Source organism: Rutilus rutilus, assembly GCF_951802725.1.
Source record: "Rutilus rutilus genome assembly, chromosome: 19".
Classification (NCBI taxonomy): Eukaryota; Metazoa; Chordata; class Actinopteri; order Cypriniformes; family Leuciscidae; genus Rutilus; species Rutilus rutilus.
Window position 1 is genome coordinate 6,674,350 of NC_140232.1, and position 118,106 is coordinate 6,792,455.

Below are 118,106 nucleotides of genomic sequence, written 5' to 3' on the forward strand. Positions count from 1 at the left end.
TTAAATCGAAGTTAAAAACCTGTATTTTCTCCCAGGCATATAAACTGTTCCTAGAGTTTTTGAGGCCTCATCATGGATTGGTGTTTTGATGTACTCCTTTTTTCTCATTGCATTGCAGTCTTTATTGGTCATATTTACTTTTTATGGTCATTTTAGTTTGGTATTATACAGCAGTGGTCAACTACTGTTGTTTTTATTGTGCTTTATAAATAGATTTTGATTTGATTTGATTTGAAACCAGCCTGCTAAACCAGTTATGAACGGGCTGGGCTGGAAGACCAGCTAAACAGCTTAGGCTGGTTTTAACCGTTTTTTTTGTCTAGTTATTTTTTACTCCTGCAGGGCAGACAGGAATAAAAAAAAAAAAAAAAGAATAAAAAAAAAGCATAACTTACCCACATTTGCAGGAATATGGTCCACATGCTTCAAATGTTCCTTGCAAAGAGAAGACGCTTATGTGAACGTGCACACAGACGACGAGAGTTCTAAATTGCATGAGAAGGAAAGATTTCCGGGTAGGTAGTAGAAACATTTAATACCATGTATAAATACAAAAATAAAACCAACCAAAATAAAATAGAAAATACAATAGATTAAACTTACATAAGACGTTATACATTTACATAAAATAAAAAATCTAAAACATCTTCTGGAAGGATCTTATTTAAAAAGTTGGAAAGATTTCCTGAGTTACACCTGCACCCTGTTACTTAATATAGCGATACCTCAAATCATCTGGTTTATTGGGGAATAGTATAAGAAACACGTTAAAACCTCTCAGAACACCGTAGAAAGCACATAGCAGAAAACAAACAAAAGTGATGTTGAAAATGCTTTATTATTTTTTAATTTGATAAAATCACAGAAGACATTAAAATGTAAAACCCACAACAATCGAACAAAACAGAAGTATTTACGAAAAAAGAATACAATGAATTCTGGAATGTAAAGTGGTACACATTTAAGCCATTTTCTTGAGACTGAGTGAACCAAACCAATTTATTCCACTCAAATCTCGTTGAAACCACAGACTGAATCACTACAAACACTGTCAGGTTATGAAAATAAGTAGCGCTTACTTCCTCCTCTCTTTCACTCTTTTCTGTAGTTCGGAGCATTCTCTGTCCGAGATCGGACTGGCACTCAACAGGACTCCTCTTCCCGTCGGATTCACCTGTACACTCATCATACAGCACATATCCACCAGCTCTCTCTGACAATGCAGGATCCCGCTGTCGGTCTCGCTGCGTCTCGCCGGGTCTTTCCGCAGTTCTCGGAACTCTGTTCCCAAGAAGCCAGTGAGATTGGTCAGCATGGCGTCAGACAGATCCACGTCCAAGTACCCGGTTCCATCTGATATGGTGGCTCCCAGTTTCCACGCACCGCCACTGACGCGCAAATTTCCCAGCAGTGTGACAATGAAAGCTTGTAGTCGGAAAACCTGAACACTGACGGGCGGCCAACTGCTTGCCTGTAGTGTGCAGAGGTACACGGGAACTGGAGCGTCTCGTTCGCAACCAGAAGATCCACCTGTGTATGTAGAGGAACTTGCACCAAATGTATCCAGAGCTTCTGGATGTAAGGGTAAGGGTCTGCTTTGGTGAGGAGTTCTGGAGCGAAAACTCAAAGGGTTAAGTTCTTTCGTTTTGGGATGGGTTGGTGTCTTTGAGTCGGGCTGCTTGATTTCAGAGTGTTCCCGAGTACTTGGCAAGACTTCTATCGAATCTATCGGGCTCATCACACTGTCCAGCTCCTCTAACGGGATGTCATCAAAGTCCTCAGGAATGTAGTCCATCATATCATCAGCGGCGTTTTGCGGAACATCGTCAAAATTGTCTGGAATACTTCTGAAGTCATCATCTGGGATTTCATCCATGTTATCCCAGTTGTCCTCCCTGGATATGGGCGTCGCTTGCGGACGGGGTTGCGAGTGAAGGTGAGGCGGTCTGAACGAAGCCTCTGAAGTCACGCTGTCATAACCACTGTCGGCTACCTGATGATCTACCACGGCCAGAAGCTCCCGGTCATCTGGTTCCTCGCCTTGTGGATGGTTCTCCTCAGGCAAACCAAGTGTCCCACAAAGCACTCTGCCTTGAGAGTACATCTCCAAAAGCTGTTCCACCTCCCCACCCAACACCTTCACGTTCTCAGCTTTCAAGAGCAACACCCCTAGACGTACGACGATCGGCCCGACTAGCTGTAGCTTCGTGCCGGGAGCCAGGTTTGTACTCAGAGCCGGGATGGGCCGGTATTCCATACCCTCCAGACTTTGCACTCCATCCGTGAGCTGCAACATCAACACACGCGTGGGCTTGGCCTCCCACGGCCTCTGCGTTTCCTGCGTAACAGCCGAGACTTGATCGTTGGAGCGGTCGGTGCCCCGAATACGCTGTAGTTGAGTGTAGGCGGGCTGGCTGATGTCTAGTAGAGAGTCCATCTGAACACAGTAACAGCCGTCCAGTTCTGTCTTCAGCACCTCCGAAATCCTTTCGGGAAGAACCGGGTGGGCCAGATCCCGCAGGTCAGTCAGCAGCCATTGCTCCAAGACACGCTGATTCAGCTGCGACTGAGGCACGGATTCTCTATCCGCCTCCTCCTTTATCCAGTTCACACAAGCGTCCAGCCAGGCATGAGGGACTTGGACGTGGCATTCGGAGCGCAGCCATGCCTGGGTAACCTGGACTTCACCCACTGACATCCTCTCACTGTCCCAAACACTACAGCTTTACCTTTTAAACATGGAAAGAGGCAAATGTGTAGTAAAGATTTAGACTAAATTAACGCATTTATTAAAACATTTTAATTCTAAGGCTTCCACATCCAATTATGATTAGATAATACATTTCATCTTAAAAATGTCATTGTATGATTAAAAAAAAAAAACATTAAAATAATGATGTATAGTTCCAAAGGTTTGAAAACATTTTAAAAGAAGTCTATTATGCTCAAAGCCTGCATTTATTTAATAACATGTATATATAAAAAAAAACCAGTAATATTGTGAAATATTATTACAATGTAAATGAATGGTTTTCTATTTGAGTATACTTTAAAATATAATTTATTTCTGTGATGCAAAGCTAAATTTTCAGCATCATTACTCCAGTCTTCAGTTTCACATGATCCTTCATAAATTATTCTAATATGATGATTTATTATCAATCTTGGAAACTGTTTTGGATTCATTGATGATTAAAAAGTTAAAAAGAACAGCACTGATTCAAAATAGAAATCTTTTCTAACAATATAAATATTTACTATCACTTTTTTTTAATCAATCAAAAATCAATTGAACACATCCTTGCTGTATAAAAGTATACATTTCTTTAAAAAAAGAAAAAGAAAAATAGTGACCCCAAACGTTTGAAACTTTTTTATGTGGTTACAAAAGATTTCTATTTGAAATAAATGCCGATTTTTTTAAAACCTTTTTATTCATCAAAGAATCCTAAAAAAAAAGTATCACAGGTTACAAAAAAAAAGCAGCACAATTGCTTCCAACATTGATAATAAATCATCATATTAGAATGATTTCTAAAGGACCATGCGACAGCGAAGAATTGAGTAATGATGCTGAAAATTCAGCTTTGATGTGTGTGCTGAATTATGATTATTTTTAAATACTTTTTCGAAATAAAACCCACATAATTTGCAACTTACTAAACCGTATAACACTACACTATACTATGTACAACATTTTTATGTTTAGTTAAAGTAGATACCTTACCAGAAAATGAGTAATTCCTGTGCAGGCTGCATGGTGTCTACTGTGAGAGCGCCACTTTGCTCTGATAAATGTGTTGCGATCATAACCTATAACGTCTTTGCCTATACTACGGATCTTCTTGTGACTCCCTTACAGCGACTAAGTTACGTTTTGACATTTCATAAAGTACTAAGAAATACCACAATTAGACTTATATCATTTCAAAACACAACTGTACTTTCTACGACTTACTAGTCGTGCTAATCATGAAAGCGCGGTCATAGATGATTGGCGTTTCAGTTGACCAATGACTGTCCGTGACGCTGCTGGAGTTTCGGTTATGCTGGTGTTTGGACCAATCAGAGCGCGTTTATTTTGTGGAGGGAGGTGCTTTCATTGGTCCACGCTACATCGCCGTAGAAAGATAGATTTAGTGCGTCATTGTTTTTACGAAGGGGGAGTAAGACAGGAACAGGTCGGTAGGTACATTTCCTGATACAAAAATAATTGTATTATCGGTTTTACACAGTAAACCAATATATAATAGTGTTAAACAGGTTCACAGTTCTAAATTATCGATGTACGTTTTCGTGCACACGGGTTATTGTCGCAGTTTGCATTATTTTTTTCTTGCTAGATAACTAGCCTCTTCTGTGTTAGCTAAAGGAAGCTAGCAGTCCTAATAAGCTATTTCCTGCACTGTAATTTCCACAGTTTGGCATGCGTTGAAGAAAGTGTTGGCGTTGTATTTATTTATTTTATTCTTTTTTTCAGCAGGATACGCAGTATCTACGAGTACTGCTAGTGAAAAAATACTTGATGGTAACGTTAGTTAGCTAAGTTAGCTCGTTAGCTCCTTGAAACTATCTATTGTTAATTAGCTTGGTAGGCAGCTGATTCCGTACAAGAAGATGGCGGCTAATCAATTCTTTTAACAGTAATCCTGTGTTTCAAAGCACTGTAAGTTAAGTTGCATGTCTAGACAACATCGTTAGGAATCATTTGGCGAATAGTTCGTTAGCAACACAGGCGCGTTCTGCCGTTCATAAGCCCTTGTGTTGCGCACAATGCTGTCTAGGTAGGCAGCCTAATACTTTTTGAGACACAACCCAGTTGTAGGTTTGTTTTTAATGTTCTTAATAGTTTCTTGTTCATTTTAGGTATATTGCAGTACATCATTTGTCAGTTTTTTTTCAATACTGGAGAATAGTTGCTATAACATTTAGTTTCAGTTCTCCTTTCAAATTAACTAACACACACACATACATACACACACACATATATATATATATATATATATATATATATATATATATACATATACATACACACACAATTTTTTTCTTTATAATTTCACTTAAAATAATGTGTTTTTCGCTAACCATGCTCCATTGACAAAGAGAAGTGTTCATTCTGATGAGATCATTCATTGAATGGTTATAAAAAGTAGTTTAGAGTTTAAGAGCTGGGACTAGCATCCTATTAGGTCATATGACATTTTCTTTCATGTACTATTTGTATTTTTCCTTAGGCATCCGCTAGAAAAGAGAGAGCTGTTCATCTCCGCTTGTTGTAGATAGATAATGGAGCCAGAAAACGACCCGCAGGAAGAGGACACTTACAGCAACAATGAGAGTAACGGTAAGACCCAGCGATTATTATTATTTTTGTATATATATATATATATATGTATATATATATATATATATATATATATATATTTTTTTTTTTTAAAGCAGCGTAAAATTAAAATGGAACCAATATTTTGAATTTTGTTATTGTGCACTCTTTTTTTCAAAGAAAAAAAAGCTTTTTCTTGTGCAGTATCTGGTTTAACCTTTTAAAGTCAGACACAGGGCATCCCTGACCAATTTGCTGCCCAAGGCAAGATTTTACCTGGTGCCCATTGCATCGCAACCGATTCCACCACTGATCATTGTGTTCATATTATCACTCTAGAACCTCACATTTCTGGATAAATTGAGGATCACTTTTTATTTATTTAATTTTTTATAGGGATTCTGAATAGACAACTAAACAAAATAACATGTAATTTACTAAAGATTCTGAAAAAAGTTTATTGCTACAGTCTTATTTAAGTCTATATATATATGTGTGTGTGTGTGTGTAAAATATCAATTTTCAATATATTGAATGAATGAATCAATGCCTAAAGCCCTATTCGGATGGTAATTGTTTCTGATACGGTAATAGTCAGAAAAATCCAATTTCTGTAATGGAGTAGTTTATTTGACCTTAAGACAAAATATATTTTAAAAAATCAGCCATTTATAAATGCTTGAACGTTTAAAGTGACAGACGAACACGCGCTTAGAATAAACAGAATGATATCGTCCACTGGTGTGGACGCTAATATAGTTATCTTTATAGTTATCGTTCTTGGTGTGAACGGGCCTTAAGTGTCCATCTTGAAATATTGCTGACAGCATAACATATATCTTTGTTTACTTTATAAAAATCAGTAAAAATTTCACAGCAAAAAGACACGACCTGAAGTGGGACATTTTTACTATTGTACTAAAAGACCTTTTACTTGCTTAAAAAAAAGTCTGTCGATGAGACAACAGAAGGCATGTAGTACTGTACAACAGGTCTTCAGGACATTTTTTTTTATCATGTTGACAATTTAGAGGCCTTTAGAAGAATTTGATAGCAAACATCATTCAGTAGGCTAAAGTCGACATGGAATAAGTTCACCCTATCTGTTTTCTAAATGCATATTATATGTTCTAAATGCTTATTACAGGGGTGCAAACAGCGCGCTTTTCGGCGCCTCCCGCTTTTTTCACGTCAGTTTGGGTGACTTGTGTGAATCATGCAGATCCGAAGAGTTTTTTTTTAAGGAGGGGGGGGTGGTTTAAGAGGGTCTGATTATAATTTAACCAACAGTAATTCTGGATTGCGTCCACCAACAAGTAAATAGGAAATAAGCGAATCAGAACACTGCGCGCCAAACCAGCAGTATGTGCGCAAGCGTGAACCACTAGTGTTTCTGTCTCACTGAATCACATCTACCACTGCATCACATTTCTCTCTGCGTGGCGTGGAGTGTCCGTTTTTATGTCGGCTCTCATGTTAACTGGTTAGAGCTTGTGTTAGAGCACAATGCCTGCGTGACACACACACTTCTCGAGCCGCGCCGAAACCGCGTGCTAGAAATAGAACTGCAACCGACGCCTATTTTTCACGCGACACGCAAGAGTGTTGGAAGTTTTCAGACAAAATAGAAGGCGCAAATACATATTAATAAATTACATTTTGATGCTTGAAAGTCTCTCGGTTTTGACAAATGCATATATAATTGTAATTTAAAAAATAGGCCTAATTATTGATTTTCAAATATTGCCCCTGTCAATTAGGCCTACAGAACGAAATATTCTGTAGCCTATTTTGCCATCAATACTGCCGACGTTGTCTTTGCTGTATCAGGCTATATATATTATGTTTAACATAGATGGTCTGTCGGCGCACAGAGCCACTCAGTCACAGACAGCACGTGAAGTTCGTGAACACCGAATTCCCTTTTCTTTCTTATCTATTTGTGTTTGAACAGACATGTGCACGAAAAAATAAGCCAGTGTCCGTCTCAACGAGTTTCCCCGTAAACGCAGTCAAAATAAAACGGATGCGTGCAGTGGCGTAGGTTTGATTTTGAAATTGGTGGGGACGGGGACATCAATATATAAATATATTTTAAGTTTTGATCGAAATTATTGCTAGGCATATATCAGTGTCACTGCCACTGGATATTGTTAGGGACACGTCCTAGCGTCCCTACTAAATTCTACGCCCCTGGATGCGTGTCATTACCGGTATTAGATACGTGCATTCGTCTTAAAGGGACAGCACCCAATATACCTGCAGCTGTTTGTGTCACCAAAGTTAATCAAACAAAAAGAGAAAGAGAAAAACCACGTTTTGTCAAAAGTTAATACTTAATACAGTTAATTTACCTGAAAAACATAAAGTACTGCTTTATTTCTCGTGTATTTGTTTTATTGTATTTATATTTGTATTTTGTTTATTAGTTTCTATGCAGATGCACTAGACCTACCCTATACAATTACCCCAATCATCCTAGAATTATTCATTCTTTACAAAAAGAGCTATTCAAATCATCAGGTGAAATTGTTTTCAGGAAGTAGCAGTAAAGCAAGAAGAAGTGCAAGATAGTTTTTCTAAATTTCATTTGACTCTATGTGCCTATAGGGGTGGGTTGGGGATGGTGGCAATGTAGTATCTGGATATTTGCCGCGGGACCAGGGCTTCGATTACCTCTCTCTTTTTTGACCATACATGTGTTTGCACCCCTGTTATTATAAACGGTTCATCCATGTATAGGTTTAATTTTTAAAACATTGTTTTGATCTCGTAAATTAATCAAAGTGTCTTAACTGGATCAAATGCCAAATTCTCCAGTCATTTAGTCCACTTAAACCTGCAAATTCGCGTTCATCTGCCTTTACCATAGGTCTTTAACCCTGCTCCTGGAGGCCCACTGTCCTGTAGAGTTTCGCTCCAACCCTAATCAAACACCTGAACCAGGCTCAACCAGCTAATCAAGGTCTTCAGGGTTGCTTGAAAATCACAAGCTGAAGCAGGTTGAATATAAACTTTGCAGGGCAGTGGGCCTTTAGGAGCAGGGTTGAAGACCTCTGGCCTGCACTATTAGGGGCTTTCGCAACGGAGGAACCTTTTCAATGTTCCTAGAACTAATGGCGGAAATACTCGCTTTTTGGCGTGTTCGCACCGCAGGAACTGGGAGCGATTTTAGTTCTAGGAACTCCTTCTGGGGGAACTAAATTAGCTCCTACTTCAGAGTAGGGTCTAACCCAGCACAATAAGAACTACCAGTGACGTAAGTGTACGCCGATGGGCCGAACGCATGCGCAACACCAGCACCCACCATTTAACAAAAACAAAATGTGTACACAGTTTATAGCCTATTTATTTACTCCACGAACGAACTCTACTAACAAGAAAAACAGTGATAGATGGACCTCTATACCTTTTGGCTAAGGAGAAAATCCAATGCAACTTTGCGGAGACCAAGCGAAACATGATTATGTATTTCTGCACCATTGGGCATCAACCACATGGTAGAGATGCGCGGTTGGCGTTTACAATCGGGCGGATGACGTGACGAAAAAATATATTTTTATTAAATTCGGGCGGGTGGCGGTTGAACCAATCAAATGATTGTTAGGCCTGCTGGTATAAAATGAATTGCACTGTCTGCCTGAAAAAGACGCACTCTCTTCCCATGCAGTCAAAATGAACGGGAGTCTTCAGAACAGGCTCGTCCTAGTCGTCACCCTGACATGACAGTGCGTAGAGTTAATTAGCCTATAATGTGAATGACTTATTTTATTCGAGCTTTCTTTCTTTTTGCAAAGAAATACTAGCGGTGGAAACACGGCTTAAGTTCCTAGAACTACCCGGTTTCGAAAGCCCTTATTGAGTGCCAAGCCCACATCTCAAGATCCAATTAACAACCAATGCGCATACCCTACATTCCCCCAACCAACATTTTTCTTTTTTGATAATGTTACACTCTAATGCAGTGTTTCTTAATCCTGTTCCTGGAGGCACACCAACACTACACATTATCAAACACACCTGATTCAACCCATCAGCTCAATAGCAGAGATTCCAAGACCAGAAATATATGGGTCAGATAAGAGGGACATCCAAAATGTGCAGTGTTGGTGTGCCTTCAGGAACAGGGTTGGGAAACACTGCTCTAATATATGTCAACATACAGAAGAAAAGATCTGTTGCTAGTTCCTTTTATGTGATAAATGTACGTGTTGCGAATGCCATTTCAGGTAAGCGTTCTGCTGAGGATACCGAGGAGGACATGCCCCATAAGCGATCACGAAACTCTGACGACATGGTGGAGCTCAGAATTCTGCTACAGAGCAAAGTAAGTCCCTGAGTTTCCCGTCACTTCTGAGTTTCGTTTCTTCTCTTGTACCTCAATGCTGATTGGATCTTCCCTGCAGAATGCCGGAGCGGTGATCGGAAAGGGTGGGAAGAATATTAAAGCTCTGCGCACCGATGTGAGTACTCGTTTGTTTAGTTTGCACATTCTCACTCTTTCCACACACACACACACACACACACAAACTGTGGTAGATGGAGCTCAGATGTCTGTAGAACTGGGTTTTAATATGCTAATGCTAGTATGTATAAAAAGCAACAACACTTTAAACTCATCATCCAAGAAAAAAAAAGATAGATTTTGTGGAACCAAGGCAGTTTGTGTTACAGAAACAGTGCTGTGTTATAAACACCCCACATTCTACTGTACTCTTTAGTTAATTGAAGAGTATATCTTTGATACTGGCTAAAATAGTATTTGGCCTAGTACATATTCTCATAATCTGTTCCTCTCCTGTTCTCCATTCTCCTCCAACATTATGAGAATTGAAAGTCACACTGAAAGTGTTTCCAATTAAAAAATGTATTCCTCTTCCACTCCCTCTCCCCTTTTCCTTGTTTTTTGTTTTTATTTTTCTGTTCATTTTTGGCCAATTCCCATATTCCGGATCGACTCGTACCGCCCACCTGCGTTGCCGCCTGACCTCCTGACTCCCTGGTTGGCCACACCCATAATCGCGCCCTTCCTATTGGGCGGCTTACTTGATTGACATCCGTGTGCTTGATTGCTCTGGGTACTTGGCCCCGCCCCCTGCAGTACAATGCCACTGTGTCAGTCCCAGACAGCAGTGGGCCCGAGCGGTACGTGCCACTCAGATACTCCAACCTCCAAGTCATATCAGCTCTGTTACTGCCAATATCAGAACTGTTTTAACATCCTTAATGTACAAACTGCTCCCTTTCTGCCATGAAACATGAGTATGATGCTGCCATGACGATCAATATGAATTTAAAATGCTGTTGTGCTATGTTCAAATGCCTTTTCTGTCATGTAAGGAAGCCCTTTCCCACCCTGTTTCCCTCTCCGACTGGGAAATGTCCTTCTTCCACAGTTTATTTTAAAGGTTTCTTGCTAAAACAAGGCTGAATTTAGTTATTTATGGTGAAGGGGCAGTGCAAAATATATTTCCCCCTTTTGTCTGTTGCATTGTTGTACTGTGGCATTTGACTTTGACACCCCCCCCCCCCCCCCCTTATCTATCTGCTATTTCTCTCTCTCCCTTCTCTACTGGATTTTTTGGGACCTGCTTCATTCATTCTCTCTGCACTTTTTCACCCCTCTATCCTTTTCATATCTGACCTTCCCTGTATCTTCACGTTTCAGCAACGGGAAGGAGCTTCAGTTTGTTTTTCTTTGTTTTCCTGTGTTCTCCACTCCCCTTTGACAAAGGAGTGCATGACTCTATGACTCTCTTTGGGGTCTGTTCCCCCTCACATTTAAATGTGCTAAAAAAAGAACTGACCGTTTTCCTCAGGCTGTTTGTGTCTCTAATATACGCTCTCTTCTCTCTTCTCGTGGAATGCAATTCATTACATTAACAGAATCCTAAGCGTCAGTGCTGATATTCCCACGGTAGCTGAGATATTGCTGAAGATCATACCTACTCTAGAAGAGGTGAGTGTTTTTTTCGGGTTTTTCTTTTTCTTTTCACAATTCATATGAGATGGGAGTAGGGGTGATTTATACACATTTATTTTTGAGCCCTGCATGTGCCCCAGACTGTGATGTACTAGCAGCCAAAAGAAAAAAGAAAAAAAATAGCACAGAAGCCTGAATGACTTGTCATAAGCTTTCATCATTACTGATCTCATGTGTGACTTGATTTTCTTCCTATTATTGGATGTGCAATTTTTAGATAAAGGTTCATGTTACATATTTTGGTTGCATTTGTAAGTTAATACAAATGCAACTGGTTGTGTAAAATAGGCATGTAATATCATAATATAAATATATCAATCGATATACCCCCGAATCATAATCGTTTCACAGAATTTGAGGTATCAGCAAATATCGTACCGCTGGCTATGAGAATCAATATAATATCATATCGTGATGAACTGTCAGATTTACACCCATATATACATGTTTTGTTTTTTTTACCAAAGTATATTAACAAATATTGTCGTTTATATCAGCCACCACTGGATGAGAAAATATAGATTTCTCGATTTTAATCGATTCTCATTTTTACGAACCGATCTCGATTCTTAAATCCCAAGAATCGATTAGTCATCCTGTTTTCAGTTTCAGATGAATGAACGGAACATTGTAGTGCATCCCATCCAATAAATCGCAGTAATCTTTGTGCTTTGTTGCTATTGATATGAAACAAAGTCTCAGATTTCAAATTACGTCCAGTTTCTTACGAAACTCAAAAACATAAATACAGTTCTTGCGCTGTGGTGTGAGATCGCTCTGGCGCAGCTCAGCTCAAGAGAAGCAGCAGTGCTACCGCCTTAATAAACATGAATGAGGATCTGATAGTGTGTTAAAAGATAGAGTACAACCCGTATCATGTTACATGTAATCGCTTAATCAGTGTTTCAACCGTGGAAAGACGTCAGTAAAACAGCTTGTGAACAATGTCATGTAATGTCACATTTACCTCAGAAAAACCATATCCAGTGATCATAAACTCGTTCGTCAATTAGAAAAATTACTCTACAGAGGAGCATTTTGCTAAATATGCACCATATTACCTATTCATTATAATTTAATGTTCTACAATATTTAATGCATGTTTTGCATAAATCTGGCAAGTTTTTATGACAGCCACCATTTAAATGTTTATTTTTCATATAACTTTATTATTATAAAAATAAATAAGTGTAATTTAAGTGTTTGTATACAAATCAGTTAATTTTTACCTTCAATATTATAGTAGGCTAATGAAGCCTATAGGCTACAACTGACTCCCATAGTTTACAGCATTAGTTAAGAGATTTGTTTTCCTTGAGAAAATTTGCCATGTATTGTACCTGATATCCAAAATAATCAATATTGAATCGAATCGAATTGTGAAATTTGTGTCAATACCCAGCCCTAATTCACTGATATACTGTTACTGTATACTTAAATGGCACCTCTGATTCTCTGATTGGTTGGAGCAGTATCAACATCATAAGGGGGTGGACTTTGACTGTGAGCTGAGGCTGCTCATCCATCAGAGTCTAGCTGGAAGCATCATCGGCGTGAAGGGTGCCAAGATCAAGGAACTTCGTGAAGTAAGACACTAAGATGAGAATTTTAACTCTAAAATCTGAATTTTAAAGCGCTGATCAAAAAACTTCTGTTTTAGAGCACCCAGACCACCATCAAGCTCTTTCAGGAGTGCTGTCCTCAGTCCACTGACCGTGTGGTGCTAGTGGGGGGCAAAGCAGAGCGGGTGGTGCAGTGCATTAGGACCATGCTGGAGCTCATTGTGGAGGTCAGATTGACACATCATTTGACAGTGCTGTTTGTCACGGTGTTGTTAGACATGTTTCTCATTACCTCTCTCTCTCTCCAGGCTCCCATTAAAGGTAGAGCTCAGCAGTATGACCCTAACTTTTACGATGAGACCTACGACTATGGTGGCTTCAGTACGATGTATGAAGAGCGGGGCCGTCGGCCAATGGGAGGCTTCTCTTCTCGGGGCCGTGGCAGCGGAGGAGGCTTTGATCGAATGCCCCCCAGTGGAGGTCGTGGTGGCCACCACATGCAGAACAGGAGAGACTATGATGACATGAGTCCACGCAGGGGCCCCCCTCCACCCCAAAGAGGGGGAAGAGGAGGGGGTCGTCCCCCACGAAACATGCCCATGGGACCCCCACACCACAGGAGAGGGTGAGTCACTGCAATCGATCTATATATTTATTCCGTTGAAATGTAAAGACTGGAATACACTACATGCCTTTTGCCTTGATTTTCCCCTTATTTGCAGTCTGGACAAGTCAACGCTAGTTGCTGAAAGTCAGAGCCAGTCTGCAGATTTTGGGCAGTCGGCGTTGACAGACTTCACAGAAAAACGCGTAGTGTATGCTGCGCACAGAGTGTCATAGGATATCACACATCTTTGATATTTTGAGCCGATTATAGAACATTCGTGTTATGTTCGGAACGACTAGTTCAAAGTTTTAACAACTTTGACGTGAAAGTCTGTTAGTTTGTAATCCTCAGTTGTTTTGTGTGATGTCCAGTTTTTCAATAACTGTAAATGTATAGTTGTGTAGTGTATTCCAGCTTTAACATAAATAGGGTCTAAAAGAACGTTAGAATGTTTGTTTGGTTTTTGCCTAGAGTTTTAATTTTGGTTTATCGTCAAGTATTGATTTATCTTCTTGCTGGATAAGTGTTTGAATGCTGTGTTTCTAACTTTACAGCGATGACCAGTACTCCTACAGTTCCCAGCGTGGCCACATGGAAGAAAGACGGCAGTAAGTTCTTCAGTTGGATCAGTGCTGTTCAAGATTTCCCTCGTTATCAGCTATAATGCTTTCTTGTGTTGTGTAGCAGTTAATCATTGTATGCCATATTTGTCGATTTTCTCTTTTTTTTCTCCAGTGGAGAAAGACGAGGACGCAGTGATCGTTATGGAGGCAGCATGGTCAGTCTTTTTGCAATTTATTATTTAGTTCAGTTTCAAGAAATGACTCAATCTACATTTTAAAAACCACAGGCCATGCCAATTAGTCACAATGAAATATGGCCAATTCTCACCCCCCACCCCCTTCCCCTTTAAAAAAAATGATTATATTATTATTACTAAAAGTAAATTAAAATATGTACACATCATTTTAATTAGAAAAAATTGCCATGCCCATTAACATTAACATGCCCACCTGCTTGCTGCCACATCTCTTCAATAAGTTTGTCAAATGGACAGATGAGATGAGAATTTTTCGGTCAGACTTAGTAAACTAACAATTAGTAAACTACACTGATCCAATAAATTCCAGATTGACAAAATCAAATACTGCCCTAGACTACTTTTGTCTTTTGAGACGCCAAAATACATAAACATATCTTATGTACATCACACATTTCTGTTTCATGCTGACTTTAATTTTCCTTAACAATAGCATCTTATAGCAGCTGTTACCTGGTGACAGATGATGTTTGAGTAGCTAGGTGCCTTGGAAATAGTTTTTTTAAACTAGTTAATTAACAAGTCATTGGGTTTTTGATTCTCACCCTTCTGTTCTGGTCTCTCTTGCTTTACAGAATGATGGATATGGTAAGTTTTTCTTTAAATATTTCTTTGCATTTGAAATGTATATATATATATTTTTTCTTGAGGAACATTGTTCACCCTTTGTCACCTTTCAGTCTCACCAAAGTCTTTGAAATGTTTTATAAACTATCTGACTAACTTATTCTGGCTGAGTACTGCACACTTAGACAGATATCTGACTGTGTGAAGCAACTAACCACAATTGTACATGTTGCATGCTGTTTAGGGGTGGGTTTATCTAAAATAGTTATTCAAAAATAAGGGGACTTCACTTGATGGGGGAAAATTATATTTCAATGCTTTTCCTTTCTCTCACCCAAAAAAAAAAAAAAAAGCATTCTCTTACTAAAGTATGATGCTAGTTTTTCCGTTGAGAAACTTGAATTCCCCTTTGAAACTCTGCATTCACTGAAATATATATTTTTCTCCCACGACATATTTCCATCACAAAAGTTTTGCGAGTGAACGCAAGTTCTATTTTTTTAATGTATGTAAAAATGTCTAATTAAATATAATGATTCAATATAAAATGAAATAACAAAACCAAACATAAAATTTTCACTGTGTGTTCAATATTTAAGCTCACTGTTTGGTTAAGAATAAACCACCAGCTTATCTACCATAATTTTGCTGCATATAGTTACTGTAGGCTTCTACAGTTTTAAACATGGATAAATGGTTATCAACAGGGTCGCTGAAAAGGACAAACGCAGAAGTTTCTCCGTCTACAAGTAAGGATAAATCTGCAGCAACGCCTGACATCAAAAATACAAAAAATATAGCTGAACCTAGCGCTAGTCTTCACGTGTGTGAGAGCGGAGAACAGGCAGGAATTAAGATTTACATTATTTAGCTTATTTTAGTTTTACTTTACACATTATTTTACCGGAATAGGCTTCAAGTCAAGCCTGATCTCCGTTTGAAACATTTTTCTCTTTAGCCCGACATACAGTGCAGTACATTTTTGCAGTGCTGAGCAGTGTTTAATTTCTGGAACGCAATGGCCAATCAGAGGTGTTTAAGTTAGTCAGAATCCACTAACCGTTCAAAACACAACAAGGTTTTTCATTTCCGTCTAAATTCCTGCCGTGAGTTGGGAAAGGCTGGGAACCACTGCTGTGCATTAAAGATTATTTACTCTTTCTTTTTTTGTTTCTCTCAAATCAGACAATAATTCATCTTGGGATTCCTCCTATCAGTCTGGTAAGTACGGCACCCTGTTATAATAAGACGGACACACCAAACCCATGGCAAACAACTAGCGCTGATGAAAGCCGACTGGCGTCAGGGCAAAAAAGTTGCGCTTGAACACTGCACAGAATACGCCCCTGCGTGAGAGCACACGACTCTCTCATACCAGCTTCTGGAAGTAGTCTATTCGAAAAAGGGAAACTGGAAGAGCCAGAACTGTGGAAATACAAAGCAAGCAGCAATTTACCAGTTTACACCAGTATCACTCACTACAGACATGTTGTTGTTATTATTAAAATAATCCACTGTTCAAATGAGATAGAATGGCAAGTGTCTGGAGAGTTCCCTCTTTACTCCGTCGTTTGTTTGCTTTTGTCAGTTCCATTTATTTATTTATTTTTCTTGTTTGCTAATTTGCTAAGCTGAACAGCCAATCAGAGTGATCGCTCTCACCTACAAGCTCTGCCGCTGATTTGACTTGCAGAATTGGGCGTTACACCACCAGCGGTGTCCGACTAGAGCAGTGGTTCTCAATTCCAGTCCTCGGGACCCCTTGCTCTGCACATTTTGTATGTCTCTATTATCTGACACACTCAGTTCAGTTCATGGAGTCTCTCCTAATGAGCTGATGATCTGGTTCAGGTGTGTTAAATAAGGGAGACATACAAAATGTGCAGAGCAGCGGGTCCCGAGGACTGGAATTGAGAACCACTGGACTAGAGCACTGAAGAAAAAACTTGGCCAACCATGGGCTTGGTGTGTCCCAGGCCATTGAGGCCTTATATACATATACACTCATTCATAAATCTCCCATTATGATACATTTCACTCTCTCCTTATGCTCAGGTGGAAGGAGTAGTTACAGTGAAGGGCCTGTGATCACCACACAAGTGACTATTCCTAAAGATGTGAGTAAATCCCTCCTGAAACGATACGATTTACACATGAAACGTGTATTTAACTCCTACTGCTGTGATTCTCAGCTGGCCGGATCGATCATCGGTAAAGGGGGTCAGAGGATCAAGCAGATTCGCCACGAGTCTGGAGCGTCTATCAAAATCGACGAGCCCCTGCAGGGTTCAGAGGACCGCATCATCACCATCACAGGAACCCAAGACCAGATCCAGAATGCTCAGTACCTGTTACAGAACAGGTATGTTACAGATGGAGTGATCACAACACAGTGGACTGAAGCGTTATGTTGCTGACTGACTGATCTCTCTGTTCTTCAGCGCTCTACACCTCTTGGGACGCCAGAACTAACCAGCCCTTCTCAGGATATCCATCCAACTGCAGCTCAAGTCCTCGTCACCGCGTGATGGCCTGACACTTCCCTGTCTGCCACCTTTGTAGGAATCCCTCATAGAGTCATACGAGCCCGAGCCCTCCGGTTGTCCTTGATTGTGGATTTTGTGGGATTGTTCTTTCTTTTGGTTGTTTTTATATTAATTTTATACGGGCCAACTATCGCTTCTCAGAAATCTTGGATGAGCAGATAGCTGCTTTTCAACAGGACGTCGTTGTTGTATTTTCCCTTTTGGAGTGAAGGTTTTATGGGTAAGGAAAATGTTCCACTATTCCAAAAGCTTGATCCAGAATGTACGCATTCACCCCCCGCAAACCCACCGCCGTGTTTTTTTTTTTGTTTGTTTTTTTTTACTCCTCTGAGTGTTCTAACTGCATTTGATAGAAAATAAAATGTAAATATCCAATGATTACTATGGACATATGAATATATCCTTTACACTCTGTTTCATTCGTGTGATGTTTTCCTCAGAAATACAGATATTTTCACCAGGTACTGAAGGCTTGCAGTACTTTTTTTTGTATGTCTTTTCTCCCGTCTGTTGCTGGGTTTTTAAAATCTAGTGTTTAAAAAAAAAAAGAAAGAAAAAAAGTACTCTACCTCTGGAATTTTTTGTAGGTCTGCCATCCTAAAAGAAGGCTCGCAATCATCGTATGTGTTTTTCTTTTTAATAAGAGAAGAAAACACAAGTGGATTTGAAGTTTTAGACTATATTTGTGTCCGAGCAGGATGGTAATTCTCACTCTCCCTTTCTTTGTTTTATTTTTCTTATCTTTATTTTTTTACTCAAATTTTCTCTGAAGTTCTTCAACCAGGCACATTTGTAGAGTTTGTCATTTGTCTGAAATAATAAAGGAATTGCCATTTTTCAGTGTGGTTTGATTATTAAACCGTGTCAATACAGTTGATGTCCAATCCCTTCTATACAATTAAAATTATCATACCTAGACAAACATTTAAAAATTAAATAAACAAATACCAACGTTTGTGTGTGTGTGTGTGCATTTTCAGAAATCTATCATGATCATAAGATTACTAGCATGTTCTTAATTCTAAAAATTGTTACTGGCTGTTTTATTTTAACAATATATTGTATATTTTATATATATATATATATATATGTGAAAACATATATGCCTAATATGTAGTTATAGTAAGATATATAAATCAGAAACCATAAACCCATTGCAGTACATTTAAAATTTTGCCCTGTGTTATTCAATTTTCTCTTCACATTTATGCAAACATTGCCAAATGTGACGTTGAATGGTTGCCTCAGACACTTTTGCACTTTGGTCGACAGTAATCTTGATGGCTTCACACCTTGTTTGTGATAAAGAAGTTTAGATATTGTTTTACAAAGTTGTGTAATTATTATTATTATATGTATTTATATAGCATATTTCCCAAGCTCAAGGCCACTTCACAATAACAGTAAGGAACAAACAGTCATTTTACACATTGTACAAAAACTACTCATGGAAAACTAAATTTGATAAGGTTAAATGTCCCGGTTTGCAATGTTTTATAACAACATTCAACAACCCGAAATAATATGTTTGCGCATTTTCGCGCATCTATAATCAGCTTGAAGCCAGAACGGCATGATGTTGCAGCCTTCACGTGCTATCGGAACTATCGTAAATACTAGTTTCCTAGTTATAAAAAATAGGACATGACCGTCCTCTCAAGTCACGACTTCAGAAGTGGGAACTGAAACTGATAGCACGTGAAGACACGAGTTTTTAGCATTAAAACAAGAGGTAAGAAGTAGCTTGTCCAACACGGATATTAAAAGCTACAGCGGGTTTATTTCCAAATTCAAATTGTTACTATGTGCAATAGGTGCGAGGAGAAAAGTCAGTAAATCTGCAGTAAATAAACAGCAATTATGTACTTTGTACCGAGAGACATTCTCACACAGACCCTCCTTCTCTCTCTCCTCACACCTCACTAATACTGTAACGTTATATTCCAGCAGGTCTGAAAAATTCAAGTAAGATTGCTCGATTACACGATTTAAAAGGACTTCAATTTGAGTGGCGACGAATTTTGGATACGGACTTTTCAGTAAGTACAATTTAAAGAGGCTCATGACACAAAATGCAAGTTTCCAGAAATGTTTTGAATTATGATAAATATTACAGTTGTTGGAAAATGGTCATAAAATAAGGATTGAGACATCTACACCATTTTAGAAGAATGATTCAATTGCTAATGGTTTAATTTTTGAATAACACAAAGATGGAATAGCATAGAAGGCTACTACTCAATTTCTGCAGTAATAGCCTATAACTTTCCTGTATGCATGGAATATTAAGATGACCTGTGCATTAAAGGGATAGTTCACCCAAACATGAACATTTTGTCATCATTTACTCACCCTCAAGTTGTTCCAAATCTGTATGAGTTTCTTTCTTCTGCTGAACACAAAAGAAGATATTTTGAATAATGTTGGTAACCAGGCAGTTGACAGCACCCATTGACTTCCATAGTATTTTTCCCCCCCCTACTTGACAAAAGTCAAGTCAAGTCACCTTTATTTATATATAGTGCTTTATACAATACAGGTTTTTTTCTAATCAGCTTTACATGGATATACAGGAAAATTATGATTGCTGCAAACGGAGTTCAATTCTGCAGTGAAGCAGAAAAAAAGACAATAGTGTCATTATTCAGTGTTGATTCAGTTCAGTTCAATAACTGTGTAAAGTTCATCGATTATGAAATGAGTTTGATTCAGCTATAAGCCGTGCAGGTAGTAACTGAATACATGCAATCTGAATTACTTAAGCAGATTAAAAAAATTAAGTACTTGTAATTAGATTACAGTGCTATGCATAAGTTTAGACACTCATGCTAAAGTTGACTAAAAAGAGAAATAAAAAATCATCTTTTGGAAATTGAACTTAATGCCTTAATTAAAAAAATTGGGAAAAATCCAACCTTTAAGGACACCAATTTTCTTTGTGAATGAATAATGTATCGTAAATAAATAAATGTTCTTCCTTAAAATACAGGGTGCATAAGTTTGGACACCCCTATGTTAAATTCCCATAGAGGCAGGCAGATTTTTCTTTTTAAAGGCCAGTTACTTCATGGATCCAGGATACTATGCATCCTGATAAAGTTCCCTTGGCCTTTGGAATTAAAATAGCCCCACATCATCACATAGCCTTCACCATACCTAGAGATTGGCATGGAGTACTTTCCATAAGATCATCTCTCAATGCAAATCAAACCAGCTATTAGGCTAACTGAAATAAAACCATGCCAATCTCTAGGTATGGTGAAGGCTATGTGATGATGTGGGGCTATTTTAATTCCAAAGGCCAAGGGAACTTTATCAGGATGCATAGTATCCTGGATCCATGAAGTAACTGGCCTTTAAAAATAAAAATCTGCCTGCCTCTATGGGAATTTAACATAGGGGTGTCCAGACTTATGCACCCTGTATTACATTACATTATTTGTGTACATGTATTATACATGTATTACGATACATTATTCATTCACAAAGAAAATTGGTGTCCTTAAAGGTTGGATTTTTCCAGTCAGTTCAATGTTGATTCAATTAAGTTCAATAACAGTGTCGATGTTGCAAAATTCGTCAATTATGAAACGATGTCGAATCGGCTATAAAGCAGCTCTGCAGAAGTACAGTGGTGTCATCATCCAGCACAATTCCGTTCAGCTTTAAGTATTCAGTTGTGAACATAGCCAGAGTCTCAAAATGTTTCTTCCCAAAACAGAAAACAATGGAGGAGCCCCTGTCCCCTCGAGAGTCTGGTCAGTTTGTGGCCGAGCGGAGTCGAGATGTGTTTGTGGATGAAGATGGTGTTAAACGTGTGGCGCAGATGATTTATGAGCTCCGTGAAAGCGAAGAATTCACAGCCAGCGGCTGGAAAAAGATGAATCCGCTCGCACCTTCGCCAGACTCAGATGATGCCATCAACTGGGTGTTTGTGACAGACACCATGAACTTCTCTTTCTGGCCTGAGAAGGAGGAGGAACAGTGTGAGGTCACGTGTAGGGGAAACACCTACCGAGGGTACATGTCTCTCTGTGCTGCTGTGACCAGGGCTATGGATGAAGGTGACTGAATATGTACACTGTATTGCCAAAAGTATTGGGACACCCCTCCAAATCATTGAATTCAGGTGTTCAAATCACTTCCATTGCCACACTTGTATAAAATCAAGGACCTAGGCATGTAGACGCTTCTACAAACATCTGTGAAAGAATGGGTCGCTCTCATGAGCTCAGTGAATTCAAGCGTGGTACCATGATAGGTTGCCACCTGTGCAATAAGTCCATTCGTGAAATTTCATCACTACTAAATATTCCACGTTCAACTGTTAGTGGTATTATAACAAAGTGGAAGCAATTAGGAATGACAGAAACTCAGCCATGAAGTTGTAGGCCACGAAAAATCACAGAGCGGGCTCAGCGTATGCTGAGGCTCACAGTGAGCAGAAGTCGCCAACTTTCTGCACTGTGTGTGGCCTTCAGATTAGCTCAGGAACAGTGTGTAGAGCTTCATGGAATGGGTTTCCATGGCCGAACAGCTGCATTACCAAGCCTAACATCACCAAGTGCAATGCAAAGCGTGGGATGCGAGTAAAGCGTTGGATGCAGTGGAGTAAAGCAGCCGCCACTGGACTCTAGAGCAGCTCTCTGGAGTGACCAATCACGCTTCTCTGTCTGGCAATCCAATGGACGAGTCTGGGTTTGGCGGTTGCCAGGAGAACGGTACTTGCCTGACTGCATTGTGCCAAGTGTAAAGTTTGGTGGAGGGGGGATTATGGTGTGGGGTTGTTTTTCAGGGATTGGGCTTGGCCCCTTACCAGTGCACAAAGCAAGGTCCATAAAGACATGGATGCGCGAGTTTGGTGTGGAGGAACTTGACTGGCCTGCACAGAGTCCCAGATGAATTAGAGCTGAGACTGTGAGCCAGGCCTTCTCGTCCAATATCAGTGCCTGACCTCTCAAATGCGCTTCTAGAAGATTGGTCAAAAATTCCCATAAACGCACTCCTAAACCTTGTGGAAAACCTTCCCAGAAGAGTTGTAGCTGTTATAGCTGGAAAGGGTGGGCCAACTCCATATTAAACCCTACGGGTTAAGAATGGGATGTCATTAAAGTCCATGTGCATGTTAAGGCAGACGTCCCAAAACTTTTGGCAATATAATGTATCTCTTTGAATTTACATCCTTTCCATTTTATAAGAATACTTTTTATGAACTGTGAAATTTCAACTCTATGATATGTGTATGTGATGTCTTTATTTAGGAGTGCCCATTACGAGCCCTGCCTACTTCTCTCAGATCAGTGAGGCCCAGCTGGCGAAAGTCCTGCGTTCAGACAGCGCTACTAGCATGCCCATGCTGAAAGAGCGTCACCAGGCGCTAACAGAGGCCGGACGGGTGCTCATGGAGAATGGCGGATCCTTCCGGATGTTCATGAGTCATTGTGAGAATGATGCAGAGAGGATGGTGAAGTATATTGTTCAGAATATACCGTCATACAGAGATGAAGCCACGTATGAGGTAAAAATATTCACATCAAACATTTGAAATCAATAGTACAATTTCAGTTTAGCCATTTAAAGCATGGCTTTTGAAGAACTTTAGTTAAACTTGCTTAGCTTTCACTTGCACGTTAGATGCCTTGTGAAAAATAAGTGTATTGAATGTGCACTTGTAGTGTACTTCAAATCTTAAAAGTGTATTTAAGAAAAACTGTCCTTTCAAATATAATTTTACTGAAATAAAAGGCCACTTAAGTGTTCTTAAAGTACACTTTTCATAATCTTTTGTTGTGCTTTTAAAGAAGACCCCTTTTCAAAGTCTTGATTTGGTTTTTGCGGTCTACTAAGAATAGGTTTTCATGCTTGAATGTTCAAAAAACAACTTATTTTTCACATATTTGACATTGTTGCAGCTCCTCTCTTCCAAGTCTGTCAGTAACGCTCTGGAGTGCGTTTCCCGAAAGCATCGTTATCCAACTATGATCGCAATTTCCATCGAACTCTATTGGTAACGACGGAACTTGCGACCATAGTTGGCTTTGGGAAACGCACCCCTGTTTAGTTCCTGTCTCTATGAAGCTCCTCCTTGCGTGAGTTTAAAACTAACTCAGTCAGGCCTCACCCCTTTTTTGCTTATGCCTTGGACGGGAATTATTTAAATGAGGAATATTGTGAGGTGTTCGTTCCCGGAAAAATAAAAAATACTACAAGGCTACAATGGAGGCGTTTCAAGGAGTTCAGAAACAGTGACACTGATATAGAGAATAACTGACTTTGTGCTTTCGAAATTTGCAGACATTTTTCATGCTCAAACAGCAACATTACATATAAAGTTAAAAAGCATAAGTCCCCTTTAAATATGTACACTTATGTGTTTGCTAACAAACTATCCACAAGTTTCCTACGTCCCATGAGGCATTGCGTCAAAAGTGGGCGCGACTTCCGGTTCGAAGTAAACAAGCGGGAGTTGACACTCATTCATTCATTAGTTGACCGTCATTCAATCCTAGGTCGGCGTCTCTTCTCCGGTTGCTTCTCGTAACCCAGAAAGAGCGTTGGGTACGGGTTATCCACTGTTGGCTTCTTGTCCACGAAGTGAAACGAGCACACAAACAGGTGTTTTGGGGGTGTTTTTAAGTTTAAGTTCTTCCTCCATATTCTATTTGATTCGTCGTTTTTTGGGAGGGGATGGAAACTGTATAATCGTTCACAGGAACACTCAGATTTAGTTTTAGGCTTATGTTCAAAACACTCACGTTTCAGCCACTGAATTAGTTTAGTGCGGTTATATGTACAACCACGAACAGCACATGTTGTCCCTGAGCTCCGTAACGACATCTCTCATTAATGTTTGCGACTTTAAATAGTAGAAAAATGTACTCGAAAAATACCTAACCTCTCCGCTATGTAACACAAAATACCGTTGATTTACTACTTCCGCCACCTAACCGGAAGTTTCACCCACGTTCTATTTTACAGTAGCGCCCCCCGGAAACAGGTGGATAGAAAATAGTACTTGATTACTCAAGTACTTGATTTTTTTTTATGTACTAAATTACAACTTTATCATTATAAATGTGTAATTTCAAATATGTATAAAAAATACAGTTTAAATAGAAATTACTTTACATTTAGTTTACTCAAATGATTGTCAGTACATTTGGCTTTATCCATATTTCAAAAACAATAGAAGTGGTTATGAAATGACATAAAGTACTTAAGTCAAAAAAGCACTCTTAAGTTCAACTAATTGCATTTAACATAAATGTAAACTACAATACATTTTCAATAAATTGCAAATAATATGCAATTAAGAGTCTGGAAATATTACATTTAGTCTTTGTACTTAAGTATATTCTTTTAAAGTGTCCCTTATGCTATTTTAAAGGCTCCTCATTTCATTTTTAAGGTGTCCTAATTAATAGGTTTACATTACATGCACCCAAGATCAAACAACACTTAATTTTTCTCATAATATACATTGCACATAGCCTCATTTCTGAAAACGGATTGTTCGAAGATTCAGTCTCTCTAACCCCTCCCTTCTGAGAGCTGCTCTACTCTGATTGGTCAGATGGCCCAGTCTGTTGTGATTGAGAATTTAATTACTGACGACTCATTTCGGCGGTTCAGAATCCATTCTTTCTTTTAGGAGAAAATAACTTTATTTGTCGTTCACTTCGATTTTTAAAACTTTGCAGGCCTTTTACATTCATAGACAGCTATAACACGCTTTATGAAAGGTAATATCTGAAAAGAAGCATAATAGGGGAACTATAATAAAGTATATTATTAGGTATTTAAGTATTCTAAAGTGTCCTTTTTCACAAGGTATGCCACGTCATGACATATATTTAATATTTAGTTGATATTGTAGGGTAAGAGGATCTCGTTTTACAAGAGGGCTCAGATCCTTGTGGCGGACGTGTGGGGCATCATGGAGGCCCGAGGGGAGGGGAACATCCCGAACCTTGACTACCTGACCATGTTCGCTGACTACAGGGTACCACAAGGCCTCGTGTACCTTGGGGCTTTACGCTACTCTGATGCCCTAATGAAGACACTGAAAACCGGTTTGTTGTGCCTTTATTCTAGTTGTCCTATTTATTTATCTGGAGATTTTTTGCTAAATTGTAAAAAAAAAAACTTTGTTCAGTTTGAAAGACTCCAACATGCATGTGATTATGGGTGAATTTCACAAAAATATCTTTAGGTCACATTGCATTGAAATATGGATTTCTTGACAGGTTTTGTGAGATACATGACAGACAGATACTCTTGGCAGTATTGTTGTAGTGATGATTAGTTGTTTCACAGGTGAATTGTTGAGTTCCGGTGAACGGCGAGAGGTGGAGATCAGGGGTTGCTCCATCTGGTGTGTGGAGAGAATCCGGCACCATCTGTGGAAGCTTGTGGAGGAGAGAGATGGGAAGAGCTGTCACATCAACTCTGCTCTTATTGATTTTTACCTGTGGCCATATGCTAAAAAACACCACAAAGAAATGGCTCATATTCCAATACATCACACTCGCTGCATCTACTACTGACAGCATCATCTTTTTTTTCCACGTTGTTTTTTGTATCATTCTGTTTATACCTTTAAATAAAGTTATGAAAAGGAGGTGATTTACATTTGGTATAAATCTTGCTAACAAGAGAATAGAGGGGAATCAGTCATTATGCCTGTATATCAACACAACAGTCAATACTACATTTCCAACAAGAAGTCAGAAACATTACGGTCATCAGAATAACCATGTTGAGAACCTCAGAGCAATACACAATAACGTCCCTTCATTCCTGAACGAATCATTGTTTTGAAAGAATCTATTGATTGAATAATTCAACAATTCACTCAAAAGATGTTCCATTACTTATATCTTGTAATGGAGTTTTTAACAAAAGATTGCGAGGTACATGTTCATTTAATCGGACCAAACAGTGCCAGAATAAGCGTAAGCCACTGCCTACATCTGTGCTATGACAGTTCTTTGGCATATCTCCACCAGCTTCACATTCTTGGCTGATGCTCCAGGTTGCAAATTTATTACAGCAATGGAGTGACACTAAAATAGATCTCATGTGAGTGACAGGTTGTCCCGCCCTTGCGTCAGTAAAGAGATGTAAGAGATGTTGCTGCAAAGGGGAAGTTATGTTCATCAAAGATTATGAGGGCACATAAACATTTTTTTTAAAGATGGGAATCTGTACAGATGAACAGGCCTAATTTATAATAAATACTGTAGTATTTCATAAAATAAAACGATTTTGGGGCTTGGCTGTGGACGGCGTTTCTGGGTCTGGAATCTGTTTAGAGTTTTTGACTTTATGTGTCATTTAATTTGGATGTGTAAAAGTTACCCTGTGTCATTATTTAAGCTTAAATTACTTTCGAGACCGCTGCTGAATTATCATTTGGCGTTGTCACGTGATATGCATGGCTTTTCTCATCGTTGATTAGGATTCACAGTAATTTGTGATTACTGGATAAAACATTTATTACATTATGTTATAGATTGCTGCGGCAGGTACTACTATATACATTCATATAATTAAATACGTTTTAGGATACAAATGCCTTCAGTGACACAAACAATCCTTCTGATATGTGTGCTCGCTGAGCCGCAGAGCGCCCTCTGGAGTCAGTACTACTATATCGACGGTTATGAACATTTTCCACTTAATGGTGCTGGTAGCATTGAAGCTTTTGTGTCCGTTCAGGCCGCCATACACTCGTCTCTGTGTTTGCAGTGTACAGCACGAAGTCGAAGATACCGACAGTCCTCTAAACCAGGTGAAAGTTTGTTTAGTTCATTTTAACGGCGCCTCCTCTCAAAAGTCCGGCAGGTTTAAGTTACACGAGACATGTTAAAGTGGATGAAACATGTTCAGGAACAATGAGGGGCTCGTTTGTTACTTGTGTTCAGCACTGGCGAGCTAAAAAAAAGTCTAAGCTAGCGACATTTTAGGTGTTAAATGATGTAAAAACCAAATCGGCAGTATATCTAGCCAATTCATTTTAAATAGACTAATATATATATAAGTTATATAACAACGAATAAATATCGAGCGCTTCACGAATCCAGCACCAATCGACTTATACGCCTTCTAATTGATAAGTGCTTATTAACTGCAGCAAACAGATTTATGTTTTTCAATGAGCAATACAGATTAAAGATGGTTTTGTGCATTTGAGTGTATTATATTAACAGGTTCATATATTGTGCGTAAAGAGTTATCCTCAGTGTGTACATTGCACTGATTCTTGAATGCTATTAATGATATTTCAGATTCAGATTGCTTTATTGGCATAATTGTAGATAATACAGTATTGCAAAAGCTTGGAATATGTGACATAATAATAATAATAATAATAATAAAGACATCAGAATAATAGAAGAAAATATTATAACATAACTAAAGCTTAAAATAAACAGTGTTACAAATAAGAACATGTATTGATATGTTTCTCTGTTGGTCCCAGAGACCAGCAGCACTGCACTGAAGTGTCTCACACTAATATACTGGCATCATGTGTTGGTTGTCCCGTTGGCAGGTTCAGGATGGCATCAACAGTGATCTCAGTGCCCACCACGGCGTCCCGCTTCGCTCTGCTGCAGGTCGACTCGGATTCGGACACTGATTCGGATGCAGGAAAGACAAAGGCAGGTCGTGGAGCAGGGAAGGCTCGCTCGGGGAAATCTCCCAGCGGGAAAACCAACCAAAATACAGACAAAAAGAAAGAGAAGAGAAGACGAAAGAAGGAACAGCAGCAGAGTGAAGCCAATGAGGTCTATCTATATATAACTATCTATCTATCTATCTATCTATATATAACTATCTGTCTATCTATCTGTTTGTCTGTCTGTCTGTTTTTCTATCTATCTATCTATCTATCTATCTATCTATCTATCTATCTATCTATCTATCTATCTATCTATCTATCCAGACACTTTGATCTGACCATGTTTTGCTTAAAGGAACACTCCACCGTTTTTTCATATTAAACTATGTTATTCCCTTAACTAAGACGAGTTGATACATACCTCTGTCGTCTCAGTGCGTGCACTCAATCGCTCTGGCGCGCGGCGACACTTTGATAGCACTTAGCTTAGCTCAGTTCATTCATTAGGGACCAAACAGAGATGAAGTTAGAAGCGACCAAACACCTCCACGTTTTCCCTATTTAAATACAGTTACACGAGTAGTTACACGACCAAGTATGGTGACACAAAATCAAACGTGGTGCTTTTCTAAGCGGGTAAAAAGGATAACTATAATGTATGGCGGAATAGCACTTGGAAGCACTTCGACTCGGCACAGTAAAAAGTCACATTGGTTCTAATGACAGAAGTGAGAGGGAGAGGATTTTTCAGGAGTGATGATATTACTGCGCCGAGTCGAAGTGCTCCCAAGTGCTATTCCGCCATACATTATAGTTATCCTTTTTACCCGCTTAGAAAAGCGCCACGTTTTATTTTGTGTCACCATACTTGGTCGTGTAACTGTATTTAAATAGGGAAAACGTGGAGGTGTTTGGTCGCTTCTAACTTCATCTCTGTTTGGATCCTAATGAATGAACTGAGCTAAGCTAAGTGCTATCAAAGTGTCGCCGCGCGCCAGAGCGATTGAGTGCACGCACTGAGACGAGAGAGATACGTATCAACTCGTCTTAGTTAAGGGAATAACATAGTTTAATATGAAAAAACGGTGGAGTGTTCCTTTAAGTGTTCTTTCTTTAATTGCTAATGCGACCTTTTTACACCACAGACTGAACAAAATTAAGCATTGCTTGGTAATTGGTTGACCTAAATTGGTTAAATCTAATTGTGTACTTAAAAATGAACAGCTGACAGCTATTCAACCTAATTAATTTATGAGACAGAGACAGTCTAACAGAAGGATGGACAAAACCACTGAAATATCTACAGATTTGATAACTCTTCTTCTCTCTAAGTTCTTAGATAACTCTAAGTTCTTGTCATATTTTATTACCATTTTCTAAACTATAGCAAATTAACTGATAATGTGTGAGATGTTGAAGGTCTATCTATCTATCTGTCTGTCTGTCTGTCTGTCTGTCTGTCTGTCTGTTTTTCTATGGCGGCTGTTGGGCCCCATGTTTGTTTCTGAAAACAATGATGATGAGTCAGTGTTGACATTTATAACATCATTATATGAGAAGAGGGTGGTGTAGTGGGTATGTTTTGGGCTGAAGTCACCTTCAGCGAAATGCCTACTTACAATGAGTCTTTGTCGTTACACGCTGTAGCTCAGGAGTCTTGCTTTTAAGAAGATCCCTCAGAAGTGTACGGCTCCTCCTTCCCTCACGCTGCAGGATCTAGCGAATGATCTGATCAGCCCGGCGACTGTCCAGCGCGGCTCCAAGCCCCAGGAGAACTGGCAGGAGTGGAAACAGAGAGATGAACAGGTACACCTTTCTCACAAAAAAAAGCTGAATTTGCCTTTTCTACAGCCCATTTCTCTCCTTGCTTTATGCAAACATGTTCATGTTTGTGTTCGTCACAGCTGACCAGTGACCTGTATGAGGCAGATCTGGAGAAGGCCTTGATGCTGAGTAAACTGGAATTTGAGGAACATAAAAAGGTACATTTATACTGACTCTAAAAATGTCATGTCATGCAACTATCAAGATACAACTAATAACTAAGTCCACCTTATGACCTGTCGAATACGAGTCCAAAAGGGGCAGAGACTGAGTCCAACTAAACAATTGTATTTCATTAAGTCAATATCTAAAAAAAACTATATATATATATATATATATATATATATATATATAAATCCTATATAATAAAACCCTAACAACAATTTTAAATGTAACAAAAGCAAACCTCTATTGCATATTGCCATTTTGATTTCACGTCATCTCATAAATAGGATCCTGTTCAGCAAACTTAAAGTCATGTAATGGAAGTTATGACGACTTGATTTCTATGTTGTGACATATTTCTGTGTGAAACAGCTTTTCGAATGTAAAAAGCAATAGGACGATGTAACGAGGTTAGTGTTCAGGGAAGAAGGAGGCGGGAACCGGGGAACGTTCAAACACTTTAATAATAAAATAAACAACCACAAAACGAACGTAAAGAGGCAGCCCCTCACGGATGACTATCCCACAACCTTAAACAAAACACAACGTCCTTCACTGTCGTCGCTCCTCCTTTTATCAGTCGGGAGCTCCTCGAGACCGGTGTGACGCGCAGGAGACGCTCATTAGCAATCGCTCCACCGGCCTCGCACCGTTCTCAGCAGCTCTCAGCCCTGTCCTGCTTGCCACAGGTGGGACTTGACTTTTCCATATATGAATTCAAGGCAGTTGGGGGTAACTTGGTGAATTGGGACCTGAAGAGCTGAAAATGCACCTCTTTTCTCTCTGTTTGAGGCTGTGCGTTTTGTGTGTTGTTTTTTTGACAGGTGGTTAGAACTTAGGCCCCATCCACACTACTGCGTTTTCGTTTAAAAACGGAGACCTTTTGCTACGTTTGCACCTCCCGTCCAGACTAAAACGGCAAAAACGGAGACCCAAAACGGAGAAGTTTAGGAACGCTGCCGACCCGTTTTTCATTTTGAATCTCCGGAGGGCGTTTTAGTGAAGACGGGTCAAAACGGAGGACTTTAGAAACGATGACGTAGTAGAGGCTCACGCTCGGCTCTATGATTGGGTGTCATCAGTCATGGCGTATATCTTTGCTAGCAGCTGATGTGCAAGTAAATTCTGCATTTTACAATGCTATAACTGCCTACATGCGCCGGAGGCAAGCTATTATTCGAGCGATCTGTGACAATTCCCGTGTGCAGCGGCGGTATCGACCGTACATGGAGCGTCGGTTTTGGGTTAACCCGGGAAGAACCAGCGCATGGTGGGATAATTTTATCAATGAAGTTGTGTTTACACCGGCACGCACATGCCCAGTGTTGGTGTATGGTCACGTGATCCGCGTTTTCAGTCGTTTTAATGTGGACGGAGATCAATTCTAATACGCGGCTAAAACGCTGGCGTGGACGGAGATCGTATTCGTTTTAATTCTCCGTTTCTAAACTAAAACGCTGTAGAGTGGATGGGGCCTTAGTCAGGGTAGGTGGATGAAAATGAGGCTGTGAGGGGAAAAACCTACAGTTTTTACAATGGCGTGCACTGTGTATAAAGATCCTACATGTCATTTCCATAACTTGGGGCCAACTCAAAACTCGTTCATTTTTTAATGCATTTATGGTTAACAAATTACATTATTGGAAGTTTATTGTATAGTTCTGTCTTCAAGTTGAGAACAGAACAGTGCTTTGCCCTGCCTGCCTATATACATGAGCCACACCTGCATATAATTACTGTATATTTCCATATTTATCATAGTAAAATGCTATAGTAATTAGTATATAAAACACTAAGGAATTGTTTTGTTTTATTGTTGTTTTTGAATTTTGACCCATGTGAACTACTGCTTCAACGATGTTAGAAACATTATTTTTCTTTGAAACTAGAAGCTGCCACCATATTTAAAAAATAATTTTATTACAACAGCAAAAAATAATTAGTAAAAGTAAAAATTTCTCAAGCTTACTGAACACGGGTAAACGTCTAACAGGCTATTACAAGCTAAAGGACAAATAAATATATTAATCAAAAATGCAATGAAATAAACCGTTTTCATTCAGGTCTATATAGTACACTACATTTAATAAAGTAATAAATGTACAAAAATGTATAATCTTCACTTTATGCATTAAATATTAATGATTAGTATTAAAGTTACTCAGTCAAGAGCAGTGAATCATTCTCTCTATTTCTTTAAGACGCGAAAAAGAATTTAATTCTATTGAATTGATTGTATAAACAGGATAAGACTTACTGACTACCATGACAATGCAGTACTGACCCGATCTGCATATTTCACAGAATCCCTGAACATTTTTCGAGTCCCAAACGCTTGTCCGATTAAAAATGCATCCGTCTTGTGACAAATCCAAGTTGGCGAAAAGTACCCCAACTCTTCTATGCACTTATACTATGTCTTATGTACTCGATAGCCATCTAATGCGTTTTGCTTGGCTGTGTCCGAAATGGCATTTGAGCCATTTGTAGTGGTGTCCGAAACCATAGTGGACATTATCGAGTCCAATCATTCAATCCCACAATGCACTGCAGTAACGAGTGTACAACTGATGTACACTCAACTCCATAGACTGTAAAACGATGGACAACGCACATTCACTCTCTTCCATTGTAGAAAAGTTAAGTCGCCAATGTCCCGATATGGCACTGACACCTTACGGCATGATATCATACAGGTATAAATTCCTTTTTAATTGATTATTCAATTGTTTAATTAAGGTTTATACATAGTTTACATGACAGAGTTCAAGATAAATCTTTAAATCTTATTACTGGAGCTGCCAGTTTGCTAAGTTTCAAGTAATTATTAAAGCGATAGTTAGATAGATACAAAAAATGTAATTCTGTCATTAATTGCTCACCCTTATGCCGTTCCAAACATATAATACTTTCGTTCATCTTCAGAACACAAATGAAGATCTTTTTGATGAAATCTGAGAGAATTCTGTCCCTCCATTGACAGCTACACAACTACCACTTTGACGCTTCAAAATGTTCATAAAGAGATCGTAAAACTAATCCGTATGAATTTAGCGGTTTAGTTCAAAGGTTCTCTAGTGTAGTCGATGATGTACTCATCCAACATCGGGGTCTGGTAGCCCTTTCTCTTCCACTACGTAGTTAAAGCTGCCTGGGACAGTTGAGTTCATGAAGTGTCCAACATTCCACACTTATTGTATTTTTTGTTAAATAAGTGTGTCTTTCATGAAGTTAAAGTTCACTTCTTCTTGCTGTAATTTGTCAGTGTGAACACACTACTCGCACTATTTATACTACAGAAGCTTAGAATAGTGCATGAGTATGTGAATTGGGACACAACTTTAATGAACTTGACACTGAATCTGCAGGGGTCCTCTCTATGATATCATCTGATATGAAAATGAGACAATTTAGCCATGCAAAATTTACAAACCACTAGAAGTATACAATCAAATATTCTATATTTTATACAATCAAAGGCCTCCAAATGTATCATCATGGTCAAAACTTTGAGGAAAAACCCTTTGCACTCAATCTTCTACATTTCTTCTGTTGTCTGATTGATAGTTTATACGTTTTTAGCAAGTAAAAGTTTTTTATATATAATTGTAAACACGTCCCCCTTCAGCTTGATATTTTTATGTGAAATCTTTACTGATTTTTAGTAAGTAAATGTAAAAAATAACTTATTTTACTATTATTACTATTACTAATTTTACTAATACTGACTTTTATATTATTTATATTTATATAAAAATATATTATATAAATATAATATTTATATAAATATAATTTTATATTAATAACTTATTGTTAGTAATATGTCAAGAAGAACATTTACTGGACTGAAGCAACTTAGGTTTACTTGATTATCCATGTCTTTTATTTTATTTTATTTTATTTTTTTATGTGAATATCAAATCTGATACAACAGGCTTTTGAGGAACATATTTTTTCATCTCTCTCAATCATAGTTATATTGCATTACATTAAATGCTTTGCCCTCTACAATAACACCTACAGAACTTCTAGATCTTAAACTAAGCATTCAACTAATATCATACTAAGACATATTATTGGGAGATAATGCTGATCATTATATACATTTTATGAAAGATTTCATTGATTTACATTACAAGGTATCAGAATTTCACTTTACTTTTTGGCCATATAAATATCAGCAATTGCCTCAGAGTAAAACAAGTTTTATTCAGAGTATGAGCGTTGTATTCTCCTATATCATATTATATGAGCCATAAAAGACTAATGTTTCAAATATGATACTTTTTTTTCTGACTATTATTTCATTTGCCAGGCTTTACAGGGTTAATGTCACACCATAGTTTGAGGAACAGACTGACATTTATATTGTATTTAGTTTAAGTGTATTGAGCACCAGCCCACACTGCCAAAACACCTTCTACATGTTCATTTCTAGCTCCGTGACAAGTGTAACTACTCCCTCTTGTGGTTACAGTGGTATATTAGAAGTTAAATGGTCAATAAAATAATGTAATTGCAATTGATTATGAAACTATTAATGGTAACTATTGCACTACTTATTTGATCATTTTCATCTTTTTTGCAAGATTCTCAATGTTTAATATTACAATTTCTCAAGGATCCTGAAAAAACAGAGACCGCGTCACCGAAGACAAAGGCGGGAGGAAAGAAGGACAGGAAGAAGAATCAGCAGGGGAAGGACAAACGAGTCACTGTATCTCTCAAAGACTTCCAGCATGAGGGTGAGAACGCCATATTCTTATGGAAAGAGAGACACGTCTCTGTTACTACACTGCTGTGGGAACTCAGACTAACTCACTGTCTTATTGCAGATCAGCCGAGTAAGAAGCCTGACAAAGAGGTGAGTGTCTGTAGTTGGAGACGTCCCATACAAGCTTAGGGGAGAGTTAGTTACTCCGGTTCTGACAGCTTTATCTGAAGCACGATGGAACTGATGAGTAGTTATATGCCCTGAATCTAAAGTTTTATATATTTGAAGCAAACACCGTTTGCAAATAAACACTTAATACTTGGTGTAAATTTGGATCAGGAGTTTTTTAAACGAGGGTCTGGGACAACCCGAGGGCCACTAGGGGACTCTACTGAAATTATGAGAGAGAACTAATTTTACTGCATGTATTTTTAGGGCTGTCAAAGTTAATGTGTTAACTTAAGATATTAATTAAATATATTTAATGCATTAACAAAAACTGGTCATAAATTAGTAAAAAAAAAATATAAAAAAAACAGTTTAGAAGTTTATAAATCTTATATTACTCTGAGTAGAAAAAGTTAGTGTCAATTTAATACAAAATAAAGGTTCTCCAGATAATATGCTAATTATAAATTAACTTTCTTTGACTTTGGTACAATGACAATGTTTTTCTTATACAGTATAAATCTTTTTTATTATTTATATGCAACTGTAGTATTTATTAATATTTTTGAATGAGCTTTTATTGGTATATTTTCAAGTTATTTAAATTGTAGTTTTATTTTATATGCTTTTGTCTTTTTTTTATATTTAAATTTAGTTCTAATAAAATGTAAACATTAACTGAAATACAATTTAAAAAAACCTTAGTTTATAATTGCAGTTGGTTGCTAAAGCAAGATTTCTCATGTTCATTTATTTTAACTTGAACTAAAATAGCAAAAAATGTATAAAAAAAAAAAAAAAAAGGTGTATATGTGTGTGTGTGTGTGTATATGTATATATTTTATTTATTTATTTATTGTCAATGATTGTCATTTTTAATAGTTTTTATTAAATATTAATATATATATATAAAATAACTATAATATTATCTCAATAATACAAAAATAACACTGGCTCCTAATTTTTTTTGTATCAGTTTTAGCATGTTTTGTACTTCAACTTAAACACGGTTAATTTCAGTTTGTTGCCAAGGCAGCATTTCTAATTATCATTTAAGTTTTTTTTTAAGATTTTCATCTAATATATATGTTTAAGTTTATTTTAGCTTTTTTTTTTTTTTTTTATCAATGACAAGGGTTTTTAATAGTTTTGGTATTAGATAACAATAACAACACTTGTATAAAGTATTTATGGAAATAAACAGCTTTATATTTTATGATGTGGGTCCCTCAAGGGGATTGGCTTATTTGGTTTGAAAACTCTTCATGATTTCCACTTATGATAAATGATCATACAGTGTGTTATATGATATTAGTGAAGTGATACTGACTTTTTCCTGTTTTTTTTAAGCCTGTGAATCCTGCACTGCGCGATGAGAAGTTTTTTAACCAGCTAGAGGACGATGTGAGCAAGATCGTCCAGCGTGACAAACGCAGAGAGCAGTACAGCAACAGTGCCGGTCATGAGGTCAACACCTCCTCAGAGCAGGAGCAGGTCAGATAACAGCTGCAGAATGTGGAGTCATGTACCTTAATGCAGAATGCAGCTCAGTATAACACCAAAACTGTTGTTCTTGTTTTCCTTCTCGAAACTCTCAGGATGTGAGAACTGAGCAGTTAAAATATGAGCTGGAAAAGAAAGACCTGGAAATTGGAAAGTTGAAAAAGACAATTTCACAATGGGAGGTAAGAAGCTGTGATGAGAGATGAAGTGTGGCACGATTTGTATTCTCATTGGCATATTCGGGTCTTAGAGTTTTAAAACAATAAACATGTGATGACATTTATATAGGGACCAATGGTATTTTTTTTTCTTTTTAAATGTTGATGTTTTTTTAGAAAATCTCCTTTTTCTTTTAGCTGTGTCATAGGGCAGAACAATTATAAAAAATATAATAAATCATGATTACGACTTCAGTAATTAATCATGCAAAGTGTCAGTTACAGTTTCCATCTACAATGTGTGTTTTTTCCCCAGCATTGAGCATTATAACCAAACACACACGTCTGTTGAGAGCAGGAGTGCTCTGGGTAATCCGAGATGTTTAAATTAGTCACAGGCGCAGAAGAAATCTGTTCAATACCACTCAAAACTCAGGAGTTTCGTTGAGTTTTACATTCAAAAAATGATTTTCATTGTAAGCAACAGAGTGAGGATATGATGTAAATAAGAGATTCAGTGTGCGGTGTAGACCAGGGTCGTCGGAAGTTAACACGAGCTTGGGGAGAAATAGGCCCCAAACTTCAAGATAAGGGTGCTGTTGTTCCTGAATATCAGCACAATTGCAAATATCAGCTCAAGTGCTGTTTCTTTCCTGAATGAAGTCATTTGAGAGCCCTATTCAGTCGGGACTTAGTTTCATGCAGGACGCAACAGAAATGTGTATTTTACATGCATTTTTTTGTGTTTTTAATCCTTTCCGAATCTGCCATGTCTGTGGTTTTCTCACACAACCTCAGTAAATATTCCACAGCAAATGACCTGTTGTTTTTCGGCACACAACTGTCATTTGAGAAGTCTCATAGCTTCCGAATGCGAATGTCTGTGTGTGCCGATAGGGTTATACTCAATTTTTCTCCTACCCACCTGAGCTACCGTTCGCGCACCAATCATTTGCATGCTTTCGTTTCATTTCAATATGGATGGTGTCCGACGTGTCGGGTACTTGTCTACATTTCTCTGCTCACTTATGTGGGTTTATTATAAACAGCCACTTCTATAACCTCATGATAAGTTTATTTAAATAGGGTTTTAATGAAAAATGAAAGTTATATCAGTAAGTATTTCTGTATAAGACATGTACGTCATACATGATGCAAGCACAGCAGATGACCTTCTGTAATCTAGAAAACACACACTCCCTCCTCTGGAATAAACGTTGGGTGATGAGATATGTAACTCAAAAATTATTTATAAAACTAGTGACTCACTGTGACTCAAAGCTAGCTTTTGTTGAAACTGTTGATTCATCTCGAATGGTAACAGCCTAAAGTGACGTATAATTGTAAATGATTTTGATTCAATTTAAGAATTTGACCAAATACGTCAATGATATATTTGAAAAGGTTAGAAAAAATTGCCATAAAGTAAAACATAAAAATCTAGGAAATCAAATATTGCACCTTAATAGAAAGTAGAAAATAGAAATGAGTCTCATACTTTTTTATTGTGAATAATATTAGCTGGCAGTTATAATTACCATTACAATATCAAGGTAATGCTAAATTAACAACTGACGATTTCAGTGTGATTAAGAGCATCTGTCTGTTTAATGATTAATTGCTGTCTTTTTTTTTAGGAAAGATACAAGGAAGTGAAGGCCAGAAACGGTCAGCTGCTTAAAATGCTTCAACAGGGAGAGAGTGAGTGCAGAACAGCAAACACACCTGACACACTGAAATCACGCATTTATTCGTGTTCTTTATATAACTTTCTTTATGTTCAGTGAAGGACAAAGCTGAAATTCTGCTGCAGGTGGAGGAGCTCATGAACATTAAAGAGGAGTTGTCCTCGCAGGTGTGTGCTGTACCCTGCAGTCTGTGCCTTAATCTTAGTGTTGTGATGTTTTATGCGTACAAAAATTAGTTTTCCTCTTTTTTTAAGGTGACGCAGTTACACACAGCTCTGGAGCAAGAGAGGTCAAAAGTGAAGGGCTTACAGTCAGATCAACCGAAACATCAGGTATGAAGCATCCAAACCTGCAATGACTGTCACATTCTAGCTGACCGCTGTTGAGCTGTTGATCCGTGATCCGTACGCACCAGCCCCCGTGGTTTAGCACGCATGTGATTCGCGGATTCATTCAAGTTTGACCATAATAGAGTGAAAGTTTATCATTTGCACAGGTTTTTTGCACAGGTTCTTGCCAAGTTATACATTTAAGTGCAAGAAGAGACAAAGGAGAACTCAATTTGGTGCTCAGCTGCACACACAGATTCCTGTTTCGCATCTTCTTGCGCTTCAAAATGATAATGTCAAAATGTTGTCAATATCAGCATAACATTGTTTATGTTTTGAGACGGCATACAGTTAAAAAAAACACACACAAAAACATGACATCACCAATATTTTTATTTCAAATGTTTGTATTTTCTTTTTTTTTTACAGGGGAACCGGAAGGGTAAAAAAGCATCAGAAGGAGATGTATGAAGATGCATGTTAAAGGACAGCTTGAATGTTCCATCTCCTTTGTCAAGCTGCTAAATTCTTTTAATAGCTGTTCAAAACACCACATACACTCTTAACCAAACTTCCAGCATCATTCAGGCATTTTGTTGTATTCCTGCATAGTTCTGTTAGCCCGGTCACAGCAGCTTATGATAACGTTTTCTCTGGAATGGACGCTCCTCTGTTCTACACTGTAGAATAAATCTACTTCTGTGCTCTAACAATGAAAGGCATACACGCTTGAATTCTTTTGAATAAAGATGTTCATCTTATTTTTCATAGTGTGGTAGTTGTTTATGCATGAAACGGTCTGTTATTCCATTCTCACTAAGCATTGTTGTGTAATGAATGTCTTCAGCCCATTTACTTCGCTCAATAAATACATAATGATCAGTGGGATATACTTTAAGACAATCACAGCACAAAAATCAAGAGGACATTAAAATGGACACATTTAATCACTGTACATGTGACCTAATTTGATATACAGTAGATTCAGATAATTTATGTTTATATGTGTGCTTGGGATTATTAAGGTACATTTAAGGTATATTCTTTTTTGGACATTTTTAGATTTTTTTTTTTAAATATATATTTAATATTTGTTTAAAAGCAAGATTCTGAAAGCATTTGTTTGACGGGGATCCTATATAAATGTATCCTAAATGGCCAATATTGTATATATATATATTAGTACAGGTAATAAGTAGGCTACATATTACATGTTCATTAGTCTTTCTCAAAATGTACTCATGTAGTGCGTAAATACAGCATTCTAGACACACATTCTGTGCATCAGTGTTGGGCATTTTTCAGTGACTGCAGGTTACATCGCTGCGCCAGGAGGTGGCGACAAGTCTTGATGAATCTTCATATGTCTGTATGAATGAGTCATTGAATTATTCACTTAACCGTTTTGTCATATTTTATGTACTGCTTTTCACATGCAATATAGAAAAGGATGCATGTTTGGACTAAATATTTGTGTCTAAAATGTAAGTTACTCCGTATTAACCAAGCTAACACAAATATGTGCTAAGAACACTTTGATAATGTTCCCATTAAGTTGTGGAAATGTTATTTATGGATGTTTTCAGAATGTTTAAAAAAGTTTTTTTCTTGTTTATGTGGAGGTTAGCAAAAACATTAATAAGGGAACATTCCATTGTATCATTTTACAAACATTATGGGAAGATTATTTTTTTGAATGTTGAATGTTTTGAAACAAAATTCAACTAAAACCTTTAAACGTTTTTATGCTAATGTTCTGAGGGCATTATTGAAGTATAAGTTTGAACAGACATTCCATTAACGTTACTGGGAGAACGTTTGTTCATAACTTTGAGAGAACCTTGCCAGAACGTTATTCATAGTTCTGAGAACGTTTCCTGTTAGCTGGGAAATATCGTAATATGCAGCAATTCACATTTTAATAGTTAAAATTATTTTTACCGTATTTTACAGCCTTACTAATAACTACTACTATTTTTACACAATATTTCCTACCAAAATTGCATACTACAGAGTTTATTACCACAGTAAAACCTGTGACTTTTACAACGGGGCTAAAGGCACACCGGGGTGCGATATTTTTTCCCCCAGGATGGTAGGGGAAGACTCATGAATATTCATTAGGGAAGTCATCCCTGATTGGTCTTAACCCCAGTGACGGGTAGGTTTAGGGGCGGGGTTAGGGGTAGGTCATCAGACCCCCAGTGACGGTTAGGTTTAGGGTGGGGTTAGGGGTAGGTCATCAGACCAATCAGGGATAACTTCCCTAATGAATATTCATGAGTCTTCCCCTACCATCCTGGGGAAAAAAATATCGCCACCAGGGTAATAAGCACATTTGGTTTTATTTTTCCTCTAAACCACTAGATGGCACAAAAAACTTACCTCAGCACTTTCTAAAACATCAAGATGCACGTGGAAATGTGTCTGATCCTTGATGCCATCGCGCGCGGGCAACGGCAGAAATTTGATTCTGTGCTAATGATCTAATATTTTATGTATTTTAAAATGTAGATTTAAGTAAAATTATTGACTATATTTTGAGACAAAGGTCTTGTTAATTATTTTCGAGGTAATTAAAGCAACAGTTTGTAAAAGTATGGTATTTGGGGGAAAAGGAGCCCCTGCTGTTGGGGCAAAAGGCACAATAATTAACATGATAATAAACAGCTGACTGACTTTTCCAATTATTGACATTACATGGATAGATTCAAATAGGAAATATCATATATTAAGTTGAGTGTCCACCTTAGAGATGAATAGATGATCACCATATTTATAATGAAACCATCATGTTTAAAAATATGACATTAATCATATCATATAATAAAATATAATTTATTGTTAATACTGTAAAGCTATATTAAATTATTATGGGATCTCCTTCAATGCTTTCAGAATCTTTACTTTTTAAAATAATTTCGTTTCTGCATTTTTAAAATATATTTTTATATTAACATTTTAATTAGGCTACAGTATTTATTGAACAAAATAAACGGAAAATATTACAAATTTGCTAAAGTGATTGTTTTGAACAAGTATCCTATTAACTTAGACATATATATACAGACAAATTTGTATCAATAACATGTGCCTCTTGCCACCACATATTTTAAACAAAATGAACCACTTTTATGATTTATTGTCATAGAAAATCTGTCGCTCCATCAATGTTCAATACAAACATATACTGTTTTTTTTTTTTCTGCAATCATTGGCTACACCATTTTTCTTAAGGTGTGCCTTAGCCCCGTTGTTCCCTAGAAACCACAGTGAAATATATAAATATAAAAGCTCGATCACATTTGCTGTAATCATTGCTGTAGGCTAGCTCAAATAGTAGTAGTGGTGGTAGGCTACTATTAATTTTCAGGCGGAAACTGTCCTGTAACTCCCGTTGTTATGGCAACACATTGTGTGTAGTTGTTCATTACAGGAGGTGATGCCCGCTGATATCGCTGATGTTATTGAACTGATGGAGAGAGGCGCGCGCGTTCGGGAGGGAGGGGGAGCGAAAGAAAAGGGGGATCGTTCTCCCGGTCATATAACGCGACATCTCTCTTTCCTCCTCTCCGCTGGCGACATAAGCGACGCGTAACCGACACGCCGTCCTCACTGAAACCAAAGGCGCTTTTTTTTGCTTTGCTATGCGGAACCAAGAGCCATGAAAATGCTTCGATTTCGGAGTCCGAGCGTGTCCTCCCTCGCGCAGGAGGTCCAGTGCACGGTTCGCCTGCTCGACGACTCCGAGATCTCGTGCTGCATCCAGGTAGGCGCGAGCGTGTGCTCCGGTGTGCGCGCGCACTGTGATGCGATGCCTTTACTGCGATTATAAACATGCCGAGGGGACATAATGCTTATTAAACGTGTTGAATTGACAATTTCTTGTTTACTGGCCTCTTTGAGTTGTATACTGGTGTTTGTTTAGGTGGAAGACGCCTAGGGAGTGATGACGCTTTGGTTATGGTTTGCTCGTTTCGTTATTGCCGTCACTGGATTCAATTGTCTGTTAAACAGTTACGCCCTTGACTTTCATTGTTTTGTATGCAAAACGTGTTTCATGCATAAATAGGCCTAATAGAATTACTGAACATAACTGTTGGATATTTTTTTGCTGTGTAATTTAATTTGCAGTGTTTGTGAACATGATGTAAGGCAGTATGAATGGCAGATGTCTCCTCTCTCTTTCCGAAGTGATGGAGGATGAAAAAGTCTTTGATGGAAAACTATTCGCTATGGGAAGCATGTTTCATCAGTAAAGTCAAGTCACTTTTATTTGTACAGCTCATCTCACAACACACTTGGTTTGACAGCAGCTTTAGCCCATGTGAAATCGAAGTACACTTCAGCAAAAACAGTAGGCTAGGCTACTTCATAAATATAAGCGTGAGCGTGACACTCAGTTTGCGTGTTATTTATGATTAGACTACATGAAAATCTATTATGGTTTAAATTTATATTAAATGCAATTATAGTTGAACTTAAGAGTGCCTTTTTTGACAGAAGTACTTCTATATACTGGTCAAAAGTTTGGAAACATTACATAAAATAAAGATTTTGGAAGACACCATTTATTTGATCAAAATACAGAAGAAAAAAAAAAAAACTGTATTACAGTACTATTTAAAATGATAGTTTTTTTATTTTAATATACTTTAAAATAAAATGTTCCTGTGATCAAAGCTGAATTTTCAGCATCATTACTCCAGTCTTCAGGGTCACATGATCCTTCAGAAATCAGTCTAATATGATGATTTATCATCAATGTATGAAACAGAGTTGTGCTTCTTAATATTTTATTTTTATTTTTATAACCTGTGATACTTTTGTCAGTATTCTTTGATGAATGAAAAGTTAAAAAAAGAACAGCATTTATTTAAAATAGAAATCTTTTTCTGAAGGATCATGTGAGACTGAAGACTGGAGTATTGATGCTGAAAATTCAGCTTTGCATCACAGGAATAAATTATATTTTAAAGTATATTAAAATAGAAAACCATTATTTAAAATTGTAATAATATTTCACAATATTACTGTTTTTTTTTTTTTCGTAGTTTTGATCAAATAAATACAGGCTTGATGAGCATAAGAGACTTCTTTCAAAAACATAAAAAATAGTAATGTTTCTTAAACTTTTGACCGGTACTGTATGTGATTTCATAATTACTTCTATTGTCTTTAAAATATGGTTAAAATCTACTGCCTATACTGACAAGCATTTCTTTTGAAACGTGTGTGTCATGTATTTAAAAAAATATTTGTAATTTATCATTATGTGTAATGATGAAGTTGCAATTTAGAATGTTTTAAATATATTAACTTTAAATGTAATATAAAACAACACACTAGAGTTAAAATGATCATGTGAAACGGATGTTAGAGTTACAGTGACTTGCTCACTTCATCACCATTGCCATGCCACTTTTCTGAGATCTCCGGACAGCTAATGGAAGCGCCTCATCATGTCTGAATGTGTCGATGATGCCCAGAAATCCTGTCTGGGTAGGCAGCTCGCAAAACTTTGAGACGCAGCCAATGGATTTCTTCCCATCGTGCTCTCTATGTTCCAGGCAAACCCATTTCTGGGAAATACTCTTGACAATGCATTTCCTTTCAAAACATTCTTGGAAACTATAAAAATCTGCATGCAGTTTTGCTAATACAAATATAATTGAATCTATAAAGGTCACGAGGCAGCCTTAATGCGGTTATTGTCCTTCAGCTCCTCCGCAGCTTAAGTGTTTGATGATAACTGATGATGATGTGGATGTGTAGTCGAGCTCTTTACAGTAGCACTATTAGTAGCCAGGCACCTTTACACTAATGCAGTCTAATGGAATCAACCATTTCCTCTCTTTACTTTTGAGAAAACCACGCTATGATGTTGAAGTCAGGAAACTGTCCTCTTATAGTGGTTCAAGCTCATCCTAGATCAGTGAAAAGGGCTAAAAAGTTTCTACCAACTTTTAAAGTATCTGTTGAGTTATTTTCTGATGGTCAATTTATGTATAACTGCACTAATGGAACAAAGTGAAAGAGGTCAAGTGTAAGAGTGATCTCTAAACTTTTGAGCTAAGGAAGGAGCGTTCTGTTTGGTCTTATGAATATTTCAGAAAGCCACGAGGTTCTAATGGCTTCTTGTTCTGTGATGGCTTTCTCCTGCATATTTCATGACTATCCTCATAGACAGAGGCTGCACCTCCGCCGGTGCACTTTTACATGTTATAAGCACTCAGCTCTTACTTTTTTATCAGCTACACGAGGAGTTAAATGCTGAGTTTAAGTTTGCTGTGTCGTGTACAGTGCAGGTCAGCAGTTAGTTCTGGGCCTTGAATTTGATTGGCCAACAGAGTGCTGATGTACAGACCTTTGACTTTTCACTGTTTCCGCATTCCAGACACACTGTCAGTCCAACCCAGTCTCATGAGAAAACGTAACTGATTGACGAGATGTCGATTTCGGGTGTTATTTGGACAGAAACGTACGATTTTTAGGATAGGTCCACCCCTAACCACATGCCTAAACCTGACTCTCAGTGGGATCATTTGAAAATGTACAACAATTATATCGTACAAATTCATATGAATTAACACCAATTTGCCAAACCGTTGCCATGAGAGTGCGTTTGTCAATGTGTGAAATATTGGGGATGTTTCAAGGACTCTTTCAGCAGGTTGCATTAGCTTTCCATGCAAAGTTGCGCATTTAACTCATGCGCAAAATTGTAATATCGCATAAAATATTTGCGAATAAAGCACCGTTTCATCCAGTCAGTCGAAGAGAACAAAATCGTCACTTCCTGATAAACTGGCGATAATAATCACTAAGAAAAATGGAAGTTGATGCAGTAGGACTGTCTTTTTGAGTGAGTCATTGAATTATTCACTGATTCTTTCATAACACTGATTCATTTAGGAACTACTGTGTGTCGCTGCATTGACTTATTTTAGAACTGTTTTTATCGGCAATATAGACAAGGTAAAATGTAATTTTGTCAATATTAACTTCTGGTTTATTAAACTTATGTATAAAAGCAATGTCATATCACAATCATGCCGTTGGTCTAAATATTAGCATGGCTGTAATCACCTGCAGTGAGCAACAGATCTCATGTGATATTGCTTAAATGCCTTGCCTTGCCTTGCCTAAAAAATTACACAGTGTAGCTTTAAATAAAGAACTTGTAAACAAAGCCTTTGACATGATCAGTACATTCAGAACTGGGTTGAAATGTTAGGTATTTTTTAATCATATCATAGCAACACTTGCGACACAACCACCTAACATCCCCTAAACACCTTAGCAACTACAAAGAAGTATATTAAATATACCTTATCAACATAGGTAAACCCTTGCAACCACTCACAACACCCTAGAATCATCACAGTGAGTTCTGCAAAGGCAAGCACCACAGATTTGTACAATAAAAAAAAAGTATTTTTTAAGTTTTTTAGAAATAAAAGAAAAATGAATGTTTTTGCCATGAAACATTCATAAATCATTTTAAAGATTTAGATTGTCACCGATCTTCGGGGCAGTGTATTTTAGTGATAAGTCATGAGAAATGAGTCGTTTGTGTCTCCCTGTTGTGGGCCGTCTGAAACCATGTCGAGTAACGCCCAGTTTGGATCAGTGATAACGTTACCAGGCTCTGACCAGCATAAAGTAAATGGTATGTGTGTGTTCTCTTTGGGTCATTTCTCAGCGTTGGCTCAGGCGTACCGAGTGTCTTCTCAGTGTCTGAAGGACAGATAGGCCATGCATTATTAAGGCAGATCATGCTCTTCAGTGTGACTGCTGCATCACTCATGTGCTACTGATGCTGCGCTCAGCTTCTGCTAGGCCAAACTGGACAGAATGAAGTCACGTAGAACATGTGAGGTGCCTCTTAATGTGAGTCTCTCCCAAGCTGGAACTTCATCATTTCAATAGCCAATTATAATTTCTGTTTTAATGGCTTTCAGTAATAAGTAAATGGAGTAGTATGGTATTACCATTTTAAACATTCACCATTTTTGACCCCCTTTCGCCTTCAGAACTGCCTTAATTCTACGTGGCATTGATTCAACAAGGTGCTGAAAGCATTCTTTAGAAATGTTGGCCCATATTGATAGGATAGCATCTTGCAGTTGATGGAGATTTGTGGGATGCACATCCAGGGCACGAAGCTCCCGTTCCACTACATGCCAAAGATGCTCTATTGGGTTGAGATCTGGTGACTGTGGGGGCCATTTTAGTACAGTGAACTCATTGTCATGTTCAAGAAACCAATTTGAAATGATTCGAGCTTTGTGACATGGTGCATTATCCTGCTGGAAGTAGCCATCAGAGGATGGGTACATGGTGGTCATAAAGGGATGGACATGGTCAGAAACAATGCTCAGGTAGGCCGTGGCATTTAAACGATGCCCAATTGGCACTAAGGGGCCTAAAGTGTGCCAAGAAAACATCCCCCACACCATTACACCACCACCACCAGCCTGCACAGTGGTAACAAGGCATGATGGATCCATGTTCTCATTCTGTTTACGCCAAATTCTGACTCTACCATCTGAATGTCTCAACAGAAATCGAGACTGTCAACTGTCCAATTTTGGTGAGCTCGTGCAAATTGTAGCCTCTTTTTCCTATTTGTAGTGGAGATGAGTGGTACCCGGTGGGGTCTTCTGCTGTTGTAGCCCATCCGCCTCAAGGTTGTGCGTGTTGTGGCTTCACAAATGCTTTGCTGCATACCTCGGTTGTAACGAGTGGTTATTTCAGTCAAAGTTGCTCTTCTATCAGCTTGAATCAGTCGGCTCATTCTCCTCTGACCTCTAGCATCAACAAGGCATTTTCGCCCACAGGACTGCCGCATACTGGATGTTTTTCCCTTTTCACACCATTCTTTGTAAACCCTAGAAATGGTTGTGCGTGAAAATCCCAGTAACTGAGCAGATTGTGAAATACTCAGACCGGCCCGTCTGGCACCAACAACCATGCCACGCTCAAAATTGCTTAAATCAACTTTCTTTCCCATTCTGACATTCAGTTTGGAGTTCAGGAGATTGTCTTGACCAGGACCACACCCCTAAATGCATTGAAGCAACTGCCATGTGATTGGTTTATTAGATAATTGCATTAATGAGAAATTGAACAGGTATTCCTAATAATCCTTTAGGTGAGTGTATATATAGGCCTATATACAGTATATATATATATATATATATATATTACATTTTTAATATTACATATTTATTTTCTTGATGATACGCATGTATTTATGCTTAGCTGTCTTAATGGGCTTTTATTTATTTTATCTTGACTAGTCTTCACTAGGTTTTCAGGAGCAACTTCACTATCAAACTACCAAGGGTTTAATGAAATAAAACTGATTATTATTTATATAATAAATTGTATATAATCTAAGATTATTGGAGTATGTTTATTGGATTATTGGAGCACATTTTATAAAAAATATTTCAGTCTTTCTACGACAAAGTTTCGTGTTTAAGTCAATGCATTAGTTGAAGCACTAAAATTACTAGCAGGAAGTAAAAAACTAAAACTGAAATAAAGATAAATTAAACCTAAATAGTAATATAAAAATATAAATAAATAAAAACTAATAAAAATGTCCAAAGAACTATAATAGTATAAAAATAATACTAAAATAACACTATCAAACAAGGGTGGATGGATGGAAAGAAATTGGAAACCATTATAGAGAAGGTAAACCAGAAACACTTGTTGACTAAAGAACTTAAACTTTATTTAAGTATTTTGGGTACTCAGACCTTTATCAGGAAAGTTAAAAGAAAACAATTAAAAAGTAATACTTAAAATATAAATGAAAGTTTAAATCTACCAATTAAAACAGAAGAAAAGGAGACCAGATATAGTCACTCACTAACAAGAAACACCATGATATTACCATCTCTTTTGGACAGACCAGTGTTATTTGAATGCTTTTTTGGAGTATGAAAGTCATTCAGTCATTTAGTACCATGATATATTAAAATACCATGGTTTTACCATCTGATGCCATCACTGTATGGTACCACCACAGTACTTTGTTGTAAGGGTTATTAAGATGCCAGTGTGCCGTAGCTTTAGTCACATTGAAAATTCTCTACTCACTGTCTTTGCTATTCTTAAAAATGCAGCAATGTCATCATCGATTAAACATTTCTATTTTTGTAATACACCAAATGCAAATCGCCCCATCTGCAGAAATGTATCTCTCGTCTTCTCTCATTCCCTCTTTTCATCAATAAATGTCCGGCGAGCGAGAAAGAGAGAAGGTGCTGTTGTGATGGACACTATAAATAGTGCTCATGCTATTCTTATCCTTGTCCTCCATGCCTTTTGATGAGATTTTTTTTTTTGTAAGAATGACTGAAGAAAGAAAAAAGAGATAATAAAACAGGAGGAGAGAGAGAGAGAGAGAGAGAGAGAGAGAGAGAGGAGGGGAGTTGTGTAAATGAATGACGTCATTGGACTCGTGTTGAATGATGTCTCAGTGATGTGCTGTGCATATGTTTAACCGCTGCGGTTCAAAGACAGTGTGTGTGTGTGTGTGTGTGTGTGTGTGTGTGTGTGTCTGTGCCGAGACTGCAACAAACTGGTCCTGTTCTTTTGCTCAGAAACATTTCTTTGTGGAAATGTGACATCTTTGGGATATTGAAAAATGTATTCATACATAAAATAAATAATCTGTTTTTCATTTAAAAAGGGACAGTCAATATTCTATAGCAATTATAATTATTTGTAAAAAAAAAAAAAAACTATGATATGTCCTTATTTAGATAGTAAATGTGTGTGTGTGGTGTGTGTGCGTGTGTGTGATGAAGTGTCCTCCCGTTCTGTTTGTACACCACTAGCCTGAGGCAGTGCAGTGACAGTGTGTGGTGTGTGATAGATATTTTAAGAGACAAAAGCATGTTTGGCCATTGGGGATAAATGACCTGTTAAACACACAAAACACACACTGATACACACTTAAATCTGTCACTCACAGCAGCTCAGAACTCATTCAGCTATTTTCTGATGCTCTACATCGTAAATATTATTTACTAGATGCTTATATGCAAGAAAAGCACCTGTGAAACAAATCAGCTTTCATGACTATTTTTCTTTACGCACTTTGTAATGTAAAATTAAACGTTTTTCTTTGTTGGCTAACATATTAAAGCACATGTAAAGTACTTGACTCTGATTTAAATGTAGTGTGTAATTTACTAATACATTTAAAGTTGAAATATTTTAAATGCACTACATTTCATCTGCATTATATTCATTAATTTGAGCTCAGTGGTGCACACGGTATCACACGGTCCTATATTACTAATTTTTTTGTCGCCAAAAGTATATTTTAACCATAAATAATTGTCAGTAAAAGTTATAGTATATAAATACATTTCCATTTAACATGCAATTATATTTGGAAGCTTTTCCGCCACTGAATAAAAATTAAAAAAGGTAATTGTGACTTTTATATCTCAGAATTGCGAGATATAAAGTTGCAATTGTGAGTTATAGGGCCCTATCTTGCACCCAGCGCAATTGACTTTGTACACCGACGCATGTATCATTCCTATTTTGCACCCGCGCACAGCAGACTTTTCCCTCCCTCGGATGTGAACCTCTCCTTGCGTCCGCCTTGCAAATCCGCCGTTATAATAGCAAACCGCCATGGAATAAGCACGCCTGCTCTTAAAGGGAATGTGAGATGACGCTCTGATTGGTTATTTCACGTTACGCCCAAACCACACCTATGAATAATGAAGCTACTTCAGACCAACCCATTTTAGATTTGCGCCGGGCGCAAGAGTCATTTATCCCGCCGGTATAATAGCAACAGCGCCCGAGACCCGCCCACAAAGTTACTCGCGCTTGATACTTGTGTTTCAGATCGTTAAAATAGGGCCCATAAAGTCAGAATAGCGTGATATAAAGCGGTTATATCTCGCAATTGCACGTTTATATCTCGCAATTCTGACTTTATTTCTCACAATTCTGAGAAATAAAGTCAGAATTGTGAGATGTAGACTCGTAATTGTGAGATAAAAAGTCCCAATTATCTTTTAAAATGTTTTATTCTGTGGCTGAAACAAGTGCTCTCTATAAACATATGCTAAAGTGTGCTTCTTTTTCACAAGGGAACAAAGAAAACAACAGGAAAATTCACTTTAGCTGTCAGTGTAAAACGAATAAATGTTTTATGATCCAACCACAAACATTTGTGATCGGTATAGTTTCATTCACTTTAAGAAGGAGTTTAAGAAAAGTACCACATTTGCAATCTTCACCATCTGTTGGCTGTATTAAAGAAGTATTAAGGATCATTTACTCTTAAAATGCAAACTGTAATCATGAATTGGTATAATCAATCAATTTAATCTTTGAAGATTCACAATAAATAGTTAAAATAAGACATCTTTTGGATATTTTTCTGACATTTTTCTGATTTGTCTTAAACAAGTCCTCCTAAATGTTCCTCTGCTAATTAGTTTCTGTATTCAACTCGACCTTTTTAACCTTTTTAACATCCATAATAACGCTGTGATTATTGAAGTTGTGACATCAAGCCATCTTCACATCAGTCACATCAGAACCAGTCACATCACATCCAGATTTGTGCACACTAATCAATTTGATCTTTTTTTATAATTGCGTTATGCGATCACAAATTATTCATATGCAGCCACAATGCTAAATAAAGATTACAGGTTTACATGCATAATCAAGTCACTTCAAATTTAAAACAGCATTGCCAACTGAACTGTAATGTTAATCATTGCACATGGATTTATGCTGCACAGTAAATCATGCAAAAAGGACAAATTCACTGAATGCATCAAAGTCCACTTTTCCTTCCAACACGTAAGACAGCTGTAGGAGTTGATGATGAAATTAAGCTGTCATATTTAGAATATGTTTAGATCTTTAATTATAAATTGAGAATGAGATATAAACAGTAACAGAAGAAAGTCTTGGACAAAAGCATCGTCTTACCGCACCAGATCAGTTTCACATCAGACCTGTCGTCAGCATAATCCACTTTCCTCTACTCAGGCTTAAAGGGCGAACAGAGAAATGCTTCTATGGTTTCAAGATTGCTCTCATTATAGGCATAAACGTTGTGCGGGTCATAAGGGTCAGGTCAACACCAATATTGAAGGACTTTTAAATGGATTCTGCACCTTCAGTATGAAATATGAACATTGGCGTCACTAAACAAAATTGCAAAACTAATTATTTTTCAGTGTTTTTTTTTGACAATATGTCCATTTAAAAATAGCTCATGGTGGTACTTAAATCTTGAATATCTTTTATTGTAGGACAATTCCTTATTAAGGAAGGTCAGCTTAATTAAATGAATAGTTCTCCCCAAAGAAGATATTTGAAGAACTTACCTATTTTTGTCCATACAATGAAAGTCAGTCAGGTCCAAAAGTTTCAAGCTCCAAAAAAAAGACATAAAAGTATTTTACCTTAGTTTTTGTGTCATGAATGAATTTAAGTCATGTGAAATGCAAAAATGAATGAAGTTCACCATATTTGGCCTTTGTATAGGTTTGTTGATCAATGATTTGATTCGATATTTAGGCTACCACTTAAACTTTGCTCGCCATACAAATCATACAAAATGATTGTATTCTGAAAAATGTGGTCACATTTACCTTTAGTTTTCAATGGCGAAATCCAGTTATTTCACCAGTATTCCAAGTGATTGGGAATTTCGCGAAATCCAAAGCAGATTTCACAATGGGTTGTTCAAGTGAATTTACATCATTGACCAACAGAAAGCTGCTTGTTTAAAAGCTGTGATTCACGCTACACTATTGACAATAGACTTTTTTTCGCCACAAAATTTCGCTAATTTGACCGCACCTGAAGTCTTGTTTTAAACGGAGTTGCATGGATTATTTTTACACTTTTGGTGTAAAAGCTTTGGAAGCTTTTGGAACCCTTTGACTTACATTGCATGGATAAAAACAGCTGAAACATTCTTCAAAATACCTTTATTTGTGTTCTGCATATTTGATCTATCCATTTAATTTCTTTTTTGTGTGTGTGCAAATTAATCACACTATTTTAACATTTAGTTGACACACAGACATAACATATTTGAGACAATATGAGACTTTATTCCATGTTCAGTCTTCTAAACGGCATCCTCACTGATTAGATTTCTTTGATTCTTTTTGTACTGCAGAAGTTTAGTGAATGATTTGGGTCCTTTAAGATTTGCTATTTACACGTATATATGTCACCAAATACCCTCAAGCCTTTAACATTGACCAGTCCTTATGTATTTGGGCCAAGGACAGACTAAACCATTTTGAGAAAATTAGGGGTTAATGGGAATCGACAAGGGGATCGTCTTTCACACATGGTCAGCTTCTTAAATAAGGCAAGTATGCATGCTGTAGAATACTAACATCTGCCTTTTCCAGTGTCATCTTATTCATTTTTTTACTTTAACTTTTATTATATGCATAAAGAAAGTGTGCTCTGATTTACTTGCTCACATAAATCTCATTAATTTTCACTCTCCCCTGTTTATGATATGAATCTGCCTTGTGACCTCTGGATTAGCAAACATTTTGTGTTTAGTTCTAAGGAAGACGCAGTCATAATTGATATGGCATGGGTATTAATTACTGAACATTTTATCTAGGGCAAAGCTTTCACGGTCCTAAACTCTGCTTGTTCCGACTAGAGCGGCCGACAGAGGCATTGCTAAGTGAATCTTGGAGGGATTTTGGGAGGTGGAGAGTTAAAGAAAGAGCAGCAATGCAGTGTGGTTGTGTTGTTTGAACTTGTCATCTTGTTAGACTCCTTTATAATTGATAATCTCTCCCCCATACTTCCCCTCTCTCTCTATCATGCATGCATGCTTATTCATTATAAGTGTTTACTAAAGCAAGCATCACTATTTGCCTTCTATTGCACATTTGAACAAAGCCTTTGTATTATTTAGAGCAGTTGTATTACAGACATGAAGGAAAGCTCAAAAAGAGCAAAGATGTGCAATTTTCATCTTGATGATAAAACGGGCCAAAAATGTAAACAGATTTACATTGAAGAAAGGGACCTGCACCATAGAGACATGGGGTGCATTTCCATTTCCTAAAAACATTATGGGCCCTGTCTTGCAACCAGCGCAATTGACTTTGTACACCGACATGTATCATTCCTATTTTGCACCCGCGCAAAGCGGACTTTTCCCTCCACAGACGCACGTCGGTTAACTAAGAAATACACTTGCGCTCCCCGGGGCGGTTCAGCGCAAAGAGGAGGCGTGTTCCGGCGCAAACGTTCCCTCATGCTATTTTACAGGTTTAGAAAACAATTGCGCCACTGACCGAAAAAAAACTGTTTAAAGTCAGTGGCACGTTGCGCATGTTATTCATATGCTATTTTAAGGGCGCATGCTTGGCCTTAATCAATGTAGCGTGTGCACAACGCGCATACACTTTGATTCTTTCATCTACACACAGACGCAGCAGTTATTTTTGCAAATCATACATTATTACGATAGATAGATAGATAGATAGATAGATAGATAGATAGACATTTTATTATAAAAGCATACATCTAGCTTACACATTTACCCAAATTATCATACGCCTGTTTAACCGAAGTTAATTTGGGTGTGTTTCTCCATCCCCAACGTCCCTGACGAGAACGTCGGTCTCCTCGGCTGTGAACCGCTCCTGTCGTGCGCCTGGCAAATCCGCCGTTATAATAGGAATCCGCTTTAGAAAAAGCGCGCCTGCTCTTAAAGGGAATGTGAGATGTCGCTCTGATTGGTTTATTTCACGTTACGCCCAAACCACACCTATGAATAATGAAGCTACTTCAGACCAACCCCTTTTAGATTTGCGCCAGGCGCAAGAGTCATTTATCCCGCCGGGAAAATAGCAACAGCGCCAAGACCCGCCCACAAAGTTACTTGCGCTTTGCGCTTTGACACTTGCGTTTCAGATCGTTAAAATAGGGCCCTATAAGTCATTTATGGTTGCAAGTTCTCTTGTTAGCAACATAGTATAACAATACTGTGTTTCCAGCATCACAAAGTTGTGTGGTTGGAACTACAGCTCTCGTCCTATGGTTAGAAGTGTAGGCTAGTTCCCTTTCAGTTCGGTTACGTTCGACGTAGTCGGATGTACCGACTGATTGGGATCACGCTTAGGGAGCCTGTCATCTTCGAGTATTGATAAAATGAGCCAGTGCACACATTGGCGTGCTAGCTTTGCATCCACGCTCCGCCCGCAGCACGGGTATAAATACGGAAGTGGACGCACGCACCATTTGCCTTTCGCTTCGGAGCCGATTGGTCTTCATGTCGATGTCTCTGAAGAGTGTTGTTATATTACAACGAACGAGTGTGTCGGTGCTTCTTCAAGGAAGTCTCTCCCGGTGCTGGTGGTTCCACAGCGCAAGTGCAGCGGTGGTCGCGAGTCTTCTGAGCTCTCAACTGCTGTTTTAACAGCATCACATTTCTGTGTTTGTTTGTCTGACGGCCGGTTGAGGGCGAAGGAAGTGAGTGCTTCACTGGTACAGGCTGCACCATCCCTGTCAGTGTTGCCGCGATCATTCCCCTGTGTGCTCTGGCACTGGTGAGAGTTTTTCATTTCCTGAAAGAGCAACACGGGCGCGTTTGCGTCTTTTTCAAGATGTCTTTCCACCCGTACGTTTCTGGATGCGGTCATTCCGTTGTCCCCCTCTGACGGTCACATTAGTTACATCACGTGTTTTGGTTTACAGCATACGGAAGCAGCTTTTGTGGATAGTTCATGTTCTCATTGCGAGAAAATGACTATCGCGGTGTTGAGATCGAGACCCACCTTCGTCTGCGTAGGTGGAGTTCCCATTACCACGCTCCACCCTAGGGTGTTGACATTGAGACTCGCCTTCGTCCGCAAAGGTGGAGTCCCCATTACCACGCCCCACCCTAGGGTGCCGTGTGGGATGGGTGATGGCTTCCCCGCCCAGTAACCAATCCCTGTGGGCCCCTCACTCCTCTATCACAGTGTGCTGGTCCCTCTGTAATTGACCGACCAGCTGTTTCATTCTGGGCCCCTCCAGAGGACAGGGTTGCGATTGCAGCATCGGAGGGGAGCTGGCCTCTGGAAATGATGACTCAGCTGCATTATCTCTCTCCGGGAGTATACCGTTGCCCGAGCCAGATTCAGAAATGTCAGCTATGCTGAAATGGGCCTCCGAGGCTGTCTCGCGTTGAATCCTCCACCGTGTCCCGAACAGTCTCGGTTGGATGATTGGGTTTCTTGGGGCGGGCCGCGCTGGTTCTCAGCCCGCCGCCCCAGTGCCATTCTTTCCCGAAGTGCATGGAGAGCTTACCAGGTTGTGAACGGCACCTTTCTCTGCCAGAAACTGCCTGAGTAGCTTCTCCCCTCTCACTACCCTTGACAGAGGAGCGGTGAAGGGTTACGAGGCTATCCCTCCAGTGGGACCTGTGTCCGGCGGCCGCTGCCTCTTGGACGGGGGATCCTCGTCTTCCCTCTAGGGCCTGTGAGTTCTCGTCCGTTCTGACGGGCAGAGCTTTCAAAGCCTATGGGCAAGCCGCTTCTTCTTTGCATGCCATGGCGTTGCTACAGGTCTATCAGGCCAAGGCACTCATGGACATGCACGAGGGCAGCCTATACCGTGCGCTCATGAGTGAGCTCCGCACCGCAACCGACTTGGCCCTCCGGGGCACAAGCGTTGTGGCTTGCATGATCGGTCTAGCGATCATCATCATCATCATCTTTATTTATTTGAGCATCTGAGTTCCACAAGGTTCTACACAATAGGCAGAACAAAAGAAAAATACATACGCAAATTAATAAGTAAGTAAATAAAAAAGGAAAAAAAAAAAAAAAAGAAAAAAAAGAAGAAAAGAAAATAAAAAATGTGGATATGATGCTCAAAAGGAGTAGGCAGAAGCTTAAGCTTATTGAAGCCTACCCCCTTTTATATATTTAAACAATAGATAAATTTACTATAATCCAGAAGACAATTGACACACAATTATGTTGTCCTATTCCAGTAACTATACAATCAACAATATAAACTCACAACCATACTGCTGAATGCAAGACAAGTGAAGAAGACTCCTCAATAAGTACAAAAAAAACCCATCATTGCAAGTAACAACTGATCACGTCTTTTAATTTTATTTTTTTATTCCTTACTGTTATTAATTCAACACATTTAATGGCCACAATTATTTATAAGTATAAATAGTTTAATTATATTATCTTTATTATCTTATATTATCTTTTTAGTTTGCCGGTCATGAGAAAAAAAAAGAAAAAGAAAACACAAATAGATTGCTCACAACTAATTCCATTTCCACACTTAAGAACATTCTTCCATCCTGTACTTAGATAGTATGACTTGTTTATACTTTGATTTGAATTGATAAATGAATGGGCACTGCTTGAGTTGGGCTCTCAGGTTGTTCCAGAGTCTGACACCACACACAGACACACACATACTTTTCCTCGTAGTTCTAAAAGCCGGTACTTTAAGTTGGCCATAACCTCTCAAATTATAACCGCTATCTCTTTTTATAAATAATTTTTGAATATTTGCAGGTAGCAGGACCCAATTTGCTTTATACACTAATTGTGCAGTATAAATGCGATGTCCACCTTGGTGGTCCAGGAGCTCCATCGTTGGCTCAGCCTGGTTGATATGGTGGATGCGGACAAGGTTCAGTTCCTGGCTCCCCAATTTCCCAGGTTGGGCTGTTTGGCGACGCGGTGGAGAACTGAACCCAACAGTTCTCTGCCGCCCAAATGCAGACGGACTACGTTGAACGTGACCGAACTGAAAGGGAACGTCTCGGTTAAGTATGTAACCCTCGTTCCCTGAAGGAGGGAACGGAGACGTAGTCCCGTCGCCAGTATTGCTGGACCACTGCTGACTCCGGGCTCCGCTCGGCTCCTCAGCGAAAAATAAGTGGTGTGTGCATCCACTTCTGTATTTATACCCGCACTGCGGGGCCGAGCGTGAATGCAAAGCTTGCACGCCAATGTGTGCATTGGCTCGTTTTATTGATACTCGAAGATGCGTGATCCCAGTCAGTCGGTACGTCCAACTACGTCTCTGTTCCCTCCTTCAGGGAACGAGGGTTACAGTACATAAGTAACTGAGACGTTTCTTGCTAGTATGACATGGGCTGCATCCGAAAGCTTAAAAATGCTGCCTTTGGAAGATGCATTCCAGGGTAGGAAAGCATCAAGGCACGTGCCGAATTCAATGTTAGCTTCACTTCCTGTCTCCTGAGATCTGGGGTGTGTTTCCCGTACAACGCTGTAACTTGCTGCTTCACTACCATAGAACGATGCATCGTTGAAGAAACCAACTAGCTAGTCACGACTGCTTTCCGAAACCGTACTGTCGCAAATTGGTAGTTCAACCACGTTGGTTAATGATGTCATGCAGGTGGTGGAGTAATAACTCCTTTTAATGAATCTGTTTGAGATCGAATTAATGCTAGAAGTTTTGATATAAATTACGGACATGGCGTCTGAGGATTATCTCTTATTTTTCTCAGTTATTTAGCTTTATTTCCAGATTCAATCATAGTCTCATTCTTACGTACTAGCGCACGTTTGCACATACACACTCTTCAATCTCTTGACAAACTAAAAGACGTAAATTACATTTAGAAATAAAAGATAGATTGTACTGATTGTCAGCTTGCTTATTTGGCTCAAAATAAGTCCACATGTCATACAAACAAGAAACTATGATTCTAACCACAGGTCGAGAGCTGTCGTTCCAACCACACAACTTTGCGATGCTTTTTGTGAATGTTTGTTGGAGCTATGGGAAACACAGAGTTGTTGAACTATGCTGATAATGACGGAACTTGCGACCATAGTTGGCTAACGATGCTTTAGGGAAACGCACCCCTGATCGATTTGATTTGAAGCCAGCATAGATGTTTCTGTCGCTGCGTTTGATATCCCACAATCCTCTGCTTTCCATTCTGTGACAGTTGAGCTAGAAAATAAAGATGGCGTCTGAAAGTTGTGGTTGGTTCCCTCTTACGGAGGAAGAGTAAGAACACCGATAGTTTTCGTTTATTTACATCGATAATCTAGCATAAGATAAAAATCGGACAAAAAAATGTGTTCTGAAATGCTGTGTTCTGCTCCACCACCCGTGTGATGTCATGAGTTACATTGCAGTACTTGAAACGCACCTCAGAGTATTATAGGGACATAGCAACACCCTAGCAACCACAAATAACACCCTTGCATGGTGACAGCACACCAACAATCACTCAGAATACCTTAGCAACCATATAACAACGCTCTAGCAACCACAAATAACACCCTTGCATGGTGGCAAAACACCAACAATCACTCAGAACCCCTTAGCAACTACATAGCAACACTCTAGCAACCACAGATAACACCCTTTCATTGTGGAAACACACTAACAAATCACTCAGAACCCCTTAGCAACCACATAGCAACACTCTAGCAGCCACAAATAATACCCTTGCATTGTGGCAACACACTACCACTCAGAACCCCTTAGCAACCACATAGCAACACCCTAGCAACCAGAAATAACACCTTGGCCTGGTGGCAACACACCAACAATTACTCTGAATACTTTAGTAACCATATAGCAACCCTAGCATAGTGGCAACACACCAACAGTCACTCAGAACACCATAGCAACTATATAACAATGCTCTAGCAACCCCAAATCACGTCCTAGCATTGTGGAAACCTACCAATTACTCAGAACACCTTAGCAGCCACATAGCTACACCATAGAAACCTCAAATAACACCTTAGCATTGTGGCAACACACTAGCAACCACTCAAAACACATTAGCAACCACAAATAGCACATTTAATGTGGCGACACTTACAGTCACTCAGAAAACCATAACAAGCACATAGCAACACCCTAGAAACCGCAAATGCCACCATATCTTTGTGGACAGTGGGTTTTCCATAGGCAAACACCATTTATATTTCTAAGGATGCAGATGTATAAACTAGTTCTTTCTATGTCAAAATGTTGGGTTGCACTTTATTTTAAGGTGTCCTTGCTACAGTGCAATTATACAAGTAAGTACTGAGTAATATTAATTAACAACATGTACTTACTATAAGGTTAGGTTTAGGAGTAGAGTTTTTAGGGTTAGTTGCTTGTAATGCATAATTTACTTTTATTACTGTAGTAACTTCATGTAACGTGTAACAAAGACACTGTAAAATAAAGTGGGTAACACTATTTTACAGTGTCCTTGTTACATGTTACATGTACTTACCATAGTAATAACAATAAATTATGTATAATTACATGCAACTAAATCCTAATCCTACCCTAACCCTACAGTAAGTACATGTAGTTAATTAATATTACTCAGTACTTAAATATATAATTACATTGTAACAATGACACCTTAAAATAAAGTGTTACCCATTTTGGTAACACTTTATTTTACGGTGCCCTTGATACAGAGTAATTACTTAATTAATTACTTAGTAATAGACTTTGTAATAACATGTAACAAAATGTACTTAACATGTAACTAAGTTATGGAACAGCCTATACTTACAGATTGTAATTACGCACATGTAATAGGCAGCTACTGTTACACATGTGTAACAAGCCGAGTCTGTTACATATTACATTCACATTACTTGTATGTAACATAAAGTAAAGTGTATCAAGATTGTTCTAAAGTGCACTTCCTGTGTATCTACAAATGGTATCCATCTGAATTAACCCACTAGTTCATTGCTTAAATACATGCATTAGCTTCCTAATTACATTGCAATTACAAAATATTACACAGGTATAAGCTACGTAAAATAAAGTGTATCAAGAATGTACTTAAGTGTACTTTGTGTATACATACCCTATCTTTATCTGCCTTAGTTTGATTTAACTCACTAGTTCACAGCTTAAATGCATGCAGTAGTTTCCTAATTACATTGTAATTACATAATATTACACAGGTATAAGCTACGTAAAATAAAGTGTATCAAGAATGTACTTAAGTGTACTTTGTGTATACATACCTTATCCATCTCTGCCTTACTTTGATTTAACTCACTAGTTCACAGCTTAAATGCATGCAGTAGTTTCCTAATTACATTGTAATTACATAATATTACACAGGGATAAGCTACGTAAAATAAAGTGTATCAAGAATGTACTTAAGTGTACTTTGTGTATACATACCCTATCTTTATCTGCCTTAGTTTGATTTAACTCACTAGTTCACAGCTTAAATGCATGCAGTAGTTTCCTAATTACATTGTAATTACATAATATTACACAGGTATAAGCTACGTAAAATAAAGTGTATCAAGAATGTACTTAAGTGTACTTCATGTGTATCTATAAACCTCATCCAACTCGGCTTGTTACACATGTGTAACAGTAGCTGCCTATTACATGTGTGTAATTACAATCTGTAAGTACAGGCTGTTCCATAACTTAGTTACATGTTAAGTACATTTTGTTACATGTTATTACAACGTCTATTACTAAGTACCTAATTAAGTAATTACTCTGTATCAAGGGCACCGTAAAATAAAGTGTTACCCACATTTTCATATGAACAACCAGTCAGTAATGATACTGATTTAAGATTCCCAAACATTACAGGCCCACTGAAGTGTCTTGAAACACGCAGTATAATTCAATGCGTTGACGTAATTTCCACTGAAACAGGAAGACAGGGCGGGACATATCGAGCAGCTCCTCCCCTTTTTTAAAATAGCGTTTATAGCCAATAGCGTTTGGTTTATATCACAGCTCGACTAGAGCTGTTGAGCTCAGTAAAGCCGCATTTGACTGCTTATGATAGCCACAGTCTAATAGATTCCCCTTTAATATTTAATATGAAACTGTTAGTAAAGCAAAACAGTGAACATAATCAAGGAAGTGTGTAATTTATGTTGGTGTTTGTTATCGCTTTTACTCATCAGTGCTGTTTAATGCAGAGTCTGTAGAGCCATTTCTCCTCCATCGCTTTAAAAAACAGCATTCTGTGCAGAATTCAAATGGGTCCGATACGTTTTGTGGTCTGCACCACATATGATCCGCTCTGTGCTATCCTGTCTCTGGACCGGAGCTGCGACGGTTCGCGTGACACTAACGTGACACCAGACTTCATTCGCCTTAATGGAAAGCAGATTTACACGGTTTGAATCGTTCCCTATATAGTGCACTATGTGCCATTTATTATGTAGAAAATAGTAAATGTGGGAACAAGTGATGATTTTCGCCACAGCTTCAGCGTCTATTTATAATGTAGGGGGCGGGGCTTCAGATTCTAGAGAACATTTGATTGGAGAGAAAATCTGATGAGAAACTGAAGTGCAGAGTGATGTCATCAAAATCATTGATCCATATTGGCGGAAGTGAGAGACTGTAAGTTTTGATCGCTTATATCTTCTTAATGCGAATTTTGTCATTGTTTTGGAGCACACTAGCTTATAGATAACATACTGAAAGCCAAAAATCTTCATTTTTAATTTCATTTGGACTTTAAAGGAACACTCCACTGTTTTTTCATATTAAACTATGTTATTCCCTTAACTAAGACGAGTTGATACATACCTCTCTCGTCTCAGTGCGTGCACTCAATCGCTCTGGTGCGCGGCGACACTTTGATAGCACTTAGCTTAGCTAAGTTCATTCATTAGGATCCAAACAGAGATGAAGTTAGAAGCGACCAAACACCTCCACGTTTTCCCTATTTAAATACAGTTACACGAGTAGTTACACGACCAAGTATGGTGACACAAAATAAAACGTGGCGCTTTTCTAAGCGGGTAAAAAGGATAACTATAATGTATGGCGGAATAGCACTCGGGAGCACTTCGACTCGGCGCAGTAAAAAGTCACGTTGGTTCTAATGACAGAAGTTCGCCGAGTCGAAGTGCTCCCAAGTGCAATTCCGCCATACATTATAGTTATCCTTTTTATCCTTTAATATGAAAAAACGGTGGAGTGTTCCTTTAAGAACATAAGCATTTCTAGCTTCATTTGAGGTCAGTCAGTCACTGCTGAAAATAAATACTTGTGGTTCAATGAAAGAGTCAGATGTTGATTCAGTAGCAGCTCTGGTGGATTCATTGAGTTCATTCAAACTGATTCAAACCGATTACTCATCATCAGTGAGTCTTTTGTGCTGTTCAGTAAAAGAACCTGCTCGTAAGTCATTTCTTCATCAATCGGACTACATTGGTTGAAGCATTGTGCTTTTTATTGTGCTGTAGTTAAATGTTTTTCACATTTAATTCAGAACTCAAGCTTATAACAATCATATTTAGTATATTAAAAAATATTGACCTGTCATATTACATTTGGTTTCTGCACACACAACGGTCAATATTATGATGCACTGTCAATATATTCACGAGAACTGGCTGGCTCACTATTATATTTGATCTTAAATCTCTGCTGTAATGATGTGATCATTCATGATGTGTTTTTATTCCTTTGATTTTTCTTTCCTCCACAGAGAGACACTAAAGGGCAGTTTCTCTTGGATCATGTGTGTAACTACTACAGCCTGCTGGAGAAAGATTACTTTGGCATCAGATATGTGGACCCAGAGAAACAAAGGGTAACTACACATTCAGCACTCGGGCCCAATATTCATGAAATATATTCTTACCTAAAAGTTTATTATAACTGTTGCTCCAACTGTTGCAATTGATTTCTGCACAAGCTTTTACAATAACTAAACCTCAAACATACATACAACTTAAAATCCTGCTTCCTGAGTGGCAATTACAACACGGTTAAAAAATTGTGGGGTCCGATTTTGTTTTTGAAAGAGGTCTTGGTAACACCCTATTTTAAGGTAATGTTGTTACAGTGTAATTACACAAATAAGTGCATACTACATGTATGCCTACTTACTTTAGGGTTAAGATTAGGTTTAGGGTTAGTTACTTATAATTATGCAGAATTTACTGTTGTTGCTATAGTAAGTATATGTAACCTTTAAGTGTTACCAAAGTCTCTTATGCTCACCAAGGCTGCATTTATTTTTTTCAAAATACAGAAAAAACAGTAACACTGTGAAATATTATTACAATTTTAAATATATTATATTTTAAAACATTTTTAAAAATTGAAGCAATGTAAAAGTCTTTACTGACACTTTTGATCAATTTAATGCATCTAAAAATCTTACTCACCCCAAACTTTTGACATGTAAATCTTACATGTACTTATTTCTGTACTCTCACCAGATATTTTCTCCTTATGTAGCCTATCATACTGGCTTTAAATTCTGATAAAAGTTACCATGACAACCGACCAAGGGGTTTTACCCTACCGTATGCACGACAATGTTTCTTCAGTCGAGCAGAAAACCTCCCAGCAGAACTGTAGTGAATTATTTACAGTCATTTATGTTGTAATATTAATGCCCGCTATTGAAAAAAGGGATTGTTCATCAGTGGAAATGTTGTTTACGATCATTTCCTGAGCAGGATGATTATCCAAAGTGTTTACCATAAAGATTTTTGATTTGTCACCATCTTTACTTGTCAGCGCACAGCAGTGAATCATTTCTTTCTCTTGTCATTTTTACAGCATTGGTTGGACCCGAGCAAACCAGTAGTGAAACAGATGAAATGTAAGTTTTGCTTATTTCGTTCTTGCCCTCAAGGTGGCAGCAAGTCACATTTACTGTTGTTCGTGAATTTTTGTCAATAGGGATTTTGCATAAGGTGGAAACATTTTCCAATGCATATTTCACAAAGGGTTCAAGTTGGTCACATGGGTTTGTTGCTTTGACCAATATTAAGCTGCTTGGTTTGAAAGTGACTTAAACTGCGCATCTCTCATTGCTATTTACAATAAACAATGGACTTTTCTTGCCGACATTTGCCAATATGACCGCGTCTTTATATAGGTATATGTTTTATGTAGAATTACAGAAGGGAGGTGAATGAACACGTAGCGGACAAGTGACAGAGAGCGATTGTAGACAAAGTGACGTCAATGAAGTCAATCTTTCCCTTTGAGCTCTAAACTTCTCAGACTCATTACGTTTATCTTTGAAGACTTCATTTCATTCTTCACCAGAGGGGTTTCCCTCATCTCATGGATTAATATAATCATTTTAGCTCTCCTCATGCCCTCGGTTACAGTTCTCTGCATAATCTGTCTCACACTTACTGGCTTTTACTCGAGTTGTCTCTCTCTCCCCTCATGTGATTGTTGATGTTGTGTTGTTTTCAGGTCACCAGCCATACACTATGTGCTTCAGGGTGAAGTTCTACCCTCAGGAGCCAATCAAGATCAAGGAAGAGCTGACAAGGTAACAGTTCTCTGATCTAATGTTCAAATTGCATTGGAATGACATGAAAACAACCCCGGCCAGTCACAGCATAAACAGCCCTGAATCGCTCAAGTCAAGTGTATGAGATTGAGGATTTTCTGGAAGAGATTTGCATTTTTAAAACGCCTCCTGAGCAGATTGTTCCAGTTTCATTTGAAAGAGCATGTTTACTTTGTAGCTGAAGCCAGAACGGCTGATCGGTGGCTTCTTTCATGTCAAAGTAACCAATGTGATCTCATTACAGTGCATCTCACGAAACCTGTCAAGAACACGTACATTCATATTTCACTCTAAAATCTGAAGAAATGCGAAAATATATTTTGTTAAAAACATTTGTTTTTAGAATTAAACACACTTGCCGCCAAATTCTCATTACTATAATCAGTGGTGAGGCCAGAAAAAAAAAAATATATACAAAATAAGTAAATGTATTTTTTAGGACACTGAATTGCATGTTAATTGCAATTAAATTAAAATGTATTGTTGCTAATATTGTTATAGATTTATATTCAATGCTATTAGCTGAAATTATAAGTGCTTTTCTGAACCACAAATAGGGCTTAATTTACATCTTTATCCCCTGGTTTCACAGACAAGGCTTAAGCTAGTGCCAGACTAAAATGCATGTTTGAGCTGTCTGAACTGAAAGCAACTTGAAATGCAATCTTAAAATATGTCAGTGCCATTGTTTTGTCTCAAGATGCACACTAGTAATGTTTTATTCTAAGGCATGTATATAAAAGCTATTTAAATGCCCTAATTGAGCTAAGGCCTAACCCTGTCTTAATCTAAGCCCTGTCTGTGAAACCAGGCCTATATGTAATTTCACAATTACTTCTACTGTCTTGTACTGACAAGCATTTAAGCACATAAACTAATATATAATCCATTGCCATTTCAAATGAAACTGTATTCTGTATACAGAAACTGTATATTGTGTATTTAAATTAGTCCTGTTAAATCGATTATTCGTGATATATATATATATACTGTATATATGTGTATGTATGCATTTATATGTAAATAGATATGTGTGTGTATATATTGTCACAGGTGGTTGCATGTAAACAGACAAAGATGATTCCAAAGTTCCAAAAAACTAGCAAACATGCAGGAGCAACAGACACTAAACGTAGACGTGACCGGATAACAAACAGAGGAAAAGGAGGAACTTAAAAATACTCTCAGTCCAACAATGATTACAAAGATTTCAAGAACTTTTTAATTAGGCAGAACCTTTCTGTTTTTAACTAGATTTTTTAAAAGATTTTTCTTTTCATCATTTCAGACATCCTTATTTTTCCATAAATTAATATGAAACATGTTTGCTCCTCAATTTTTATGTTAATAGGATTTTTTTTCCTCAAAAGGAAGCAAAAAATATTCTGAATAGACTGTCAGTGTCAATGTGTGTCACATATTCCTCTTACATTATCAGAGAGCAATGTTTGATTCCATCTCGCTAATTCTCTCAAACACACACACACACACACACACACACACACACACACACACACACACACACACACACACACACACACACGCACGCACGCACGCACGCACGCACGCACGCACGCACGCACGCACGCACGCACGCCACGCACGCACGCACGCACGCACGCACGCACGCACGCACAGGCATCTGCATAGATACACAAACACACACTCACAGATTTTTGGTGTGACTAAATCATTAGTGCTGCTCTCACAACATGGCGCTCAGTGCACGCACACCATCTGAAATGTCAAGATAAATGTGTTTGTCTTTCTCGATCTTCCACGCTTTCTCTGTGCGCTGGAAAACGAGAATGTTCCTGTGGCCAGACAGAAGCTTTAGAGAGAGCGAGGCGCATGTGTGTGAGAGGGAGCCCAGGTTGTCTGAGTTTAAGTGGTTTCATCCTGTGAAAGAGAAAGCAAGGGTTTGAGATGGACAAGAGATGCATTAATGTGCCAGTTCATGCTATTTTCTGCTCCATACTAGAGTTTTTCCTGTTAAAGCTGTTTGACACAGAAAACAACTATATTTTTACAACCGCTCTCTCTCTCTTTAATATTTTATATAAAGAATGGATTTGAGTGCAGGTTACAAAGAGCGAGAATGGAGAAAACAGAAACATGCAAGTGCACAAAAGCAGATGCAAGCGTTTGGCCAATGCATTGCAGTTCTGTCATACAAACTTTAGAAATCACCATACAATCAAAATGGACCCTGTTATTCTCATTGTGAATGATTAATATATGGTCAGTGCACATTATTCCAATACTAAAAAAAAGTTTTGAGAATCTTTCATCAAATGTGAAAGAACTCGCTTCCACCTCTGAAATTACGTCACTGGACAATATCAAGTCCCTCCACTGACCTAATTATTTTTTTCCTTGAATATCATGTTTCACTTGGAAATTTGTTTCATCACCTTGCCAAGAAGTGCACTTAATTGTATTGAATGTGCACTTGTATTTCAACAAACTTCACTTGCAGATAATGTAATTTTAATAAAATAATGTTTTCACACTTTTAAAAAGTGCACTTTGTAATTATGTCAAAGTTTTACTTTAAAGTATTTTTTAAATCATTATGTTTTAATCCTTTTTTCATGCTTTAAAAAACCTGTTAGCGTTCCTGCAAATTCTGCCAAAAACACCTAAAAAAGGCCTACCCAAATTAAATTGCATGCTGTTCTTGAACCATTTGGAGTATATGCATGGTATTGGTCTCTTTTGAAAGGGGACACTTTGAGGTTTGTTCCCAAACAGTCAGAATCACTGTAAGTCTCACTGGTATTGAGTAATAGAACTTTGAACACACTAAAAAAGAGGGAAAAAATTTCCGCCTAACTTTTTTTTTGTAAAAAGATGCCTGCAGATAACTATAGCTGGGAGGTATTAGCTGGAAAACACAGTGGGATCACAGCATGAAGCCTTACCAAGCCCAATTTAAATGTTGATAACAAAACCTAAGCTAATGAGTGTTTTACACAGGTTTATCTAAGTTTATGTCTAGGCGCTCCCCAAAAAAAGCCACTTGGAGACTCCAAATGACACTTTGTAACCACAGACACATAACATGCTGCTATTCTTGAATGCTTTACTGTACAGGCAAAATTTTGGGCTCTAATGAAAGGTTACACTTAGAGCTATTCTATTCCTTATTCAGATTCACTGTAAATAATTGTTGACACATAGTAACTGAAGCATAAACACATTATATTGTTTTTTTGCCATTCTTGAAACTGAAATTTGTGCAAATAACAATACAAAACAAGTGTTATGGTATTAAAATATTATTTAATATTAGTATTTTATACACTACATATATATCAAACTATTAACAAATTTATGATTAGGTTTTTCTTTGGTTATTGAACCTCTCTAGGAAGGTGAAGGATAGGGTTCCTCTTTGATGTCCATCATATGGCTTTCTGCTGACTCCCATTCTTCATCCAGTTCAATGTCAGATGTTTTTCTGTGATATAAAAAAAGCAAAAAAAAACAAACAAATAATTTATATCTTTTATGTATTGTGTACTATTTTATACACACACACACACACACACACACACACACACACACACACACACACACAGCCATGTTTATGTGATTTGTGAGGACATTCCATAGGCATAATGGTTTTTATACTGTACAAACTGTATATTCTATCCCCTTACACTGCCCCTATCCCTAAACCTACCCATCACAGGAAACATTCTGCATTTTTACATTTAATAAAAAACACTGCTTAGTATGTTTTTAAAGCCATTTGAAAAATGAGGACACCCAAACTGTCCTCATAAATCACCTATTTTCCCGAGTGTCCTCATTTGCAGGTGTGTTATCATAAAAATGTCCTCAGTTGTCATGAAAACAAGTACACACACACACACACACACACACACCCGTGCATAAAGACAAACAGGGACATAAACAGCGATTCACGCACCCATCATAACAATAACAAGAGCGCTAAAAGCACCAAACACACACAAACAAACACGGACAAACACAAATCCGTGAATAAAGACACACAGGGACATAAACAAACTGATAAATGTCCAACACAACAGTAACATGAGCGCTCAATGCACACATAACGTTACGCTTGAGGACAAGCTGAAGCTTAGCCATCACCAGTTAGCATTGGCCATCTCAAAACAGTGAAACACAAACATAAGATACTCAGAAAAACACGTAAAATATGTTATATTTGCATGTATATGTATAATAACAGACTTACTTGTCAAAAGAGACGATTTCCCATCAAAATAGCCTTCCAAAGTCATTTGCTATAGCGAGCGCAGCTTTGCGCACGAGCGCACGATCGACAACAAACATTGCGCAACGTCATTGCTGACGCTGTTTGAATCCTTCCCATAAAAATTGCATATCAATGTCTTCAGGAGATCATTGGCTATTCAAAACGTCAATCATTTCTAACATTGCTCCAATTGGAGTAGCCAAATGTCCGTCAAAGCGAAAGGTGGACCGTGTCCCTAATGCGCTCTGACTGGCTCAAGCTGGAAGAAAAACCCCCCTTAAACTCCGTGATTCGCTGAAATCCGCTGTCACTCAAAAGTTCAGGGGTCAGCGGCCATTTTGAAGTCAAAATAGCTGTAATATTGACATGTAATTTGAAGATTTACCATAGTATGTTCGATAGTTTTGAGAGCTCTGTCGGCTAACTTGGAATGCTACTATTCACAGTAAGTGGATGTTTATTGATATATAAATGTGTTATGGACTAAATACTTCGCTAAATTGATTGTATGGAGCCTTTACAGTGTAACTAAACCATTGTTGTTGCAATGTAATGGATCAGTGGACGAACAGAAGGCTTTTTAGGCAAGTGTCTTCCACTTCCTGTTTGTTTATTTGGCTGTTGGTGGTCTGACAAAGACACAGATTGTACCCGCTGTGTTTATTGTATCCTAAAATGGCTTATATCGTTAGAATCACAAGAATCTCAGCTTTCCATAGATATGCGACTTGTAAAAAATTTTTTTTTTTTTTTTTTGTCTTTCATAAAGTTAACCCTTCAAATCACCCTATGTCCCGCGGACGACCCGTCGGAACACTATCTGGTTAAAAAAGTACACTTATTTTGATGTATTGACTAACATACTGAAGGCCTTAATCATAATTTTATCTCTAGTTTATTCAATATTACATTTAAAGTTACCATATTTTAAATGTACTAAATTGCAACTTCATAATAACAAATGTGTAATTACAGATATATTGAAATACATGACTTACAAGTTTCAGTAGACATTTAAGTATAGCTATTATAGTTAGCCATGAATGCTTGTCAGTACATTCACATTTTAACCATATTTTAAAAACAATAGAAGTTATGTCACGTAACGTGTAGGACAAAGCTCATGGAGACGAGGAATACGTAGAAATAACATTTAATAACAAAACTTTCAGGGGAAACACCAAACACTTACATTGACGATAACGGACAAAGACTGAAGGAGAACACAAGGTATAAATACACAGGGACTAACAAGATAACTAATGGGGTGATTGACAATGCACAGGTGATAGACATGACTAATTAGAACAATCATGGAACACTAGGACACAGGACTGAACCAAAAACACAATGAAGGGGGGAAACACAGATCATACATGTAACAAGTTATTATAGAATTACATATGAAGAAGATGTACTTAAGTTCTATTGCATTTATTAAAAAGTTAAATTATAATACAATTTAATTTAATTGCAATTAACATGTAATTAAGTGTCCAAAAGCTTTGTATTCAGTTTGCATTTAAATACTGTATATTCGTTTAATGTATATTATTTCCATAACAAGTACTCTTTTTTAATGTATGCTAAAGTGCACTTCTTTTTCCAAAGGAAAGTGAAATAGATAGTTTGCACTTGTCCTTTCTTAAATAATTTAGAGCCATTGTGCATTTTCAAGTTTGGCCATAATTATATATATATATAGAGCTCCTACTGTACATACATAGAACACAACCAAATGCACTTTTTTGGTACTTTGTTAAAAATTAAGTACATATTCTCATAGGGATTATGTTATATTTATATCATGTTGTACTTATGTTGTAAGTGCATGTCCGTATTCCGTCTTAAATGTCAATGTCAGTTCAGACATCCTTTGTGAGGTGTGTCATGTGCACTTATTTTTAGGTCTTACAAAAGTAACATTTCTTAAAGGAAACAGTAGTGTTGAGTGCTCAGTTCCTAGTAATGTTAGTGTAGTTATGTATGTGGGCTAGTTTCCCAATGAGCACAGACCATCTGGTAGACATTTCTGCTCTGAAAATCAGAACAGGATGCCAGAACTGAAAGGTATCAACATTTTATTTTTATTAAATACCAGCCAATTGCGAAACTAGAAGGTCATTTTACAGCTGTCAAACGTTGAGACAGCATCCTGTTGTTTTAGATGTTCCACACATTTCAGTAGGATTTTGGGGTGCTGTTATTGTTACTGGTGTGTTTGTGCTTATTAGTCTGTAGGACAGATCTCTATGTCCCTCATATCGTTTTTTTAGATCCAAGTGTGAACAGCAAAAATCACACTGAACCTGGCGTTTTCAATTATGTTCAATTCTAAATATTTTTTTTTTACGTCATTCTAAGTTGATAATTATTATTGTGCACGTGATTTGCCCTTAATAATAAAATTATTGCACTATATGACGTATATTCTTTTAAACTGTATTGTTGACGTAATAAGTGCTCTTTTTGAAAGTTTGCTAAAGTGAAGTAAAGGACTTCTTTTTCACGAGGGTTTTAGTGTGAATGCTGCCAAAGAGAAAGAATCCATGGTGAATGATTCATGTTGAAATAACACTAAGACTCTTTTGAAATATCTCTTCTCTTGTTGTTTCTCTGTGTCAGGTACCTTCTGTACCTACAGTTGAAGAGAGACGTGTACCACGGTAGGCTTTTATGTCCGTTCGCTGATGCTGCGTATCTTGGAGCCTGTATAGTGCAGGGTAAGATTACAACTTCATCTACAACCAATCACACGTTTCATTACATTGTGTTTTGCGACCAAAGCTTGAATATTATGTGATTGATAGCACCAGTAGCATGGTGCTCCTGAGCAATTTTCTTCTGGAAGCTTTTTAACTAATGAGCAGTCATATTTCAAACCTCTTTCCATTTTTTTCTTGCTTCTAATGGATATGAACCTAATTTAGATCAGGAACAGAGGATAATCTCTTGTTCTAGATACACAGGTATCTTAATGGGCTCTTTAACTTTTTCATGTGGTTATTTGATGATTTTTAAGGCTGTTTGTCTTGTTCTAGCTGAACTTGGGGACTATGATCCTGAGGAACATCCTGTTGACTACATCAGCGACTTCAAGCTCTTCCCTAAACAGTCCCTCAAACTAGAGCGCAAGATCATAGAGATCCACCAAAATGAGCTGAGGTGAGAGACAAAAAATTAAGCTGTCTGCCAATTGGAATTCTACATTTATTTGTGCGATACAACTGTTTAAAAGTTTGAGGTCAGTATGATCATTTAATGTTTGAAAGTTGTCTCTTATGCTCACCAATGCTGCCTTTATTTGATCATAAATACAGCAAAAACAGTAATATTGTGAAATATTATTACATTTTAAACATGCATTTTAGTCTGGAACTTGGCTTAAGCCTTGTTTGTGAAACCAGGGGTTTATGTAGTTGGAGATCTTAGATTGTAAAATTACATTGTTTCTGTAGGGGACAGTGTCCTGCACTCGCCGAGTTAAACCTTCTTCAGAGGGCCTACACACTAGACACATATGGAGTGGACCCACACCCGTGCAAGGTACTGACTCGCCTCAGAAACTTACAACATATCTATTATATTCTGCATCTAGTATCTAGTAAATATCTAGTTTTAAGAACATATAAAATACAATATATATATATAGCTAAAACATCATAAATCTGATCTTTGATTTAATTCATTTCAGGATTTCACAGGATCCACAGCTTTCCTAGGATTCACTGCAAGAGGGTTTGTAGTTTTCCAGGGAAATAAGAGGATACATCTTTTAAAATGGTAACTTTAAAAAACATCTTATCATTAGCTGCACTCTCAGATTCACTCTCCATCTCCACCTCATCCTACTCAGTGTAGTTTAGTGTAAGGTGCGGTCATAAAAATGTCAAAAAGGTCCATTGTCTATTGTCAGTTGTGTAGTGATGTATGAAGCACAGCTCACACAGAAGCCACTTTTAAAACAAGAAGCTTTCTGTTGGTCAACGTGCGAATCCACCTGTTGTGAAATTCCCAATCACGTGGATTCCTATTGAATTAACTGGATTTAAAAAAATCTGCAAAAAGTCTACTGTCCATTTTCCAGTTTTTTTCTGGAAAGAAACACCCACTTATAGACTGTTGATGATAACCATAATTATAACTATCACTGTAAAGTTTATTTCGTTCTGATTCTTTGATAGTAGAGGCGTCCACATCATAACTATAACAATAATGAAACTGAGGAACAATATAGTTGGAATCACTTTCTGAAAAATTTGATAAAATGAATGAATGAATGATAAAAACTTCGACAGCCAATCAGAATCCACCCAAATTTAAAGAATGTCTATGTTTAAGTGTAGTGTTTTTCTCTTTCTCTGGTGTTTATTAAAAGTGTATTTATTTGTGCATTCTGCATCACGCATCATCTTTATTCGACTCGCTGCATGCAACCATGACAGAATAAAGGATTTAAAGGGAAAAAAGGAATGGATATTCCAGCTGTACGCCTGCTTCTCCTTGAACAAGAGGATTGTGCTTTCAAGGACCACACAAGGGATTTCTTAGATCTGCCGTGCCTGACTCAACATCAGGACCACTCGCTCTGCAGTTTTATATCACACCAGCCTCAACAAGTGGTCCAAGACACGCCTGCCCATGGAAGGTCCTTGAGGGAGTTTTGCCAAATATGTGGAGTGGGTACTTGTCAGATGCGACTAATTCACTATTCACTGTCAGGCACTGATGAAGACCCCACTCTGGACCCAGAGCCCAGCCAGCCTTCAGCCATGCCGTATCGCGCTACGAAGATAGAGCCAGAGCGACTTCCCTCGTCCTGGAGCCCGAGCCTATTAAAGAGTCTGAACAGGTGCATGCAGCATCCATCATTGAGAAAATATTAGTTTCCATTGAGGGGATGGATTGGAGCCCCACCCACACTCCCGTCGCTGAGAGGCAATCAATGAGGTGGGTTTATTAAGGAATTATTATTTGATGAGTTGGGGTGATGAAATGTTTCAAGGTCTCCAGTCTCCGCTGGTCCTGTCTAGTCCCAAATTGTCTTTGTATCTGCTGGTTCAGCCCAGTTCCAAGCCATCTTCATCTCTGCTGGTTCAGCCCAGTTCCAAGTTATATTCATTGTTATTAAATCAGACTAGCTCCAAGTCTGCTTCATCACCGTTGGCTCTGCCTAGCTCCAGGTCTCCTTCATCACCATTGGCTCTACCCAGCTCCAAGTATCCTTCGACACGGATGGTCCTGCCCAGCCTCCCTCTCCCTCCTCCTCTGCCTCTCCCTCCAGTTCCTAGGCCTTGCCTCCACTGTCTCCCTTCAGCCCCTCGGCTCCTCCTTCTGTGGTTCTGCCCAGCTGCTCGGATCCACCTTGGGCCTCCCAGACATCAGTTCCACCTTGGTCCAGTTCCGCCCTCAGCTCCATCTCAAGCCATCGGCTCCACTTTGGTCTGTCATCCCTCAGGTTCAACCGGGGTCTTTCATCCCCCTGGTTCTCCTTGGCCTTTTGTCACTCTGGTTCAGACTTGCAGATCTCCTGCTGTGCCTCGACCCTTCACCCTTTTGGCTTAGCTAGGCTCCTCCTTCCCTCCGGTTCCACCATTATCCTTTGGCCAAAGGATTCTGGTCTTCAGCTTTACCCTGGGTCCACGTCTCCTTGATTACTCCTGGCTCAATCTTGGTTCCTCCCTCCATCAGTATTGCCATGGGCCTTCGTCTGGCTCTGCTCTGGGTCATCCTCTGGCTCCTCCCATCTCTCACTAGCTCCTCCCTCTATAATCTCCACCTTGGTGTTCCCTTCTGCCAGCCCATCCAAGGTCTCATCCTTCGGTTCCTCGCCCATCTCCAGAACCCCTCCCTCCTTCCTCTGTTGGGGTGTAAGGTCATAGTCAGGTTCACTTTAGTTTAGTTTTCATGTATTTCCCTGTTTCTGTTGGCCTAATTCTCATTTCTAGTTTGTTGCCATAGTTTCTAATTAAAGTTCCGCACCTGTTTCTTGTCCCTTGTGTATTTAAGCGCTAAGATCTTTCTGTTCATGGTTTGGTGTCATTATCGTCATTGAGTGTGTTTTCATGCACCCTCATAATGTGATTATTAACCCAATACTTTGATCAAACTAATGCGATTAAGCTCATAATAGCATTAAACTATGTGGCGTATGCTGATTTTAATCACAATGAACAGGCATGTAAACACCTTAATCACATTATTACCGCTCTGACCAAAGTGCGCATGTCCTCGGACATAGACGGATGCCGTGTGTTGTTCACACAAAGTCATGAATGAATTCTTTGTCACTATTCTAAAATTATTTCTTCTTAAAAACTAAAACTCTGTCAACACAACTTGCTGCACAGTCTTTGCTCTGTATCTTCATCCAGACGGAGCAAAGAACGTGATGGCAGCGTAGGCAAACCCAGCATTGCGATGTTCAGCACGGCGCTGAATAATGTCCAGTACGTTCATAAAAATATATTTTGAATTTGATGCGAGAAGATTAAAACAATGGCCGGTAACATGCATACTTTATGCCTATCTGAGTGTGGTATAACCATACTTGATAACGTTCTGTTTATTATAAGGATGCGTTGCAGTCTAACTGTCTGCCATTTTAAATGCTAAGAATTATTAAAACTATAGTTATCGTTATTGTTATAGTTATCATCGTTGGTGTGAACAGAAACAAAGCGGAATGTATATAGTGCTTAAGGATATCTTGCAACTTGAATATCTTTCAAAGATTTGTTGCCATGAACCTTGCACATTGAAATGCGAACTAGGAGCTGTTCGTCCTCAAAATCAGCCTGTGAGCTTGTAAACCAAACTGTTTCCCGACAGACAGTTTAAAGCCTGTGCGCGCTGACTCACAGACATTATGTAAGGCCAGTCGATCAGATGGAGTATACATCAGCTGATCAATGAGTGTTCTGTGATTGCACATGATCTATGACATAAGGTTTTGTAGTGTTGTTAACACCAGCCCACAGTCAACAAGCAGATAAATGCACTCAAGGCTAGACGTTTGAAGAGTTTTATATGTCTATTAATCTCTCTCTCTCTCTCTCTTATGTCTGACTGTTGACATGATGTTTCTGCATTGAAAAACATTTCACTTGTAACATTTCATTTGTAATGTCTCACTCTTGCAGGGCAGATGTCAGCAAATTTAAGTTCGAAGGCAAAACATTCTATGTGATTGGTGTGCAAAGAGAGGTAGGATATATTATCTTGTAAACGGTTTTTCTTTTAAAGCTCACGTTCATTGTAGTCATATGGTTCATAATGCATTTACCCACCATGCAACGCCAATTTACTTTGACTTAAAACCATTCTGGCTTTTTTTTTTTTATGCTGTGCATTACATCATGAGGATGTTATAAACACAATCTTATGTTATCTTACATTCATTTATGACCTTAGGTAAAATCACTCACATTGTCTTTTATATATTTATTAACATTCCCATGTCCCTATTCTTCATTATACATAGCTGAAAATATATATTTTTAAGATTTATACATAATAAAACATATTAAATGGCTCTTTCACCTCAACATTTTCACACAGATTTCCAAATAGAACAGATTTAAGGCCCATTCACACCAAGGACAATAATTATAAGGCTAACTATAAGTATAAAATTAAAAAATTGTAATTACATAATAATAGAACCCAAAACACATCTATAACAATAACTGCACAGAGGAACAATATCATTGAAATAACTTTCAGAACAATTTTTCCCCCTAGCTGATGAATAATAAAAAGCCAATCAGAATTCATCAGACTTTAAAAAACTTGAGCATTTAAAGCGGCTGACGACGTAATTACAGCACGCACTGATAATAAACCGAATATTAGCGACCATTGGTGTGGCCGCTAATATAGTTATTATTATCATCCTTGGTGGAACGGGCCTTTATTCAACTTCCTGTGCCTATCATTCTGTTTGTGTCACGCTTTAAATCTAGTTTTACATGTGCTTCTGTCTTCTTTTCTCTGTGTGAACTTTTCCATTGCTGGTGAGTAAACATATACATCATGGCCATTGATTAACTTATGAATTATTATTATACAGCCTTACAGTTCCTCACCCACAAATCTGTCCTGATTTTAATCAGACTTTAGTTGTAGTGCCCAACATAGAGTATTCATAAGAATTTCATGAGCAACACTGTCAATCAGAACTGCACAATTGTGATAAACATCAAAATGATCAAGTATTTCACTGGATTTTATAAATAAATTGTTGTGGAATAATGGATTTTTTTTTTTTTTTTTTTATTAATGAAATTTAAGCAATGATACTGTCCACAATTCAGAATAATCTCATAGAATTAGTTATGTTAATGCTAGCAAATCAAAAATAATTTCTAAAAGCTTTTTTTTAGAGATAAAACAAAAAATTATATATAAACTGTATAAAATATTATAATAATATATATTATAAACTGAATATTACAGTGGTACGTGTATTTAAAAATCCTTATAATCCTTATCCATTAAATTGCAAAAGTTATTAGGCCCTTGAGTCAAAAAGATAACCATTTGTTTAAAAGTATTACATATTTGTTTGGTTGCTTCTGAAGTTATGCATATTATATGATGGGTATGAAACTAAAGTGTTGTTTCGATGTCTAAACCTTTCTGTGTTAATTCTGTACACCATGTCACCTGTCTGGTTCACACATGCAAGTCTGAAAGTTTCTGGGTTGATACTGTATGTGTGAACAGTAAGAACCATTGTATGCTGGAAGTTTGCTCCTATCTGCATGTTCACACACACTCAAACAGATGTGTGTGTGTGTGTGTGTGTGTTTACTTATACTGGACATGTGACTGTGTTTCACACAAGCACACGTCTGTCTGTGATATGCACTATTCCACTCAGAAGTGTTGGAGTGCAGACTGTTCACTATCCTAAGAGGTTGAGCAATGGCTGACCTGTTCTGCTACTCAAATCTCACAGAATGATTTCTGTTTTATTGCTCATACTTAGAGACAGGCATTTAACCAGACCTTAAAGACCTCGTCCAGCACTGACATGAATAATAATGATACCTGTGGCTTTTTTTTTTTTTTATTGTGGACAATAAAGTTAGTAAAAAATCACATAGACTTACATTGTAATATTATAACATAATATTACAACATGTAATAGTACACTGAATATTATAAAGACTTGGGGTGAAGGTCTCGGTTGTGTATATAACCCTCATTCCCTGAGGAGGGAACGGAGACGTTACGTCTGTGAATGACGAATCGAGTTTCGCTTAGAAGCCTATCACCTTCGAGTTTTAGAAAACGAGCCAATGGCATGGGAAATGTCTTGAGTCTGTGGAATTTGCATGTCGCGACTCCGCCCCACCACGTGGGTGTAAAAGGAGGAGCGGTGCCGATTGCGCATTATGTTTCCTCGCTGAGGAGCGGAGACTGAACTCAGGCAATTCCAGCGGAACAGCGGTTGTGGCAGAGGGACGTAGGAGGAACGAGGGAACTAGCACAGACGAAGGGCTAGGCTTAACGCAAGAATACCAAGGTACACTGGGTAACATATCCCAGGAGGAACATGTAACACAATGCCTACCCATAGGGAGGACTTAGAATACACATATGATCCGAGTATGGGATGCATATGGAGGCTCAGAGGTGTCCAGCCCGCGTGGTGGAATGTTTCAACCTCGAGAGAGAGGGAAAACATGAGCTCGAAGGAGGCTGACCATGGAAATACACCTGTGGGGGTCACCAAGTGGGGGAACCATGCACATGGAACACCTAGCCAATCACGAGGGCTGAGCAACAGGGCAGCACTCTGGTGACACCAAACGGGTCCAATAACCGGCCACTGGTGGCGAGTACATGAGAGGACACTGGCTCCACTCTGAGATTATAGAATCTTGCGAATGTGTTAGATGTCGTCCAGCCTGCAGCTCTGCAGATGTCTGTCAGGGATGTGCCATGCGCTAGAGCCCAAGAGGAAGCCACACTCCTAGTGGAGTGAGCCTTCACACCAAGGGGGCATGGTCGACCTTGCATCTGGTAAACCAAGGTCGATCGCTGCAAACCAATCCAAAGGAAGAACACATTCGAAAATGCGTTTCGCTGTCAACATCCTGAACGGAAGCCTGTGAAGGGATCAGTTCAGGACGCGCAGGTCCAGGATTGTCCGTAACCCATCGGTTTTCTTGGGTACAATGAAGTAGGGGCTGTAGAAGCCGGACTTCATTTCGGCTGGAGGGACAGTCTCGATCGCACCCTTCGCCAGTAGGGTGGTGACCTCCGTATGCATGACAGGGGCATTGCCACCGACCATTGTGTAGCGGACTCCCCGGAAGCGGGGAGGAGACCGTGCGAACTGAATCGTATAGCTGAGCCTGATGGTTCTCGCGACCCAGCGGGACAGGTTGGGAAGCTCAAACCAAGCTCCCAAAAACTGTACCAGCGGGGTCATGCGATGTCGGTGGCGGCACGCAGCTCATCAAAGAGCCCTTGGTCAGTCCTGCCCTCGTGCATGTCCCTGAGCTTCTGTGCCTGGTAAATCTGCAGGATGGCCATGGCATGCAAAGAGGCGGCAGCCTGCCCCGCAGCTTTATAGGATTTCACGATGAGAGTCGACGAAAACCTACAGGCTTTGGAGGGGTTCTTTGGGTCACCACGAGAAAAAGCGCTCTGAGGACACAGCTGCATCGCAACAGAGCGTTCAACTGGGGGAACCCCAGTGTACCCTTTGGACGCGGCCCCATCAAGGGGAGGAAAGGCGGAGAAGGTCGCCGAGCGATTGCGGGAAGACAGTGGAGACTTCCAGGACCTCGTGACCTCCTCATGCACCTCTGGGAAGAAAGGTATTGGGGGCGGGTTCCACTACCTTTGGCTGTCAACTCAGGATCTGACTCGGACAATGCTGGCATGCCCGAATGAAACGTGGGGGACGTCCGAAGACGGCCCTGCGCTCTTACTCCGGAGGATGCCCACGGGTTTCGGCATGCAAGAGGGGGGTGTCACCCTCATGTCACCCTGTCCACCAGACAAAGTACCACCTCTCGAAGGTGACCTACCCCCTGTAGGTCAGGGTGTGGATGAGGGGACTCTCACTCTAGTGAGGCCATTGAGAACCCCCCCAATGAGAACATGATTCATCCACAAAAGCTGCCTTAGCGTGATCTATGCCCAAACACGCAAGGCAGTGATTGTGCCCATCAAACTGAGAAACAGTCCGACCGCAACCAGAAGTGCACGGGCGAGACATCTTTGTAAAGACGTGCCACGCACAAGCTCTTTTGTGAGAGGAAAAACTCTGCAGAGTGCTGAAGCGACCAGGGAGAAGCACACGACTGGCAGATCACTGCACAGATCAGCAGGCAATGTGAACTCGTTGGAATTCGCCGTCCAACAGATCTCAGAATGGCTTGTAGGAGTGAAGATTACTCTTCGCTCCGAAGCGAAAACATAATGTGAGATTGCCACTGCTCCTCCTTTTATACCCATGCAGTGGGGCGGCATGCAAATTCCGCAAACCCAAGGCATTTTCCATGCCATTGGCTCGTTTTCTAAATCTCAAAGGTGATAGGCTTCTAAGCGAAACCCCATTCGTCATACACTGAGGTAACTCGTAGTGTTACATATTATGCAACCACCTAGAGTATCCTAGCATTGTGTTTAACATTTATAATTACAAAATTATACGTTTTTATGGTTATACTTTGGTATACACTATGGTACTTTAAGGTGTTTTTGTTAGACTGTAATTATACATTTAAGTACTGAGTATTATTCCAAAAATACCTCCAAACATTTCCTGGATTCCTCCTGGAATCCACATGTACCGGATGTGGCCCGGATTTGGGCAGACACTGTGTTGTTTTCTGGGAAGGTCCTTTTCATTTTAATCAATTATTAATGTGTGTAGCCTAACTGTCGCCTCTGGCTTGCTTAGTTAGGGACTCTTAATATTCAACAATATTATTGACTTCACTGCACTGATACTATTGGATGAGAACTGAACTAAACTGGATTACGACATTACTGTTTTTCTGCTGAACTGCGAACTAATTTTACAATTGATGTTCTTTACAACTTAACTGAATCAACACTGAATTGACCTCAGCTGAACAATGACACTATTTATTAGATGACTTGACTTGACAAAACAGGATATATATATATATATATATAGGATATATATACACAAAAGCAAACAATGGGACTATATGAGACACAGGTGTAATAATCAGAAACCAAGGAAACTAACAAGGGTATGTGTATTAACAAGACTAAACTGCAAGGAAACACAAGAAACACTACCCTGACTAGTCAGACTTCGTACTTCCGCTCAATTTCAGTTCGCTTCTGTACTCAGTCTGAGATATCGACCTTTCTTTCAGTTTTCCTCCGGCCTCAAAACAGCCGGCCAATCAACGAACAGAGGGCGGGGTGAGAGCCGTGACGTAGACGCTGATTGTACCGTGGATGCGTAGTTTTACTTCACATAATCTGCAAAAGTCGTTCACAGCCATGTTCAGTCCGGTATTTCGCTCGATGGTTTTGTTTTCGCATCATACATGTGTTTACAGTTGAAGGTCAATGCGGCTTATAATTAGAAGCTTATAAAGTAACTTATAATTGATCAATTATCAAGTTTTTATTTGTAAAATTTTTACTGTCTTTTCTACGGAAGGTCTGAACCACAACGTAAAAAAAATAAAATCCCTACATTTTTTTTTTCAAAAAATGACGAGAATAAAGTCTAAATATTTCGAGAATAAAGTCGTAATATTTTGAGAATAAAGTCAAAATTATGAGAATACAGTCTTCCGTAGAATTCTTTTGTGTGTGTGTGTGTAAAGAAATGCGCTCGTGAAGTTGAACTGGCTCAGACATGGATCTAAACAAAATAGTATCTTTTTACTTTTATCTGGGCTTTCAACAAAAGGAAATTCTACAGGTGCTAATCTACCAACTTGGTAGAGTTATTACATTCTTTATATGATTACATTCTTTATATTACATTCAAATACATTCTTTATTCTCCTAATTGTAGATTTTTTTTTTTTTGCGGTAAAAATAAATATATATATATATATATATATTTTTACAGTGTCTTCTCACAGGTTTTTCATTGCAATGTAAACATGTGTGCTATCCACATGTCTTATTGTTACGTGCAGGCGAGGTGGATATAATCACAGCTGTATTAAATGTATTGATCAAAAACCAAAACAAAGACGATAACCCAGGATAATAGGAACAAACACAACAGCTTTACAAACAGTGGCAAAGACAATACTGGACGAAAACTTGGGTTACGCTTTAGTTACACTTTATTTCAACTTTGCAACTACATGCCAACTAACTCTCATTAGAGTATTAATAGACTGTTAGGTTAGGGTTAGTAGAATAAGTTGATATGTAGCTGCAAAGTTACTTATAGTCAGTAGAATGTCTGTTTGGGGAGCATCAAAATTAAGTCAAGTCAAGTCACATTTATTTATATATACAGATTGTTTCAAAGCAGCTTTACAGAGATAACAGGAAAATAATGCAACAAAGTTTGTTTCTAGAAGAAAATAACAGAACAGAACAGAAAATAAAGTTACTTATAGTTAGTAGAATGTCTAAAATGGAAGCCATCAAAATAAAGTGTTACCAAAACTAGAATCAAACTGATGACTTAATAAATAAAAGGAAATAACAAGGAGGGGGAGGTGAATATAATCGGTTATAACCATTGTAACAAATGAGTGGCGGGAAACATGAAAAAAAAGGAAACAGGAACAAAAACACAGGAAACAAGAAAAAGCAAACTAAGAGTCCATGACAAATCAACATAACCCTAACACTTATATATCTATAAAGATGTATTAAAATCAATCAGCCATTGGAAAATAAACATGAAAAAATAACCATTTAAATCAAATCTATTTTGTATTTTTATAATATTTTAGTGCTAATTTTAGGTTTGTGCTATACCACCCGAGGGTACTCTGTGAACCCCAGTTTGAGAACACCATTTGTAATCACAGTTAGTTTACTGCAGGATTCCCGCTCTAAGCTCAAATGAGTAGTTGACTGTCAAATTCAGATCTCTCTGAGCATAGGATGGGGGAGCGCTCTGACATTTAGTTTTGTTTTTATGACGTGACTCTAAGCTCAGTCTGAGCATACATCAGTGAATTGCAGGGGGCGGCAGTTTGATGCTAAACGGCCTGGAAGTGGTTTGTATTGATTTCTGCCTGGATTCACTGTTCTGCTTAGTTCTCCATCTATTGATCCCCGGATCAGATTACACACGCGTAGGGTTAATGGAACTTATTCTCCTGACAGTTCTGTTTTTCACAGCACTTTTTCAGACCTCATAAATATCTCTGTCACACTGGCCTAACACATACATATTCACCTCCACTTCAGACCTGGTCGTATAATCCAGCACATATATTTGATGGGCTCAGGGTGTCACATAGTTCGGTTGCCAGATTAGCACATTCACTTCACTGTAATCTCATCGTGTTAACTAGAGAACCGGGAATCTGATGCATATCGATCCAGAAGAAAACCAATACCGCTATACATTTTCATTACAGCACTGATGTAGCTTACATCCTCTCATGCATGATGATTCATCTAACATAGAATTATCATTACGAACCAGTTCATTTCCTCCTGAGCAGTTAATGCAGCAGTCTAGTGGTGATAAAACACAATATAGAAACATTTCAAATACCGTTACCATTCCGTTCAAATGTTTGAGGTCAATAAGATTTTCTTTTGAAAGAAAATACTTTTATTCCACAAGGATGCATTAAATTGATCAAAAGTCACAGAAGAGACTTTTGCATTCTATTCTCTTTCAAATAAATGCTGCTTTTTGAAGTTTCTATTCATAGTTTCTATTCAAAGAATCCTGAAAACATTTATCATGGTTCTCACAAAAATATTAAACAGCAACTGTTTTCAATATTAATAATAATAGAAAATGTTTCTTGGGCTGCAAATCAATATGATTTCTTAAGACTCATGATTCACTCCAAGACTAAGTTTTACTGAAATCCTTAAATAACAAAAAGAAAAAAAGTTTGTTTTAATAATCAGCCTTGGAACATTAAACTGCCTAAAAACTAAAATAAACCCTTTGATGTAAATTTATATGCTTGATTGTTTATTATTAAGTAACTGTATTACAAAAGAGAGCATGACCACGTTGGCACGTTGTTCTTCTTGCCTTTCTCATGAGAGCTTCACTGTTCACTGTCTCGCATGCCTGGCAGCTTTCGGATGGGATTACTGGTCCTTCTCATGAGTCATGTCAAGTCAAGTCACCTTCATTTATGTAGCGCTTTTAACAATATCAATATTATATTATTATTTCTCTGGAAATGAAGATGATGCTAAGCTTCCCACTATAATGGTGTGTGTGCCCATGCTGAATCAGATTCTTGACTTGACAGCCACACTTTCCCGGGCTACTCTCGATGCGTAATCGCCTTGCCCCACCCTTGTGCCTGCCCGTGTTCTCAGTCAGCGGTACCCAAATTCTCAGTAAGAGCAGCTTCTCTATCTCTGGGTCTCAAGAGGGCGCGGATGGCAGTGAGCGATGCTTCCATGCCTTGCCACTCCCGTCCCCCTCTTTCGCCAGCGGGCAGCAGTGTGCGGTTCGGGGATGCCACCCGGCCTTCCCACGCACCCTTTGCCCCACTCTGGAACCTGATAAGTGTTGCATGGCACACTCAGACTCCGCTTCGGGCCACCTCAGTGCCTCCCGAGCCGAGTCCCTGTGTTCCACCTCGCTGCCCCACCCCGGGTACATCTGTAGTCCCGTTGGTCCCACTTGCAGGGTGTCTGGGAGTCTGGCTAGCACTTCCCAGCCCGTCTCACTGGCTCGTCCGTACCATCAGACTCGGCTATGCGATTCAGTTCACCCGGCACCCACCCAAGTTCAGGGGCATCCACTTCACCTCTGTGGGGAGTTGCAATGCCCTTGTCTTGCGGGCAAAGATCGATGTTCTACTGGCGAAGGATGCGATCAAGCCGGTCGCTCCAGACGATATGAAGACAGGGTTCTACAGCCCCTACTTCATTGTACCCAAGAAAGGCGGTGGGTTACGGCCAATCTTGGACCTGCGAACCTTGAATCGGGCCCTGCACAAGCTCCCGTTCAAGATGCTAATGCAGAAACGCATTTTCGAATGCATCCGTCCGCAAGATTGGTTTGCAGCGATCGACACAGACCGTTCCTATGCTTTGCGTTCGAGGGATGGGCATATCAGTACAAAGTCCTACCCTTCAGGCTGTCCCTGTCGTCCTGCGTCTTTATGAAGGTCGTGGAGGCAGCCATTGTTCCACTCAGAGAACGCGCCATTCGTATTCTCAACTATCTCAACGATTGGCTGATCCTGGCTCAGTCTCGAGATCAGTTGTGCGAACACAGGGACATGGTGCTCAGCCTGTTGCCCAGCCTGTTGGGACTTGGGTCAACTGGGAAAAGAGCAAACTCTCCCACCATGCAGAGGATCTATTTTCTCAGAATGAAGTTGGACTCGGTCAACCAGACAGCGTGACTCACAGAGGAGTGCGTCCAGCCGCTCAGACGCTCAGGGCGTGGCAGAGTGGCACGTACCGGGTGCTAGAGCCCTGCACGGGCCAAAAACTCCAGCCCTAACCCGGCCCTGACCCGTGGTGTTCAAGCCCTACCCAGCCCCAGCCCGACAACGGCTGCAATTTTTCAGCCCGAACCCGTCCCGACCCGAGACCAACATCAATATCACTTAAAGCTCTCTCTGACGCACGCTCTTTGATGCGCGCTCTCTGATGCGCGCTGTCTCTGCTACACACAAACACACGCACGTCACACGCTACTAAAAGGTAAACTTTTATTATAGGCTTGAAACATCATGCCCAATCATTCCCACAAATATTGAACAGACTGTCCATTAGAGAAAAGCATAAGCATGCAGTAGAGAATATAGCGCTACGGGATCCAACCACAGAAATAAGTAAATAAACGGCCTACCTTTCTTTACTTTTAAGTAACTGAAGAACAATGTTCAAAACAATGTTCAAAAATGAAGAATGTTAAATAATATGAATAAAATAAAATAAACTTTTCCCTGATCCTCTGCATGGTCAACTGTCACCTGTTAATGCACGTGAGTGACGTGTGCGCATGCGTATTGCGTTTGTGTTGCTTAGGCGATGTATAATATTTATAATATAATAAATATAACAATATTTCATACACACTATTTGACGTGTGCTCTGCACGTATATTATGGGCACAATGAAAGGAGAGAAGCTAAATAAGCCCAAGTCCGACCCGAGCCCGATCAGTAAAGAAAAAAAATGGCCCGAATGGGCTTAGCGTGTCGGGCCCCATCGGGTCCCGATGGGCTTGCAGACCTCTACCGGGTGCCCGTCACCCCGCACTGCCGCCAAACCTTCAGCCCGTGGTCGGACCCTTCGTTTCTATGGGCAGGTGTTCCCATAGAACAAGTGTCCAGGCATGCTGTGGTCTTCACAGATGCCTCTGCCACCGGCTGGGGGCCACGTACAACGGGCATGCATATCAGTTCTGTGGAAGGGGCCTTAACTGCATTGGAACATCAGTTGCTTTCGAGTTGCTCACAGTACGCCTTGTGCTGGGCCGCCTCAAGGGGCCGCTACATGGCAAGCACGTACTGGTCCATACGGGCAGCACTGCGACCATTGCGTACATCAACCGTCAAGGTGGTCTACGCTCCCACCGCATGTCACAACTCACCCGCCATCTGAGGTTGCTTTGTGCCATTCACATCCCTGGCGTGCTCAATCGTGCAGCCGACAAGGGACTATATGGGACTTCTTCGGAGCCGCACAGAAAGATCTGTTGCTTCTCCGGACTCGACCCATTGCCAGTTGTTTTACTCCCTGTCCGAGGGGACCCTTGGCACTGGCTCACAGCTGGCCTACGCAAGTATGCATTTCCCCTAGTGAGCCTTCTCGCACAGACACTGTGCAAAGTCAGGGAGGACGAGGAGCAGGTCTTGTTAGTTGCGGCGTATTGGCCCAACCGGACCTGGTTCCCAGAACTCATGCTCCTTGCGACAGCCCCTCCTTGGCCCATTCCTCTGAGGAAGGACCTGCTTTCTCAGAGACGGGGCACTCTATGGCACCCGTGTCCAGACCTCTGGAAACTCCATGTCTGGTCCCTTGATGGGACGCTTCTAGGTGACCTACCTCAGGCGGTGGTAGACACCATCACTTCCACTAGAGCCCCTCATTGAGGCGCCTCTATTATATTACCTCAAGATGGGTTGGAGTGAAGGCTGTCTCCCTCCACCCTCAAAGTGTATGTTCCCGCTATCATCGCACATCATGATGCAGTTGAAGGTAAGTCATTGGGGAAAGCATGACCTGATCGTCAGGTTCCTGAGGAGAGCGAGGAGACTGAATCCGCCTCGCCCCCCCTCTATACCTACTTAGGACCTGTCTCTGGTGCTCAGCGCACTGCAGAGACCTCCCATTGAACCACTGCAGTCAGCTCAGTTAAAGATCCTGTCACTGAAGACAGTGCTCCTGACTGCTCTGGCTTCCATCAAGAGGGTAGAGGACCTGCAAACATTTTCGGTCATTTCGCCAACTCTCACATTGTCCTGAGACCCCGGCCCTTCAGGGACCAGGTAGTGAACCTGCAAGCGCCAGGCAGACCCAGCCCTGGCTTTTCTCTGACCTGTCCGCTCCTTGCGGTTATACGTGGACAGAACGCAAAGCTTCAGGACCTCAGACCAGCTCTTGTCTGTTACGGAGGCCAGCAGAAGGGAAAGGCAACCAGAGGTTAGCCCACTGGATAACGGATGCTATTGTCTTGCCCCAGTGGCCAGTAGCACGAAGGACCCGTTCTTAGTGTCGGCTTGCAATGCCACTCCCGCCCCAGTAGTGTTCCCCAGAAATGGCTTACCCTGTTGAGTTCTTTCGTCACCCCTGCGGCAGTCTGACGTTGTGGAGCGTGTGCATTGTGGAACCTGTGCTAGGCTCGGTGTCCATATGTAGCGGTCCCTGCGACAACCCCATATGTATATTTCTCCACAATCAGCTCCTCGGCGGACGAGCCTGTGTCTTTCCCTCGACAGAGTCCGCTCTGTCATCTCTGCTGGTGTTCTTTCCCCCCTAGAACTAGGCTGGAACCACCCCAGAGACTGCCATATGTTGTAAGACCTTGCTTGACTAGTCCATTTTGCTTGCCTCCCTCCGGGGTAGGATGTGGTGTCCGCATTGTCCCCTTCCCCAAGGGCACGCTTTCCCAGCGTTATCCAATAAGTCACACTGAGTGGGTCTTGCGGAACAGCAGTGACTGAACTTCTCTGCTTAGAGCTCCTACTTTCTGCCCAACACTGCGGTCAGGCCAGGAGTCTCAAGCGGAGCACTGGAAGGGCCAGCAGCAGTGGCGTGTTGGTTGATATCCATCAGTTATGACGTATGTCATAGTGAACTGACAAAGGGGAACGTCTCGGTTACGAATGGAAACCCTCAAGGAACGAATACGTACAATCAAAAGTATGTAATGGCTCATAACTCCTACACCATTTGTCGCAAACTCAAGTGTCTTGTATCGTTGGAATCCTTAACAAACAAGGTCTCTGATTCGATTGTCACCTTGGCGAAATGTTTGGCTATTTTGGATTTTATAGAAAAAACTATTTTTGCGAACTAGTCATAGGTTTTTCCCCAGATCAGAACCAAACCAGTGCAGAAATATTATCTGGAGTCTGATTGTCAATAATTATGAAAAAATTGGTTTGACGTCAGCGATGGGATGCCAAAATTTTGAAGTAGCCTTGGCCTTGGTGAGGAATCCAAAAGAAATCGGCCTTCCGGGGGGCGCCTTCGCTTTTTTGACATGCGTAAAGGATTATGTATCACACGTTTTTTCACACATACCCGTGACATTCATACCATATGGTAGAACTCATTCAGAGCAACTTTGACTCTAGGACCACCGCTGTCAATGGAACTGGGGTGCGTTTCCCGAACAACGACGTAACACGCTGCTTAACAACCATAGTATGATGCATCGTTGAAGAAATCAACTTGCTAGCCCGCTAGTCCGTTCGTTGGTTTCAGGAAACACTGACTCGTTGAACTATGCTGATAATGACGGAACTTGCGAACATAGTTGGCTAACGATGCTTTTGGGAAACGCGAAACCCCTGTTCGTTAACTAGTGGTTTTTGGCTCAACCTCGATAACTGTTTAAAAGCTTTAAAACTACTATATTTCCTATTTCCGTAAATTGCCTGTATTGGCTGTAAATGGTCTTTTCCATGCATGATCTAAGTGGTTACATGTTTGCTAAATAAAACATAATACCTTTTCACAAATGTGATTAAAGGCCTTAAAGCGCTTGAACCCAGATAATTGCTGTTCGCAGCTATATTACTTATGAGAATTGTTTATTGTGATTATTAATCATAATAAATATAATTATTTATTGGTCATTGGAGACTTTCATTTATTTGTTGTGACTAACCCACAATCTTTGTAAAATCATGGTGATGCACAGCTCCTTGTGATTTACTCCTTTATTACACTAATATATGTCCTTGTAAAACATATTGCAGTATCTATAGTGTAAATTAAGGTTAATAATTGTAGTGTACATTGTGTTCGTTCCAGTCAATGTACTGCTAACCGGTTAACCGACTGTGCCGTTATGACGTGTTATATTGATCCACACTCTCATGTTCCCTGCACTCTTCCCGGTAAAGCCGTCCTGCACTCAGCGGCCATCACTCTCACTAATATGCACACAGATTTGGGTCAGCATTTTGTTCAGCTCTCATTATTTATGACATTGTGCTCAGATTCCATCTCCTGTAATTTATAGATCTTTTTATGTCCTTTTACCCCTGTTCACTTAAGTTGATTGTTGTCACCTTTGCTAAGATTCCACGCTTCAGTTATTCATTCTGTCTTTTCATCTCTCTGCAGAAGAAACTGGTTCTGACATTCCACACCTCCACACCAGCAGCCTGTAAACATCTGTGGAAATGTGCTGTGGAAAATCAGGCATTTTACAAGTGAGAGCCGTCCTTTTATCTCTCTCTCTTACTCACTCTCTCTCTCTTCTTCACACTTCATCTCTTTAGCATTTGCTTGTGGTTTGGTGTTTTTATACAGCACCATTCAAAGGTTTTTTATTTTATTTTTTACTTTCTGTTCAATAAACAATCCTGGAAAAAATGGTTTCCATTAAAATATTAAGCAGCATAACTTTAAATTTCAAAATTGATAATATATATAAAAAAAAAATCTTGAGCAGTAAATCATATTAGAATGATTTCTGAAGGATCATGTGACACTGAAGACTGGAGTAATGATGATGCTGAAAATTCAGCTTTAAATATATTCCAATTTAAAACAGTTATTTTAAATAGCAATTTTTTTTTTTTTTTTTTTAAATAATATTACTGGTTTTACTGTAGCATAAGAGACTTTTTAAAACATTTAAAAATCTTACAAACTTTGGAACAGTGGTGTATGGGTCAATTTCAGAAAATAGTACTAATGTAATGCTAAAATAATTAAATGTATGTATGTGTATTAACCCATGACTTAAAACCCTGTTAAAATACAAAATCTTTGGGAGTTTTTGGATCAGTGAAAGAAATGTCTGATATAGTACACCTCATAATTTGTACAGTTATTATTTTAGTGATATTTTTAGAAAAAAATATTTCACTTTGATGGTCTACTGTGACAATGTAAGTTACTTGATGAAATGTGGATTGTAATTTAAACTTACCGTGGTTTGTTTTTCATGATTTCACTCCTCAAATCTTTTTTTTTTTTAAAGAATGTCACAACATAACAGAGTTGAACAGAAAGTGCATAAAGCATTTTAGAAAAAAAAAATACATTGTGAAATCATGAGTTAAAATTCAATGAAACCTATACATATACATTTTTGAAAATAGATTTTGCATATAATGTGACTAAGTTCTAGATCCTGGTGATTATATCAGTATGAGGTCATGAGGACAAACACAGCACACGAATGGCGCCGCTTCCTGAGAATGACCCTGATATAAGTGCCTCTGTCTCTTTCTCTGTCTCTGGTTACTATGTGTGAGTGGTGTCACATTACTGTAGAAAGCCCTTTAATTAAGAGCTTTAATGACAGCAGGTCTGCACATATCAAACCAGGACACTGGCAGTTATCCCTGTCTTCATATTAACAACACACACATCAGTCAATCAATGACAAACTGCTCTCCTGAGCAGGCCACACAGTATCAGTACACTTTTTACACTGATTATCTGCTAGAAAATCTGCTGAATTATGCTGAATGGATTTATATATAGCAAAACCTGTTAAATGGAAATGAGAATACTGCAGTCTGTTAGCTGGAAGAAACTGCAGGCACAGACTCCATATGGTCCTGCTTACAGGACATGCAATGTAAGATAAGCTGGTAACAAAGATACACACATTACAATAAAATGCAATACACATTTATTTCTAAAGTACATTTCAAAACAGAAAGTCTAAAGCGCTTTACAATTTAAAAATAAGGTTACATTTTATATCAATAGTCCACTTTAGACATTCTGCTAACTATAAGTAACTTTGAAACAACATGCCCGCTAACTCTCATTAATTTGCAACTACATTTCAACTAACTTTCATTAGAGTATTAGTAGACTGTTAGGTTTTGGTTAGAACAATATGTTAACATGTAGTTGCAATGTTACTTATAGTCAGTAGAACGTCAGTTGAGGAGCATCAAAATAAAGTGTGAGCAGAAATTAGTCTACTAATACTCTAATGAGAGTTAGTTGACATGTTGCATGTAGCTAGTAGAATGTCTAAAGTGGACTATCAAATAAAGTGTTACCAAACATAATGCATACTTTCACACTGCATTCATACATTCAATAAGATGCATTAACACCGTTTTCATTGCTCTAACGCAAAGGCCACACTACAAAAATAGGTTTTAAGACAGTATAAAGGTCTCAACTTAAGGAGAACACCTGATTTGAAGTGGAAGATAATAAATAAACACATACTTTGTGACTTTTTATCTCACAATTCAGACTTTTTTTCTCACAATTTCGAGTTTATATAAGTCATAACTAAATGTTATTGCATTTCTCTGATTTATGTGATTTAGATGTGCAAAGTCAAGTCAGATAAAGACTGTGTCCAGCAGCAGTATATTTTTCAAGGGAAGCCGATTTCGCTACAGGTGAGATGACTGCATGCGCTATTAACCTCTTACCTGATAAGAGTAAATCATATGTCAGGCATGCTAATATGACTATTTTCATTTGACTTGTGTGTCATTTTATTTCACATTATTTAAGTGGATCAAATGATTGTTTCTGGTTTGATTCCAGTGGTCGGGTGGCTAAAGAAGTGATTGAAGCCAGTTCGAAGATTCAGAGAGAACCTCCTGTTGTACACAGGTCAGCATCAATTTTCAATACGGTATATCTTACCACCACTTTTCTTACTGTATTTAGATGACACTTCACTCAGACATACTGTTTGTGGGTTAGAAGGTTGTGGGCATCAGGCTCTTTATATGGTTTTAAAGGGTCGTAATATACACTTAGCTTTTTTTTTTTTTTTCACTTACTGTATAATCCATTTAAGCATTCTTTGACCATTTTCCATCCTCACGCTGACCCTCACAATTAAACAAATTATATTTTGGATACTGTGTTTTTGAGACTTGTGTATGTAATGACCTCTTATCCCTTATTTTTACATTTAGCACTTAATATGGAAATAATATTACTTGTGTTCGAACTAAATGTTATGTTTTTGGACATTCAATTGCATGTTATTTGCAATTAAATGAAAATGTATTAACGTATTTAATAATTAATAAGTAATTTAAAATAAACTTGTAATTATACATTTGTAATGATAAACTTGCAATTTAGTATATTTAAAATATTAACTTTAATTGTAAATTAAAATGTAAAAAATGTTTATGATTTGAAACTAAAACTGTGAAATTGACATTATTACAAAGTGCACCTTTTAAAAGTGTACTCAAGTGTGTTAAAAACAGTTGTGAGAGTGAACTCTCTCTTTAAGTACACTTAAGTAGTATTTTATTTCAGTAGTATTATACTATTATACTATCTGCAAGTACAGTTTTAAAAATATACCTTTAAGATTTTAAATACATACAAGTGTAAATTTTTATACAATTAAGTACACTTCTCACAAAAGTGTTATATTTGAAATAAGTGATGGCAAAAAAGCAATAAAAAAATATTTGTATCTGTTAGTTGGCTATGTTGATTTCTGATCGATCTGGCCTGCATTTCTCAAAAGCATCGTGAGCTAAGTTGATCGTGGAGACTATTGGTGGCACCTGGTTCAACAATCTACTTAGGCTTACAATGCTTTTGGGAAACGCAGTCCTGGTCTGGTTATGATGCCTTGTATTGTGACCATGACATGTATAGTATCAAACTCTCTTATTTAAAAAACTATGTTTTATGAAATGTTGTCTTTCTGTGTCTGCTTCTGTGGGTGTTTCAGATCTCAGTTTGGGCAAAGCAGAAGCTTTACTTCACTCAGTCATAAACAGCTCATAATGAACATGGAGCCCCTCCTACCAGCACTGAGCTCCAGCAGGGAAAACAGAGACTCCTCAGCAGACATTGGTAACACACACAAACACACCTGCATGCATACACACCTTAAAGGTGAACCTTTTTCCAACTGTAAAAAACGTTGACCCCTGAAATGAAAATGACTTAAAAAAACCTAACAAATGATTATGATCATTTATGATTATGATTTATGATTAAAATGTTGTTCATTCACATGAGCTGGTCATATTAATATACTAGAAAAATATGTTCTACATAAATATTCTACAAGAGGGTGATTGATTTATCTGGTATTGCGAAGAGCAAAGATATGCCGTACCAAAAGCAGATCAGTCAGAATCTTCGTCTTTGGGTGCGAGAGTTGGACATTAAGAAAGGCAGATAGAAGGAAAATCGATGCATTCGAAATGTGGAGCTGGTGGAAATTGTTACGAATACCATGGATAGCCAGGAAAACAAATATAGAAGTATTGGATCAAATAAAACCAAGGACGTCACTAGAAGCTGAAATCACTGCAACTGATTGACTTTGGCCACATTATGTGAGCAAACTCGCTAGAAAAGCCAGTAATGTTGGGAATGGTCAGTAGTATCAGAACTGCAACAAACACGCTGGCTCGACACCATCAAATCAGATGGAAATTAAACCATCAAAACAGCATGGAGAATGCTTGTCCATAAGGTCCCTGAGAGTCAGATACGACTGAATGGATAGATCATCACTTTTGCGAGAAATAGCTGAATCAGGTGTGGATGAACAACATCTGAAGGTTTAAGCACTGCTTTTCACTGACCTTTGAAAAAGAATGACTTAATTTAGTCTTATTTTAGAAATGCTGTGTCTGTCCACCAAAGCATTTTTTTTTTTCAGCTGAAAATGCCAGGCAGCCAAGCAGGTTTTTTTTTTTTTTTCTGCAGTTAACATGACTAGTATAGTATTCCATTTCATAGCATTTGGTTGCTATGATATGAAATATTCATGCAAGTGTTTGTAGTATTTGATTTCATAGTTTGTTTCTGAATATAAAAATGTGGACACAATGTAAAGTATTTGCTCTGGCCTCTGTTTTAAATGATTTTGTTCTGTCTTTTTGCCGTCTGTTGTTGTTGTACAAGCAGTATGTGTATTTATCCAAGCCCTCCAGCACTGTGATTAGACGACTGGGTAAAAGGTTACAGTGATGAGCGCTGCGTTTAACCCAAAATTGAACATTGTTTAACTCTCGGCGACCAGAAAAAAAACACCAAACGTGCAGCGCACAGCGTGAAATAGACTTTCAGCGCCTTGTCACGCTACTGGTGTTTTTAAATACGCAGCACTCACATTGAAAACAATTGGGAAAAAAATATGCTGGCCTTAAGAAAAAATGCTTTGGTAGACTCACGGCCTAAATAAATACGTGTAATCTCACGTGATGCTTTTTTCACGCCAATGAGTATTATTATAAAGTCCAAGACCACTTTTGTATCGCCCATTGTATATTTTGAATGAAAAACTGACCTAGTGCAACTTTATAATAGACGTTGTTGCCAGGTATAACACCCCCCATTCTCAAGGGAAATGTTTAAAGTGAGCCGATGAGGTGCTGGTATCTGTGGAGACTCCAATCAGAGCTTTAAAAATACTTGTGAATATCCCACCAGACAGCATGTTAGCAGTGATTAGATGAGAGGCCTGCTCGGGCTTGTGCTGTTAGAGGTGTGCATTAAAGCAATGACACTCAAGCGCACATGCTTACGGAGTTAGAAGCTGCTGGTTTAATGATGTCCTTGAATTGAATCACTTAGCTGTTTAAACTCAGATCATTCGGAACAGAGTGAAGGAGGAGCATGATCAGAGTGTTTCATCATGTAAGGGTTCAGTCACGTGAGTCTGGGGAGATAAAGCCATGTGAGGAGTCCTGAAGCTGGTTAATTCAATACAAAGCCCCTTAAAGATCAAGTTACCGGAGGAGAGGACAAGGTTTTAACAAATGAATGTCACACTGGCCCTTCTCAGCAGTTCCCTGTACATCCTGTATTAAAATAATGTGCTTGCTAAGACAGATATAGAGATTTGAACAAACTAGTTTATTTTACTAAACTTTAACATGCTAAAACGAAATGCATTATAAACCTATTTACCTACTTTTATTTTTTTACTGATTTTCTTTTTGGGCTCTTCTAGAACAGGTTTTCATGCTTGAATGAAAAAAAAAAAAACCTTATTTTTCACGTATTTGATATTGTTACAGCTGCTCTCTTCCCAGTCTGTCAGAAACGTTCTGTTTAGTTCCTGTCTCTATGAAGCCCCTCCTTCCGAAAAGCGCAATGTGCTCTGATTGGTCGGCTGGACCAGTGTGTTGTGATTGGTCATCTGCTTTGAGCGTGTTTGGGAAATGTCACACCACTTACAAACGCGAGTTTCAACACACTACTAACTTAAATAAAGCGGCCTTGCCGCTTTTTTGCGTTTGCCTTGGGTGGAAATTATTTAAATGAGGAATATGACGACGTGTTCATTCCCAAAAGAAAAATCAAGACTACAATGGAGGCATTTCAGGGAGTTCAGAAACGGTGCGCACTGATATAGAGAATAACAACATTACACTTCGGTTTTTGTGCAGTATCATTGGGGATTGTGTTCTAATGTCAAACTGTTTCAGTTTTCCACCTTAGAGAACAGTGACCCATACATGAAAATCTGGCTTCTCTTTGGTACAATGAATCTGTCAGCATAATGCTGAAGTAGCTTTTAGCTATTTAAGGGGGAAATTTACAACTCAATCAAGACAACAACATAGCTTTTGATTAAAGTAGACCATTTGTTGACCTTAGATATTACAGTGGGTTTCCAAATTCCACTGTCTATTAGATATTGCAGCTTCATTCCGTTCAAAGGCTTTTTAATCTTTAATTATGCAGCAATCAAGGAATGCTGTGATTACTGCAAGGAGTTGATTTGTTAGATTAGACAGTGTTAACTGCTTTGGGTGAGAAATATTTAAATCGTCTTTGAGTCTTACACACTTTTGTGTTTTGTTGCTTTGCACACAACTGTACTGCTAGAAGCCTTAAAGGAATATCTGACCCAAAAATGTACTTAGAGTCCACTTTCATGACATGAATGCACTTCAGTGCACTTTTTAATAATGTTAAATTAAAAGTTTTACTTTACATTTTAAATGTACAAAATTGCAACTTAATTACAACTTAATTACAAATATGATATACATAACATACAATTAAAAATACACTATAACCATATTTCAATGACATTTTTTATTTATTTATTTTTGTAGAAAAGGAAGGATGATTAAAAATGTTTTTGTGGTAATAAAAACATAATGCCAATTGATCGTATCTTACAATTGATCTTATCTTACTTAACCTAAATGTTTTATTCCTTTAATATCTGTTCATGAAATATCAAAGGGTCATGAAACCCTAAACAAAATTTCTCTGATTTTAACAGAGTTGTGTGCGTGTTGAGCATCATAGAAGACAATGTTACCATCCATTAATTTTAATTGGAGGAGAAAACTAGTCTATTTTAAGCTTCTTTTTTTTTTTGCCACTATTTTTATCGTCCGAGTTTAATTCGTCTTCATGTCTACATAGGTTTTCTTGTACCATAGTACATTGATGACTCATAATTATTCATGAGACTGTGTGTCCTTATCCTATGAGAAGATGCTTCGCTTAATTATTCACGACAGCATGATTTCCTATGACGTCCTTCAAACTGTAAGATCGCATAAATTAAGTGAGAAATGCATTTATGGATCAGAAATGAGTGTTTGTTTTTGCTTTAAAAGAGTTTCTGCGTCACATACAGTAAGCTCTCATAAATAGATTATTTGACACAAACGAGAATCATCAACATTGTTTTGTTGAGTACAAATGTGAACAGCTGTGCATTTATCTGTGCATTAAATTATAGCTGTCACAGGAAATGTAGGCTACAGTACTTGTGTAATTTACGGTGAGCTTACAAAACCATGTATAATATATGTTTGTTTTGTTGCGTGTTCTGCAGTTTGAAATTTATGGGAATCTTTGATTATTTTGAGAGTGAAATAAAACTGTCTGAATAGGGCTGGGTGATAAACAATATCATATTGAATTCTCGATAAAATTTACGTAGATAACGATGATAAGCTCTGGACATTTTTTTCTCGATATGGATTAATCTAACAGCCTATCACACACCAAAAAATAAACATGACAACAGCCAGTCTGTCACTAGTCTCAGCTTCAGACGTCACGCCCACGAACCGTTGGGTGAACGTCTGATGCATATGGCACACTTTTCTGAAAACACTTCAGGAGTTTCGAAGTCGCGATCTGATTGGTTAAATTTTACAGGATGTCCGGGAGACGTGCGTCGCGTTCTTTATCGGTCTACCTGGAAACAAATCCCATGATGCCAAAACCCCTCGTGGAAGAAGAAAGCCATTGTGTTTACAACTGTGACAATAAGGGCTTACCAGGATCAACTAAACGCTGGATTTTCAAAAGTATGTGAAGTTCGCGGCTCCATTGTTGCAGTAAACTTGTACAACGTTCATGAATTATGAATTATAGTCTATTTGAGTCATTTATTAGATGCACGCTGGTCTGTTATTGTAGGGACATCTAGATTATATTGGCACGCCCCTAAACATGACGTGGAACAAAACGAATTGTGATTGGTTGAGTTACACTTGGGTCGGTCCTTGGCCAAGAAAAGCTACGATAGAGTCCAGACCTTCTGTCGTCAGTCTGAAGGTCTGGCTACGCGAGACTAGTCTGTCACAAACACCAACTCAGTTACTCTCAGCACTACACTTCCCAGAATCCTTCCTGCTCACCAACTGCATACACTCCACAATCACCTGTCTATTACCTGAACTACTCACATGTTGAGATTCCTGCCCATCATCGTCCTTTGTCTTCTTGTCTTCTGATCCACCGGTGGCAGATGCCTGGAGGAATATGTAAAGGAGTTTGTTGACATCAGCCACTGAGCCACCTGCAGTGACCTCACCCTGATGGAGGATTTTGGTGTGGGCTGGACAAAGCTTTGTGATGCCGCGAGGAGACCTATCCTGGACCAATCCTCATACCTGTCATGCAAGCAGTCCCTGTCCAGAGTCCAGTGGTGGCTCCAGTCGCTGTCCAGAGTCCGGTGATGGCTCCAGTCCCTGTCCAGAGTCCGGTGATGGCTCCAGTCGCTGTCCAGAGTCCGAGGATGGCTCCAGTCCCTGCCCAGAGTCCAGGGATGGCTCCAGTCCCTGACTGTCGTTCAGTAAAGGCTCCAGTCCCTGACTGTCGTCCAGTGAAGGCTCCAGTCCCTGACTGTCGTCCAGTGAAAGGGTCCAGCCTCTGACTGTTGTCCAGTGATGGCTCCAGCCCTTGACTGTCGTCCAGTGATGGCTCCAGTCCCTGAGTCCGGCCCAGTCCCTGAACTCAGCGCTATCCCTGCTTCCGCCTCAGAGCCCGCACCTTCCTCAGAGCTCAGCCCAGTGTTTGTCTCAGTCCCAGAGCTCAGCGCAGTGCTCGCTCCAGCACCAAAGTTCAGCCCCAGTGCTCGTGCCAGTCCAAGAGTTCAGCCCTGAGCTCGCACTCCTCCCAGAGCACACCTAGGAGCCCGCTCACGCACCAGAACTCAGCCCGTAGAGCACTGATAAGACAAATTATCTGACCCTCTGTTCTCCCTGCTCCTTCGTCACGGTGACCTTCACCAGTCTCCTCGTTATGGCCACGACGGCCGATGGAATCACCTTTAGTTGATTTATTTGACACCTGTTTTAGACTCATGGGCCCCTGAGCTATCTGCACCGCCATGGCTTCCTAAACTTCCTGCACCGCCATGGGCGCCTGAGCTACAGTATCACCACCGCCATGCCTTCCTGAGCTGCCAGCTCCTCCCTGGGTTGCCAGTGCCATCCTGGAGATATCCATAGTTACCTGCCTGTCACCTGACACAGCTCCAGGACGCCCACCCTCCCACCCCTGGTGGAATCCATTTTGGATGGTCGTGTTTTCCAGAAGGGGAATGTACTGTCACAGTCACCAGCTCAGTTACTCTCAGCACTACACTTCCCAGAATCCTTCCTTCTCACCAACTGCACACACTCCACAATCACCTGCACCTGCCATCTATTACTCTCATTAGCACCTTTCTACAAAAGCCTGCACTCATCACAGTACCGGTGTCTGGTCTCGTCAATCCTTATGGAAAGACAGTGTTGTCTCCACCGGTACAGCTTACCTGACTCCTTACCTGAACTACTCACCTGTTGAGATTCCTGGACGTCATCGTCCTTCGTCTTCTTGTCTTCTGATCCACCGGTTTATCTACCGCCGTCACCATCACAGAACCTGCAAAGGACAGAGACTATTACCATTTAATCTAAGTCTGCTTATTCATCTATTTTATGAACACTCGCCGAATTATCCTGCTTGCTGTCTGCTACCTGCTAATAAACTTCTGTGAACGTCTCGGTTACCTATGTAACCCTCGTTCCCTGAGTAGGGAACGGAAACGTTATCCTACCCTCTTGACGGAGGCCAATGCAACCAAAAGCGCTGTCTTCATTGACAGGAACTTAAGCTCGACTGATTGCAGAGGCTCGAAGGGAGCACTCTGCAGGGCAGTTAGAACCACAGAAAGGTCCTAAGAGGGTACGAAAGGAGGGCGAGGAGGACTACATTTTAGGATAGCGGTAACATACATTTTCAGGGTGGAGGGAGACAGCCTTCGCTCCAACCCTTCTTGCAGGAAGGAAAGCACGACACTGATCGGGCATTTTCTGGAGTCTTCCTACATACGGCAGGAGCGTAGACCACCTTGTCGGTTGATGTACGCTACTGTTGCGGTATTAGATGGCGCGGACTAGTACGTGCTGGTTCTTGAGCAATGCACGGAAGCGGTGCAGAGCCAGACTGTGGAGGCATCTGTTGAGACAACAACATGCCTTGAAACTCGTTCTAAGGGCACTCCGGCCCGTAGAAAGCTGAGGTTCGTCCACGGGGTGAAGGTCTGACGGCAAGTCGGAATCACTGGTACTCGGAGCGTGCCGTGTTGCCATGCCCACCTCGGGACTCGATCGCAAAGCCAGAGCTAAAGCGGTCTCATCCGAGCGACGTTGCTGCGACTGCAGATGCCAAATGCCCCAGGAGCCTCTGAAATAGTTTTAGTGGAACCGCACTCTTGCCCTCGAACTGTCTCAGGCAAGTCAGCAGTGACTGCGCGTGCTCGCTCGTAAGCTGCGCACACATGGCGACCGAGTCGATATCCATGCCGAGAAAAGAGATCCTCTGCACGGGGCAAAGTTTGCTCTTCTCCCAACTGACCCGAAGGCCCAAACGCGCTAGGTGCCGGAGCACTAGGTCCCTGTGTTCGCAAACCTGATCTCAAGAGTGAGCTAGGATCAGCTGAGTCGTCGAGATGGTACAGGATGCGAACCCCGTGTTGCTGTAGGGAAACAAGGGCTGCCTCGACGACTTTCGTGAAGACGCGAGGAGAAAGGTCTAGCCCGAATGTGAGGACTGCGTACTGGTTTGCCCGCCCCTCGAAAGCAAATCATAGGAACGGTCTGTGTCGAGGAAGAATGGAGACATTGAAGTAGGCGTCCTTCAGGTCGATCGCTGCAAACCAATCCTGTGGCCGCACACATTCGAAAATGCGTTTGGCCGTGAGCATCTTGAACGGGAGCCTGTGAAGGGACCGGTTCAAGACGCGCAGGTCCAGGATTGGTCATAACCCACCGGTTTTCTTGGGTGCAATGAAGTAGGGGCTGTAGAACCCGGACCTCATTTTGGCTGGAGGGACAGTCTCGATCACACCCTTCGCCAGTAGGGTGGCGACCTCCGCTCTCATGACAGGGGCATTGCCATAGTGAAGCGGACTCCCCTGAAGCGGGGAGGAGACCGTGTGAACTGAATCGCATAGCCGAGCCTGATGGTTCGGGCGACCCAGCGGGACAGGTTGGGAAGCTCTAGCCAGGCTCCCAAGAACTGTGCCAGCGGGGTCATGCGAACCACAGACGTACCCTCGGTGGTGCAGCGAGGCGGAATGACCGGCCCGGACGGGGGAGGCATAGCGTCCTGGTGTGGGGGCACGGTCATTAGTCGTGTCCTGCCAGAGGAGGCCAGGGAAGGACCAGCGTTCCACGGGGGCGTGCTCTGGCAGGGGTCTGGCGACAGAGGGGGACGAGAGTGGCGAGGCTCGTGAGCGGCACGCACTGTCATCCGGGACCTCTGGGGGCTCAGAGATGGGTATGTCAATTCTTTCTTTAACCACATTAAGGCGGGCGAGCAGCAGGGAGTGGAGAACAAAAGATTCTACCCCGGCCCTCCACCGGGGGAAGGAGCGGCCCTGCTACCATCTCCTTGAAAGAATTGACTGCCATCTCTGAGCAGCCCATCTCAGGAGCACCGCTTAGCCTGGCGTTTAGCGGGGCACGGGGCTGGAGAGGGCTGGGGCGCCTTCCTGTGGCTTCCTCCACAACACGGCCTGGGTGAAGGCTGCTGCTGGGGCCGTGCGGGAGGGGCGGGAGCCGTGGGAGGGCGCCCTCGGCGGCGAGCAGGCTGAGGGTTCTGTGCCGACGGCTGGGTGGAGGCAGCAGCGGGCCGTCGAGGCAGAATATGTCTGTTCGCCTCAGTCTGCTTCTGGACGGTCGAGAACTGTTGGGCGAAGTCCTCGACCGCACCGCCGAAGAGGCCAGCCTGGCATATGGGAGTGTCGAGGAAACGGGTTCGCTCGGCATCTCTCATATCGGCCAGGTTGAGCCACAGGTGTCTCTCCTGGAACACACATGTGGACATCACCTGACCCAGGGAGCGTGCGGTCAGTTTCGTCGCCCAGAGAGCGAGGTCAGTGGCGGCACGCAGCTCATCAAAGAGCCCTGGGTCAGTCCTGCATGTCCCTGAGCATCTGGGCCTGGTAGACCTGCAGAGTGGCCATGGCATGCATAGAGCCCGCTGTGGCTCTATAGGATTTCGCCACCAGAGTAGACGAAAACCTACAGGCTTTGGAGGGGTGCTTTGGGTCACCATGGGAGGAAGTGCTCTGCGGACACAGTTGCATCGCGACAGAACGTTCGACCTGGGGAACCCCAGTGTACCCTTTAGCAGCGGCCTGGTCGAGGGGAGGAAAGGTGGAGAAGGTCGCCGAATGAACACAGGAAGACAAGGGTGTCTTTCAGGACCTTGTGACCTCCTCATGCACGTCTGGGAAGAAAGGTATTGGGGTTGGACGCTGACCGGGATCAGCGGCCGCACCCAAAAACTAATCGTCAGGACTCCACTCTAACCCAAAAAAGAGGACTCAACTCTAACCCAATGGCTACCCGGGAAAGCATGGCCATCAGCTCGGGATCAGACTGGCACACCCGAAGGCGGCGAATGACACCTTGTGATGCAGCGATTGACATCTTCTCTCCTCATCTGGAGTGCCAAAAGAGACATGCAGGACCCTCCGAAGACGGTCCCGCGCTCTCAATCGTAACACTCGCTGGTTGCAACACTGGAGAGGGGGATGTGGGCCGAGGACGTATCGTCGACGTATTAGTCCACACCGTCACCCTCAGGTCACCCTGGCCACCAGCCGAAGTACGACCTCTCGTGGAGGCGGTAGATCGGGGTGTGGATGAGGGGACTCTCCCTCTGACGAGGTCATTGAGTCTCGACCGAAGCGTTGCGATGGTCATGTTCCCGCAGTGAGAACATGAGTCATCCACAAACGCTGCCTTAGCGTGATCTACGCCCATCAGAGTGAGAGATTAGTCGACCGCAACCATAAGTGCACTTTTTAAGTTTTAAAAAGACGTGCCACGCGCAAACTCTTTTGTGAGAGGAAAAGCCTCCGCAGAGTGTTGAAGCGACCAGGGAGATGAACACACAAACACTGGCAGATCACTGCACAGATCAGCAGGGAATGTGCACTCGCTGGAGCTCGCCGTCACACCAACACTTGGAGAGAAGCTCGTCTTGAAGAGAGTAGAGATGAATCATCGATCTCAGGATGGCTTGTGGAACACAACACTTGGCCAACACAGTCAGTGCAACACTTGGCCAACACATATCTGCATGTTGCCAGAGTACTTCCTTATATACCCACGAGGTGGGGCGGAGTTACGTTATGCAAATTCCGCAGACCCATGGCATTTGCTTGCCATTGGCTCATTTTATTTCTCAAAGATGAGAGGCTTTCTAAGAACGAAACTCCATTCGTCACCACAACGTAACTCGTAGTGACCACGAAAGGGAACTTGAGTTACCTGTGTTGTCTCCTTCTGTATCGTGACACAGTCAGTGCATGTCACTAATAAATTATTTGCCTTAGTTCACTAATTAGTGTAGTTGGTTGTTAAATAGTTCCCCACACCTGTTCTATTTCTACTACTCTAATTGCCTCTTTTTACCTCTGTTTATAAGCCCTGAGTTATCCATAGTTCCTTGTCCTTTATCGTCTATGTTTGATGTGGTTGTGTTCTCCTGAGTTGCATTTATTTTTAAAGACTATAACTTCCTTATAATATATCTATTTATATCTTTATATATCTATATACTGTATCTATCTATATACTATAATATATCTTCTCCATCATGCGAGTTGTGACTACAGCCACTCTTGACTGAATACAGGACCCTCCAAGTGAGTAATATAAGGAAAATATGGACTTACCAGTATTACATCGCCTCATGACCTGTGAGCAGAGGGCGCTGGAGGAATATTGGTGGTGGGTGCTCCAGCTGGATGACTCCCCGTTCACCATCTGCGAGGCAGAAAAGTCCACGACTACCACAGAACAAGTGCTAGAGCCTGCCACTTGGGTCTCCTTGGAGTCGAAGTGTGTTGTGTTAAGTCCATCTCAGAGCCAGGAGAGGACCAGATCCAGTTTCCTCCCGAGTCCCCACCCTCAAGTCTTCATCTTCCAAGCTGGTCCTGGCCGCATGCTCTGGTCCTGTCTGGAAATCTTCCTCCTCCAATGTTCCCACCCGAATTCCTGGTCCCATCTTCTTCACTGGTTCTTCTTCACTGGTGTCACCCTTCTCCTCAGCTCTGCCTGCACCCTAACTCTGTGCGGCCCATCGGATTCGCCTCGGAGTTCCCGATCAACAGCTCGGCATTAGTATGAGGATTCCCCGGCTTCACCTCAAGGCTCTTGGCCGATGTCTCCACCTCGGTCTGTCAGCCCATTGGCTCTGCGCTCCCTTGACTCCACCGCGGTCTGTCAGCCCAAGGACTCCTCCAGGCTCCCTTATGGTTCTGGCTCAGTCACTCGTCGCTCTGCATCCACCACGGACTTCCGGGTCTCCAGCTGCAGGAGACCTGGAGAAGCCTGGTGGAGCCGCTTCTCCGGCTTCCCTGTCATCCTCACTCCCGCTGTCGTCGCCACGTTCTGCTGAGCCCCTGTCTCCACCTCGGTCCCATGAGCCAGCAGCTCTACCTCGGGCTTCTGGGCCGTGGATGTCACCGTGATCCTTGGCCTCTCCATACTCCATGCACCCTGATTCCACCTTAGTCAGTTAGTCCGTCCCTGGGTTCCAGCCAGCCCTTCAGTCAAAGCTCCTCCCACTGTTGGCTCCACCATGGTGTCTCTCTCTACCAACTTCTCTGTCTCCACTGACTCCTGTCCATCACCAGCTCCACACCCACCTCCCTCCCTCCACAGATGGGCTCTTTATGGAGCAAGGACGCGACTTCCGGGAGGGAGAGCTACTGTAATATGTATGTCCTGTCTGCTCAGTTTCTGTAATTCTGTTTTCCTTAGTTCACTAATTAGTCTCATTGGTTGTTAATTAGTTTCCCACAGCTGTGCTGTTTCTACTCTGATTACCTCTTGTGTTAATAAGCCCAGAGTTATCCTTTGTTCCTTGGTTGTGTTCTCCTGAGTTGCATTCATTATTAAAGACTATTAATTCCTTAATCTCCTTTGTTGTGCAAGTTGTGACTATAGCCACTCGTGACAGGTTGCTACTCCGTGGAGTTTAATTGTGAACAAACAAGTTTACATGTTTACATTCATTTTCAAGCTCTAACAAATATGTGGAAAGCATTTTCTTTCCGATTAATGGTAAATGATTATCGTAATAAATCTCGCTATCGTATTATATGAAAAAAATATTGTGATAATCCAGCCCTATATCTGAATCAGAAGTTATTGTTGTGTTGTCAGTCTCCCCTCTTCCCTCTCGACTCTGCAGTTTGCCATGCCCACTTTTGTAGCATTTTCAAAACGGTGGTGAGAACTAACTGGTGCTGAAACAGGGGGGTTCATGGCTCTTTAATAAAGTAATAAAAAGAGATTGTTAAGGGCCAGACAAGTAGTTTGTTGAGGGTTGGTTTATAAAGAAGGACTACACGCCTGTGCACATATATATTCAAACGTGCATACCTATAGACTAAACGCATAATACGCATGTGCACACCATCAGCGTTCTCACAGGTTCGAGTTTTTAAAGTTTCCGCAGAGAGAACTTAAGGATTTTCTGTTAGAACGGTGTCGTGTTAGCGGCCCCTAAGTTAATAACTAATGAACGCTGCGATGGAAGTGAATCAATCAAAACAATCATAACTTTAACTGGACAATAACTTTATGCTAGAGCTGCTGTAAAGCCAAAACAATCTCTGTTACTTTAATTTCCTATTATCACTGTAAAGCTGCTTTAAAACAATCTATATTGTTAAAAGCGCTATATAAATGAAGGTGACTGGACTTGACTTGACTGCAGCATGACACCTCAGATCAGGATGATCAGTCTGCTAGCTGTACTGTACTCCGGAGTGAATCTTTTTACCATAATCAGACCCTGTGATTAGCAAAGCCTTGTGCTATGACTGATGCAGTATAAATAGCTCATCCTGCATTTGGGCTGATCCAACCCCTAATGCCCTGACTTTGTTAACACTGCCGACATGCCCGCTATCCGGTGAAGGAAAGGGGCCGGCAGGACCCCATCCTATGGGTGTGTGTGATTTATTACAGCATTAACCCAGCCAGAAGAGTTAGGGAGAGTGTTTGGCATCATTCAACCAGACAGAAGCTGTGAGAAAGTCATTGTGCAGTGAGGTTGGGATTGAGAGGGAGGTGTGGAGGGGGTCAGATATGGAGGTTCTCGGAGAGCAGGGGGAGCGTGGAAGCGGTGTTCACAGTGTGGTGGGTTGTGAAGTTGTTGCTGAGGAATGTCTACAAGAGGATGCAGATGAGGTTCTGAATGTGGTCTTAGATGAAGGTTTGGAAGAGCGGGCGGATGCCATTCGCTGTCAGGTGAAGATCACCACACATCACAACCTGCAGCTCCGCATGGCCAACTACACGGCACGAGACGTATATGTGCGGTTGCTTGGCCATGGAAACCGCATCTCAGGAACCGGTACGGAAGCTTCCAAAATACTGTTAAAATGATGATTCCTACTTGATTTCTTCATTGACTAGCATCCTTGCATCATTCTGAAAAATTAAAGGGATCGGTCACCCCAAAATAAAATTTTGTCTTTTTGAACATAACATAGAAGATATTCTGAGAATTTTATGTATATATATATATATATTGTCCATTCAATGGAAATCAATGGGCACCAAAACTGTTTGGTTACCAACATTCTTCAAAATATCTTTTGTAATCCGCAGAAGAAAGACATTTATACAGGTTTGGAACGACATGGATAAGTGAAACATTTTTGAAAATTATTGTTTAATGGCTGCTGAAAAGTCTTGATTCTTCTTTGGTTTAACTTGTCAATAATGTAATATAATAAAATAATGACCAAAGGGTTGACAAAAATGCACGTATTAAGCTTGATTAAGCCAACACTAAAACATAGAAAATTAGAAAACATAGAACATAGAAAAAATAACTAAACCAAAAGAATTCACAACAATGTAGTACAATAGTGTGGTCATTATAATGTTATTTCAGGAGCTTTTGTTAAATGTCAGGATTTTTGGTTAAATGTTTATACAAATATTTTGTTTCATTTTTCATTTCTCATAAACTAATATGTTATTTTCGGATATTATTTTAGATTTACATTATAAATGAGTATAAATGACTAAAATATAAACTGACTTTTAAATTATATTTTATCTAAAGACAAAATTTATGACACTGCTAGGGAAAATTTTAGATGTAAACCTGAGTGATTGGGTCCAAATTAAATGATTAAGCGTTGTGATTAAAATTAAACTCTGTGGCTTACTAAACAGAAGTGATTAATTAACAGTTGTTGTTTTTTTTCAAATAAAAGCATTTAAGTTGCAATCATTTTGCACAGGCAATTAACAATTTTTCTTTTCTTTGTCATTTGAGTGGAGGGCAGGGGATGTTTAATTTTGTGCAAAATGACTTTTTTAAAAATCTTTTTTAACATCTTTCACATTCTTTACGAAAATCACCCTCATATTAAGTTATTGTTGCATCTAACTGTTGCCATGGTAGCCATGATGGTCTTGCTAGTGATGACTGGGCTAAATGTCTCTCTATGTCGCCATGGTGACATCTTCTTTTTGCCCATGCCTGCATCTACTTGTTTAAGTGTGCTTCTGTATAAGGTGTTCAATAGATAACTCATGATTATCCAATTAGTTTGACAAATATTACATTTCATGCACTGTTAAGTGGCTGTCAATGCTGATGCCCTGAAATCTAGTACGCCCTGTCAATTATAGATCATTTAATTACTAATTGTGGAATTAATGCTTTCAATCCATCAATCTAGTTTCTATATGAAGAGACATGAATTATTTTTCAATAGCAGCTATGTTAAAATATCATTGGGAAATGAGAAGATGGTTATGTTAGATGACATTACAGAGGTCTGTGTGTGTTAGAGAATAGTTGCATGGAGAAGCATCGACGTCAATGGCAACTTAGCCGGGAGACTTGTCTTAATCCACACTACCCAGGCAGCTGGGTCTATATTTAGACGGGACTTGTCTAAAGAACACAGGCTGCAGCCGTGCCTTTAAACTGCTGTATAAACACATATACGACATGCACACTACAAGAGCAAAAGCTTTAAACTGTGGAATAGTTTGCAGGCCACAATGATAAAATAATATTTTAGTTAGCTCAAGGATGTTGTGTACAGTGAATGTTATGAATGTGGGTCATTCTTGGGTCATTTCTGTTTATATATATATATATATATATATACACAGGTTTTCCAATGTCAGATTCTAGCTATTATCCATATTACTATGCAGTAAATGCTGTGCAAAAAAAAAAAATGTATTTACATATAGATATAGAATTCTCGTATCACTCCGTTTCATTGTGGCTTGTAATTAATCACACATTCAAATTTGGGAAAATCCATTAATAACCTACATTTGTCTTTGAAAACATGTTTTGTTGGTCTCAAATGTTTTGGTCTTGAATGTTAATAGGATTATAATGCAAAAAAAGAAAAGAAAAAAAGTCTAATAGTTAATTAACTTATCGAATATCAGTGCATTACCCCACACAAATATTCTTCTGCTTTTTGCCAAGTACAATATTTTCTGTATTAAAATGTTTTTGAGATTTTTTTCCCTATAACAGAATGGAAACTTACTTATAAACTGAGGTGTACGGTTAAATAAACTTAACTCCAAGGTCCTGACTCTCTGTGGTCATTAAAAATCCCAGGATGTCCTTTAAAAAAAGAGTAGGGGTGTAACCCCGGCATCCTGGCAAAATTTGCCCATTGGCCTCTGTCCGTCATGGCCTCCTAATCATCCCCATATATACTGATTGGCTTCCTCCCCCTGTCTCCTCTCCACCAATAAGCTGCTGTGTGGTGGGCCTTCCGTCGCAATATGGCTGCCGTCGCATCATCCAGGTGGATGCTGCACATTGGTGGTGGTTAAGGAGATTCCCCCCTTCCATGTAAAACCCTTTGAGTGCTGAGAAAAGCACTATGTAAATGTAATCTATAATAATAGCTATCCTGACAATGACCCATACGTCCTTCAGGAAATGTCGTTGAAATCCTGTGAATTTTTTGTGACCTAACACAAGCAATTGTTCACTCCGCAGGACTCTCGGCTTTGAAGGAATCTGTCCATCTGTCCCCACTGAAGCCGTCGGTCACTCCTGAGGAAGCAGAGATAGAGGAGAGGGAAATCCACGGTCAGGGCAGACGAGAAGACGAGGCAGCCAATAGGACGAGAGCAGATGAGGAAAGGAGAGAGATCCGTGTAGACAATGAAGACGATGAGTGCAGCACCCTCACCATATCTGACACGGCGTACAGCCCGTGTGCCAGCATGGTCCCGACGCCAGTGGAGGAGGGTCAGGGCGGCCTAGACCTGCTGTTCCAGAGTCCCGCGCGCTTGCTGAAGGAGCTGCACGCGGATCCAGAGATGCAGGTGGAGCTCCAGGCGGAGAGGGAGAGGGAACTCGCCAGAGAGGCGTACCGGCAGTCGCTGTGTAACCCGTCGAGCGGGCGGCACCAGATCCAGGCCTGTCTGAGCAGTGCCGCACGTTTGGTGGTGATGGCCATCGTTCTCCTCGTGATTCTACTTCCCCTCCTCCTCGTCCTGCTGGAGTCGGACCTGGACATCTCCTTCTTGCATGACATCCGCCAGACGCCCGAGTTCGAGCAGTTCCATTACGAGTACTACTGCCCCATGCGACGCTGGTTCCTCTGCAAACTCGAACTCATTACGGAGCAGCTATGGGGCGACTGAGGCTCGCCGTCCTACAGGAACTACAGGGAACGGGGGCGGGAATGAAATGGAATGGGCAGGTTTGCTCTCCTACATTACATGATTTATTCATTCACATCTTTTGCAAATCATGCCAATACGTTTTCATAGCGGTAACTGAGGCAGTGTCCCGGCTGTAGCATAGAGAACAGCATGTGCCTATTCTCAGATAGTTCAGTCAACTTCATGAAGGGTGTACGAAAAGCACAGCTCGGATAGAAATGCATCTTACATTTCAACATTGATAGTGGATACGTATGCCCTTTCAATATTTACCATTCATTTCACATGCCTGTTGTCATTAAAAAACGTATCAATCAGGGTCCAAAATTAACTTTTTGCCTTAGCTGTCAATGGTGGGATTCTGAAATCTTCAATGGAAAAGAATACTGAAAAAAAAGTATCCCGATTTCCACAAAAATATTAAGCAGCACAACTGTTTTCAACATTGGTAATAATAAGAAATGTTTCTTGACACTGAAGACAGGAGGAATTTACATTTTTAAAAAATATATGAAATTAGAAACCAGTTATTTTAAATTGTAATATTTCACAGTAATGCTGTTTTACTGCATTTTGGATCAAATAAATGCAGGCTTGGTGAGCATAAGACACTTCTTTCAAAAACGGCCCCAAGTTTTGCACAGTAAATCAGATTTATATATATTTTTTATATATTTGGTTTACATACTTGCAGAAAAAACATGTTTTTTTTTTGTTTTTTTTATTACAAGTCAGCTTTGACTTCAGCTATATGAATCAACGATTTTACAAAAAGAATCAATTCTTATCCTAGACTCTTTTGAGTTGACTCTTTTGAGTCGACTCCCCATCAGCTCAAGCATCACATACTAGTGAATCTCAAAAAAAATCTAGACCCATTACGACTTTGTTCCTCATATTTCTGTTTTGCTGGCTTAACAGCAGGAATGTGACGCATCATGGCATCCTAGTTTAATTTCTGATGGTAAATTTGTTAGTAGTCAGTTTGTATCTCTTTGATTCACTTATATCAGTGAGAGTCGGAGGGTATGGAAGCTTGTTTCCACCACGGAAACAAAAGGTAATTCCTACTTTTTATCTTACACTTTTTTTCATGCAATTCTGAGTTTATATCTCACAATTCTGAGAATAAAAATGTCTGAATTGTGAAGTCTCGAATAAACTCACAATTCTGGCTTGTTTTCTTGTAATTGTGATATAAACTCAGAATTGCAAGTTATAAAGTTTAAATTGTGAGATATAAACTCGCAACTGCGATAAAAAAAGTCCGAATTGTGAGATAAAAAGTCGAAATCACCTTTTGAATTTTTTTATTCCGTGGCGGAAACAAGCTTTCATAAGGTCACTGTTAAACGACGCGTAGGGTTACGTAACTAGCCAAACTGGCCAGTTAAACACTCCCTTCATCAAAGACAATTTTTCCATTCACATTTGACGCTAAAGTTAATTTTGGACCCTTATAGCAGTTTCCAAGTGAAATCCTGTACACTCATATGAAGAGTCCATATCAAAAGATTTGATGTCTTTGACTCAATCAACCTCCATAACAACACAAATAATGCAAGTCAAAATGTAGAAGAGGCACAGGCAGGAAATGAGCTCGGACCCGCTTCCCTAAATCGACTTATTTTTCTTGAAAATCAAGTCAGCTATCAAGACAAGCAGATTTTGACCTGATAACACTGTATTGGATTAAACGTTCTCAGCCTCTCACAGAGCAAAACACACACTGATATGAGAGCGAGGGCAAGCTATACATGCTAAAACTTAATATCTGTTTTTAAAATTTTATACATTTTTATGTGACGCTTACAGTTAGTTATATTTTTCAGCAAAAAAAAAGCCTAAGTTATCTTATTTAAACTGATTTACACTAAAAAGTAGGTGGTATAGAAGTGAAATATTTTTTATTATCACCAATAGTTTACCTTAAAATGCTGTGCTGTGTTTTTTATATAGAATAGCACAAACTATAAAACAGATTTTGATTTTGTTTTTTCAGATTTTCAGATGTCATGAGCAGATGTAACAGCAGGTCGCTAGTACATTTGAGAGGCTCTTATGAAACGGATCACTGTAATCACACAAAATACATAACCAAATTGCATAAAATGCCATAAATTCACCTATTAAAGAACATGTGTTGTGTCAATATCATTATGGGGAACTCCAAAGATTGAACGTATTGAAACATTGAAAGTGCAGCTAATAAAATTTACTTTACAAGTGGTCCATTTGGCCCAAAAAAGTTGTGAAATCTACATTTCATTTGCACAGTTGGCTCTTCTTTATAGTTATCTTTATATATATATATATTTCTTTTTAATGCAGTTCCGTATTGATTGTGTAAATTGTATCAGTGAAGGGTTTCAGTCACTCATGCAGCACACAACTTGATTTTATTCCTTGGGAATTGATCGAATCATGAAATGTGTTTTTGTCCCTGATTAACTTCCCTTTGGATAACTTGTTTGGCAAATGGATTTGAAGTTTTTTTGCTATTTATTTATTGTTAGATCCCCATGCATGCCAAACCAAAAAAAAAACCTGTGATGGCTTTTTCCATAGGCACTTTTTATATGTAATTAAAGTTCACCCAAAAATGAAAATTCTCTCACCAAATTTTTGCCCTCATGCCATCCCCGATGTACATGACTTTCTCTCTTCAGATAAACTTAAATGAAGATTTGTTTTAAATAATTCATCTCTGTGAGTCCATATAATACAAGTGAATGGGTGCCACTCACACACAGCGATCGTGACGATAATCCATATGACTCCAGTGGATGAATCTGTTACACTTTATATCGATGGTCCACTTCAGACATTCTACTAACTATAAGTAACTTTGCAACTACATGTCAAATAACTTTCATTAGAGTATTAATAGACTGTTAGGTTTGGGTTAGAATAAGTTGACATGTTAGTGCAAAGTTACCTATAGCTAGTAGAATGTCTAAAGTAGACCATCGAAATAAAGTTTTTACGGATTAATAAATGTTTTCTGAATATTTTTAACGTTTTAAAATATTAATTATTGCTTCCAGTCAACTGTTATTCAAGCGTTCAAATGAGGGACGTTGAGACACGTGACATAAGTCATGGTCAGAAATATTGGCATTCTTGGTAAATATGATGAAAGATGGCTGTAAAACTAAATATGAATTGGTTATGGAATTTTTTTTTGGGGGGGGGGGGGGGGGGGTCCACATAATGAAATAAATGTTTTTCTTTTCTTTTTTCTCAATAACATGTCGGCACCCCTAGAAATTATTACAAGTAAAATATCTCTAAAGTTCATCCCATTCATATTTAAACATAAATAAATAAATTTCACCACGCAGGGTGACTAGGAGCGTGAAAGTATCCAGCCATGACTTCTTGGAATCTTGAATCTTGGCAAAAGATTGTTGAGCTTCACAAATAGAAAGTGGCTGTAAGAAAATAGCTAAAGCTAAACCATCAGGGCAATTAATAAAGATGCTACGAATCTGCCAGAAAGAGGACGTGTGTCTATATTGTCTTAATGCACAGTGAGGAGGAAAGTTTGAGCGGCCAAAGACTCTCCAAGGATCACAGATGGAGAATTGCAGAGATTAGTTGAGTCTTGGGGTCAGAAATCCTGAACAATTATCCAACCATCACCACATGTTGTTAGGGAGGGTTTCAAGAAAAATCCTCTGTTCTCATCTAAAACAAACTCCAGCACATTCAGTTGTCAGACACCACTAAAACTCCAAACGGGACCTGGTTCTATGGTCAGATGGAAAGAAAAATTGCTTTTTGGCAGCAAACACATGATGCTGGTTTGATGCAATCAAGGATAAAAAATACCCCAATGTGTACGGTTAAATATACCGCTGGATCTTTAATGCTGTGGGCCTATTTTTTTTGCTGGAGGTCCTGAACTTCTTGTTAAGATACATGGCATTAAGGATTCTATCAAATACTAACAGATAAAAAATCAAAACCTGACGGCCTCTGCTGGAAATCTTATAGCGTGCAGTGTTTAGATCTCCCATCAGGACAATGATTCAAAACAAACATCAAAATCAACACAAAAATGGGTCACTGAGCACAAAATTAAGCCATGAGCATTCCAATCCCTTGACCTGAACCCTATAGAAAATGAGTGGGCTGAACTAAAGAGGAGATGCACCAACATCTGAAGGATATGGAGAGATTCTGGATGGAGGAATAGTCTCTGATCTCTAAACTCATCAGGCATTATAGGAGAAGACTCAGAGCTGTTATCTTGGAAAAAGGTATTGAAGAAAAAGGGTGCCATTAATTGTGGCTAGCATGTATTGGATTTCATTTCATTTTTAATTCTTTTACTTCAATGAAGGGTTATCTTTTTTCAATTAAAGATCAAAAGGATTAACAAAGAAGATTTATTTTCACAGGCTTCTTTGTTCATATTTACCAAGGGTGCCAATAATTCCAACCACGACTGTAAGTGTGTCAACGTCCCTCTCATGATCGCTCGTATGAAAGTAGACCAGAAGCAATGACTGATGGTTAAAAGAGTTTAAAATATTAGTCTTTTTCAGAAGACATCGATTCATTCAATGAGGTCATATGGATTACCGCCATCAAACAAACAAACGAGTGGCACCCATTCACTTGCATCATCTGGACTCACAGAGTTGGATTATTTTCCTAAAAAATGAGTGTGTTTATCTGAGGACAGAAAGTCTTATACATCGGAGATGGCATGAGGGTGAGTAATTGATGAGAGAATTTTCATTTTTGGGTGAACTATCCCTTTAAGTAGATGATAATACAGTCGCATGATTACGTTTGTGTTTCCTTCAGCGGTCCAGAATCAGACTGACGTTGATCTTCCCGACACAGGGCTTTGACCACATCCACATCAACCAATCAAATTAACACGGCTACTTGTGATGCAAATCTGATGTGATGTCACATCTGTTGCTGAGGTGATAGCAAAAGGGCTAATGACACATTTCTGTCAACTATATTGAGTTCTATATAAAAAACCCTGATCGCTGATATTTACTGTCTAACAGCAGGTGGCTCTCTCAGGAACGTATGTCAAATACTGAAGGATCTTTAAAAAGCGGTTTATTTTCTGATAAAAAAGAAAAGAAAAGTAAAGAAAACAAATATGCATATTAGCAGACAGGCATTTATATGGATACGCTATCGCAGAGAAAATATTTGATTGCTATTGTATGTTATTTGTGGCTCATTGTGTGGTTGATATTCCTACAGGCTCATATTTAATCAATATATTACCATTACAATATGTGCATCATCAAATCAAAATCAGAATAACGCAACAACTACATATTGCATAAGGTTGTGATTTAGTCATTATTTATCAATGTAAATTAAGATTTCTTTTTAAAAATGACATACTGTATACACTACAAGTCAAATCTTGGACACACACTTGACAGATTTTTTCATAATATTAATATCATTAGTTAATCTTAATTCATATGAATTAATATAATTTATTAACATTAATTCTGATATTTCATAAATATGAATTAATATTAATATTAAAATAAAAGAAAATATTTGGACCCACTTTATATGAAGTGTCTTTGGCTACTATGCACTATAATATTTAAACAAATAATTTGGTCCAAGGCACTTTCTGTTTTTAAAAATACCTGCACATGATTACTTCTGTAATTACGTCTAATTACACTGTTACCCTCAATAGCAGCAAAAGTGTTTTTAAAACAGCATGAACACAATAAGTACAAACAGTTTTTACATAAGTGCACAGTAGTTAAAGACACCTAATATAAAGTGGGACCTAATATTTTATTAATTTTAAAGGGGCTATATGTAAAATTCAGAAATCCTTGTTATTAGCGACACCGGTGGCCGTTCAGTGAACTGCGGCCAGCAGCTTATTGCTCGTACTCATTCACACGTAACGTACAAGACACTGAACATGATTCAAGGCCCCGATATATGATTTATTTTATTTTATTAGAAGTAAAAAGAAGTTGGAAATACCTTTGCAGCGATACACTGTTAGTGAACATCCATACGCCGTCCACGCTGCTGAGAGCGTGTTTAGATGAATATGTTAATATGCGCTGCACGCTTTACTCTCAATAACAAAATAAACACACAACAAAAATGACAGCGGTGAGAAAGCAGCAGTTAAGAAAGCATCTTATCCTAGCGACGTGGATATGTTTGCACCAGCACTGCAATTCACTGGCATCATGTTGTGGTATTAATACTATCATGAGGTATTCAAATTACACTGTTATGATAGTTTGATTATAACCCCTTATTTACACTGCACACGTCTGCGGCGCGTTACGGCTCCGACGAGGTTTTGTTCCGTCCTCCACGTGGTGCCAACTCACACCAGGAGCAATTCAGAAACGAAGCGACTGGATTCGCGAGACCACGAGATTTGCCTGTCCGATGTTGTTTTTCTTGATTTTCGTGTTTTTTCTTGATTTTTGGGGGTTCTACCTTAGCTATGTTGGCTAAATGGCTGTTTTTTCCGGTTAAATGGTGTTTATTGCTCTGTCCTACTTTTTTTGTGCTGTAGCCTACAAAGTTAATACACTTAAAAGTCCAGTTATGAACGACAAGGATAAAAGATTTGTAGCTGCGTTTTAGTCTTTAAAATACATCCTCAATTATCTTGTATCTATATTTCACACACAGTGCCTGTGAGCAGGAGGAGAACACTGGCATTTGGACACGGCTTGAACGCGACATCCGTCAAAAATAGACAAGGCGCCTATCTTTAGCGAAGCAGAAACGTGCCGCGGCGCAGCTGGTATAAACACAAGAGGGGCTTTCACACTGGGTAGTTATAGGAACTTAGTTATAGGAACTAACCACCAGCATGGTTCCCCGAGAACTAATGGTTCCCCTAGGAACATTTTCCTGGTTGCATTCGCACCTCCAGTAGGAACTCTGAAGTGACTTAAGCCGCGCTTGTTGTTGTGACTTTTATTTTTACGGCACGGCAGACCTTTATTTTGACGGCACTGAGAACACCAGAGCCTTAAAGGGATAGTTCACTTTGAAAATAAATGTTGGTATGTTTTAGCTTACCTCAAGGGCATCCAAGATGTAGGTGTCTTTTTTTCCGCAGTAGTTTCAATTTTGATATTTTTAGGTCAAACCGTTCTTGTCTGTCAGTCATTTCATGCAGGTATATGGTCACTGTCTCAAAGAGCATGCACAAAGTCCAAATTAAAACAATTCCCCATCGTCCAAATTAAACAATTCCCCATCGTAAGTACACATTGATGGCCTAAGACACGAAACGAGCGGTTTGTGTGAGAAAACGAACAGTATTTATATAGTTTTTACCTCTTGAACACAGCCGCGTCCAAATGATCTGAGGGCGCGGGCGGGTATAGATATATACATAGATGTCGCCTTGGCTACAGTTTCGTTCCAATGAACTGCAGTAGCCAAGGCGACATCTATGTATATATCTATACCCGCCCTCGCCCTCAGATCATTTGGACGTGTGCTGTTTTCAAGAGGTAAAAACTATATAAATACTGTTCGTTTTCTCACACAAACCGTTCGTTTCGTGTCTTAGGCCATCAATGTGTACTTACAATGGGGAATTGTTTAATTTGGACGATGGGGAATTGTTTTAATTTGGACTTTGTACATGCTCTTTGAGACAGTGAC

The 118,106-nt window shown here is 39.5% G+C and overlaps 5 protein-coding genes and 1 long non-coding RNA gene across 13 annotated transcripts; 4 read left to right on the forward strand and 2 right to left on the reverse strand.

Annotated features, from left to right (window-relative positions):
* Positions 1-476: 476 nt before the first annotated feature.
* Positions 477-4,019, reverse strand: rmi1 (RMI1, RecQ mediated genome instability 1, homolog). Its single transcript, XM_084390119.1, has 2 exons — positions 3,728-4,019; positions 477-2,729 (listed from the first exon to the last, which is right to left on the reverse strand). The coding sequence occupies exon 2, from the start codon at positions 2,696-2,698 to the stop codon at positions 1,076-1,078; it is 1,623 nt and encodes a 540-aa protein (XP_084246245.1). The 5' UTR covers positions 2,699-2,729; positions 3,728-4,019; the 3' UTR covers positions 477-1,075.
* A 44-nt stretch (positions 4,020-4,063) lies between these two features.
* On the forward strand, positions 4,064-18,251 carry hnrnpk (heterogeneous nuclear ribonucleoprotein K). Of its 6 annotated transcripts, XM_084388809.1 has the most exons (17): positions 4,075-4,185; positions 5,238-5,347; positions 9,556-9,653; positions 9,733-9,789; positions 10,428-10,471; positions 11,213-11,285; positions 12,782-12,895; positions 12,970-13,098; positions 13,180-13,496; positions 14,033-14,086; positions 14,214-14,256; positions 14,874-14,886; positions 15,573-15,614; positions 16,051-16,086; positions 16,921-16,982; positions 17,058-17,227; positions 17,307-18,251. In XM_084388809.1, exons 2-17 carry the CDS (start codon positions 5,290-5,292, stop codon positions 17,335-17,337), a joined length of 1,341 nt encoding a protein of 446 aa, XP_084244935.1. In that variant the 5' UTR covers positions 4,075-4,185; positions 5,238-5,289; the 3' UTR covers positions 17,338-18,251. The 6 variants fall into 6 exon arrangements, with proteins under 6 accessions (XP_084244933.1, XP_084244935.1, XP_084244936.1 ...); XM_084388807.1 differs by lacking the exons at positions 14,874-14,886; positions 15,573-15,614 and adding an exon at positions 13,594-13,686 and having other exon boundaries at positions 4,064-4,185; positions 14,214-14,260; XM_084388808.1 differs by lacking the exons at positions 14,874-14,886; positions 15,573-15,614 and adding an exon at positions 13,594-13,686 and having other exon boundaries at positions 4,124-4,181; positions 14,214-14,260.
* A 719-nt stretch (positions 18,252-18,970) lies between these two features.
* Positions 18,971-26,031, forward strand: qng1 (Q-nucleotide N-glycosylase 1). 2 transcript variants are annotated; one of them, XM_084388979.1, is made up of 6 exons: positions 18,971-19,143; positions 19,359-19,450; positions 21,133-21,475; positions 22,673-22,929; positions 25,288-25,483; positions 25,728-26,031. In XM_084388979.1, the coding sequence occupies exons 3-6, from the start codon at positions 21,139-21,141 to the stop codon at positions 25,955-25,957; spliced, it is 1,020 nt and encodes a 339-aa protein (XP_084245105.1). In that variant the 5' UTR covers positions 18,971-19,143; positions 19,359-19,450; positions 21,133-21,138; the 3' UTR covers positions 25,958-26,031. The 2 variants fall into 2 exon arrangements, with proteins under 2 accessions (XP_084245105.1, XP_084245106.1); XM_084388980.1 differs by having other exon boundaries at positions 18,977-19,143; positions 19,362-19,450.
* Positions 26,032-27,089: 1,058 nt separating this feature from the next.
* On the forward strand, positions 27,090-39,345 carry gkap1 (G kinase anchoring protein 1). Its single transcript, XM_084388978.1, has 12 exons — positions 27,090-27,204; positions 27,967-28,201; positions 29,683-29,841; positions 29,940-30,017; positions 34,646-34,769; positions 34,860-34,888; positions 36,257-36,400; positions 36,505-36,591; positions 38,205-38,268; positions 38,352-38,422; positions 38,510-38,587; positions 39,014-39,345. The coding sequence occupies exons 2-12, from the start codon at positions 27,974-27,976 to the stop codon at positions 39,053-39,055; spliced, it is 1,104 nt and encodes a 367-aa protein (XP_084245104.1). The 5' UTR covers positions 27,090-27,204; positions 27,967-27,973; the 3' UTR covers positions 39,056-39,345.
* Positions 39,346-42,110: 2,765 nt separating this feature from the next.
* frmd3 (FERM domain containing 3) lies at positions 42,111-110,941 on the forward strand. Of its 2 annotated transcripts, none has more exons than XM_084389153.1 (14): positions 42,111-42,353; positions 63,093-63,197; positions 64,178-64,220; positions 64,829-64,907; positions 71,806-71,903; positions 72,222-72,345; positions 72,639-72,726; positions 72,875-72,963; positions 76,323-76,386; positions 90,133-90,218; positions 92,316-92,390; positions 92,542-92,610; positions 93,704-93,828; positions 109,771-110,941. In XM_084389153.1, the coding sequence occupies exons 1-14, from the start codon at positions 42,249-42,251 to the stop codon at positions 110,421-110,423; spliced, it is 1,803 nt and encodes a 600-aa protein (XP_084245279.1). In that variant the 5' UTR covers positions 42,111-42,248; the 3' UTR covers positions 110,424-110,941. The 2 variants fall into 2 exon arrangements, with proteins under 2 accessions (XP_084245279.1, XP_084245278.1); XM_084389152.1 differs by having other exon boundaries at positions 42,153-42,353; positions 90,130-90,218.
* Positions 68,194-69,275, reverse strand: LOC311278374. The gene is made up of 2 exons (XR_014625419.1): positions 69,160-69,275; positions 68,194-68,391 (listed from the first exon to the last, which is right to left on the reverse strand). It is a non-coding gene; the product is annotated as an uncharacterized lncRNA (long non-coding RNA).
* Positions 110,942-118,106: the final 7,165 nt, after the last annotated feature.

Coding starts and splice junctions, on each gene's coding strand:
- rmi1 (XM_084390119.1), bottom strand. CDS start 2,698: ATGTCAGTGGGTGAAGTCCAGGTTACCCAGGCATGGCTGCGCTCCGAA.
- hnrnpk (XM_084388807.1), top strand. CDS start 5,290: ATGGAGCCAGAAAACGACCCGCAGGAAGAGGACACTTACAGCAACAAT. Junction 9,790..10,427: donor TTAAAGCTCTGCGCACCGAT/GTGAGTACTCGT, acceptor CGCCCCCTGCAG/TACAATGCCACTGTGTCAGT. Junction 11,286..12,781: donor TCATACCTACTCTAGAAGAG/GTGAGTGTTTTT, acceptor TGGTTGGAGCAG/TATCAACATCATAAGGGGGT.
- qng1 (XM_084388979.1), top strand. CDS start 21,139: ATGGAGGAGCCCCTGTCCCCTCGAGAGTCTGGTCAGTTTGTGGCCGAG. Junction 21,476..22,672: donor GACCAGGGCTATGGATGAAG/GTGACTGAATAT, acceptor GTCTTTATTTAG/GAGTGCCCATTACGAGCCCT. Junction 22,930..25,287: donor GAGATGAAGCCACGTATGAG/GTAAAAATATTC, acceptor TTGATATTGTAG/GGTAAGAGGATCTCGTTTTA.
- gkap1 (XM_084388978.1), top strand. CDS start 27,974: ATGGCATCAACAGTGATCTCAGTGCCCACCACGGCGTCCCGCTTCGCT. Junction 29,842..29,939: donor GGAAACAGAGAGATGAACAG/GTACACCTTTCT, acceptor TGTTCGTCACAG/CTGACCAGTGACCTGTATGA. Junction 38,588..39,013: donor CAGATCAACCGAAACATCAG/GTATGAAGCATC, acceptor TTTTTTTTACAG/GGGAACCGGAAGGGTAAAAA.
- frmd3 (XM_084389152.1), top strand. CDS start 42,249: ATGAAAATGCTTCGATTTCGGAGTCCGAGCGTGTCCTCCCTCGCGCAG. Junction 64,908..71,805: donor ATCAAGGAAGAGCTGACAAG/GTAACAGTTCTC, acceptor TCTCTGTGTCAG/GTACCTTCTGTACCTACAGT. Junction 92,391..92,541: donor GGAAGCCGATTTCGCTACAG/GTGAGATGACTG, acceptor GTTTGATTCCAG/TGGTCGGGTGGCTAAAGAAG.